General features: G+C 37.6%; 1 protein-coding gene and 1 pseudogene across 1 annotated transcript; one reads left to right on the forward strand and one right to left on the reverse strand.

Annotated features, from left to right (window-relative positions):
• Positions 1–12558: 12558 nt before the first annotated feature.
• On the reverse strand, positions 12559–85858 carry TAC3 (tachykinin precursor 3). Its single transcript, XM_053705515.1, has 6 exons — positions 85649–85858; positions 66008–66110; positions 50302–50334; positions 24020–24073; positions 13567–13633; positions 12559–12577 (listed from the first exon to the last, which is right to left on the reverse strand). The coding sequence occupies exons 1-6, from the start codon at positions 85856–85858 to the stop codon at positions 12559–12561; spliced, it is 486 nt and encodes a 161-aa protein (XP_053561490.1).
• Positions 85859–120314: 34456 nt separating this feature from the next.
• On the forward strand, positions 120315–120814 carry LOC128652584 (ankyrin repeat domain-containing protein 37-like; annotated as a pseudogene).
• Positions 120815–144179: the final 23365 nt, after the last annotated feature.

Consider the following 144179-nt stretch of genomic DNA (forward strand, 5'->3'; position numbering starts at 1 on the left):
AAAGGGACAGTAAAGTCAAAATGTAATTTTCATGATTCATATAGAGCATGCAATTTTAAACAACTTTCCAATTTATTTCTGTTATCAAATTAGCTCTGTTCTCTTTGTATCTTATATTGAAGAGGAAAACTAGGTAGGCTCATATGAGATCAGGAGTGTGCACGTGTCTTTAGTACTCTATAGCAGCAGTTTTGCAACATTGTATATCAAAGCTAAAAATAATGTTGCAAAACAATGCTGCCATAGAGTACTAAGGACACGTGCACACTCTTGAGCTCTTATGAGCCTACCTAGTTTTCCTCTTCAATTAAAGATACCAAAAGAACAAAGCAAATTTGACAACAGAAGTATATTGGAAAGTTTTTTTAAAAAATTGCATGCTCTATCTGAATCATGAAAATTACATTTTGACTTTACTGTCCCTTTAATAGCAAAGGGCTCAAATGCACTTCTTTATATATCTATATATGTGTACATATGTATTTATGTGTTTATATGTGTATATATGTATTTATGTATTTATATGTGTATATATGTATTCTAAAGCCCTTTACCTGCCTTTTTTTCTCTCTAACACTTAAGATCTCATATCTTTGAGCCTTTATAACTTTTTTTTTTGCAATATTTTTTAAATTAATTTTTATTATATGGTGTAAGTGTACTTTGTAATATTTTTGATGTATTTTCTGACACTTTTTTATGTTTTGCAAAACAGTTAGCCAGAGTCGAGGTCATCATTCTAGCATAAATCGCGATAGCACTCATGCAATCGCATTTACTTTCAACTCGTAATACAAGAGGTAAGCCCGATGAGTACAAATCATTGCAATATACCACTTATCGCTCGGGCGCAAACGTTTTTGCTCCACTTTTATTCTGTCCCTAATTAATATGCTATCACATTGCTCCTCTTATCTGTTTGTGTGCTTTGTTTATTTATATATTATATACAGCATTTTGTCATTTTATAATTTTATTTATTAATTTGCTGCATTGATTTCTGAGTTTTAAATATTATGAAATAACATAATTTATGCTTACCAAATAAATTCCTTTCCTTCCTGTCAGGGGCGAGTCCACAACTTCATTCCTTACTGTTGGGAAATACAACACCTGGCCACCAGGAGGAGTCAAAGACACCCCAGACAAAGGTTTAAATATCCCTCCCACTTCTCCTATCCCCCTGTCATTCTGCCGAGGGAACAAGGAAAAGTAGGAGAAACATCAGGTGCCAGAAGAAAAAATATAAAGGAAAGGAATTTATCTGGTAAACATAAATTAGGTTTTCCTTCCATAAGGCAGGGAGAGTCCACAACTTCATTCTTTACTGTTGGGAAAACTATACCCAAGCTCCAGAGGACACTGAATGAATAACGGGAGGGAACAGAAAAAAGAGGCGGACCCTATTCTGAGTGCACCACAGTCTGCAAAACTTTTCTCCCAAAAGCTGCTTCAGCCGAAGCAGACACATCAAACTTGTAAAATTTAGAAAAAGTGTGTAAGGAAGACCAGGTAGCCGCCTTACAAATATGATCAATTGAGGCTTAGTTCTTAAAAGCTCAAGAGGAAGCCACTACTCTAGTGGAATGAGCCGTTATTCTCTCAGGAGGCTGTTGTCCCGCTGTCTCATAAGCTAAGCGGATGACACTCCTCAACCGGAAAGATAGAGAATTTGTAGTAGCCTTCTGCCCCTTATGCTTCCCCATATAGATGACAAACAAAGAAAAAGATTGTCTAACCCTCTCTTGGCTAAGACTAACCTATTTAACAAATGTCTCCGACAGTGCGGATCATTTCCGCAAGACATCGCTGAATGCGGAGAGCAATATGCTCTCCGTATTCAGCATTGCACCAGCAACTCACAAGAGCTGCTGGTGCAACGCCGCCCCCTGCTTACTCGCGGCCGCCAGCAGGGGGTGTCAATCAACCCGATCGTACTCGATCGGGTTGAATTCCGGCGATTCATGCTCTGAGCAGGCGGACAGGGTTATGGAGCAGCGGTCTTTGTGACCGCTGCTCCATAACTTGTGTTTCTGGCGAGTCTGAAGACTCGCCAGAAACACAGGCCATCAAGCTCTGCTCGGAGCTTGATAGATAGGCCCCTAAGCATTCAATCCCCACTCAGTCAGCCTCCCTTAGGCCTATTCTTCTTATCTTGTGGGAGGAAGGCACCTTTCCCTCCTGGTAACCGTAGAGATAATGGGACTCAAGCCATGGACCAAATAAAATCTTCCCCTTGAAGGGAAGAGAAAGGAGTCTGGATTTAGAAGTCATATCAGCAGACAAAGACCAGAGAGGCTGGTGGACTAGAAACGCAAAACCAGCAGCCTTTGCATTTATGCGAATAATCTTCATATTCACGTCACAGATGGAGTTAGCAATTCTCAGTGCCTTAATTCTCTCCTGAATATCCTCAAGAGGAGTCTCCACCTCAATGAGCTCTGACAGAGTGTCACACCAGTAGGTAACTGCTCCAGCAACCGTGGCAATTTAGATTTTGATGAATGAAGGGACCCTGTATCAGCAGATCTCTGCAACAAGGTAACCTCCACTGAGGACATGAGGACATCCCCACCAGATCCGCAAACCACGTCCTTCGCGGCCACGACGGAGCAATCAGAATTACAGATGCTCACTCCTGCTTGATGCGAGCCACCACACGAGGGAGAAGCGGTAATGTAGGAAAAAGATAATATGAGTCTGAACCTCCATGGTACTGATAGGGCATCTATCAATTCTGCCTGAGGATCCCTCAACCTCGACCTGTACCTGGGTAGCTTGGTATTGAGGTAGGATGCCATGAGATCTACCTCCGGTGTCCCCCACTCGCTGCATATCTCTGCAAACACCTCGGGTGAAGAGACCACTCCCCTGGGTGAAAAGATTGCCTGCTGAGGAAGTCCGCTTCCAAGTTGTCCACACCTGGAATGTGGATAGATGACAGCATACATTTATGAGTCTCTGCCCACTCTAGTATCTTAGATACTTCTCTCATTGCCAAGGAACTTCTTGTTCCCCTTGATGGTTGATATAGGCAGTCCTCTTCTTGTGCCCCCTTGATGGTTGATATAGGAGTCCTCCCTTCCGATCAATATTTTGGAAGGGGCCAAGCCTTCAAGGCATTGAAGATTGCCCGGAGTTCCAAAATATTGATCGGAAGGGAGGACTCCTCCTGAGTCCACAGACCTTGTGCCTTCTTGGCACCCCAAACGACTCCCCAGCCGGAAAGGCTTGTCCAATTTTAAGTCTAAAGGAGGGTTCTTCCGCTGAAAGAGGCTTAGTAACTGAAGTCTCCGACTCAGAAAGTTCACCCTCTGTTCATTCTTGGATAGCTGGGATATAGTAGCTAAATCTGACAAATATTTAGATGACTCTAAGTCAGGAGAACTATGTTTAACCTTTCTCTTGCATTTGTTAGAGCGAGGTAAGGCACCACCGATTGTAACTGCGCTGTAAAGTCTGCAGGAAAATAGCCCCCTCCAGATGGAGGATTAGTTGAGCCGTGGGGAACTGCTTGTGGAGCGGGTAATGTAGAGAGGGTAGTAATTTCTCAGAACCCATATTCCTGAGAAGTAGACGCCTCAGAAGGGCTAATAGCGCTATGAGTATTAGAAGGCTTGTCTCCCTTCTTAGACTTTAGAACAGTGTTTAGGCAAATGGAACAAAATTGAGCAGGCGGGCAAACCACAGCCTCCTCACAATATAAACAGGAATTATTATTCAATACAGAAGGAGCGGAACCTTCTAATGTAGTATCAGAGTCCTCCATAGCTTTGTATATACCCACAGAAGGACAATCAAAAAGAAACGCCTTTATTTAAAAAACGGCACCTTAATACTCCCAATGGCTGGGGCACTCAAAACCTCCTAGACCCAAACAGCTAACAGTGAAAACACTCTCCTCAGGAGTGATGTCTGCAGCAGGATCTTAGGAAATGAAAGAGACCGCACCCGGTCACGTAAGACAGGACTTCCCCTGCTATGATAAAGGGCGCCAAGCTATTATTAGCTGCGCAACACTTCAAAAACTAAAGTGAAACCTGTTTGTTCCAAGCCAAAAACACTCATCCTATGAGCCTAAAAAAAAACTTTCACATTAAGCAGATATAAATCCCCAAACTGTTCAAATTATTTACCTGAAGAAGATATTAACCTTTGATCCTATCGTGGTATAAAGGAGCTACACTGTGACCCTGTATAGCATTTTAAAATGTATATAAAAAAACGATCCTACCCTCCAGGATCCATGCTGTGGAAATGGAAAAGGCACAGCCTCTTTAGTGTGACAGTCTTGCAGCAGTGCTTCTGACATGGACTTCAGTGTGTAGCAGCAAGCAGTGAAACTCGTCAACACTGATTACTCAGGAGCTGTTAGCGACAGTCTGGATGGGTTCACAGAAAAACTTTTCCTGCATCTCCAGACTCTAACTTTCATGAATACTCTCATTGAGAGGTTGACATGATTTCTTAAAACTCCAGTCCTTTCTCGAAGGGAACATACCCATACAGGACTATCCAAATCTTCTGACACTTCTCTGCCACCTCCAATAGTGACGAAAAGCAAAGAATGACTGGGGGATAGGGGAAGTGGGAGGGTTATTTGAAAGGACAGTCTACACCAGAATTGTTATTGTTTAAAAAGATAGATAATCCCTTTATTACCTATTCCCCAGTTTTGCATAACCAGCACAGTTATATTAATATATGCTTTACCTCTGTGATTACCTTGTATCTAAGCCTCTGCAGACTGCCCTCTTATATCTGCTTTTGACAGACATGCAGTTTAGCCAATCAGTGCAGAGTCCTAAATAACTCCACGGGAGTGAGCACAATGTTATCTGTATGACACACATGAACTAGTACTGTTTAACTGTGAAAAACATTCAAAATGCTCTGAGCTAAGAGGCTGTTTTCAATGGTTTAGAAATCAGTTTGAGCCTAGCTAGGCTTAGCTTTTCAAAAATACCACCAAGGGAACAAAGCAAATTTGATGATAAAAGTAAATTGGAAAGTTGTTTAAAATTGCATGCCCTGTCTGAATCATAATAGTTTAATTTTGACTAGACTGTCCCTTTAAAGCTTTGGCTGGGGTGTCTTTGCCTTCTCCTGGTGGCCAGGTGTTTCCCAACAGTAAGGAATGAAGTCGTGGACTCTCCCTGCCATATAGAAGGAAATATAATGTATAATAAAATATTTTCAAGTTGTTTGCCAGACTGGTGAGATTACATAATACAATTAGTTGGCTTAAATTGGAAACAAATAAATCTTTACATATTCACTTTAGCAGTATTTAATATTTATTTAAATAAACTGTGTCTGCTGGATGTGAGAATTTTTTTTTCAGAGATACAAAGGCCATAATTATTCAATAAACAGGCTGCTCTGCCCAGTCAATTTTCTGCAATTGAGACATTTCTATCTTGAGTGCCTGTATCATTGAATAAAAAGTACTTTTCTTGCATTTTACAGTGTGAAACACTTTTCAGTAAAGTGAGTTTGAATAAGAGCAATTACCTAGCATACAAAGGAGAATATTAATCCACAATCAGTTCTAAAATATGTTCCCCTTTATATGTGAAAGAATAAATGAACAGTTCTTCATTCATGTGCCACTGCTGCATAATACAACAGATGCAATGATATACTGAGGGTTGTCATTGTAACTAAAGTAGTTTGCTGGTTTATAGTGTGATACTTTAAGTTATAATTCATTATTAAAGATTGGTTCTAAACAGTAGCGGACCTACTCAACAGAGGGCCCTGGTGCAAAAAAACTTTTTTGGGCTCTCCAAAGATACTTCAGTAGTAAGCTCTGTATAATGATTAGGAGTATAGATAAAAGGACCTGCAGCCTGTACTAATTAAAGGCTCCCCTGCATTAGAATTGTACATATTCTGCACATACCATACAGGGAGTGCAGAATTATTAGGCAAATGAGTATTTTGACCACATCATCCTCTTTATGCATGTTGTCTTACTCCAAGCTGTATAGGCTCGAAAGCCTACTACCAATTAAGCATATTAGGTGATGTGCATCTCTGTAATGAGAAGGGGTGTGGTCTAATGACATCAACACCCTATATCAGGTGTGCATAATTATTAGGCAACTTCCTTTCCTTTGGCAAAATGGGTCAAAAGAAGGACTTGACAGGCTCAGAAAAGTAAAAAATAGTGAGATATCTTGCAGAGGGATGCAGCACTCTTAAAATTGCAAAGCTTCTGAAGCGTGATCATCGAACAATCAAGCGTTTCATTCAAAATAGTCAACAGGGTCGCAAGAAGCGTGTGGAAAAACCAAGGCGCAAAATAACTGCCCATGAACTGAGAAAAGTCAAGCGGGCAGCTGCCAAGATGCCACTTGCCACCAGTTTGGCCATATTTCAGAGCTGCAACATCACTGGAGTGCCCAAAAGCACAAGGTGTGCAATACTCAGAGACATGGCCAAGGTAAGAAAGGCTGAAAGACGACCACCACTGAACAAGACACACAAGCTGAAACGTCAAGACTGGGCCAAGAAATATCTCAAGACTGATTTTTCTAAGGTTTTATGGACTGATGAAATGAGAGTGAGTCTTGATGGGCCAGATGGATGGGCCCGTGGCTGGATTGGTAAAGGGCAGAGAGCTCCAGTCCGACTCAGACGCCAGCAAGGTGGAGGTGGAGTACTGGTTTGGGCTGGTATCATCAAATATAAGCTTGTGGGGCCTTTTTGGGTTGAGGATGGAGTCAAGCTTAACTCCCTGTCCTACTGCCAGTTTTCTTCAAGCAGTGGTACAGGAAGAAGTCTACATCCTTCAAGAAAAACATGATTTTCATGCAGGACAATGCTCCATCACACGCGTCCAAGTACTCCACAGCGTGGCTGGCAAGAAAGGGTATAAAAGAAGAAAATCTAATGACATGGCCTCCTTGTTCACCTGATCTGAACCCCATTGAGAACCTGTGGTCCATCATCAAATGTGAGATTTACAAGGAGGGAAAACAGTACACCTCTCTGAACAGTGTCTGGGAGGCTGTGGTTGCTGCTGCACGCAATGTTGAAGGTGAACAGATCAAAACACTGACAGAATCCATGGATGGCAGGCTTTTGAGTGTCCTTGCAAAGAAAGGTGGCTATATTGGTCACTGATTTGTTTTTGTTTTGTTTTTGAATATCAGAAATGTATATTTGTGAATGTTGAGATGTTATATTGGTTTCACTGGTAAAAATAAGTAATTGAAATGGGTATATATTTGTTTTTTGTTAAGTTGCCTAATAATTATGCACAGTAATAGTCACCTGCACACACAGATATCCCCCTAAAATAGCTAAAACTAAAAACAAACTAAAAACTACTTCCAAAAATATTCAGCTTTGATATTAATGAGTTTTTTGGGTTCATTGAGAACATGGTTGTTGTTCAATAATAAAATTAATCCTCAAAAATACAACTTGCCTAATAATTCTGCACTCCCTGTATGTATAGACTGCCTGCTCTGGGCCCACTCAGCACCTGGGCCCTGGTGCCACTGTACCTGATGAACCAATGGTAGTTCCGCAACAGGTTCTAAATGCATCAAACAGTAAAGTTACTTTTCTGGATGTTCGATGATTCTTCAGTGCATGCGCTTCTTACATTGGGGTCAAACCACAATTCTTTAGAAAGGTTTATTTAATGATTATTCTACCGAAAATCCCCATCTTTCGCTGCAATTTCTAAGTTATCTGTGACTAGTGGACCACTGCAAATTTAAAGCCCTGTGTATGTATATACTGTATATATATATATATATATATATATATATATATACAGTATCTCACAAAAGTGAGTACACCCCTCACATTTTTGAAAATATATTATTATATATTTTCATGTGACAACACTGAAGAAATTACACTTTGCTACAATGTAAAGTATTGAGTGTACAGCCTGTATAACAGTGTAAATTTGCTCACCCCTCAAAATAACTTAACACACAGCCATTAATGTCTAAACCGTTGGCAACAAAAGTGAGTACACCCGGAAGTGGAAATGTCCAAATTGGGCCCAAAGTGTCAATATTTTGTGTGGCCACCATTTTTTCCAGCACTGTCTTAACTCTCTTGGGAATGGAGTTCACCAGAGCTTCACAGGTTGCCACTGGAGTCCTCTTCCACTCCTCCATGATGACTTCACAAAAGCTGGTGGAAGTTATAGACCTTGCGCTCCCCCACATTCCGTTTGAGGATGCCCCACAGATGTTCAATAGGGTTTAGGTCTGGATACATGCTTGGCCAGTTTATCACCTTTACCCTCAGCTTCTTTAGCAAGGCAGTGGTCGTCTTGGAGGTGTGTTTGGGGTTGTTATCATGTTGGAATACTGCCCTGCAGCCCAGTCCTAAAAGGGAGGGGATCATGCTTTGCTTCAGTATGTCACAGTACATGTTGGCATTGGTTCCCTCACTGAACTGTAGCTCCCCAGTGCCGGCAGCACTCATGCAGGCCCAGACCATGACAATCCCATTACCATGCTTGACTGTAGGCAAGACACACTTGTCTTTGTACTCCTCACCTGGTTACCGCCACACACGCTTGACACCATCTGAATCAAATAAGTTTATCTTGGTCTCATCGGACCACACAACATGGTTCCAGTAATCCATGTCCTTAGTCTGCTTGTCTTAAGCAAACTGTTTGCGGGCTTTCACTTTTGTGGGATACTGTATATATATATATATATATATATATATATATATATATATATATATATACAAACAAAGAGGTATCAGCGCACGTCCATTTTCAAAGCACAACATATTTTTTACTGCTGAAAAAAATTGCCTGCAAATACATCAAGAGACAACTATTCTTTTTTAAATAATATTGGGAACTTAGTCACACAATATGGCCATATTCTGCTTAGCCAGTCACCACTTTCAAGGTGCCCCAATTCGACTGGTCCTACTCTAGTCTATAGTCCTTTTTGCCACAGAGGGCTGAAACATTCCTGCTTTTACTCTTCATAATATAATGAGACTCCCTGGCTTTTTATTCACAACTCTATAACACTTATGAGCACACCTGAACTTGGGAATAAAAAGCCAGGGAGTCTCATTCTATTATGAAGAGTAAAAGCAGGAATGTTTCAGCCCTCTGTGGCAAAAAGGACTGTAGAGTAGGACCAGTTGAATTGGTGCACCTTGAAAGTGGTGACTGGCTAAGCAGAATATGGCCATATTGTGTGACTAAGTTCCCAATATTATTTAAAAAAGAATAGTTGTCTCTTGATGTATTTGCAGGCAATTTTTTGCAGCAGTAAAAAATATGTTGTGCTTTGAAAATGGACGTGCGCTGATACCTCTTTGTTTGTGTAATTACTGGGTCATACTGGCAGCACTCTCAGATGTGGATTTAAACTTTTTGTAAGGTGTGCTAAAAAAACAAATTTTGTATTTGTATTTAAAATTACCAGGGAGACTGACCATCTCCCATTGGTTTAAGCACCCCACCCAAGTTCAGGTGTGCTCATAACAGTGTTATAGAGTTGTGAATTAAAAGCCAGGGAGTCTCATTCTATTATGAAGAGTAAAAGCAGGAATGTTTCAGCCCTCTGTGGCAAAAAGGACTGTAGAGTAGGACCAGTCGAATTGGGGCACCTTGAAAATGGTGACTGGCTAAGCAGAATATGGCCATATTGTGTGACTAAGTTCCCAATATTATTTAAAAAAGAATAGTTGTCTCTTGATGTATTTGCAGGCAATTTTTTGCAGCAGTAAAAAATATGTTGTGCTTTGAAAATGGACGTGCGCTGATACCTCTTTGTTTGTGTAATTACTGGGTCATATTGGCAGCACTCCCAGATGTGGATTTAAACTTTTTGTAAGGTGTGCTAAAAAAACAAATTTTGTATTTGTATTTAAAATTACCAGTGAGACTGACCATCTCCCATTATTTTAAGCACCCCACCCAAGTTCAGGTGTGATCATAACAGTGTTATAGAGTTGTGAATAAAAAGCCAGGGAGTATCATTCTATTATGAAGAGTAAAAGCAGGAATGTTTCAGCCCTCTGTGGCAAAAAGGACTGTAGAGTAGGACCAGTCGAATTGGGGCACCTTGAAAGTGGTGACTGGCTAAGCAGAATATGGCCATATTTGTGTGACTAAGTTCCCAATATTATTTAAAAAAGAATAGTTGTCTCTTGATGTATTTGCAGGCAATTTTTTGAGCAGTAAAAAATATGTTGTGCTTTGAAAATGGACAAGCGCTGATACCTCTTTGTTTGTGTAATTACTGGGTCCTATTGGCAGCACTCCCAGATGTGGATTTAAACTTTTTGTAAGGTGTGCTAAAAAAAACAAATTTTGTATTTGTATATATATATATATATATATATATATATATATATATATATATATATATATATATATATATATATATATATATAAGAAGAGAGGGAGTAGGTAGTTGCGCCAAGATTGGAGAAGAGTTGTTTTAGAGTTGGATGCTTTATGGAAAAGTCTAATGTATGCTGCTATTAGTGGTGTCTACCCTCCTTGGTGAGACTAAAAGGGAAAGTGGTGAACAGGGTTTGTTCTAAAAGCGCTTGCAGAAGACGTTCCTCATATGCATGTGATGGGAAGGGATGCTTGTAAATGCTCACCTGTTGATTCACAGGGTCCAGTTATCAGCGTTGTGTGACCGTGCTGAGCTGAGCCCCCATGTCGCCGGTTTGCAGTCAGTGGGAGCAGTGAGAGGAGATGGGGTCTTCTCTTCAGCAGTGACAAGACAGGACAGCAGAGAGGACCAGAATGCACCACAGACTGACAGATTCGCTCACGCCGCATGCTGATTGGCTGCCAATCAGCACACGGCTGAAGTACAACTATAATAAAGTATACATATAATGCATTGCCGGACAGCACAGCATATCTAAAGGCAGTGCATGTGATCCTTATAGTATCATAAAAATGGTGCGTTCACAAAGATTTCACTGACTGTGGTGCTGCAGATCCATGAAAAATTCCAAATCTCAGAATAATTCCAGATTTTGGATTTCCGGATTTGGGTATTTTTACCTGTAATTTGATCAACTTTTCTACAGGATTGTGATGGACCCAAATGTGAGCAATAACATATTTAAATGTTTAATTTTCTGTTTTAACCTGTATGTTTTATCTGTTTGTATTATACCATAATAGCACAATTTAAACAGCTTATACTTTCCATTTTAAGCTTTTTTAAATGCTGCTCTTTTGTAGGAATAGTAAAACATTTTTATGTAAGATGTTTCTTTAGATAAATAAAATAAACCTGTAGCAACAACTAGTACTTAATTGTTTGATGCTATGACTGATTATAAAATAACTAATATATACCTTCTTCTTTTCCTGCTTTTCTACTGTCAAACCAACCTTATTTCATTTTTTATATTTATATTTTTTAATATGTAAACATAACTCAAATGCATAATTAAAACATATATAGAACATAAAGATATACCAAGAATAATCTATTAAAGATGTATTGTTTTATAGATAAATAGAAATAATAATACAACCAATCATATGTAAAAATATTATTATTATTGAATGTGATCTGTATTACTATCATTTTAAGCAACATCACATGACAAAAGCATGATTGGAAAGGTGATAAAGCACAGAGGCAAAGCATTGGTGATTACAGCTGAAAGTGAGAGAATAGCAAGAATCCATTAATTTATCATCCCAAAATCCCCAAATTGGTTTGCCTTGCCCTTTGCTGATCTTGCCTCTTCCCAAGTTTCTTTATTATAACATTTACAACTTTATACTGGTCTAATTAATTTAAAGGGACACTGAACCCAATTTTTCAGATAGAGCATGCAATTTTAAGCAACTTTCTAATTTACACCTATTAACATTTTTTTTTTCATTCTCTTGCTATCTTTCTTTGAAAAAGAAGGCATCTAAGCTAAGGAGCCAGACCAATTGTTGGTTCAGTACCCTGGACAGCACTTGTTTATTGATGGGTGAATGCATCCACCAATCAACAAGAACAACCCAGGTTGTTCACCAAAAATGGGCCGTCATCTAAACTTTCTTGCTTTTCAAATAAAGATAACAAGAGAATGAAGAAAATTTGATAATAGGAGTAAATTAGAAAGTTGCTTAAAATTGCATGCTCTATCTGAATCACAAAAGAAAAAAATTGGGTTCAGTGTCCCATTAAACCAGACATTTCTCTTCTTTATTCTGTATTGTTGAAAGACACACAAACTATAATGTGTGAAGAGAAAAGTACGGTATCATGATTAAACTAGAGTTAATTGGTCATATGCAGTCTGATTTAATTTGATTGCTGATTGAATAATAATAGGAAGAAAAATGATAAAATATGGATGGAGGAAAATTAAGACACAAATTAGAAATGAATAAAGAAGAATAAAGTTAATTGAAGCTGTCATCTAATGTGTTACAAGACATTTTGATTGCTGCTTGTTGAATACTAAAAAACGTGAAGAATTTGTTTGATATTGCAACACATGTGGGGCTTTCATCTGTGGTACAAAATAAAAAATCCAGCGTGTTTGGATAAAGTCGGCTGTCTCTGTATCCTAAAGTGAACGCCTGTACCTGCATAAGAGAAAAGAAACATGTATAGCTTTAAATAAATATAACCGGACCAATCATAAAGTGATATGGAAGGCTATGTAGGCATTGCAAAATTTGCCAAAGCATTTTGTTTTTACAAAGTGTATTTGTTTGCTAAATAAAGATATTGTTTTAGGTTTGTTCTTGTCCAGCAGTACTGCTGCAACAGTTTTCCCTGTATACCATTAATCATGAATACAGCTGTTTCATTTGTGCACAAGCATGTATGTCTTATTAGATTAATACAAAAAAATAATCTAAAAAAATCTTTAATTGCTGTTTCTTCACATTAATTGTAGAAATATGTTACTTTGTGTGCTCAGATAATAAATCTTTTGTGTCTAGTATATGACTTCACAATTTCCAAACAATTAAGGGTACATTCTAGTCATTAAATTATTTTGAAGCTATGTTTTCCTAGCCTCTAAATCAGGGATGGGGAACCTTGTCTCTCCAGATGTTTCAGAACTACATTTCCCATGATGCTCAACTGAACTTCAGAGAGCCTAAGCATCATGAGTAATGTAGTTCTGTAAAATCAGGAGTGCAAAGATTCCCCATCCCTGCTCTGAATGTAAGCAACTTCCTAAATAAATGTTGTTTTCTCTTACTTTTTTACATGCTCCCCAGAGCCGTTCCTGTAACATATGTTATAACTGATCAGTGTGTGTTTGCATTGTCCATGCAAATGTAATCATTCTTGTGGATGGTGTGGTGTTGGAAAAACATTTAAGCATGGTTATATATGATGGTTATGTAACTAATACTAGAATGGTTAATGCAGCCAATAAAGATCTAGTTAAGTTATTTATTGACATTAAATCCCCCCATCTCAAGGCATACCTGGTCCACTCTCCAGTCGGGACCCCACAACCACAAATTACAGGTAGGCCTCCTGGGAGTGCCCCCAGTCACATTTCATTTATAAAGATGCCACTCCTATTATGTATAAAAGCTTTAATTTTACTCACCTCATTCTGCACTTTGTTGAGTATCTGGTGTCTGGTTTGGAATCTTTACCTTCATCTGTAGGATTTCCTAGAAAATAATTGGGATTTTTGGTCAGTGCTACAGCTGACATGGCTGAATGTATTGTAATAATTGTAGGCATGCTGATAGCGTTTGACTTGATCTAATTACCTTTGGTAGTTTAACGTTTATAACTTTTTTTATTTTGAAGTTAGTGAAGTTAAATTAGTTTTTGTTTTGTAGCAGTGCATGAAGAACAGTTATGTCGCCCTATGACATGCTCATTAGAGTGTTTCCTCTTCAGTATATTATTAATCTCGTTGCAATGCAGGAGTCTGTCAGCAGGGGGAGCCTGCATCATCAGTGCTGAGATCAAATTTAGTTTTATTGTAATTTCATGGAATTTCACTGAAATCACACAATATTTCATACTAAACTTGCTTAAACTGAGGAGGAAAATATAAAGACTGAGATGCAGATCTTCCCTTGTAAGTCTTGGGGCATGCAAGTTTTACAATGGATTGTGACTACTTAAAGGGACACTCAAGTAAAAATTAAACTTCATGATTCAGATACAGCATGCAATTTTAAACAACTTTCCAATTTACTTCCATTAACAAAATGTGCACAGTCTTTTTATATTTACACTTTTTGAGTCACCAACTCCTACTGAGCATGTGCAAGAATTCACAGCATATACGTATATGTATTTGTGATTGGCTGATGGCTGTCACATGATACAGGGGGAGTGGAAATAGACATAACTTTACAATTTATTTAACAAAAATCTACTACTCATTTGAAGTTCAGACTAAGTGCTATTGCACTGTCTTCTTATCATGCATTTGTTATTTATGCAAATCTACAGTGTTGACTGGTCCTTTAAAACAATTTGAGGTAAATTATCTTCCCTTGTTATATAGAGATGATCAGGTGATATTGTCTAGTCAGCTTTTAATAGATAAGTGATTCATCATCTGGGTATCAAGTCCCTTTAATTCTGTAAAAAAGGGCAGACCTGGAAGTCGCAGAGAGATGAGATCTGCCTCCTATAAAAAGTAATGAAGCTGCTCTAAGATAGGGGAAAGTGAGGTTTACAGGGGATTAACCCCTAATCTGACCCCCCTACACTGCCGCCACCTATATTAACCCTAATTATATTAAGGTTAATATAGTTAATATAGTTATTACATTATATATATATTATATGAAAATGGTGAAAGACAGCACCTCTCTTTTCCTTTCTGGGGCACAGGAAAGGGTTAGCCAAACCCAATATGTATTCAAAATTAAGTAGTTTTCCAGCCTCCAGTCAAGTTAAAAAGACCTTTATTAATTTCTTACAGGGTCCATCACATCAACCAACAACGTTTCAAACCTATTCCAGGTTCTTAATCATGATTAAGAACCTGGAATAGGTTTGAAACGTTGTTGGTTGATGTGATGGACCCTGTAAGAAATTAATAAAGGTCTTTTTAACTTGACTGGAGGCTGGAAAACTACTTAATTATATATATATATTAACTATATTAACCCTAATTATATTAGGGTTGATATAGTTAATATCGTTATTATATTATATATATATTAAGTATAATAACCCTATCTAACTCTAACACCCCTAACTAAATTCTTATTAAAATAAATCTAATTAATATTAATATTATTAATTAAAATATTCCTATTTAAATCTAAATACTTACCTATAAAATAAACCCTAAGATAGCTACAATGTAATTAATAATTACATTGTAGCTATTTTAGGGTTTATAGTTATTTTACAGGTAACTTGGTATTTTTTTTAACTAGGTACAATAGCTATTAAATAGTTAATAACTATTTAATAGCTACCTAGTTAAAATAATTACCAATTTACCTGTAAAATAAATCCTAACCTAAGTTACAAATACACCTACACTATCAATAAATTAAATACACTACAAATATCTAAAATACAATTAAATAAACTAAACTAAATTACAAAAAAAAAACACACTAAATTACAAAAAATAAAAAAAGATTACAAGAATTGTAAGCTAATTACACCTATTCTAAGCCCCCTAATAAAATAACAAAGCCCCCCAAAATAAAAAAAATTCCCTACCCTAATCTAAATTAAAAAAGTTAACAGCTCTATTACCTTACCAGCCCTTAAAAGGGCTTTTTGCGGGGCATGCCCCAAAGAAATCAGCTCTTTTGCCTGTAAAAAAAACACAATACCACCCCCAACATTACAACCCACCACCCACATACCCCTACTCTAAACCCACCCAAACCCCCCTTAAAAAAACCTAACACTAAGCCCCAGAAGATCTCCCTACCTTGAGTCGTCTTCACCCAGCCGGGCCGAACTCTTCATCCAATCCGGGCGATGTCTTCATCCAAGCAGCAAAGAAGAAGTCTTCCATCCAGCGATGTTTTCATCCAAGCGGCAAAGAAGAAGTCTTCCATCCGGCGATGTCTTCATCCAAGCGGCAAAGAAGAGGTCCTCCATCGGGGCAAAGTTTTCTTCCAAGCGGCATCTTCAATCTTCTTTCTTCAGCCCTCCGATGCGGAACATCCATCTGGCCCGACGACTGAACGACGAATGAAGTTTCCTTTAAATGACGTCATCCAAGATGGCATCCCTCGAATTCCGATTGGCTGATAGAATTCTATCAGCCAATCGGAATTAAGGTAAGAAAATCTGATTGGCTGATTGAATCAGCCAATCAGATTTTGCTCCCATTCTATTGGCTGTTCCGATCAGCCAATAGAATGTGAGCTCAATCTGATTGGCTGATTGGATCAGCCAATCGGATTGAACTTGAATCTGATTGGCTGATTGAATCAGCCAATCAGATTTTCTTACCTTAATTCCGATTGGCTGATAGAATCGCAAAAAGCCCTTTTAAGGGCTGGTAAGGTAATAGAGCTGTTAACTTTTTTAATTTAGATTAGGGTAGGGAAATTGTTTTATTTTGGGGGGCTTTGTTATTTTATTAGGAGGCTTAGAATAGGTGTAATTAGCTTAACATTCTTGTAATCTTTTTTTATTTTTTGTAATTTAGTGGGTTTTTTTTGTAATTTAGTTTAGTTTATTTAATTGTATTTTAGTTTAGATATTTGTAGTTTATTTCATTTATTGATAGTGTAGGTGTATTTGTAACTTAGGTTAGGATTTATTTTACAGGTAAATTGGTAATTATTTTAACTAGGTAGCTATTAAATAGTTATTAACTATTTAATAGCTATTGTACCTAGTTAAAAGAAATACCAAGTTACCTGTAAAATAAATATAAACCCTAAAATAGCTACAATGTAATTATTAATTACATTGTAGCTATCATACGGCTAGATTTAGAGTTTTGTCGGTAACGACCCGCGTAGCTAACGCATGCTTTTTTTCCCCCGCACCTTTTAAATACCGCTGGTATTTAGAGTTCACAGAATGGCTGCGTTTTCAGTGCGTTACGTTCCAAAAAAGGAGCGTAGAGCATAATTTACCGCCACTGCAACTCTCAATACCAGCGGTGCTTACGGACGCGGCCAGCTTAAAAAACGTGCTCGTGCACGATTCCCCCACTTCCTATGTCTGCACCTAACACTCTAACATGTACCCCGAGTCTAAACACCCCTAACCTTACACTTATTAACCTCTAATCTGCCGCCCACGCTATCGCTGACCCCTGCATATTATTATTAACCCCTAATCTGCCGCTCCGTACATCGCCGCAACCTACATTATCCCTATGTACCCCTAATCTGCTGCCCATAACACCGCCAACCCCTATATTATATTTATTAACCCCTAATCTGCCCCCCACAACGTCACCTCCACCTACCTACAATTATTAACCCCTAATCTGCCGACCGGACCTCACCGCTACTATAATAAATGTATTAACCCCTAATCCGCCTCACTAACCCTATAATAAATAGTATTAACCCCTAATCTGCCCTCCCTAATATCGCCGACACCTATCTTCAAGTATTAACCCCTAATCTGCCGACCGGACCTCACCGCTACTCTAATAAATTTATTAACCCCTAAAGCTAAGTCTAACCCTAACCCTAACACCCCCCTAAGTTAAATATAATTTAAATCTAACGAAATGAATTAACTCTTATTAAATAAATTATTCCTATTTAAAGCTAAATACTTACCTGTAAAATAAACCCTAATATAGCTACAATATAAATTATAATTATATTGTAGCTATTTTAGGGTTTATATTTATTTTACAGGCAACTTTGTATTTATTTTAACCAAGTACAATAGCTATTAAATAGTTAATAACTATTTAATAGCTACCTAGTTAAAATAATTACAAAATTACCTGTAAAATAAATCCTAACCTAAGTTACAATTAAACCTAACACTACACTATCAATAAATGAATTAAATAAAATACCTACAATTATCTACAATTAAACCTAACACTACACTATCAATAAATAAATTAAATAAAATACCTACAAATAAATACAATTAAATAAACTAACTAAAGTACAAAAAATAAAAAAAGCTAAGTTACAAAAAATAAAAAAATTAATTACAAACATAATAAAAATATTACAACAATTTTAAGCTAATTACACCTACTCTAAGCCCCCTAATAAAATAACAAAGCCCCCCAAAATAAAAAAATGCCCTACCCTATTCTAAAATTAAAATAGAAAAGCTCTTTTACCTTACCAGCCCTTAAAAGGGCCTTTTGCGGGGCATACCCCAAAGAATTCAGCTCTTTTGCCTGTAAAAAAAAACATACAATACCCCCCCCAACATTACAACCCACCACCCACATACCCCTAATCTAACCCAAACCCCCTTAAATAAACCTAACACTAAGCCCCTGAAGATCTTCCTACCTTGTCTTCACCATGCCAGGTATCACCGATCGCTCCAGGCTCCGAAATCTTCATCCAAGCCCAAGCGGGGGCTGGTGATCCATCATCCGGCTGAAGTCTTCTATCAAGCGATGGCTGAAGAGGTCCAGAAGAGGCTCCAAAGTCTTCATGCTATCCGGGCAGAAGAGTAGATCCAGACCGGCAACCATCTTCTTCCAAGCGGTGAAAAGCGGCTCCATGTTGAAGACCTCCGGCGCGGATCCATCCTCTTCTTGCGACGTCCTAAGTCCGAATGAAGGTTCCTTTAAATGACGTCATCCAAGATGGCGTCCCTCGAATTCCAATTGGCTGATAGGATTCTATCAGCCAATCGGAATTAAGGTAGGAAAAATCTGATTAGGGGTTAATACTATTTATTATAGGGTTATTGAGTCGGGAGTGAGGCGGATTAGGGGTTAATACATTTATTATAGTGGCGGTGAGGTCCGGTCAGCAGATTAGGGGTTAATAATTGTAGGTAGGTGGAGGCGACGTTGGGGGCGGCAGATTAGGGGTTAATAAATATAATATAGGGGTCGCCGGTGTTAGAGGCGGCAGATTAAGGGTACATAGGGATAACGTAGGTGGCGGCGGTTTGCAGTCGGCAGATTAGGGGTTAAAAAATTTTAATAGAGTGGCGGCAATGTGGGGGGACCTCGGTTTAGGGGTACATAGGTAGTTTATGGGTGTTAGTGTACTTTAGAGCACAGTAGTTAAGAGCTTTATGAACCGGCGTTAGCCCAGAAAGCTCTTAACTCCTGACTTTTTTCTGCGGCTGGAGTTTTGTCATTAGATTTCTAACGCTCACTTCAGCCACGACTCTAAATACCGGCGTTAGAAAGATCCCATTGAAAAGATAGGATACGCAATTGACATAAGGGGAGCTGCGGTATGGAAAAGTCGCGGCTGGAAAGTGAGCGTTAGACCCTTTCCTGACTGACTCCAAATACCAGCGGGCGGTAAAAACCAGCGTTTGGAGCCTCTAACGCTGGTTTTGACGGCTACCACCAAACTCTAAATCTAGACGTTAGCGTTTATTTTATAGGTAAGTATTTAGATTTAAATAGGAATATTAATATTAATTAGATTTATTTTAATAAGAATTTAGTTAGGGGTGTTAGCGTTAGATAGGGTTATTATACTTAATATATATATAATATAATAACGATATTAACTATATCAACCCTAATATAATTAGGGTTAATATAGTTAATATATATAATATAATAACTATATTAACTATATTAACCCTAATATAATTAGGGTTAATATAGTTAATATAGGTGGCGGCGGTGTAGGGGGGTCAGATTAGGGGTTAATCTATTTAATATAAGTGGCAGCGGTGTAGGGGGATTAGATTAGGGGGTAATACATTTATTATAGGTGGCGGCGGTGTAGCGGGATTTAGATTAGAGGCAAAAGAGCTGTTTTCTTTGTGACAAGGCCCCGCCAAAAGCCCTTTTAAGGGATGGTAAAAGAGCTGTTTACTTTGGGGCAGAGCCCCGCAAAAAGCCATTTTAAGGGCTGGCAATAGAGCTGTTTACTTTGGGGTAATGCCACGCAAAAAGCCCTTTTCAGGGCTATTTGTAGGGTTAGACTTAGGTTTAGTGGTAGGGATAGTTTAGTATTTTAGGGGTTAATTATTTAATATAGGTGCGGCGGTGTAGGGGGATTAGATTAGGGGTTAATTAATTTAATATAGGTGGCGGCGGTATAGGGGGATTAAATTAGGGGTTAATAATTTAATATAGCTGGCGGCTGTGTAGGGGGATTAGATTAGGGGTTAATAATTTAATATAGCTGGCGGCGGTGTAGGGGGATTAGATTGGGGTTAATAATTTTAATATTGCTGGCGGCGGTATAGGGTGATTAGATTAGGGGTTAATAATTTTAATATAGCTGGCGGCAGGGTAGGAGCTCACATTAGGGGGTATGTAATGTAGATGGTGGCGGTGTAAGGGGCTCACATTAGGGTAATGTAAGAAAAAATAAGGAAAATAATTCAAAGGAGAGTAGCCTCTGGTGCGGCGTGCTCCGCAGTGGAAATTACAACCTTCAGTGAATAAGTTTGCAGCTCGCATATACACAGTGCTCTCATAACAAGTCTAGAGCACTGGTTTCTGAGGAGTCAGGTCCCATCCGGTTTCCTTCCCAAACAAGTTCCAATCACTATAAGCCCACCGCTATATCTAGGTAAGTCCCAAGAGGTATGTGACAGAAAAACTGTACAATGTTCAAGGCTAGGCAAGCACGTACCTCCGATCCATATGACCCTCGCCAGGAGTCGTCCTGTGTATACCGGTTACTGCCGTATGGCTAGTTTCTCCATCCGTGGCTGGGTATTGTGCGGCTCCACAAGCAACCTCCGTAGTCGGTGAGGTGTATAGCTCCTCCTCTCCAGGTGTCTCTGGCAACAAGCTAGCTTTGCGGTCAGGATACTGCGCTCACCCCACACCTGTGCTCACTCAAAGATGGCCATACATAGCGTGTAAAAAAAGAGAATGCGAGGAGCACAGATGTAAGTGTGTAGCAAAAAATGTTTATTAAACATGCGCTAATGAGTGAATAAACACACACAAAGCGGTTCGTCAATATAGTCTGTAAATATAGCAGTTTTTTTCTGTTCAGTCTTAACCCCGGGGTGGTTTATATTTTTCCCCCCCTCACACTGTTTGTCTGTTTTTGGTTCAATATTGACGAACCGCTTTGTGTGTGTTTATTCACTCATTAGCGCATGTTTAATAAACATTTTTTGCTACACACTTACATCTGTGCTCCTCGCATTCTCTTTTTTTGGCTCACATTAGGGGGTATGTAATGTAGGTGGCGACGGTGTAGGGGGATCACATTAGGGGTTATAAATTTAATGTAGGTGGCGGCAGGGTCCGGGAGCGGCGGTTTAGCGGTTAAAAACTTTATTAGGGATTGCGGTGGCGGATCGCGGTTGACAGGTAGATAGACATTGCGCATGCGTTAGGTGTTAGGTTTTATTTAGCAGTTTGCGGTTGACAGGTAGATAGACATTGCGCATGTGTTAGGTGTTATTTGGCAGGTAGTTTAGGGAGTTACGGGGCTCCAATACACAGCGTAAGGCTTACTACGGCTGCATTTTGTGGCGAGGTGAAAATGGAGTAAGATTTCTCCATTTTCGCCACGTAAGTCCTTACGCTGTATATTGGATACCAAACTGCGCGGGTTTGGTATACCTATCTATGGCCCAAAAAACTACGGGCGAAGGCAGAAATATACGAGTGTAAGTTCTAGGTTACGCCGTATATAGGATACCAAACCCGCGCAAAATTCTGCGTCGCCGGCTTTTGCGGGCGACGCTGCATATCGGATTGGGCCCCAGAGCTCTAATTGCTGTCAAGGATATACAAGGTTTTAATAAAAGGATGGATATAAGCACATTCAATTTTATAATTTGCCACAACCCATAGCCCTCACACTAAGTATTATATGCAATACTCCAACAAACCTACATCCATATATATAAAATATTATATAACATAGTGTATTAGTACCCTTTCCTGTTGAATAAAAGTGTTAGTTATTTATTTAAAGTTTAGAGGAAAAAAAATACTTATATTAGTTTTTTTCTTAAATAGTCCTTTTTTCTAAAAAATATATATATATTTGTAGGGAAAAAAACTAAAAAATAATTAGCAAAAAACTTACATTAACGCCAGAGTTTATGTTTTCTATCAAACATTTAAAAACAAGGACATTCTTAACTCAAACTACCCCACTCCTCCTTGTTCGTATTGGGTGCGTTATTATTAATATGGTCAGTTATTTGTAGAGCGCCAACATATTCTGCATCGCTAAACGTATATATTTAGTGACCAACATAATAATGTTCTTTTAAATACATTTTCATCTTACCATTTATTCATTAAGCTCAAAATGAATTCCCCCATTAAGGTCTAGATTACAAGTGGAATGCAACATGTCGCTTTTGCTAAAGCGATATTTGGATTCCAGGTTGTAATATCAGTGCACTGGTTTTCCAGTTGAGGTGCAATGCAAACGCGACCTCGTGTTCGCATTGCATGGAAGCATTGCGCTCAAAAGAGTGCGCTTCCATAGGTTCCAATTGTAATGGCTGGTTATTTATTGTGCACCCGCAAGCGGGCAAATTTGTGATAATTTAGTGCTCCACTTGTAATCTTGCCCTACATTTTTAAGTAAGGAAAATAACCTAACATGGCATTGTATGTTCATAATTCTGGGAATTTTTGCTTTAAATTATCTATGAAAGTTGTGCTTGTTCTCTTCCCTGCATTAGAGGCCTTAATGCCACATAATACTTATATATGGTGGTATTTATTGGACCTTTAAACATTTTACATAGTGATTGTTTAGCTAAGATTGCAAGCTAATTTATATCTGGCCACAGCAAAGAAGATGTAACCTTAAATTGTTTTTGAATAGTAACTTTTGCATTGTGCTAACAAAAAGACAGAGTTAAATGCTTTTCACACAGTTCTTCTGCAGATCTTTTGCAATATGGAGCTTAATTGCAAATATATAAGATTAATATATACAAATTTTACTTTTACCCCTTTCATTGTAAAGTACATGGACTCCTGGTTATGGTACATCAGATCTTGAATACTTGGGGATGCAATATAACAAGGAAGTTAGTAAAATAGATGCAATCTTAAAGGGACAGTAAAGGTAAACTTTAATGATTAAAATACAGCATGCAATTTTAAACAACTTTCCACTTTACTTATCTTATCAATTTCACTTACCTTTGTTAAAGAGTAATCTTAGGTGAGTTCAGGAGTGTGCACATCTTTTTAGCCACCTGACAGCATTGTTTAAAACTATGTATAACATTGCTACAAACATTGTTGCAAATACAGATGGCAAAAGACATGTGCATGCTTCTGAGCTCACCTAGGATTACTCCTTTAAAAAGTTTATCTCAAGAACTAAGCAAAATTTATTATACAAATACATGGAAAATGTTGTTAAAAATGTCATGTTCTGTCCAGTCCATTTAAGTTTAACTTTGACTTTACTCCCTTTAAATTTAATGAAACGTAAAGAATTCTATACTAAAAGAAATATCTCTGATTCTTGTGTTATCCTATGAAGTATAATTACCAAGGCATAGGGTAAAAACCAGTCCCATAAAATTTAACAGGAGGGCTCTCTATATACTTGCCTAAGGCTGTAAGAAGCAGAAAAGGCAATTACAAATTTTACAAAATCAGAAATCATTGAATTATACTTATGCTTCTCTCTCCTGCAAGACTTGACACTGGAGCAGAGGCGGAGAGAAGACAATATAAGTATGCACCTATTCTCTCTCTAGAAGCTAGTGCTGCAGTTTCTGATTGGCTGTATTGCCAGCTTGTATAATGTATGCAAACGCACTAGACAAATTGGGAGGAGAACAAGAAAGATGACAACATTTCAAAGATTAATTGATTTTCTCCCCCCCTTAAAGTTTTTTTTCTAGATAAGTATACAACAAGCCCACTTTATGGTAACAGTTTTGAGGCCCGTTTTGCTGAATTAACATAGGAGAACTCAGTTAGTGATTTTAGACAATAAAACTAGTCCAACACTTACCTGTCTGCAAATTTCTTTTTCCCATTAAACCAACAAAGAAATCGTGCATATCTCCTACAAGAAAATAATAACATCAGTATGAGGTATGTGGTAATGATAATGTTTGTAAATAAAAACAGCACAGTATACTTAGGAGGCCAGTTTATGTGTGTGCCACTTGATGAGATGGTTCTATATAATGCGGAATATATGGAGATGAATTAACCTTATGCAGTGCAAAACTCACCACTTGTAATACAAGTAAATGGAAATCATGGCCATGCTAATCATCTCTCAGTTGTGAATGCAAAACATAACAAAATTTAAAAAGTTAGTGCTACAATAAAAGTATAACAGTGCGCATGAAAAAACATACTAACCCCTTCACTACCGGACATTTCAGAGAAAAACTTGCCCAAAATGCCGAAGAATATTTAGTATTTTTGCTATCACTCAATTTAATCATAAACAGAGCCTTGGGGGCCAATTTATCAAGGGCCGAACTGCCCTTGATGTCCCTGTTTCCGCACGAGACTTCAGGCTCGCCAGAAACAACAGTTATGAAGCAGCGGTCTTAAGACTGCTGCTCCTTAACAGGTCCGCTGCCTCTGAGGCTGCGGACATCAATCATGATTGACACCCCCTGCTAGCGGCCGATTGGCTTGTGTAATGTTAAATGCTGACAGCGTATGGTGGACATGATACGCTACAGCCTGTCAAAACTTTATATTTTTTTAAATAGACAACCCAAGGTATTGATCTAGGCCCATTTTAGTGTATGTCATGCCACCATTTTGCCGCCAAATGCGATCATGTAAAAAAAATTGCTAACTTTTTCACAAACTTTGAATTTCTCACTAAAATTATTTACATACCACTTGTGCAATCATGACACAAATGATTGTAAAAGCTTCTCTGGGATCCCCCTTTGTTCAGAAATAGCAGACATATCAACCTATTGGTTTTTAATAAATTAGAAGGCTGCTAATTGCAGCTGTGTACCACACTTTTGAAATGCCAGGCAGTGAAGGGGATAATTAGTTAGCTGGCAAGAGAACTAGTATAGTAAAGTAGGTTTAACCCTCCTACCTGACTTCTCCCCCCTCACTGATCCCTCCAAAACAGCTCTCTTCCCCCCATCCACACTCATCCTCACCATCTGATGTGATGGCAGACAATCGGCCAGTATGCAGTTTAGTGCTTTTGTTAATGATTTTTGTATTATTATTTACAGTATGTATAATAATTTGTATTAATATTTTTAAATAGTTTATATAGATTATTTCACTAACACATATTGAAGATTGCAATTCTTCATGTAAAATACATATCTTTACCTATATATCTATATTAATAAATATACAGATAAAAGTATATATACTATATGTATATATATATAAACAGTCTCAAGGAACCTCACGCTCAGCAACTGCGTATAGAGATCCCTAAAGCAGGCAAATCAAGCAGGGATTTGTATCCAAAAAGGCTTTTATTGAACAAATAAAAAGACTTGTCCAAACGTTTCGACTCCCACTGGAGCCTTTCTCAATGGAGGCCGTGCAGACATAACAAAACAATACAAATCACTACTTATATACCCTAAATAATACCAACCCTCACAGTAACTGCGAATAATCACTGTCAAACATCTGGTTTCCGTGCGTCAAACTTCCACAGTGGCGTCAGCGCAGGCATGTGACATCATCAGCCCACGACATTAGCTTGTAACAGCATCGTAACTGTTGACATAGATACGGCATAAACAAACCGCAGAATCATAACAGCAGCAGGAAAATCGGATGCCCGAGTGCAATCTAATAAACACAGTGACTGTCTCATAATCTAAACATATATTTACAGAAATTATGTACAACACTATTCAGTGTAAAGTAAGTAAATGGGAATACCGCTACCATCTATACACTCAGGTATCAAAGTGTCAGTATTACCCAACCGCATACAGCTATTTATAGACCAAATGTACTAAGACAACTTGGGCTATAATAAATCATGACAATATATACAAAACTATTTACAAACCCGTATAGAACAAGCAAAGGGACTCAGGAACACCGTTGTAGTTAACCATAAAAACAGTCTTTAATTGTAAACGTATTTAAAATTACACACACAGGAGGTAATGACTGGTCTTACGCGTTTCGGCAAACTGCCGTAATCATAGACCTAAAGAACGTTAGTCAATTAGCAATTTAAAAAGCTTACAAAACAATTTCATTGGTTGAATGGTGATTGAACACCTGCTATACCTGAACACATAATTTATCCCTTAGTGTGGATAAAGACATGAATAGATGCACACAGAAAAGCAAAAATAGACTGAGAAACATAAGTAATACGAGTTCAAATAGAACACATCGATAAACAGCATATTACAAAATTGAAGCAACACCTTATGCATTATCCCAAAAATTCCATAGAAATATATATATATATATATATATATATATGTATGTCAATATCCCTACATAAATAAATAATTAATGATACTGATAACAAAAAACACATGATGGAAAAAATAAAAATAAAAAAGTGTGGCACCAGAATACAAGATATACAGATATACACATATATATACATATGTGCACGCACAGGAGGAGTGATCATTCCCAATAATTTATTAGATCAAATTCTGAGTTAAAACCTTTTGGTACTTGTGTGGATAGCTTAAAAATCCAAAACGCTTCTTGTCTAGACAGGATTTTTGACTTGTCACCTCCTCTTTTTGGATTGTTAATGCGTTCAATAGCACACCACTTGAAGCTTCTTACACACCCTTCATGTATATCTAAAAAGTGTCTAGAGAGTTCTGAGCAACGTGACTCATTTTTAATGTAACCTAGGTGCTCTCTAATCCTTGTTCTGATGTCCTTAGTGGTCATACATACATACTGTAAATTGTGGACTGCACATTCCACTAGGTACACCACAAAGGACGCCGAACAATTAATGCAACCTTTTGTATTAAAAGTTTGACCAGTAGTATATGACTGAAAAGAGTTACCTATTTTGATGTAATCACAAGCTTTACAGCGTCGGATTCCACATCTAAAAGTACCATTGGTAGTTAACCAAGTACTAGATGGACGAGTACTAGGTAATTGGTTTGGGGACAACATGTTGCCTAGTGTTAAGTTTTTAGAATATACACATTTAAACCCTGTTTCCACTGTTTTTTTCAAAGATTTATCCCCATATAAAATAGGGAAATATTTGTGTATAATTTTACAAATAGAGGAATATTGAGTGGAATATTGGGTAATGAAAAGGGGTGCCATATCACCATCACTATTCTTGTTAGTTCGTTGTCTACTCTTTCTACTATCCACTTTTGGGTCATCCCTTTTCAAAAGATCAACATGTTTAGACATATTATTAAGGAGGGTAGCTGAATATCTATTAAAGAGGCGGCTTTTTATTTTGCTACTTTCAGTCTCAAAATCTTTCGGATCAGAGCAAATTCTTCTTGCTCTGAGAAATTGGCCTTTAGCTATCCCCCTAAAAACATGACGTGGGTGTGCACTCTTGGCGTGCAATATAGTGTTTCCAGATATTGGTTTGCGAAACAATTTGGTTTGAATCTTACTCTCTGTAGTGTCACCCATTAGGGTTGTGTGCCTTTGCTTGGGAGGTGAGATACGCTCTCGTTTGAGCTTTTTAAGTGTTGGCTTATTTCAGGTACGGAGCAGCTCTTAATACCCCGTTTATATAAACAGAAGCCTTTAATATTGCATACTTGACTCCAATATTTTGTCACACCAGAACTTTGTGTGTTTTTTGTATTATTTACAAACCCCTAAGAGATACAGGATAAGCAAACGTTAACAGTACAGCAGTGCAGGCACAATCTATGCCCACTGGTGTCCCAATGCCAGCACATTCTATGTTAATATATAGTTGAGCATAAAGAGCATAAGAGCTTATTAGGTTATTTTTATAAACACATCAGTAAACATATGATCTTATTACACGTATAACCCTAATTTTAAAGTTTAAAGGGCCACTGTAAGTAAATATTTTCTATGCCTGTTACTAACTAACTACCCCAAATACGCTTTTTATCAATAGCATTTCATTAACACATCTCTACCGTATATCAGAAATCTTGTCTGCAAATTTAATTGTTTTCCAAACCCACTCCGTGGGTATCCTTTGCTCTGTACCAATCCGTTTACAATACCTAGGTTTCAAAATGGCGCTTTAAACACAAAGTTATTGGTTTAAGTATTTTGAACACGCAGTGCTGAAAATAGTGGGCAGGATAACGTGACATCATCGGCGAATAAAAGATATAACTTTTAGAATGTTATGAAACTTCGTTTTGGAGAAAATATAGGTCAGTAGGTTTTAATTAATGTTTATTAACTTTAATATGTTAGTTGTTTAGCTTAAAAATTATAACAGAAAGTAATCCTTTAAATGCTTCATGTCTAAGGGAGAAGGTAGAAACAGCACGGCATGAAACCATCATGAGCATCATTTATGATAACAACAAGCGAAATCTATGTTCGCATTCAGTCCCTTGGGGTATACAGTGTCAAGTGTAAAAATTCATCTTGACTCTCGTCGCAATAGAGCCAATCCTCTATCCCCTCCTCTCTTGGGGTATCGGACATGATCAATTAGCATTGCTCTCAACATTGAGATTGAGTGACCTGCTTGTAAGAAGTGTCTGGCTACAGGCTGGTCCAATCGCCCCTTATCCAATGCCTGTCGTATTGCAGATTTGTGATTAGCAAGTCTTTCATGGAAAGAGGTTACCGTTTTACCTACATAGTAAAAAGAGCACGGACAGATGATGACATATATCACAAAATCAGATGTACAAGAAAGCCTGTATCTGATGTTGTACCTCTTGTTCGTATGAGGATGATTGAACGTATTCCCAGTCAGCAGGTTATTACAGGTAACACAGTTCCCACAACGGAAGCAGCCCAGTTTACTCTTGGGTAACCACGTATCTTTTTCATAGCAATGGGTGGGATCATTGATCACCAACAAGTCCCATAGATTACTTGCCCTTTTGTACACCAACCTAGGTGGTGGAGAGTGGAGACTGGTAGAAGGGGAGACTGTTGTCTTCTGAGATCACCCTCCAATTTTTCTTAATTGTAGAGGCTAGGACCTGTGTGCCAGGTGTATATGTAGTGATAAAGTTCAATCGTCTGTAATCCTTGTTAGTATGTCTCCATATGGTGAGATTATCCTGTTTCCATTCCTGTGCTTTTTTACATTGTTCAGTGATCAAGTCCAAGGGATATCCCCTTTGTAGGAAATGTGAAGCCATTTCCGTCAATTGACTTGTCTTATGATGATTATCCGTGTTATTACGCAGGACCCTCAGGAGCCACAAGGAGCTGACCCAATCACGTTGAAATTTAGGATGATAACTATTATAATGTAAGATCGAATTTTTATCAGTACTATTTTGAAATAAAGTAGTATGTAGTGCATAGCTATCATCTACCTTGGATTTGTAGATTTCCCAATCTAAAAAGTGTATAGTCTGCATATCACATTCCATTTTAAATTTTATTGTAGATGGCAAGGAGTTCAAATCATTAAACCACTTGTGGAGATTATCCACAGTTTCATGCCAAATAAAAAAAAATCGTCGATATAGCTACTATATAACGTGATGGGATTCTGCCTGGAAAAAACATTATTGCTTTCATACAGAGCCATATAGATGTTGGCATATGATGGGGCCATATTCGACCCCATCACTGTGCCCATCGTCTGTAGAAAAAAATAATTTTCAAATCTGAAAAGTTTTTTTCCAGACAGAATTCCACCAAGTGCAACAAAAACTCCACAGGAGGCCTCACATAATGTGCATTATGTGTGAGCATTAGTCTCAACATTTCTATCCCATGTGCATGTGGGATGACAGTGTACAGGCTAACGACGCCCATGGTGACAAGGATGTTGCTTTCCTGTATATCATGCATATTCTTCAGCAGACCAATGAGTTCAAATTAATCTTTTTAATCTTACAACCGGTTGTAAGAAAAAGCTAGAGGCTGAAGAAGAGAACCCCTGGCAGACACAATATATTGTTTTGTTATGTCTGCATGGCCTCCACTGAGAAAGGCTCCAGTGGGAGCCGAAACATTTGGACAAGCCTTTTTATTTGCTCAATAAAAGCTTTTTTGGATACAAATCCCTGCTTGATTTGCCTGCTTTAGGGATCTCTATACGCAGTTGCTGAGCGTGAGGTTCCTTGAGACTGTTTGTATACATTATATAGCAGAGCACCAGGATGTTTACTGGATGGTGTGTGCTGTTTCTCTCTATGTTCCTATATATATATATATATATATATATATATATATATATATATATATATATATATATATATATATACATTGGAATGTTAAATACAGTAAAACACATAAATCCTTAAATACTGTACATCTGTACACACATATTTAGACACGTGTGTGTATATATGCCCAGTGTGCTTAGAGGAATGTGGCTGCACCTCACTGACGAGGCCCATAGGAGGCCGAAACGATCGTCTGGGGTTGTCATGTTCCTTGTTCAGAGGGGAATTGCCTGGTATTTCGGGGCTGGACTGACCTTACTTGGCAGGATCAGACTGATATACTTCAGGAAAGTTTTCTTCTGTGAAAAGCACACTGGTCTAAAAGAGGCTGCTTCCGGGTGGTAAATTGCCATAGAACAAGCCACTGAGCTGTTGTTCGTTCCTGGTAGAGCGCTTCTCTCTTTGTATGCAAATTATTATGACCCTGGGGAAGTCTCCCTATGGGTGATGGGGGAAACCAGACGTGGACTCCTTGCCCAGTGTGCTTAGAGGAATGTGGCTGCACCTCACTGACGAGGCCCATAGGAGTCCGAAACGATCGTCTGGGGTTGTCATGTTCCTTGTTCAGAGGGGAATTGCCTGGTATTTCGGGGCTGGACTGACCTTACTTGGCAGGATCAGACTGATATACTTCAGGAAAGTTTTCTTCTGTGAAAAGCACACTGGTCTAAAAGAGGCTGCTTCCGGGTGGTAAATCGCCATAGAACAAGCCACTGAGCTGTTGTTCGTTCCTGGTAGAGCGCTTCTCTCTTTGTATGCAATATATATATAAATATATATATATATATATATATATGGTAAAGCCCTTTGTAGACTTTACCATATGTCTTTGAGCCCTTCCTTTTTTATTAATTTTTCTTAAACTCATTTTTATCAGAGAGTATTTATATTAGTGTAACCATAATTTTAGGTGTATTTATGTTGTCTTTAGTGCAACTTTTTTTTCTTCCCCTGCCCTTTACATGAGCTCCCAAATAGGGGTAAACCGACACGTGTAAATTGCGATTGCGCTCGAGTGAACAGGTTTGCTTTCAACTCATAATAATCACACTATTTCCGCTGTGCACAAAAAGCCCAAAAAAAACTATATCGTTCACGCACTAGAGTTTTCGTGCCCATAGTCGGTACAACCTCAATCATAGATGTACTGTTCAAACACATTGTTCATGTTCTTGCAGAATCTTAGAGTAAATCAGAATATTGTCCAAATAAACCACAAGAATGTGTCTAGTGGATCCTGGAAGACATCGTTAAGAATGTGCTAAAAAATTGCAGGAGCATTGCAGAGCCTATATGGCATGACTAGGTATTCAAAGTGTCCGTAACGGGAGCAAAATGCATTCTTCCACTTGTGGCCCTCCATAATTCGAACAAGGTTGTAGGCCCCTCACAGATCGATTTTAGTGAATATTCAGGCATCTCTAACTTTATCCCGGAGTTTCGTTATGAGCTGAATTAGGTATCTTTTTTTAACTGTAATGGCACTGAGTGCCCTATAGTCCACACAAGGATGTAGACCGCCATCTTTTTTGCCCACTAAGAAGATACCTGCCCCTGCAAGGGATGTAGATGGTCTAATGAAATCTTTTGCTAGATTCTCCTCAATGTATTCCTTAAGATATTGTAGCTTAGGACCTGAAAGGGGATATATAAGTCCAAATGGTATCTTAGGGCAATAGGACAATCACACTTCCTTCTGGGGGTAATTGGTCTGCTCCCTTCTTGGCAAAAACATCAGGAAACTGTTTATATTTTGCAGGACACAGAGATTCAGGCTTAGTATCAGCAAAGATAATAGATTTCTAGGATGTAAAAGGAACACACGTGGAGCAGAAATCAGATTACGAGTGGTGCGCTAACAGTTACGCACACTCAACAGCGGGTTTATAGCGGCTGTTTGCGCATATCGGAAAGAACACTTGCAAGCCAAGTTGAAAATAAATGCGTGAGCGCAAATGCAATTTACGCTAGAATGATTATCGCAACCCCAGAGCTCTCGTTACGTGGTACATGAATCAAAAATGTGTCACAAAACACACAAATCAAAAAATATATATTCAAAAGTACACTTACACTCATAATAACACTATCTTATATAAAATATTAAAAACAAATATTGCATATTAAAAAAGTTATAAGGGCTCAGGTGTTAGAAAACAAAAAGGCAGGCAAAGGGCTTTAACATAGAGATACATACATGTTTAAATACGTATATGCATGTATGTATGTGTATGTGTGTACATATGCATTTATGCATTCATATGTGCATATATGTATATACATACAGGGAGTGCAGAATTATTAGGCAAATGAGTATTTTGACCACATCATCCTCTTTATGCATGTTGTCTTACTCCAAGCTGTATAGGCTCGAAAGCCTACTACCAATTAAGCATATTAGGTGATGTGCATCTCTGTAATGAGAAGGGGTGTGGTCTAATGACATCAGCACCCTATATCAGGTGTGCATAATTATTAGGCAACTTCCTTTCCTTTGGCAAAATAGGGTCAAAAGAAGGACTTGACAGGATCAGAAAAGTCAAAAATAGTGAGATATCTTGCAGAGGGATGCAGCACTCTTAAAATTGCAAAGCTTCTGAAGCGTGATCATCGAACAATCAAGCGTTTCATTCAAAATAGTCAACAGGGTCGCAAGAAGCGTGTGGAAAAACCAAGGCGCAAAATAACTGCCCATGAACTGAGAAAAGTCAAGCGTGCAGCTGCCAAGATGCCACTTGCCACCAGTTTGGCAATATTTCAGAGCTGCAACATCACTGGAGTGCCCAAAAGCACAAGGTGTGCAATACTCAGAGACATGGCCAAGGTAAGAAAGGCTGAAAGACGACCACCACTGAACAAGACACACAAGCTGAAACGTCAAGACTGGGCCAAGAAATATCTCAAGACTGATTTTTCTAAGGTTTTATGGACTGATGAAATGAGAGTGAGTCTTGATGGGCCAGATGGATGGGCCCATGGCTGGATTGGTAAAGGGCAGAGAGCTCCAGTCCGACTCAGATGCCAGCAAGGTGGAGGTGGAGTACTGGTTTGGGCTGGTATCATCAAAGATGAGCTTGTGGGGCCTTTTCGGGTTGAGGATGGAGTCAAGCTCAACTCCCAGTCCTACTGCCAGTTTCTGGAAGACACCTTCTTCAAGCAGTGGTACAGGAAGAAGTCTGCATCCTTCAAGAAAAACATGATTTTCATGCAGGACAATGCTCCATCACACGCGTCCAAGTACTCCACAGCGTGGCTGGCAAGAAAGGGTATAAAAGAAGAAAATCTAATGACATGGCCTCCTTGTTCACCTGATCTGAACCCCATTGAGAACCTGTGGTCCATCATCAAATGTGAGATTTACAAGGAGGGAAAACAGTACACCTCTCTGAACAGTGTCTGGGAGGCTGTGGTTGCTGCTGCACGCAATGTTGATGGTGAACAGATCAAAACACTGACAGAATCCATGGATGGCAGGCTTTTGAGTGTCCTTGCAAAGAAAGGTGGCTATATTGGTCACTGATTTGTTTTTATTTTGTTTTTGAATGTCAGAAATGTATATTTGTGAATGTTGAGATGTTATATTGGTTTCACTGGTAAAAATAAATAATTGAAATGGGTATATATTTGTTTTTTGTTAAGTTGCCTAATAATTATGCACAGTAATAGTCACCTGCACACACAGATATCCCCCTAAAATAGTTATAACTAAAAACAAACTAAAAACTACTTCCAAAACTATTCAGCTTTGATATTAATGAGTTTTTTGGGTTCATTGAGAACATGGTTGTTGTTCAATAATAAAATTAATCCTCAAAAATACAACTTGCCTAATAATTCTGCACTCCCTGTATATAGACATATATAGACTATATAGATATATATTTCATATGTGAGTGCATTGGAGCCCTTTGCAGTCAAGTAGATGAAAACATGTTAAAGCATATTTATGAAATATATTCATATTTAATAAAGTGTTTTAGTATGTATTTACCTTAAATATTTCACATTGCAATGTTCTTCACATTGCAGAATATGTTCTATGTATTTTTAAATAGATATTCCTATATATTTGTATATATCCATATATATATATATATATATATATATATATATATATATATATATATATATATATATATATATATATATATATATATATATATATATATATATATATATATATATATATATATATATATATATAGGTATAAAAAGCAATACAGACCACAGTCACTGGATTTCATGAGGTAAATTCAATAAAGAATTGATGAACACTTCATGAAATCCAGCAAGTGTGGTCTGTACTGTATTGCTTTTTAGAACTATTATTATATCCAGCACCATGGTTGTTGTTTAATTTATGTCAGTGAGTGCAAATCCCTACTTACTTTTTATATATATGTATAGAGAAATATTTGACCAAAAAACATTTTATATATACAATATATATATATATATTTATTTATGAATAAATAGAACATATTCTGTTATGTGAAGAAGATTGGAATGTGAAATATTAATATTTTCATGTTGAGAAGAGAATGGGAGAATACGTTAACTTGGTTGCGATATTTAAAGTTCGGCTTTTAGCGCATGTTGGATTAGCATGCAAGCAAAAGCTTATTACTTACAATTTACTTCTAGCAGAGTAAGCGTGCAAGTGGGAGTGGTAATTACCACTCCACTCGTCACTCGTAATTTAGCCCTAATTTGTGGGTTATGGACTCTCAGCCATGGCAGCACTAAAATAAGGGGAAACAAAGGAGAGGATATAAGAGCAAAGTGTGATGCCTTCCAGAAGTCATATGCACGGGCAAAATTTTCAGTTTGTCCAAATCTTTCATTTCAAATATTTAATATTTCAAATATTTGGCATCAGTGCTGTTCGTTAAAACAAAATGAATACCAGTCATTCATGGAACATTTACATTCGTTTTCGATAAATCAAGTTTACACGTTCGACTGCTACATGTGAAAAAGTTCACGTGTGGTAACTAAAATACTTACCTAAGAGAGAGCCCCGCTAAGCCACTTCTCTTCTTCAAAGAGCCCCGGCTGTGCTAACAGGAGGCTTAGTGCTCTGGCTCCGAGAGCCTGCATAAAGGGACCTTTTCCTTTAGTGCAGACAAACCACGTATAGCCTTAGGGGCCTATCTATCAAGCTCCGTAAACCAGCGGTCACAAAGACTGCTGCTCCATAACCCTGTCCGCCTGCTCTGAGCTGGCGGACAGACATCGCCGCAATTCAACCCAATCGAGTACGATCGAGTTGATTGACAACCCCTGCTGGTGGCCCATTGGCTGAGAGTCTTGTGAGCTGCTGGTGCAATGCTGAATACGGAGAGCGTATTGCTCGCGTATTCAGCGAGGTCTGGCGGACCTGATCCACACTGTCATATCAGGTCCACCAGACTTTCTTAAATAGGGGCCTTAGTGTGGCCAGGGCTTTGTGAAGAAGAGGAGCAGGTTATCTCGGCTCTCCAGAGCATTTAGGTATTTTTAACTATTTAAAAGAAAACTAATGAATAATGTAAAATTCATTCTGCATTCAATTAATTTGGATATTAGTCTTGTTAAAACGAGACAAATACCCGTGTTTTGTTAACGAATCTGTATTCGTAACAAAACAATTGCACATGTCTACATTCCAGTGTTTATTTTCAATACCGATAGTGAACAATGTAGTTTCATGGTTCACAGGTTTATAATTCATTATAGCACCATCCACCATGTGAACAAAAATTGAATAAGTCTTTAATTGTGGATGTATTTTCGGAGTCTTGGCTACTTGTAGATCCATGAAGTACCCACTTGCTCCTGAGATGACAATAGCTTGGATTTCACGTTTATGACCTTCCCACTATATAGAAATAGCAATAGTTGAAGTTTAGTCTAAACTTCCTTTATTAAGGATCTTTCAGTTTCCTTTATTCAGAATGTCAATTCTAATACATTATTCTTGATACGTCAGATCAGTAGCCTTGAGTTTTAAACTTTCGGGATCCCTTTGATGGTGCTAATTACCAGCCTTCACTGACATCCAAGACATTAAAGTATACAGAACTGTATGTTGGATTGCTACTTTCAATAATTTTACTGTTTTCAATCTTGTTTTAAAGTTTATGTATTTTCTATATTTAATTTTTTAACAAGGCTATTCAATAAAGTAAATAACTAATTAAAATATATAGCATATTGATATAAGTGATATAAATGAAAATAGAAGGCAACATTTCATTAGAATATTTTAATTTTAAAATAAAAAAATCACTTTGCCAGCTACGGCTCTCATTCATATTTGAATTTTTATATGAAAATATCTTATGGCACGTTGGGTGATTTTTACTAATTTAAAAGAAAACACCAGAGTAGCATACACAGTACACAGTATGGCATCAAAAAATTATTACTTTGATAATATAAACATTTAAATACCTCTAAATAAAGAAAATTGTTGTGTATTTTATGTTGACTTTCATGTATTTGTTGGCTCTTTGCAGACCTCGACAGAAGGAAGCTTTAAAGTGATGGTAAATTCTAGCATTTCAAAAATGCTAGGATTTACCATCACTAAAAATAAAGGCCACCTTCATTCATCAGTTTACCAAAAAACTGCTGAAAAGGTGCATTTATTTTGCTGTGACAACACTGCAAATTTTTTCCACTGAGGTGACGTTTCTACCTCTTAGCCATTAGCCATGCGTGCCTACAGCATAATGCCAATCAGCGCACACGGCTATTTGCTAAGAGGTTGAAAATGCCACCTCATTGAAAAAATGAGCAGTGCCGTGAGCAATCAGAGCCGCTTAGCTAGGTAGTGAAGCTGCAGCGAAATAAAGGCAACGTTTCATCAGTTTTTGAAGTGCATTGCAAGTCCTTTGTAGTCAAGTATCTGAAAACATGTAAAATCATATTCTATATATATATTCCTAGACATATCTGTATACATCTATAACTATATATAATCAAATATATATATATATAACGAAAAAAACATCATACTATATATATAGAAATATGTAGCTAAGAATAAATAGAATATATTCTGCTATTTGAAGAACATTGGAATTTGAAATATTCATAGGTGATGCCGGGTTAGCGCACTTTAGAAAACAAGACCAGGTTTCACTCGAGTAAGGGAGCTAGTTCTAGTGAAGTCTCTGGAGGAATACATTAACGCAGTCATGATATCCAAACTTTGGCTATGTACGCACGTTGGGTTAGTGCTTGTGCGAAAACATTTTAACGTGCTTCACCCTGGTGCGTGCATAAAGCTTCTGTCTAGCAAATTTAATGCGCGAGCAGGAGTGCAAAGTACCACTCTACTCGTAATCTAGCCCATAATAAGTTTGGTCAGATGCTGATCACAACAGAACACTTCAGCAAATTTTAATTTGCAGATCTGTATCATTATATTGAAATATTCAATATTTTTTGCAACAAGCTCTCTCACGGGGTCTGCTGAACATCTCTATTTATTTGTTTTGCTATTGATATATAGGGGTCAATTTATTAAACGACGGGCGGACATGATTTGCTGTAGCAAATCATGTCTGCCCGGCTTTGCTAAATGCCGACAACATACACTGTCGTCATTTAACATTGCACAAGCATTTCTTGTGAAATGCTTGTGCAATGCTGCCCCCTGCACATTCGCGGCCAATCTTACGACTGTTGATTCTTAACTTTTGTTTCCAGCAAGCCAGAAACTATGGGCGGATTAAGCAGCATCCGCTGCGTATTAAATTCGTCCCATAGCCTTAGCTGAGCAAGGTGGGAGGCCTAAGTTTATTCTGAAATATAGTTGTTGACAAATGATTGTATTGCTCTTTATACATTTTTACATAGTATATGTGGCCTGCCTATGTGTACTCACTTCTAGCCTGTTCTTTATAGCTTAAGTGTCCCATTAGCACTCTATATATTATTTTGCAGATTATTTACAGTTTATTGTGTATAGTTTTATCACCAGAATTATATGATCATGCTAGTTCTAGGACCAAATAAGACCAAATAGTTTTTATTCTGTTAAATATTGAAAATATTGAACTATAGAGGTTTATTAACACAATTTTAAATAAGATTGTAGTATCAGAATTGTATTATCCCACTAGTATAAGGACCCAAACGGTTTCCCTTGCTAAGCTTTTTTTGTTATTTTTCATCCTTTTGATAATATTGGGTAGTTGAACCAAAATCACCCTGTAGAGAAGATAACTATATATATATATATATATATATATATATATATATATATATATAGAAAGCAAGAGAATGCACTCTCAGGACTTTTTGCAAAAGAAACCAATTTAATGGAACGTTTTCGGGGTTCACAACCCCTTCATCAGCATGCAAAACAAAACAAATTCAACTCATTTATAGTGTTACATATCAATTACATCACATCAACCTGAGTGTCTCCAAAGGAAAAGTGCGCCAATTTTTTTGAAATTGGAACGCATCTTGCGTTCCACAGTGTTATCCGAAACCGGAAGTTGTATTGCCTCACTTCCGGTTTACGGATTAGATCAACGAATATAAAGTTAGTATGAAATTATACACTATACAATTTTAAACATGTTAGGGTGACATACTAATGTAGAGACTTGTTAAAACAAAATGTGCCACATTATCGTAAGTGCCTATACAATTTTGTGATTAATATGTGGTGTCAAATGTTACTGCGTCCAGTCGGCATGGAGACAGTTACCATGGTGATCATATACAATCCGGTTTATCCGAAAGTGTCACAACTTATGTGAAGTTTATAATTACGTGCCAGCTGTATGGGACCACTATTTTCTTAGTGTCAGAAATAACGTACTATTAAACTGTATACGATCATATCGCATATTGAAAACTTGAAAAATTAAAAAATTAAAAAATTAAAATGTTGAAATGTTGGACCGTATAACAGTATAGGTGATTAGAGTGGCGAATTGTAAATGAGAAGCAAATACAATATTGCAGATATGGGTGCTGTTGTCTTACAGTGTATCACCTGTATATTGAAGCAGGATGACAATTAGCATGTGCGCTGCTACAATGTATGTGCAAGCAAATAGATACATCAAATGGGAACAGTATACAGGTATACCTCACTTTACAGCGCTTCACTTTACAGCGCTTCGCTAATACATCGCTTTGTGGAGCTGAAGTTCAACCTCCAAGGATTTTGAAACAGTGCTGTAATCATCGTGAGATTGCGAGAAAAGTGACTGGCGCCATTTTGTTATGCGCAGTTCACTCTGTTTACAGCATTACAATGCAATCTGTGTCTCAGTGCTATAGTCTGGCAAACTTGACTACAGTAATTGTCACTATTTTACAGGTGCAGTATTTATTAAATACTAATTGAATACTGTGCTGTGCTAGTGTTAAACTAAACGTAGCTCTATTGCACACCTAATATATGTTAGTTCAAACATGTTTTCAAGTTATTAAACACACTGGCAAGAGAAAAGAAAGCTAAAACTGCCTTGTTTCACTTTAAGGCGGTTTTCACTTTACAGCGGGGCTCCGGTCCCTAACCCGCTGTATGAGCGGGGTATACCTGTATAGAGAAAGCAATATATACAATATATGTAGTATCGTAGGGCTGTGCTGTTATAACGCTGGGGCACCATTTTTATATGCCTTCGATTTGGCCATTTAAAGGATTGTGGCTTATATCGGCCATATGTAGATGTAAATGGCTATGCACAAGATCGTGTAAGAAAAAAAAAAGAACCTTATTTTCAAACTCTATCCTCAAACACAATTATAAAACAAACGAGAATCAGCAAAAAGAGGAAATTATGGTAATGGTCAAAAGGACATAAAGCTCATGTGGATACTGTCCACCTTTGGGATTTATTCAAGTGGGTGAAATCATTTTTTATGTCCATTTTTAAGACTGGTGGTGCATATTAAAGCAGTGGGTAATGGCTCCCGGCGGACAAGACTTCCACGGAGAAGGTGGAGACAGATGTCCCCCCCTAAACCATGCCGTTAGGCACACAACACCTTCCCCTACATCTAGGGGAGAGTGGAATGTGGGCCAAAACGGAGCCACAATGTCCACCTGGCCTACCCCAAGTATGTAGCACCCCAGTTGTTGATCATATAATGCTCTTAAAGTCCGGCATAGTGTTCAGGCCACCTGGCTGTATTGTGCCTAATCTGAACATCCACTGGGCCTCTCGTTTCAAGAGTTGCTTGTTCCGGTCTCCCCCCCGATCCAATGGGGGTATGTGGTCTATTAGGATATAGCGGATGGAGGACACAGAGTGTGCCTTCTTAGCGCAATGTCGCGCCACTGGCTGTTCAGAGTCACCATTTTTAAGGGCTGTCCTTATAGCGTGGCGGTGATTGGCCATACGCTCACGAAGTGTGCCAGAGGTCTTCCCTATGTAGAAGCAGGAACATGGACAAAACAATAAGTATATAACGTGAGTGGTGGTACACGTTATGGAGTGTCGGATAGAAAATGTTCGATTGGTGTGTGGGTGATGGAACACTTTAGTACCCACTAGGCCATTGCACGTTGTGCAGCCCAAACAACGATAGGAGCCTTTTATATTCCTCTTCTTAATGGTCGAATAGCTTTGTTTGCGATCCGTTTTCACCAGAAGATCTTTAAGATTGGTTCCCCTCTTAAACCCAACCATAGGTCGTAGATTCTGAGTAAATGTGAGTTTTGGATCCAAAGACATAATTGGCCAGTGCTGTCGGAGGATCTGGCCAATATTTTTTGTCTCTGGAGTAAAAGTGGTAGACATAATGAGCTTGTCACTAGCATCCCTTTTGGGTTTGGGAATGATCAATTCCGTCTGTGTTAGTCTTGAAACGGATTCCATGGCGTCCTGTATTATCGGGATCTTGTAGCCCCTGTTCTGGAACCTCTCGCCCACTCCTTTCAATTGGGAGACCCCAGCTTCAGGATTAGAATTGTTGCGCATTGTTCTTATGCATTGTGATTTTACTATGCCTTTTAATAGGGCTGGAGGATGGCAACTATCTGCCCTTAGTATGGAGTTGCGGTCGGTGGGTTTATGATATAATGTGGTTCCTAATTTGTTGGAATCCTTGAAAACTGTCAAGTCCAAGAAATGAATGGATATGGTATCCACTGTCATCTTGAACTTCACGTTGTTGGTAGTGTTATTAAACACATCAAACCATTTATGGAGTTCCTCCAGGCCCCCTCGCCACACCAAGAAAATGTCATCTATGTATCTGTAGTAACAGATGATGGATACATTCGGCGTGTTCCACAGATACATGTTTTCAAATTGTGACATATAAATGTTGGCGTATGAGGGGGCCATGGAGGAACCCATGGCTGTGCCAGCAGTTTGCAAATAGAAACTATTTTCAAATCGAAAATAGTTTTTAAACAGGCAAAATTCAATGAGGGACAATAGAAATTCTACTGGCGGACCCTCATACAGGGGGTTACCCGTGAGATGCTCTTGTATGGCTTTAAGTCCATCAAGATGAGGTATGATGGTATACAGACTGTTGACATCCAGAGTGACGAGTAAATCGTCTGGCTGGATGTCAACAGTCCGTATTTTACGAATGAAATCATTCGTGTCCATCACATAAGACCGTGTTTCCTTCACCACAGGCTGTAAAAGTACGTCCACATATTGTGCTACAGGCTGGGTGAGTGACTCCCTAGCTGACACAATAGGACGGCCCGGTGGGTGGTCTAATGTTTTATGAATTTTGGGGATTGAATATAAGATGGGTATCTTAGGGTATGTGGTAATACAAAAGTCACGAATGTGCTCAGTTATGTACCCCTGTTCAAATCCCAATTCAATCAATTTATCAAGTTGTGTTTTAAATGATGTAGTGGGGTCTGAAGTCAACAATTTATATGTCTGAGTGTCTGACAATTGTTTCAGGATGTCCTCTCTATAGTCACTGTAGTCTAAAAGAACAATGGCCCCGCCCTTGTCGGCGGGCCTTATGACTATAGAGGAGTCATGCTGAAGGGTTTGAATGGCCTTTAATTCATCTCTTGAGAGATTATGTTTCCATAATGTATCTTTTCTGGCTGTTTCCAAGTCCTGGGTGATCAACCTTAAGAATGTTTTGGTACTTGGACTGCTGTTACTGGGTTCAAAAGAACTGGATACTTTGCATTTAAGTTCAATGTGTGATTTTTGTGAAGGCGAATCTTTGTTTTGAAAAAATTCTTTAATCTTAAGGGATCTATTCAGTTTGTAAAGGTCTAATTTGAGATCAAATTCAGAAACTGAAGTGCTCGGTACAAAAGATAAACCTTTATTGAGTACTTTGCGTTCAGTATCAGTCAAGGTATGTGTACTCAAATTGACAATTATGTCCTCTGTCGTGGTCGTCTGGGGGGTCTGTGTCTGATACCCCGCCCGCCTGATATGGGGTCTGTAATGCCTCCCCCTCCCCGAGACCGTGTAGTTACCCCTAAAAAATGACTGGGGGTTGAGTGTGATCTTGATATTTTACACTCACCTAGTTTACCTGTTAATTTTGATTTATGTAATTTTTTTTATTAGTTCAAAGAAACATGGATCTGTGAGCCCTAACTTCAGCTAAACAACAAAATGGGGCTAAAAGTTGCTGCCAAATGATCATTATTACCATCATAATCAAATAACAGTTATATAGGTACTCTTGTAAATGAAGAGTCTTAGGATCTATTTATATTTTGAATAACAAATGAAGGCTTCTTAAATATTAACAGGACCCTCAAAATAGAACCAATTTTGTAAGACATTGTCAATGTTATGACAACCAACTGGCAGCTAAAAAGACCCTGGAGCACTTATTTGAAAGAGGATGTTTGCTGATTTAAAAAAAAAAAAAAGTATTATGCTTCTTTTATGTATTTAGGGGGGAAACATATGGGATACCTTACACCCGATAATGATCCATATACCTATGGTTGTTTTGAGTGACCACTGTTGCCATTGTGGTTAGCTGAAAACAACCTAGAAAGTTGACCCCTAGTGTGTGTTGTATGCTTTCTTTAAGGGGAAAGGGACTCCTTAATTAAGGGATAGGGATCCAATATTAAACAGGAGCCTTTTTCCAGAGTGGGGTCTTAGATGTCTTTGTGCTTTTTTGGGGAGATTGGTATTTAAATGGGTCCTGATTCAAATATTGCACACTTAAGGGCATAATTAAGACACGTGACCACCATGACCTGGGTGATCACCTGAATATTAGATGAGGGCTAGACTCCTCATTTCAAAGAGGGGAATTCCTTCCATGTGTCTCTGTAAGTGTTCTGGAGGCTGAGATGATTCAAATCTCTCCACCAGCAGCTTTAGTAATAAGGAAGTCCCTGCTGCTACTTGTTTCCAGTGATATCATTACACAACTATGTAGGAGGCAAGTGAAGGGATTGGCAGAGAGGTGCAGCAGATGAAGAGCATTGTGTAAGAAAGATGAGTCTGACAGAGGTATTCATTATGGATTGTAAAGGAGCTAGGGGACATGCTTGGGAGACCAGAGAGGATGGAGTTGCAGTAGTTGAGGCGGGAAAGAATTATGCACAATCATAAATATATAGGTATAGATATATATTTTATCAAAACCAATCACACATATATACACTCACTGGCCACTTTATTAGGTACACCTGTTCAATTGCTTGGTAACACAAATTGCTAATCAGTTATTCCCATGGCAGCAACTCAATGACTTTAGGCATCTAGACGTGGTGAAGACAACTTGCTGACGTTCAAATCAAGCATCAGAATGGGGAAGAAAGGGAATTTAAGTGACTTGGTTGTTGGTGCCAGACGGGCTGGTCTGATTATTTAAAAAACTGCTGATCTACTGAGATTTTCACGCACAACCATCTCTAGGGTTTACAGAGAATGGTCCGAAAAAAGAGAATATCCAGTGAGCGGCAGTTGTGTGGAGGAAAATGCTTTGTTGATGTCAGAGGTCAGAGTCGAATGGGCAGACTGGTTTGAGATGATAGTAAGGCAACAGTAATTCAAATAACCACTCATTACAACCAAGGTATGCAGAATACCAATTCTAAATGCACAACACATCGAACCTTGAAGCAGATGGGCTACAGCAGCAGAAGACCACACTGGGTGCCACTCCTGTCAGCTAAGAACAGGAAACTGAGGCTACAATTCACACAGGCTCACCAAAATTGGACAATAGAAGATTGGAAAAAACGTTGCCTGGTCTGATGAGTCTCGATTTCAGCTGTAACATTCAGATGGTAGGGTCAGAATTTGGTGTAAACAACATGAAAGCATGGATCCAACCTGCCTTGTATCAACTTTTCCTGCTGGTGGTGGTGGTTATAATGGTGTGGGGGATATTGTTTGGCACACTTTGGGCCCCTTACTACCAATTGAGCTTCGTTTAAATGCCATGTCCTACCTGAGTATTGTTGCTGACCATGTCCATCTCTTTATGACTACAGTGTACCCATCTTCTGATGGCTACTACCAGCAGGATAATGCACCATGTCACAAAGCTCAAATCATCTCAAACTGGTTTCTTGAACATGACAATGAGTTCACTGTACTCCAATGGCCTCCACAGCCACCAGATCTCCATCCAATAGAGCACTTTTGGGATGTGGTGGAATGGGAGATTCGTCTCATGGATGTGCAGCCAACAAATCTGCAGCAACTGCGTAATTCTATCATGTCAAAAGGGGAGTTATCAAGGCAAAAAGGGGTTAAACCTGGTACTAGCAAGGTGTACCTAATAAAGTGGCCGGTGAGTGTATATATATATATATATATATATATATATATATATATATATATATATACACACATATATATAAAAATATATTTATGAATAAATAGAACATATTCTGCAATGTGAAGAACGTTGGAATGTGAAATATTACTATTACATCTCGGGTTTTTTTCCCCACTTTTCGCACTCCATTGAAGTCTATGTGAATATGTTATAGCGTTTGCAATATTCTAAGTTTGACATTCTGCGCTCTCTGGGTTAATGCTCATGCAAAAGCGTTTTACTTTCAACTTGTTATACAGGTGCTACCCAATATGTGCAAAAAGCTTACTTCTAGCGGAGTTAACCACTCCACTCGTAATCTAGCCCTTTACAAACTTATTGACTGACAAAAAAAGGCTTATATTTCTTATATGCGCAGATGAAAATTAAAGGGAGTTTCTAGTCAAAATTAAACTTTCATGATTCAGATAGGGCATGCAATTTTAAACAACCATCAAATTTGCTTTGTTCTCTTGGTTTCCTTGTTGAAAGCTAAACCTAGGTAGGCTCATATGCTAATTTCTAAGCCTTTGAAGACCACCTCTTATCTCAGTGCATTTTGACAGTTTTTTATGCTAGTTCTTGTGTGCCATATAGAACATTGTGCTCACTCCCGTGGAGTTACCTATAGTCAGCACTAACTGACTAAAATGCAAGTCTGTCAAAAGAAATGAAATAAGGGGGCTGTCTGCAGAGACTTAAATACAAGGTAATTAATATAAACGTATTGGTTATGCAAAACTGGGGAATAAATAATAAAGGGAAAATCTTTTAAACAATAAAAATTCAAGAGTAGACTGTCCCTTTAATAAACATTTAACAAAGGCATATAAAATGAAGGCAGTGCAATGTAATCTAAAACAATATTGTTATAGAAGACTTAAGGTATTTATTGGTTTGCTAGACTTAGGCCTAGATTTGGAGTTTGGCGGTAAAAGGGCTGTTAACGCTCCGCGGGCTTTTTTCTGGCCGCACCATAAAATTAACTCTGGTATCGAGAGTTCAAACAAATGCTGCGTTAGGCTCCAAAAAAGGAGCGTAGAGCATTTTTACCGCAAATGCAACTCTCGATACCAGAGTTGCTTACGGACGCGGCCAGCCTCAAAAACGTGCTCGTGCACGATTCCCCCATAGGAAACAATGGGACTGTTCGAGCTGAAAAAAAACCTAACACCTGCAAAAAAGCAGCGTTCAGCTCCTAACGCAGCCCCATTGTTTCCTATGGGGAAACACTTCCTACGTCTGCACCTAACACTCTAACATGTACCCCGAGTCTAAACGCCCCTAACCTTACACTTATTAACCCCTAATCTGCTGCCCCCGCTATCGCTGACCCCTGCATATTATTATTAACCCCTAATCTGCCGCTCCGTAAACCGCCGCAACCTACGTTATCCCTATGTACCCCTAATCTGCTGCCCTAACATCGCCGACCCCTATATTATATTTATTAACCCCTAATCTGCCCCCCTCAACGTCGCCGACACCTGCCTACACTTATTAACCCCTAATCTGCCGAGCGGACCTGAGCGCTACTATAATAAAGTTATTAACCCCTAATCCGCCTCACTAACCCTATCATAAATAGTATTAACCCCTAATCTGCCCTCCCTAACATCGCCGACACCTAACTTCAATTATTAACCCCTAATCTGACGACCGGAGCTCACCGCTATTCTAATAAATTGATTAACCCCTAAAGCTAAGTCTAACCCTAACACTAACACCCCCCTAACTTAAATATAATTTACATCTAACGAAATAAATTAACTCTTATTAAATAAATTATTCCTATTTAAAGATAAATACTTACCTGTAAAATAAATCCTAATATAGCTACAATATAAATTATAATTATATTATAGCTATTTTAGGATTAATATTTATTTTACAGGCAACTTGGTATTTATTTTAACTAGGTACAATAGCTATTAAATAGTTACCTAGTTAAAATAATAACAAATTTACCTGTAAAATAAATCCTAACCTAAGATATAATTAAACCTAACACTACCCAATCAATAAAATAATTAAATAAACTACCTACAATTACCTACAATTAACCTAACACTACACTATCAATAAATTAATTAAACACAATTCCTACAAATAAATACAATTACATAAACTAGCTAAAGTACAAAAAATAAAAAAGAACTAAGTTACAAAAAATAAAAAAATATTTACAAACATAAGAAAAATATTACAACAATTTTAAACTAATTACACCTACTCTAAGCCCCCTAATAAAATAACAAAGCCCCCCAAAATAAAAAATTCCCTACCCTATTCTAAATTAAAAAAGTTACAAGCTCTTTTACCTTACCAGCCCTGAACAGGGCCCTTTGCGGGGCATGCCCCAAGAATTTCAGCTCTTTTGCCTGTAAAAGAATAAATACAATACCCCCCCCCCCCAACATTACAACCCACCACCCACATACCCCTAATCTAACCCAAACCCCCCTTAAATAAACCTAACACTAAGCCCCTGAAGATCTTCCTACCTTGTCTTCACCATACCAGGTTCACCGATCCGTCCTGGCTCCAACATCTTCATCCAACCCAAGTGGGGGTTGGCGATTCATCATCCGGTGCTGAAGAGGTCCAGAAGAGGCTCCAAAGTCTTCCTCCTATCCGGCAAGAGACATCCGGACCGGCAAACATCTTCTCCAAGCGGCATCTTCGATCTTCTTCCATCCGGTGCGGAGCGGGTCCATCTTGAAGCAGGCGACGCGGATCCATCCTCTTCTTCCGTTGTCTCCCGACTAATGACGGTTCCTTTAAGGGACGTCATACAAGATGGCGTCCCTCGAATTCCGATTGGCTGATAGGATTCTATCAGCCAATCGGAATTAAGGTAGGAATTTTCTGATTGGCTGATGGAATCAGCCAATCAGAATCAAGTTCAATCCGATTGGCTGATCCAATCAGCCAATCAGATTGAGCTCGCATTCTATTGGCTGTTCCGATCAGCCAATAGAATGCGAGCTCAATCTGATTGGCTGATTGGATCAGCCAATCGGATTGAACTTGATTCTGATTGGCTGATTCCATCAGCCAATCAGAAAATTCCTACCTTAATTCCGATTGGCTGATAGAATCCTATCAGCCAATCGGAATTCGAGGGACGCCATCTTGGATGACGTCCCTTAAAGGAACCGTCATTAGTCGGGAGACAACGGAAGAAGAGGATGGATCCGCGTCGCCTGCTTCAAGATGGACCCGCTCCGCACCGGATGGAAGAAGATCGAAGATGCCGCTTGGAGAAGATGTTTGCCGGTCCGGATGTCCTCTTCTTGCCGGATAGGAGGAAGACTTTGGAGCCTCTTCTGGACCTCTTCAGCACCGGATGATGGATCGCCAACCCCCGCTTGGGTTGGATGAAGATGTTGGAGCCAGGACGGATCGGTGAACCTGGTATGGTGAAGACAAGGTAGGAAGATCTTCAGGGGCTTAGTGTTAGGTTTATTTAAGCGGGGTTTGGGTTAGATTAGGGGTATGTGGGTGGTAACTATTAAATAGTTCTTAACTATTTAATAGCTATTGTACCTAGTTAAAATAAATACCAAGTTGCCTGTAAAATAAATAGTAATCCTAAAATAGCTATAATATAATTATAATTTATATTGTAGCTATATTAGGATTTATTTTACAGATAAGTATTTATCTTTAAATAGGAATAATTTATTTAATAAGAGTTAATTTATTTCGTTAGATGTAAATTATATTTAAGTTAGGGGGGTGTTAGTGTTAGGGTTAGACTTAGCTTTAGGGGTTAATCAATTTATTAGAATAGCGGTGAGCTCCGGTCGTCAGATTAGGGGTTAATAATTGAAGTTAGGTGTCGGCGATGTTAGGGAGGGCAGATTAGGGGGTTAATACTATTTATTATAGGGTTAGTGAGGCGGGTTAGGGGTTAATAACTTTATTATAGTAGCGCTCAGGTCCGCTCGGCAGATTAGGGGTTAATAAGTGTAGGCAGGTGTCGGCGACGTTGAGGGGGGCAGATTAGGGGTTAATAAATATAATATAGGGGTCGGCGGTGTTAGGGGCAGCAGATTAGGGGTACATAGGGATAACGTAGGTGGCGGTCGGCAGATTAGGGGTTAATAAGTGTAGGCAGGTGTCGGCGACGTTGAGGGGGGCAGGTTAGGGGTTAATAAATGTAATACAGGGGTCGGCGGGGTTAGGGGCAGCAGATTAGGGGTACATAAGTATAACGTAGGTGGCGGTCGGCAGATTAGGGGTTAAAAATTTTAATCGAGTGGCGGCGATGTGGGGGGAGCTCGGTTTAGGGGTACATAGGTAGTTTATGGGTGTTAGTGTACTTTAGGGTACAGTAGTTAAGAGCTTTATGAACCGGCGTTAGCCAGAAAGCTCTTAACTCCTGCTATTTTCAGGCGGCTGGAATTTTGTCGTTAGAGCTCTAACGCTCACTTCAGAAACGACTCTAAATACCGGCGTTAGAAAGATCCCATTGAAAAGATAGGATACGCAAATGGCGTAGGGGGATCTGCGGTATGGAAAAGTCGCGGCTGAAAAGTGAGCGTTAGACCCTTTAATCACTGACTCCAAATACCAGCGGGCGGCCAAAACCAGCGTTAGGAGCCTCTAACGCTGGTTTTGACGGCTACCGCCGAACTCCAAATCTAGGCCTTAGAGTTTAAATAAATTGTTAAACTATTATTAGAAATTTTCAGAAATCTATAGCACCGTTTTACTGCAACATATTTAGTTGTATTAAAATGGAATTGAATGGACTTTAAAGGGATAGGAAAATCTATCTAAATAGATCATGCAATTTTAAAAATGTACATTGCTCTTGGTATCCTTTCTTGAAAAAATACGTAGACTACTAGGACCAAGCTGGTGATCGATGGCTACACACATTTGTCTCTTCTCATTGGCTGACTAGATATGTTTAATTAGCTCTCAGTAGCGTATTGCTGCTTCTTCAGCAAAGGATACCAAGAGAATTAAGCAAATTTGATAATAGAAGTAAATTGTAAACTTGTTTTAAATAGTGTGCTCAATCTGAATCATGAAAGAAAAAAATATGGGTTTCATATCCCTTTAACCAATGAAGAATGAATGAAATAATACAGAATGTAAATCATGGAAAGGTCTCCTAAATCAGATGGGTGTTCAGGCATTTTATGGAAAATGTATTTGAATAGGTAAAACTTTGACCTAAATCTCTTACTTTTCAATGGCAGAGAAGAGAACTCCTTGGGATCTGCATAAAGACAAAATAATCTGTTACAATTAAAGTAAAAACAAAAAGAAAACACTTTAGACATGATAAAGTTATAAATGAAAATTCTCAAAAACAAGCTAAATCTATAGAGAGACTCATGACTGTCTCAATGGGTGCTTTTTCCCCCCTGCTTTTGCCATTTCACTCATCTCCTAGCTCATTGCTAACTGATATCTATTATGTATAAATGTTACATGTACTGCGGTGCACTGTATTCTATGCCACATTACACCTCAACTTACTTATAAATAAAATATTATGAAATTATATTAATAGCAAATGGGATGCTTTTATCCTGGAGAAGGAATGCTATATTTTAAAGGGATAGAAAGGTCAAAATGTAAATGTACATCCGCACAGTTCAGTTTCAAATCGAAGCATTTTTTACAATATACTTCCAATTGCAACAATGCTTCTAGGAAACATTTTTTACTGTTTTTTGGCGACATATGCATATATGCTGTGAGTGCTCGTACACCAATATTCAAACACCAAACCTTCTCAAAGAGTCAGCAGTGACTTTTACAACACAAATTAAATCTTCACAGATATAATACACACCACAGCCGCCCCTCTGAACAAGCAAAGTGATAACAGTGGGGAAGCTGTAGGAGCGCCTAATCAAAGGCAAGGTCCAAGGATTTTTTTATATATTTTTCATATATATTTTTTCATATATTTTTTCAAATGTTTTCACTTTTTGGATCATTTTGTATTTTCATAAATATCACACAAAAAAAAAGTTTCACTTGGATTCTTGGACACAGCAACAACATTGTGGATTTGACTCTTTTTCACACTCAGGAGGAGAACTGAGACACTGAGACACTATTATCAATCACTGTACTATTTTTTATATTTATTATTTATTTTTTTTGTATTTTGCTTTTAACTTTATTTTGATTTTCTTGGTATCTGTACATTATTATATACTTTATTTTCTAGCTGAGAGCAGTGACTATATGTTTTATTGCCACTCTAATCATACTTGTCTTAGTTGACTGTCATATTTTAGAAATTTATATTTTAGGAACATTTGCTTTTAACCATTTTTATGAACAATTGTTAAGCCATGGATCCATGCACCACTTTGTAATATACCTTGTGTTTTGTTTGTTATAAAAAAATTTAAAGATATTTTCAAAGATAGTTTTAATTATATTGGTATTGAATATACATTCCCTATCTTAATTTTTAATCTTAGTAATATTTTCCTTGGACCTTGCCTTTGATTAGGCGCTCCTACAGCTTCCCCTTTGTTGTATCTACGCATCTGTGGGTAGCTAGGGACCCACTCTGTTTAGGAGCTAGAGGTCATTTTCTTATTAGCGCTGTAAGATACTCACCAACACCCCAAAGTGATAACAGTGATAACTTTTACTAGAAGAATTTCTGATAAAGGAAGTATATTGCAAAAATGCTTCTATTTGATACTGAAATCACATTTCAGTGTTGATATTTCTATCCCTTCAAATTTAGGGTACAAGCATTTGTTAGCCATAACTAGAATATGTTTGCTCCATTATGGTTTTAAATTACATTTAAATAAAACAAACTATTGTTTCATAATATATCACCACTACACCTGAAGAAGAGACCTGTGGAATAAAAAAAACTTGATTTTGTTGGTCCATTAAAAGGCATCATAATCTACTAAAGATACACAATATATCACCACTGAAATGTTCACACAAGTAAAACACACGTGTGGTACACATATAATCATAACTAACCCAAACTCACATATAATACACATTATACTGTATTGTAGATACACACCAATCAAACAGATGGGTTGTATTTCTATTAATTTATTGAACATAAAAATACATCTTTAGCTCACAACAGATGTTTAGTCCTTTTGTACTGTGCAGCATTTTTAAAGTTCAGATGCAGTCCAGATAGTAGTGTTCTCTTTTAAAGGAAGACATAGCCATGTTTAAAGCTAAGCTTAATATATTTGTTTAATCCAAAATGTTTCCACTAGCCAAGTAAAACTTAATTGTCCTTGCTGCTCCTGCTGAATACACCTTCTGAAGATGTAAAATCATAGATCATGTATTAAAAGGTGGGCATAGGGGGAGTGGAACTGCTTGCCCACTGACCCGTATGTATCATTACACACTCTGATGAGTGTGTAATGCCCACCCCTTCATTTGCACAACTAATTGTGTAAGTGAAGGGACTGTCAATCACAGAGAGCGAGCTTTCTGTAATTTCTCTTCGCCACTTCTGCTGCTTCTTACATTGCGGGAAGCAGACTCGCATTTGCAGACCTGCCCGCAAAGGCTCCGGAGCAGCTCTTACTGATTTGTACATGTAGTCCATAGTTATTAATTGGCTCCAGAATCTCAACAAAAAGAAAAATCCACATTCCCTGCAAGTGCTAGGACAAGCAACTGTTTTCATAACAAAGGGATGTGGTTATCTGGAACATTTTGAGTTAAGATATCTTTATTTTTTTACATAGAGATATTCATTTGATCTTTTTTTTTCAGCTTTTTACATTTATACTGCATCACTTTGAGTAACGTGCTGGGCACATCTTGCTGATCTAGATGTTAATGGCAGGGAGCGAACTAAATGATGCTCAATTCATTTTAAACATTATGTTACAATGAGGCCACTCAGAAACCTTATTTGTGTCTATTAATCTGGGCCAATGTGTACTAATGCCTATATATAGGGAAGTAAATAACTTGAATTTATTTTAACGGTGAGTAGAGACAATTTGGTGTTGGGAGCTAAAATGGTCACATGGTATAATGATTCTCACGAATGGGACATAATTCATAACTGTTACATTCTTTAACAAAATTAACAGAATACAACCAAAAAAGGTCTAAGGTTTCTTTTTATGAGAAAGAACATATAATACAGTGAGATTAAATTACGTTAAGCAACAATAATGAAAAAGGTATTTGGATAAATGTAAAAATCTAGAGGAAAGATCGAAATGACTAGTAAAATTAAAAGAAATCATTGTTAGACAAATAAATGCAATCTAAAATGTAGTACCACAAATTTAATTTTATGCATTTATAATGAAAAAAAAAAAAAGAATATTAAATAATCCATAGTACTTTACTGGCATTCACAAAGGAAGAATGGGACATGCCAGCTATGGCCAGTATCATACCTGTATGTGTACTAAGAGGTATTAGCAGTAGAAAAAGCTATGTGTTCTTATATAGCTTTACAGGCCACTACTTGGGTCTTAGCTTGATTGTTGTGTACAGCTCCAGTGACTGTATCTTGAGAAATAAATGTACTGATAAAATGTTTATATGCTTCTATGAGTGACTCTGGCACTTAAAATCAGAATTAAATAAAGATGAAAAGTGTTTGATGAAGAGCAGAGTCATAATTTGTAAGCAGTGATCATACACAGGTATGTGGGAATGTTGTTTGCGTTACACTTGGTCATATAGAAATCAAACACTACATTAACTTTGTATTTATAAAAAGTGCTATTCTGGCCATAGGGTATTTTTCTTTTAAAATAATGCACAGTCTAAAACGTTTTATTCCTAACAGACATATAGCCTAATAATATGTCAAAGACATGTTAAAACAAAAAGTACTGTTTCATGAACTTCAAAAGTGCAACAAAGTAAAAAAAAAGGTAGATAATAATTGAACTACATATTGCACACACTAAACACACATTTACCCCAAATATATCTAATAGAGACATCATGTGCTTCTATAATATTACAGATGTATATTGTATTAATAATCTAGTAACAATATTCAAAGTAACATTGTAAAAATACTGTCATGTTTTGCTTAATATTTAACCAAAATAAAAAGGATTTCATTTTAAATATGATTTTACATTTTTATTCAACTGTGTTTTAAGGCCAGTGACTTATATTCAATAAATAGTGAATACCTTTATAATCTGCAATATCTAAGAATTTATATTAAGATATTGAACCCCATTCCAATCCATTAGAAAAGTCAAAACATTGCATGCATGATTGGGTTATTTATATATATAGTCAATGCATCAAGTGTGACAGCACCACAATACAGACGTTTTGTTTAAAGGTGAAAAATTCTTTCTTTATTTGGATATCACAACCTTAAAAGTAGCGATGTTTCAGACCTACATGGTCCTTAATCATGCATAGTTAAAAACAACTGAACATACACTTTGAATAGGGTATCTGGGCCAATCAGATTCCAGCTTATGTTACTAATTGGATTAACTCATACCTATCCAGGTTTCTAAAGAATCTCATTAGACAGTGACCTCTAGTGGCACCAGACTATATATACCCAACAAATAAACTATAAAAACAAATATAGATCATAATCTCTATTCAGGGGGTGTAATGTGTTCAAACGTTTGATCCACCAGACTTCTTTTTGTCTCAATTTTAATTCCCTATTACCCCCTCTCCTATGTATGGGAATATGATAAAATACTTGAAATCGGAGCTGACTAACCGTATGCCCCATCTGTGCGAAGTGTGCAGAAACTGGTAAAGACATATCCTTTGACTTAATAGATGCTTTATGTTGACTGAATCTATCCCTGGCAGCCTGGGTGGTCTCACCAAAATAACATAACCCACATGGGGACTTAAGAAGGTAAATTACATAATCAGTTTGGCGTGTATATAGGCATTTAATGGTAAGTTGTTTTCTTTTATCATTTTGTGCTAGGAATTTTTATTTAATGATAGAATTGCATTGGGCACAATGTAGGCATGGATATCAACCCTTATTAGGTGTAGTTAGATAATTGATATTTAATGGTTTAGTAGTACCCACATCTGCTTTGACCAAATTATCCATAAGGTTTTTTACCCGTCGATACGATGGCATAGGGGGCAATTTGAAGGATTACACTTCTGGATTATATTTTGATAGTAGGAGCCAATGTTTTCTCACTATCCGGAAAATATCCTTGCTTCTATCACTGAACTCTGTGGCAAATACGAATCTACTGTTATTATTCTTACTCTGAACCTTCTTCCTATCAAGATCCTTAATGCTATTTGCAATTATCTCTTTAGGGTAGCCTATTTGTTCAAATGTATTAACCATAGATCTTAATCTATCTGGTAATCTTTCTTGATCCCTGACAATCCTCTTAGTGCGTAACAACTGGCTCCTAGGTATAGATTTAAAAACTGTATCTGGATGGAAACACTCAAATCTAAGCAAGGTGTTCTTATCAGTAGGCTTAGTATAAAGATCAGTGTTCGATTTAGTACCTTGCTTATATATCATAGTGTCCAAGAAACTAACCTCCTGTTCAGAATATGTGAGTGTGAATCTAATGCCTATCATAGATGTATTGATATCTTCTACAAATTGTAATAAGGACTCCAATGTGCCCCCCCCCATATGCCACAAATATCATCTATATACCTTAGCCAGAGCTTACAACAGCTAATGAATGACTGATTGTTATACACAAACTTATTTTTGAAGCCACTCATAAACAAATTGGCATATGAAGGGGCCACATTGGAGCCCATAGCTGTACCTCGTTTTTGCATATAGTACGTATCTTGAAAAAGAAAATAATTACAATAGAGCACAGGTCTTAGCATATCATCAATAAAGTCCATCTGTAATGGATTGTATATTTCACTCTTGTTTAGAAAACCTTTCACAGTGGCTAAACCAGCTTCATGGGGAATGGAAGTGTAAAGATTTACTACATCCAAAGAAAAGATAAACCATGTTTCATCTATTTCAACCTCTGCTAGTTTTACTAAAAAATCATTAGTATCCTTAATAAAGGACCTTTGTTGTTTAACAATAGGGAAAAATTTTTTATCCAAGAATGTGGATACATTGGAAAATACAGATACTGTGTAGGCTACAATAGGCCGCCCTGGTGGAAAATAATTTTTTTTATGGACCTTGGGCAATGTATAAAAAATTGGTGTTATTGGGAATTTATTCCATAGAAAATCATATACTTGTTTAGAAATAACATTATGCTCAACTGCCCTATCTAAGATCAATTTCAACTCTTTCTGTATCTCTGTTAGGGGATTGTGATCTAAAATTTTGTATACTCCTCTATCTGAGAGTTGCTGTAGGATCTCCTGTATATAATATTGGGTGTCTAATACCACTATGGCTCCTCCCTTGTCGGCACTTTTTATAGTGATATCTTTATTATTCCTTAATCACAAAATAGCCTCATGTTCCTCCCTAGTTAAATTATGTTGTTTCCTATAAGGATTAAGATTAATTTTTTTCATTAAATCAGTAACATCCTTTTGCACAGATTTCACAAAGGTTTCTATACCTGAATTACTAGTGGGAGGTATATATGAGGATTTTTTTTACAGATTCAAAGTTTTCCAATCAAATAGCCAAGTTTGTAGTGCCCTTTCATTTATTGTATTATGTCAACTACTTTGTTAACATTACTACCACCATACATAGCTTTTAATCTTAACATCCTAAAAAATCTATACAGATCCTTATCGATTTAAAATTCATCACAGTCTTTTGCGGGACAAAAAGAAAGTCCTTTCATCAAGAGTCTGTGCTCCGTATTAGATAGAATATGTTTAGAAATGTTAATAACCAGATTTTCTTCTTCGGGTGTAGGGGTATTAGAATTAGGCAGTCCGGTTACCTTTACTTCCTCATGCCTTGCCGGTATCTCCCTCCTCGTTGTTGTCTCAGCATTTGCCGATATTGGTTACAGGAGCTCTGCGTATTTATCCTCTGCTCTTTTTTGGGGGCGGTGCTTCCGCCCTCCCCTCCGGTGTCTCCTTCCAAGCCGGAATCTAAAAAACTCTCCCCGGATGATGAGCCTTCACCTGCTCTATCCTGATCGATGGATGCTCCTTGCAGTCTCCTCCAGCGTGGGCCATCTCGTAACTCACAAGATTGTGACGTGTAGTCACGTGACCATTTGTACACCCGATGATTAGTGTAGTCGAGCTCTTCTCTCCCAAATTTTGACTTCTTTCTCTCTTCGAGATCTTGACAATACTGCAGTAACAATGTATCCACTTCATCTTTAGTGGATTTTAGCATCTCCATAGTGTATTTTGTTTCCATCCCCTGCTCCACTTCCAATACTAGACCTTTCTGCTTATCAATTTCTATTTGTAGGCACTCAACCATTAGTACGATTAAGTCGAAGGAACATTTAGAGTATGCTCTCAAAGCGAGTTTTGTACAATTCGTTGTTAGCCAGTATAGTGGGTCTTAGTTTTACCCTTAAGCCTCTAGGAATTCTTTTGATCCTGTAATATTCTGCGAGTGTAACGGAATGTAGCTCCAGAGAAATCAACTTTCTTTTTGTTCTCTCATATTCCTTATTTAGATCCACTTCAACAACAAAATACACTATGGAGATGCTAAATGCCACTAAAGATGAAGTGGATACATTGTTACTGCAGTATCGTCAAGATTGACTACACCAATCATCGGGTGTACAATTGGTCACATGACTACAAGTCACGATCTCGTGAGTCACGAGACGGCCCACGCTGGAGGAGACCACAAGGAGCGTCCATCGATCAGGATAGAGCAGGTGAAGGCTTATCATCCAGGGAGAGAATTTTAGATTCCGGCTCTGAAGGAGACACCGAGGGGGAGGGTGGAAGCACTGCTCCCCAAAAAGAGCAGAGGATGAATACGTGGAGCTCCTGGAACCAATATCTGCAAATGCTGAGACAACAATGAGGAGGGATATACCGGCGAGGCATGAGGAAGTAAAGGTAACCGGACTGCCTAATTCTAATACCCCTAGTATTACTAGGGTAGGGTATTACTACCCCTGGTAGTAATGTTAACAAAGTAGTTGAGCATAATACAATAAATGAAAGGGCACTGCAAACTGGGCTATTTGATTTGAAAACTTTGAATCTGTATAAAAAATCCTCATATATACCTCCCACTAGTAATTCAGGTGTAGAAACCTTTGTGAAATTTGTGCAAAAGGATGTCACTGATTTAATGAAAAAAATTAATCTTAATCCTTATAGGAAACAACATAATTTAACTAGGGAGGAACATGAGGCTATTTTGTCATTAAGGAATAATAAAGATATCACTATAAAAAGTGCCGATAAGGGCCGAGCCATAGTGGTATTAGACACCCAATATTATATACAGGAGATCCTAAAGCAACTCTCAGATGGAGGAGTATATGACATTCTAGATCACAATCTCCTAACAGAGATACAGAAAGAGTTGAAATTGATCTTAGATAGGGCAGTTGAGCATAATGTTATTTCTAAACAAGTATATGATTTTCTATGGAATAAATTCCCAATAACACCAATTTTTTATATATTGCGCAAGGTCCATAAAAATGTGTCCTTTCCACCAGGGCTGCCTATTGTAGCCTGCACAGAATCTGTATTTTCCAATGTATGCACTTTCTTAGATAAAATTATTTTCCCTATTGTTAAACAACAAAGGTCCTTTATTAAGGATACTAATGATTTTTTAGTAAAACTAGCAGAGGTTGAAATAGAAGAAAGATGGTTTATCTTTTATTTGGCTGTAGTAAATCTTTACACTTCCATTCCCTATGAAGCTGGTTTGGCCACTGTGAAAGGTTTTCTAAATGAGAGTGAAATATACAATCCATTACAGATGGACTTTATTGATGATCTGCTAAGACCTGTGCTCTATTGTAATTATTTTCTTTTTCAAGATACGTACTATATGCAAAAATGAGGTACAGCTATGGGCTCCAATGTGGCCCCCTCATATGCCAATTTGTTAATGAGTAGCTTTAAAAATACATTTGTGTATAACAATCAGTCATTCATTAGCTGTTGTAAGCTCTGGCTAAGGTATATAGATGAAATTTGTGGCATATGGGGGGGCACATTGGAGACCTTATTACAATTTGTAGAAGATATCAATACATCTATGATAGGCATTAGATTCACACTCACATAGTCTGAACAGGAGGTTAGTTTCTTGGACACTATGATATATAAGCAAGGTACTAAATTGAACACTGATCTTTATACTAAGCCTACTGATAAGAACACCTTGCTTAGATTTGAGTGTTTCCATCCAGATACAGTTTTTAAATCTATGCCTAGGAGCCAGTTGTTACGCACTAAGAGGATTGTCAGGGATCAAGAAAGATTACCAGATAGATTAAGATCTATGGGTAATACATTTGAGCAAAGAAGCTACCCTAAAGAGATCATTGCAAATAGCATTAAGGATCTTGATAGGAAGAAGGTTCAGAGTAAGAATAATAACCGTAGATTGGTATTTGCCACATAGTATAGCGATCGAAGCAAGTATATTTTCCGGATAGTGAGAAAACATTGGCCCCTCCTATAAAAATATAATCCAGAAGTGTAATCCTCAAATTGCGCCCTATGCCATCGTATCGACGGGTAAAAAACCTTAGGGATAATTTGGTAAAAGCAGATGTGGGTACTACTAAACCATTAAATATAAATTATCTAACTACACCTAATAAGGGTTGTTATCCATGCCTACATTGTGCCCAATGCAATTCTATCATTAAAGAAAAATTCCTAGCACAAAATGATAAAAGAAAACAACTTACCAATAATGCCCTATATACATGCCAAACTGATTATGTAATTTACCTTCTTAAGTGCCCATGTGGGTTATGTTATATTCGTGAGACCACCCAGGCTGCCAGGGATAGATTCAGTCAACATAAAGCATCTATTAAGTCAAAGGATATGTCTTTACCAGTTTCTGCACACTTCGCACAGATGGGGCATATGGTTAGTCAGCTCCGATTTCAAGTATTTTATCATATTCCCATACATAGGAGAGGGGGTAATAGGGAATTAAAATTGAGACAAAAGGAAGTCTGGTGGATCAAGCGTTTGAACACATTACACCCCCATGGTCTGAATAGAGATTATGATCTATATTTGTTTTTATAGTTTTTTTTGTTGGGTATATAGTCTGGTGCCACTAGAGGTCACTGTCTAATGAGATTCTTTAGAAACCTGGATAGGTATGAGTTAATCCAATTAGTAACATAAGCTGGAATCTGATTGGCCCAGATACCCTTTTTAAAGTGTATGTTCAGTTGTTTTTAACTATGCATGATTAAGGACCATGTAGGTCCGAAACGTCGCTACTTTTAAGGTTGTGATATCCAAATAAAGAAAGAATGTTTCACCTTTAAACAAAACGTTTGTATTGTGGTGCTGTCACACTTGATGCATTGACTGTACAATTTGGAGCTTTTGCTGATACTCCACAGTGACGAGCACACAGTGTATAAAAATACCTATGGGTATAGTGCTGGACTCTATCTTTTTATTCTTTATATATATATATATATATATATATATATATATATATATATATATATACAGGGAGTGCAGAATTATTAGGCAAATGAGTATTTTGACCACATCATCCTCTTTATGCATGTTGTCTTACTCCAAGCTGTATAGGCTCGAAAGCCTACTACCAATTAAGCATATTAGGTGATGTGCATCTCTGTAATGAGAAGGGGTGTTGTCTAATGACATCAACACCCTATATCAGGTGTGCATAATTATTAGGCAACTTCCTTTCCTTTGGCAAAATGGGTCAAAAGAAGGACTTGACAGGCTCAGAAAAGTCAAAAATAGTGAGATATCTTGCAGAGGGATGCAGCACTCTTAAAATTGCAAAGCTTCTGAAGCGTGATCATCGAACAATCAAGCGTTTCATTCAAAATAATCAACAGGGTCGCAAGAAGCGTGTGGAAAAACCAAGGCGCAAAATAACTGCCCATGAACTGAGAAAAGTCAAGTGTGCAGCTGCCAAGATGCCACTTGCCACCAGTTTGGCCATATTTCAGAGCTGCAACATCACTGGAGTGCCCAAAAGCACAAGGTGTGCAATACTCAGAGACATGGCCAAGGTAAGAAAGGCTGAAAGACGACCACCACTGAACAAGACACACAAGCTGAAACGTCAAGACTGGGCCAAGAAATATCTCAAGACTGATTTTTCTAAGGTTTTATGGACTGATAAAAAGAGAGTGAGTCTTGATGGGCCAGATGGATGGGCCCGTGGCTGGATTGGTAAAGGGCAGAGAGCTCCAGTCCGACTCAGACGCCAGCAAGGTGGAGGTGGAGTACTGCTTTGGGCTGGTATCATCAAAGATGAGCTTGTGGGGCCTTTTCGGGTTGAGGATGGAGTCAAGCTCAACTCCCAGTCCTACTGCCAGTTTCTGGAAGACACCTTCTTCAAGCAGTGGTACAGGAAGAAGTCTGCATCCTTCAAGAAAAACATGATTTTCATGCAGGACAATGCTCCATCACACGCGTCCAAGTACTCCATAGCGTGGCTGGCAAGAAAGGGTATAAAAGAAGAAAATCTAATGACATGGCCTCCTTGTTCACCTGATCTGAACCCCATTGAGAACCTGTGGTCCATCATCAAATGTGAGATTTACAAGGAGGGAAAACAGTACACCTCTCTGAACAGTGTCTGGGAGGCTGTGGTTGCTGCTGCACGCAATGTTGATGGTGAACAGATCAAAACACTGACAGAATCTATGGATGGCAGGCTTTTGAGTGTCCTTGCAAAGAAAGGTGGCTATATTGGTCACTGATTTGTTTTTGTTTTGTTTTTGAATGTCAGAAATGTATATTTGTGAATGTTTAGATGTTATATTGGTTTCACTGGTAAAAATAAATAATTGAAATGGGTATATATTTGTTTTTTGTTAAGTTGCCTAATAATTATGCACAGTAATAGTCACCTGCACACACAGATATCCCCCTAAAATAGCTATAACTAAAAACAAACTAAAAACTACTTCCAAAACTATTCAGCTTTGATATTAATTAGTTTTTTGGGTTCATTGAGAACATGGTTGTTGTTCAATAATAAAATTAATCCTCAAAAATACAACTTGCCTAATAATTCTGTACTCCCTGTATATATATATAAAGAGTGCATGGTACACATTTCTCTCCCTGATTTGCAGTTTGTTATATTTTCTGCTGAAATCAAACAATAGAGATTGTGTGACATGCCCAATGAGATGACTGCATTCTTGTGGTGTTATCACTCATATCAATCCTCTATGCACATCTAAGTGACCATCACATGCAACATGCAAAAGAAAAAAGAAACTGCTATATTACGAGTCTTGCGCTAGCCTTAAAAAGCAGCGTTGAGAGGTCCCAACGCTCCTTTTTAACGCCCACTGGTATTACAAGCCTTGCAGGTACAGGTGTACCGCTCACTTTTTTTCCGCGACTCAAGCATACCGCAAATCCACTTACATAAATTTCGTATCCTATCTTTTCAATGAGACTTGCATAACGCCGGTATTACGAGTCTTGGAAAAAGTGAGCGGTACAGCCTCTCCTGTCAAGCCTAGTACTGCATTTAAAAGTAAGTAGTTAAGAGTTTTATGGGCTAACGCCGTAACATAAAACTCTTAACTAAAGTGCTAAAAAGTACACTAACACCCATAAACTACCTATTAACCCCTAAACCGAGGTCCCCCCACATCGCAAACACTTAAATCATTTTTTAACCCCTCATCTGCCGACCGGACATCGCCGCCACTTCAATAAATATATTAACTCCTAAACCGCCACATTCCCGCCTCGCAAACACTAGTTAAATTTTATCAACCCCTAATCTGCCGTCCCTAACATCGCCGACACCTACCTACATTTATTAACCCCTAATCTGCCGCCCCCAATGTCGCCGCAACTATATTAAAGTTATTAACCCCTAAACCTAAGTCTAACCTTAACCCTAACACCCCCCCTAACTTAAATATAATTTAAAATAATCTAAATAAAATTACTACAATTAACTAAATTATTCCTATTTAAAACTAAATACCTGTAAAATAAACCCTAAGATAGCTACAATGTAACTAATAGTTACATTGTAGCTATCTTAGGGTTTATTTTTATTTTACAGGCAACTTTGTATTTATTTTAACTAGGTACAATAGTTATTAAATAGTTATTAACTATTTAATAACTACCTAGTTAAAATAAAGACAAATATACCTGTAAAATAAAACCTAACCTAAGTTACAATTACACCTAACACTACACTATCATGAAATAAATTCCCTAAACTAAATACAATTAAATAAAATTATCTAAATTACAAAAAAAAAAAAATACTAAATTACAGAAAATAATAAAATAATTACAAGTTTTTTAAACTAATTACACCTAATCTAATCCCCCTAATAAAATAAAAAAGCCCCCCAAAATAAAAAAAATCCCTACCCTATACTAAATTACAAATAGCCCTTAAAAGGGCCTTTTGCGGGGCATTTCCCAAAAGTAATCAGCTCTTTTATCTGTAAAAAAAAATACAATACCCCCACCAACAATAAAACCCACCACCCACACACCCAACCCTACTCTAAAACCCACCCAATCCCCCCTTAATAAAACCTAATACTAACCCCTTTAAGATCACCCTACCTTGAGACGTCTTCACCCAACCGGGCAGAAGTGGTCCTCCAGACGGGCAGAAGTCTTCATCCTATCCTTGCAGAAGAGATCCTCCAGACGGCCAGAAGTCTTCATCCAGACGGCATCTTCTATCTTCATCCATCCGGGGCAGAGCGGGTCTATCTTCAAGACATCCGACGCGGAGCATCCTCTTCTTTCCGACGACTAACACTAAATGACGGTACCTTTAAGTGATGTCATCCAAGATGGCATCCCTTCAATTCCGATTGGCTGATAGAATTCTATCAGCCAATCGGAATTAAGGTAGAAAAAATCGTATTGGCTGATCCAATCAGCCAATAGGATTGAGCTTGCATTCTATTGGCTGATTGGAACAGCCAATAGAATGCAAGCTCAATTCTATTGGCTGATTGAGCGGTGAGCATAAACTGTGCGTTAGCACCGCACCCCTGTTACCGCAAAACTCGTAATCTAGGTGAAAGCGTTTTACAAGCTTTTCAAGAATTTCATAACTTAATGGAAGTAAAAGATATTCAGGCAAAATGTAAAACATGAAGGCTAATAGATTTAGAATTGATGATTAATGTGCTAATGTGTTTCCAGGTATCATACATTTTTAGGGACATTAAACCCAAAATGTTTCTTTATATATATATATTTTTTTCGAGATAGAGCATACAATTTAAAACAACAATCCAACAACAATCCAATTTAATTCTATGATCTAATTTGCCTAATTGTCTTGGTATCCTTTGTTGAAGGAGCAGTAATGCACTACTGGATGCTAGCTGAAAGACAATGACAAGAGGCATATATGTGCAGCTACCAATTAGTAGCTTTTAATTCTACCTAGGTATACTTTTTCAACAAAGGATACTAAGAGAAAAAAACAAATAAGATAAGAGAAATACATTAAGAAAGTTATTTAAAATTGTATACTGTATCTGAATCATGAAAGAAAGAAAAAGGGTTTCAGGTCCCTTTAAACATTAATCATTTGTGCAGTTGGAATTCTTTAACTATATTACATAGTTTTTTTTTTAAATTCAAAACCATTAAAAAGCTAAGTAGTATTTATCACAAGCTTTTCCAATGCACTTGGGGCCGGACACTGTCCCTATTCCTTGCTTTTTTCCCCAATGTCAAATGTTTTCTGCATGCTTAGTCCACATGTTAATTACAGTTGTTTAGTAACACATTCAATATTGCTCCTTTCTCACATTTGCAGTATAAGATTTGTGCATATGTTTTTAATACAATTACTCCAAATAATATGAAATTAATTATTGTGCTTGTCATGAATTGATATTACTGGTTCAGTGAGGAAAGAAAACTGCTTTTAAACACATTAGATTATCATCATCAATTTAAATTAAATAGCAATCATATTTTTTTACTTTGAACTAGTATAGTTTGCCTCCCAGGAAGACTGTAAAATCATTGTGAAAACTCTCTTTGAATGCCTGTAGAATGTTTGATCTTTGTAGTTTTTGCTGCTTTTGCATTCAAACAATGGCTGCTCTATTGGGCTAAAATGACTTCTACACAATCTTTTTGCATTTGAATTTGGATGGAATTGAAAGGGGACAAGTGTTTGCTGCAAGACCTAAAAATGTTTCTATATTTATTAGAGTGTTGTTTGAGTATTTATATTGTCCCATTTTGATAATCTTTCTGCTACTGCCTGGTTCCCTTAATGGCAGTGCTGAGACCTGCTGGACTCTCAAATGTACAACACTGTCTTACGTTTCCATAATGAATTGATGATGCAACTTGCAATGACTTTAAGTTTATCATTTATTCATTTCAAACAGAGATTTTAACATTGCCTCAAAAGTAAACTTGAATCAGATGGCAAGACGAGAGATTCAGACAAGACCATTACTTTCAACATAAGCGTCTTACACTGATGTGCCAATTAAAGCCTAATCTCAGAGACAGGGGTGATAAAGAAAGTCTCTGAATTGATATGGTCTTGCACCTGAGCACCTCTCTAGGAGTCATATTTATTACATGAATTCAATTTCAAATATATTGAGACTGTTGATATCAATGCTGGCTACCTAATATAAAAGTGATCCTGAATAAAAACATTAGATTATATATTTTATCCTGGTTTTAAATTATATCTAAACAACAAACCACAAAAAACAAGAATAATGTAAGTCAGAGTGTTCCACTGATTACTAGCTAAAAAAACCTACTTATTCTTTCTTTGTAAACAGCTAAATGTGTAATATCACCTGTATTTCTCCGGCCCATGAGACCAACAAAACCGTCATATGAATCTTCATTATAAAATCTCTTCAGGATTGAAGCTGGAAGTTTGTAGATATCTGAACTCTTCTGGAAAAGAACAAATGCAGATTCATTTAAGTGAAACAGAAATATAAATTGAAATAATAATTAGCTAAGGCAGTATCTCATATGAATATAGATAGATAGATAGATTATAAAATCATGGAAATCATTGTTAGTGTTATAAAACTTTATGTATTTATGTAAGAGACTAGTTGTATTCTTTGACAGTGCCTAAGATAATAGAAAATGGAGTTGTTAAATTTGGGGGTTAATATTAAATAAATAGAAGATCTGCAGTGTTTTTTTTATTATGGCTTAAAAGGGATTTTTAAATAAAGGACTGAGGGAAAAGTAGAAGGGGAACAGATCTAGGGAAAGATTAAATAGTGGGCAAAATAAAGTATGATAGGAGAAGGGAGAAAACCAGGGTTCAAGAATGAGAAAAGGAACAAAAGTATGAGAGAAAAAAGCTTGTGATAAAATGAAGGAAAGATTAGAGAGGGTGAGACGTGGGGATAACAGAAATTGTACAATGTGAAAGGAGGGAAAATGGTGAGAAAGGGAAGACAAAGAAAAACTGATGACATCTTTAAAGGAGAAGCAGAAGTAATGTAGACAGCAACTTAAATGGCAGACTATAGAGAACAGCAAGTGTAGTGTTTGTAAATCCAGGTGATTTAGAAATATATCTGACACAGAGTCCATTTATACAGCAACTAACTCCACACACTTTATTTCCTGGTTCCTCACTCTAACAACACTGTCCCCACCCCTGCTTCTTTGCAACAATTATATACATTTCTAAGTCAGAGCACAAACTAGGAAGAAAGCATTATATATTATATCACAACAAACACCATGGGGCCTATCTATCAGGCTCTGAAAGGAGCTTGACGGCCCGTGTTTCTGGCGAGTCTTCAGACTCGCCAGAAACAGCAGTTATGAAGCAGCGGTCACAAAGACCGCTGCTCCATAACCCTGTCCGCCTGCTCTGAGCAGGCGGACAGGAATTGCCACAATTCAACCCGATCAAGTACGATCGGGTTGATTGACACCTCCCTGCTGGCGGCCGATTGGCCGCAAGTCTGCAGGGGGCGGCGTTGCACCAGCAGCTCTTGTGAGCTGCTGGTGCAATGCTGAATATGAAGAGCATATTGCTCTCCGCATTCAGCGAGGTCTTGCGGACCTGATCCGCACTGTCAGATCAGGTCTGCAAGACCTTTGTTAAATAGGGGCCCATATCTCTCCCTTACTTTAGAAACATAACAGTTAAACTAAACATAAATATAACTATATCTATACTATGCCTAATATTTAGAAATAAGACAAACTATATTTCACATAAAAGAGTTGCATGATGACATTATAAAACATTATATGGAAACACTAATATTATTTTTCATAGTCTTTAAGGTATTCAGGAGGTCTTCTGTTTTCTCTGAGAGGGTATTTTCGATTAGTATCAGAGGACTGATCATGTGCTATGTTTTCTCCCCCCTCACTGCTCTCTGTGTTATCCATATTATTGTTATTATGTTCTTGAAATAATTTGGGTATATCAGAATCATCATCTTCTGCATCAGATAAGTCAGCGTCCTGTTCTTTGTGTAGTTTCTTGAAGAAAGAAGAGTAATTGTATGTCCATTTCTTACTGCAGTGATCATTGATCCTTGAATTCTTGTAACTGTATATGGGACAACATCATATAAAGTATCCAACTTGTGTCGTCTATCTTGCCAACACAGGACTCCAACAGCAAAAAGAGCAGATTTGGTGTGATAATATTTATCCGCATAAGCTTTCATCTTGGCTTTCGCATGACTGTCTTTTTGCATCAAGTCCTTGTTGAGTGTCTGTTAGTGAATCATTTATATCCGGAATTTTGATCCGAAGTTTGCGATTGAATAACAGCTCTGCAGGCAATCTGCCAGTAGTACAATGGGGAGTTGATCGATAGTCTCTCAGAAAAGAGTATACATGTTGTTTCCATGGTCTACCTTGCGCTGTAGTTGCCCTTAAAAATTTCCCCATAGAACGCATGAATCTTTCAGCTTCTGCATTAGCTTGTGGCCACAAAGGAGTAATGCGCCTATGTTTAAATCCAAGATATGAAGCAAATTTATTAAACTGAGTACTGTTAAACGGGGGACCATTATCTGTTTTAACAATTTTAGGAATTTCCGATAAAGAGAAAACATTGTCTAAAACAGGAATAGCAGTGACTGAAGATGATGAGCTGATAACTTTTACTACCGGGTATCTTAAATATTCGTTCATAACCACCATCAAGTGATCTCCAGTAGGTAATTGGCCATAAAAATCTATACTCACATTGCACCATAATGCTTCAGGCAATGCAAACATTTTTAAAGGTTTTTTTGAGCTCCTGGAGTTGTGGCTGGACACACAATACAATTTCTCACCAACTCTTCTGCTTGTTGATCTATTGATGGAAACCACACTTTATCTTGTAATAAACTTTCCATTGTAACTATTCCATGGTGACCTTCATGTGCTAAGGATAGTACTTGTTGTTGTAAACATGTCGGAACAACTATTCGATTACCTCGTAAGATAATACTGTTGTCATTAGTCACTGACAGCTAGATTACGAGTTTTGAGCGCTATAGAGAAATTAACGAATGCAAAAAAAGATGCGTTATTTAATTTTCTATAGCGCTGCCATTATAAGTTTTCAAACATACGCCTTTTGCGTGCGATATGGTTGCATTGAGCTCCATACCGCACACAATCAGAGCACTGCTGAGACGTGCTCATGCACGATTTCCCCATAGACATCAATGGGGAGAGCTGACAAAAAAACCCCTAACACCTGCGATCGCAGAAACAAAAGTTCCGTAACGCAGCCCCATTGATGTCTATGGGGAAATAAAAATACAGTTTAAACCTAACACCCTAACATAAACCCTACATCTAAACACCCCTAATCTGCTGTCCCCAACATCGCTGACGCCTGCCAACAGTTATTAACCCTAATCTGCTGCTCCCGATATCGCTGCTACCTAAATAAAATTATTAACCACTAATATGCCACTCCCAATATCGCCGCCATTATACTACATTTATTAACCCCTAAACCGCCACCCCCCACATCGCAACAAGCTAAATTAAACTATATTAATTCCTAAACCTAACCCTAACGTAACCCTAATGTAACCCTAACCCTAACGTAACCCTAAACCTAACCCTAACACCCCCTAACTTTAATATAATAAAAATATAGCTAATTTAAATTTACAATTATTAACTAAACAAACCTATTAACCCCTAAACCGCCAGCCCCCCCACATCACAACAAGCTAAATTAAAACTAACCCTAACCCTGAACCTAACCATAACCCTAACCCTTAACCTAACCCCCCCTAACTTTAATATTATTAAAATAAATCTAAATTAAATTTACAATTATTAACTAAATAATTCCTATTTAACTAGGTAGACTAGTTAGTAAATAGTTATTAACTATTTACTACCTAGTTAAAATAAATACAAACTTACCTGTAAAATAAAACCTAACCTGCCTTACACTAAAACATAACATTACAAAAAATAAAAAACTTACCATTACAAAAAAAATGAAATTATAAAAAAAAAATAAAGATTAATCCTATTCTAATACCCTTAAAAAAACACCCCAAAATAAAAAACCCTACTCTTGAATAAACTACCAAGGGCCCTTAAAAGGGCCTTTTGGGGGACCCTTAAAAAGGCCCTTTGTAGGGCATTGCCCTGAGATTCTTTTACTCCAAAAAAATAGAAACACCCCCTAACACTATACAAACCCCCACCCCCCAAACTACCAGGGGCCCTTAAAAGTGCCTTTTGGGGGGCACTTAAAAGGGCCTTTTGAAGGGCATTACCCTGAGATAAACAGCTCTTTTGCTAAAAAAAAATCCACCCCCTAGAAATATACATTACACAAGTTAATAAACAAATGTTCAAAAATAAAAATTTATAATTCTAATTCTAATACCCATAAAAAACACCCCAAAATAAAAAACCTAATCTAGAATAAACTACCAATGACCCTTAAAAGGGCCTTTTGTAGGGCATTACCCTAAAGATATCAGCTCTTTTATTGAAAATAATTTACAAAGACCCACTAACATTACAACCCCCCCCAAACCCACAAAATAAAAAAAACTATCTAAAAAAACCTAATCTACCCATTGCCCTGTAAAAAGGGCATTGCCCTTAAAAAGACATTTAGCTCTTTTACTGCTCAAACCCTAAACTAAAAAATAAAAACCACCCAATAAACCCTTAAAAAAGCCTAACACTAACCCCCTGACAATCCGCTTACAGTTTTTGAAGTCCCGCTTGAACAATCTTCATCCCGGAGTTAAAGTCCTAATCCAGGCAGCGAGAAGTCTTCATCCAGGCGGCCTCTTCAATCTTCATCCCGGTGGTGACGTCCTGATCCAAGCGGCGAGAAGTCTTCATCCAGGCGGCATCTTCTATCTTGATCCCGGAGGCACGGAGCGGGTCCACCCTGAAGACATCCGGCGCGGAGCATCCTCTTCATGCGGTCGCCGCCTCCGTACACTGAATTTTCAATGCAAGGGACGCGATTCAAGATGGCGTCCCTTGCATTCCTATTGGCTGAAAAATTTGAATCTGCCAATAGGAATTAGGGCTGCTAAAATCCTATTGGCTGTTCAAATCAACCAATAGGAATTAAGCAGCTCTCATTCTATTCGCTAATTTGAATAAATCGAATTAACCAATAGAATGAGAGCTGCTTAAATCCTATTGGCTGATTTGAATAGCCAATAGGATTTTAGCAACCATAATTCCTATTGGCTGATTCAGGGCAATGGTTAACTTAGGTTATTTTAGATCGTTTATTTATTTGGGGGGGTTGGTTGGGTGGTGGTTTTTACTGTTAGGGGGGTGTTTGTATTTTTTTACAGGTAAAAGAGCTGATATCTTTGGGACAATGCCCCACAAAAGGCCCTTTTAATGGCCATTGGTAGTTTATTGTAGGCTAGGTTTTTTTTTATTTTTTTAATTATTTTTTTTGATAGGGCTATTAGTTTAGGTGTAATTCTATTTTATTTTTGATAATTTGTTTATTTTTCGTAATTTAGTGTTTGTTTTTTGTAATTAAATACTTTTTGTAATTTTTAGAGTGTTAGGATTTTTTATTGGTAGTTTAGTTTTATTTAACTGGTAGTTAGTTTAATTTTAGTTTAAAATGATTTTTTTTAGGGTAAATTTTAATTTAATTTAAGATAGGAAAATTGTAATTTTAAAGTAAGGGGGTTGTTAGGTTTAGGAGTTACTAGTTTAAATTAGTTTATTTTATTGTGGGGGGCTTTCGGTTTAGGGGTTAATAGTTTATTTTAGTATATTTCATTGTGGGGGCGGACGGCAGATTAGGGGTTAATAATATTTAAATAGTGTTTGCGATGCGGGAGGGCAGCGGTTTAGGGGGTAATAAGTTTATTATAGTGGCGACAATGTCGGGGAGCGGCGGAATATGGGTTAATACATTTTTTTAGTGGCAGCGATGTCAGGAGCGGCAGATTAGGGGTTAATAAATGTATTATAGTGTTTGCTATGCTGGAGGGCCTCGGTTTAGGGGTTAATAGGTAGTTTATGGGTGTTAGTGTACTTTTTAACACTTTAGTTATGAGTTTTATGCTACAGCTTTGTAGCGTAACACTCATAACTACTGACTTTAGCTGGCGTTACGGATCTTGTCGTTTTAGGCTGTAACGCTCACTTTTTGGCCATACCATAAAACTCGTAATACCGGCGCTATGGAAATCCCATGAAAAAATGTAATTTTTATGTGTGCGGGACTGACGTTGCAGGACAGGCTAAAAGGTACAGCTATACCGACAACACTTGTAATAGCTGCGGTGCTGTTTTAACGCTGAAAATGCCATATTTTCAGCGTTTAAAGCCGCAACACAAAACTTGTAATCTAGCTGTGAGAGTTCTTTGCCAAATCTTGCAAATGAATTCAACTCTTTTCCATGTATTTTGTCAGAGTCAGCTGTGTACCATGTTCCATTACAAACTAATACAGCAAGTTTTTACAGTATAGGATCAGCTAATGTTGCTTGTTGTATTTCTTCTACACTCAATGCTTTAGGTATGGCATGATTAGTAACAAAATTGATATATTCTTCTGCATCCATGGAACTTGGAGAACTTGTGAATGAATCTGTTGATATAGGATGTCGAGACATATAGTCTTCTGGGTTCTCTTTTCCAGATTTATAGACCACAGTAAAATTGTATGGTTGTAGCCTTAAACCCCATCTTTCTATTCTAGCGTGCAATTTGGATTTTTGATTATTCCAGATCAACTGTAAAGCCTTTTGATCTGTGATCAGTGTGAATGGATAACCATATAAATATAAATGAAAGTATTCACAACTCCAAACTATTGCCAGAGCTTCACGTTCGGTTTGGGAAGACTGTTTTTCCACACCATTTAAAGAACGGCTACCATAAGCAATGATATAATGCTTGCCTTTGTCTCTCTGCGCCAGAACAGCACCTAAACCAACAGGGCTAGCATCTACTAAAAGAATAGTTTGTCGTTAAAGGTTAAAATAGGACATTGTCTTGTCACTGGTCAAACTCTGTTTCAATTGTTGAAAAGCGTGTTGTTCAGTTTCAGTCCAACACCATGGCACACTTTTCTTTGTTAAAGGGACAGTAAACACCAGAATTTTTGTTGTTTAAAAAGGTAGATAATCCATTTATTAATTATTAACCATTCCCCAATTTTGCATAACCAACACAGTTATAATAATATACTTTCTACCTCTGTGATAACCTTGTATCTATGGCTCTGCAAACTGCCCCCTTATTTCAGTTCTTTTGACAGACTTGCATTTTTAGCCAATCAGTGCTTGCTCTTAGGAGCTTCACGTGCCTGAGCTCAATGTTATCTATATGAAACACATGAACTAATGCCCTCTAGTGGTGAAACACTGTCAACATGCATTCAGATTAGAGGTGGCCTTAAAGGTCTAAGAAATTAGCATATATACCTCCTAGATTTAGCTTTCAACTAAGAATACCAAGAGAACAAAGCAAAATTGGTAATAAAAGTAAATTGGAAAGTTGTTTAAAATTACATGCCCTATTTAAATCATGAAAGTTTTTTTTTTACTTGACTGTCCCTTTAACTCTTTTAAAGGTGTGGCAATAGTAGAAAAAAGGGATAAATCGATAACAGTAACCATCCCTAGCAAACTTCTGACTTCACTGGAGTTTAAAGGAGGATTTGCATTCTGAATTGCTTCCACTTTCTTTGGATCTGCTAATATACCTTCACCTGAAAAAACAAATCCATAAAATTATAGTTTAGTTTTGTTAAATTCAAACTTACTACAATTTAAGGTAAGTCCTTTCTCGTGAAGTTGCTCAAAACTGCAGTGAGACTTTTATTATGGTCCTCTTGAGTAGCTCCAAACACAATAATATCATCGCTGAAGTTCTTAACTCCTGGAATTCCAGATAATGTTTGCTGTATTGCATTTCAAAATACTTCAGCAGCAGAATAAACACCAAAACTTAGGTGCTTGTATCTCCACAATCTTGTGGGTGTTGAGAATGTCATTATATATCTGCTTGTTGGATCCAATTCCAGTTGATGATAAATGAAAAATAGGGCTGCAACAGCACTACACGAGTGGTAGGGGGATGCCTTATCTGGTTACTTGTATTAATAAACCTTTGCGGCTGGAGTGCTAATGCATTTACAAACTTTAGAAAAGTTAAAGTCAAAAAAGAAAAATTGACCAAAAAAGATGCATCTAAGTAGCACTTCTCTCTCCACTGGTAAATTTTAGAACATCATATTTTTGGGGGGTGATGGTTAGGTAATGTTTTTTTTTTAAATTTAACTTTTATTAAGAAATATTGAAAGTAAAAAAATGTGACGCTAAAAACACAAATAGAATGCAGACATATGTAAATAGTACAATTTGGCATTGAGGGGGTCAAAGTCTAAGTTGCTCCAAGACTATATAGTGGTGATTAAATTTAGTTGTATTAACCAGTGTACACTGGATGGGTGTATTTTGTATTGAACTCAACTGATATGTAATGTCTATAAATAACTTTTATTACCTTATAGTGTAAAGACCAATTCTATTCAGTTCCTCTGTGATTCACAATCTTACTTTTTTAAAAGGATACAATAAGTTAATCAAAAAAATATCAAGTCGCAATATGTTGGGTAGTGCAATAGCACACACTTAGAAAATTGAGGTTAGAAATTTGTAAGAATCAAATTTAGTCACAGTGCTTACTATCCCATTAATTAAGTGAAGATATCTTGTTTTTGAACAGTAGGGGGATATATATATATATATATATATATATATATACACATACAGGTTAAACTCAAAAAATTAGAATATCGTGCAAAAGTTAATTTATTTCACTAATGCAACTTAAAAGGTGAAACTAATATATGAGATAGACTCATTACATGCAAATCAAGATAGTTCAAGCTGTGATTTGTCATAATTGTGATGATTATGGCTTACAGCTCATAAAAACCCCAAATCCACAATCTCAGAAAATTAGAATATTACATGCAATCAATAAAACAAGGATTGTACATAGAACAATATTGGACCTCTGAAAAGTATAAGCATGCATACTGTATATACTCAGTACTTGGTTTGGGCCCCTTTTGCAGCAATTACTGCCTCAATGCAGCGTGGCATGGAAGCTATCAGCCTGTGGCACTGCTGAGGTGTTATGGAAGACCAGGATGCTTCAATAGCGGCCTTCAGCTCTTCTGCATTCGGTCTGATGTCTCTCATCTTTCTCTTGGCAATGCCCCATAGATTCTCTATGGGGTTCAGGTCAGGCGAGTTTGCTGGCCAATCAAGCACAGTAATCCCACAGTCACTGAACCAGGTTTTGGTACTTTTGGCAGTGTGGGCAGATGCCAAGTCCTGCTGAAAAATGAATTCAGCATCCCCATAGAGCTCGTCTGCAGAAGGAAGCATGAAGTGTTCCAAAATCTCCTGGTAGACGGCTGTGTTGACCCTGGACTTAATGAAGCACAGTGGACCAACACCAGCAGATGACATGGCTCCCCAAATCAACACAGACCTCTCCATTCTTCCTCCATACTCTGGGTCCTTGGTTTCCAAATGAGATGCAAAATTTGCTCTCATCATAAAAGAGGACTTTGGACCATTGAGCAACAGACCAGGTCTGTTTTTCTTTAGCCCAGGTAAGACGCTTCTGACGTTTGTTGTTCAGGAGTGGCTTGACAAGAGGAATACGACATTTAAAGCCCATGTCTAGGATCCGTCTGTGTGTGGTGGCTCTTAATGCACTGACTCCAGCCTCAGTCCACTCCTTGTGAAAGTCCCCAAAACTTTTGAATGGCCTTTTCCTGACAATCCTCTCTAGGCCGCGGTCATCCCTGCTGCTTGTGCACCTTTTTATTCCACACTTTTCTCTTTTACATAACTTTCTATTAATGTGCTTTGATACAGCACTTTGGGAACATCCAACTTTTTTTGCAATTACCTTTTGAGGCTTTCCCTCCTTATGGAGGGTGTCAATGATGGTTTTCTGCACAACTGTCAGGTCAGCAGTCTTTCCCATGATTGTGATTCCTACTGGACCAGACTGAGAGACCATTTAAAGGCTCATGAACCCTTTGCAGGTGTTATGGCTTAATTAGCTGATTAGAGTGGGACACTTTGAGCCTAGAATATTGCACCTTTTCACAATATTCTAATTTTCTTAGATTGTGGATTTGGGGTTTTCATGAGCTGTAAGTGATAATCATCACAATTATGACAAATCATGGCTTGAACTATCTTGATCTGCATGTAATGAGTCTATCTCATATATTAGTTTCACCTTTTAAGTTGCATTAGTGAAATAAATGAACTTTTGCACGATATTCAAATTTTTCGAGTTTCACCTGTATATCAACTAGTCCCACCATATTGAATTTATTAAGGCCTAGATTTGGAGTTTGGCGGTAGAAGGGCTGTTAACGCTCCGCGGGCTTTTTTCTGGCCGCACCATAAAATTAACTCTGGTATCGAGAGTTCAAACAAATGCTGCGTTAGGCTCCAAAAAAGGAGCGTAGAGCATTTTTACCGCAAATGCAACTCTCGATACCAGAGTTGCTTACGGACGCGGCCAGCCTCAAAAACGTGCTCGTGCACGATTCTCCCATAGGAAACAATGGGGCTGTTTCAGCTGAAAAAAAACCTAACACCTGCAAAAAAGCAGCGTTCAGCTCCTAACGCAGCCCCATTGTTTCCTATGGGGAAACACTTCCTATGTCTGCACCTAACACCCTAACATGTACCCCGAGTCTAAACACCCCTACCCTTACACGTATTAACCCCTAATCTGCCGCCCCCGCTATCGCTGACCCCTGCATTATATTATTAACCCCTAATCTTCTGCTCCGTACACCGCCGCAACTTACATTATCCCTATGTACCCCTAATCTGCTGCCCTAACATCGCCGACCCCTATATTATATTTATTAACCCCTAACCTGCCCCCAACAACGTCGCCGACACCTGCCTACACTTATTAACCCCTAATCTGCCGACCGCACACCGCCGCCACCTACGTTATACGTATGTACCCCTAATCTGCTGCCCCTAACACCGCCGACCCCTGTATTATATTTATTTACCCCTAACCTGCCCCCCACAACGTCGCCGCCAGCTACTTACAATAATTAACCCCTAATCTGCCGACCGCAAAGCGCCGCCACCTACGTTATCCTTATGTACCCCTAATCTGCTGCCCCTAACACCGCCGACCCCTATATTATATTTATTAACCCCTAATCTGCCCCCCTCAACGTCGCCGCCACCTGCCTGCACTTATTAACCCCTAATCTGCCGAGCGGACCTGAGCGCTACTATAATAAAGTTATTAACCCCTAATCCGCCTCACTAACCCTATCATAAATAGTATTAACCCCTAATCTGCCCTCCCTAACATCGCCGACACCTAACTTCAATTATTAACCCCTAATCTGCCGACTGGACCTCACCGCTACTATAATAAATGGATTAACCCCTAAAGCTAAGTCTAACCCTAACACTAACACCCCCCTAAGTTAAATATAATTTAAATCTAACAAAATTAATTAACTCTTATTAAATAACTTATTCCTATTTAAAGCTAAATACTTACCTGTAAAATAAATCCTAATATAGCTACAATATAAATTATAATTATATTATAGCTATTTTATGATTAATATTTATTTTACAGGCAACTTTGTAATTATTTTAACCAGGTACAATAGCTATTAAATAGTTAAGAACTATTTAATAGTTACCTAGTTAAAATAATAACAAAATTACCTGTAAAATAAGTCCTAACCTAAGTTATAATTAAACCTAACACTACCCTATCAATAAATTATTAAATAAACTACCTACAATTACCTACAATTAACCTAACACTACACTATCAATAAATAAATTAAATACAATTGCTACAAATAACTACAATTACATAAACTAACTAAAGTACAAAAAATAAAAAAGAACTAAGCTACAAAAAATAAAAAAATATTTACAAACATAAGAAAAATATTACAACAATTTTAAACTAATTACACCTACTCTAAGCCCCCTAATAAAATAACAAAGACCCCCAAAATAAAAAATTCCCTACCCTATTCTAAATTAATAAATGTAAAAGCTCTTTTACCTTACCAGCCCTGAACAGGGCCCTTTGCGGGTCATGCCCCAAGAAAATCAGCTCTTTTGCCTGTAAAAAAAAAACATACAATACCCCCCCCCCCCAACATTACAACCCACCACCCACATACCCCTAATCTAACCCAAACCCCCCTTAAATAAACCTAACACTAAGCCCCTGAAGATCTTCCTACCTTGTCTTCACCATCCAGGTATCACCGATCCGTCCTGGCTCCAAAATCTTCATCCAACCCAAGCGGGGGTTGGCGATCCATCATCCGGTGGCTGAAGAGGTCCAGAAGAGGCTCCAAAGTCTTCCTCCTATCCGGCAAGAAGAGGACATCCGGACCGGCAAACATCTTCTCCAAGCGGCATCTTCGATCTTCTTGCATCCGGTGCGGAGCGGGTCCATCTTGAAGCAGGCGATGCGGATCCATCCTCTTTTTCCGTTGTCTCCCGACGAATGACGGTTCCTTTAAGGGACGTCATCCAAGATGGCGTCCCTTGAATTCCGATTGGCTGATAGGATTCTATCAGCCAATCGGAATTAAGGTAGGAATATTCTGATTGGCTGATGGAATCAGCCAATCAGAATCAAGTTCAATCCGATTGGCTGATCCAATCAGCCAATCAGATTGAGCTCGCATTCTATTGGCTGTTCCGATCAGCCAATAGAATGCGAGCTCAATCTGATTGGCTGATTGGATCAGCCAATAGGCAGGTGGAGGCGACGTTGAGGGGGGCAGATTAGGGGTTAATAAATATAATATAGGGGTCGGCGGTGTTAGGGGCAGCAGATTAGGGGTACATAAGGATAACGTAGGTGGCGGCGCTTTGCGGTCGGCAGATTAGGGGTTAATTATTGTAAGTAGCTGGCAGCGACGTTGTGGGGGGCAGGTTAGGGGTTAATAAATATAATACAGGGGTCAGCTGTGTTAGGGGCAGCAGATTAGGGGTACATAAGTATAACATAGGTGGCGGTCGGCAGATTAGGGGTTACAAAATTTTAATCGAGTGGCGGCGATGTGGGGGGACCTCGGTTTAGGGGTACATAGGTAGTTTATGGGTGTTAGTGTACTTTAGAGCACAGTAGTTAAGAGCTTTATGAACCGGCGTTAGCCCAGAAAGCTCTTAACTCCTGCTTTTTTCAGGCGGCTGGAGTTTTGTCGTTAGAGCTCTAACGCTCACTTCAGAAACGACTCTAAATACCAGCGTTAGAAAGATCCCATTGAAAAGATAGGATACGCAATTGACGTAAGGGGATCTGCGGTATGGAAAAGTCGCGGCTGAAAAGTGAGCGTTAGACCCTTTAATCACTGACTCCAAATACCGGCGGTAGCCTAAAACCAGCGTTAGGAGCCTCTAACGCTGGTTTTCACGGCTAACGCCAAACTCTAAATCTAGCCGTAAGTTTTTTGTATCAGGATGGTATAATTGGAAATTCGACAATTCCCCTTTAAATTATTGGTTTTCTCTTATTCTTTAGAACACTGTGGATGTGTATATATATATATATATATATATATATATATATATATATATATATAAGTTTGCACTAAATAGATAGATTGAATATCTCTTTGTTGATTTGGAAGTAATTCTATGAGTGGTTACAAATATATCACAATATCAGTCTGAGCATAAATTACTCTCATGTTTTTTAGGATACCCATACTTGTTGGCCTATATTAGCACTTAGACCGAGTGTGTTACTATAAGGGTTGTTTGTTGCAGTAATGTATCTTTCTTGTAAATAATCTAACAACACCTTATAGAGCAATACTAGTGTTTATAATTATCGTGATTTGAGAAATTCTTAAAATGATCTAATACACTTTAAATAAGTTTTAATCATGGATGTTTCCAACATAACCCACGCAAATAATCGAATGTTATGTGGTCACTGATATTTTTTATCTGTTTGTTATAAGCATTCAGTGCTAATCTCATTTGAGAATACTTAAGATTTTCTATTAGCTTGTAAATTTATTTATTATCCAAGTGGTTTAAAACACGCACACTACGATTTATCAACTAGTAAATTATTACAGATATTTCTATCAGTTATTCATCAGCGTTTCACGTTTGAATATTGCCGCCTTGTAACCGCTGTGCTGTAACTTGTATCCTCTCTTAGTTATACTACTTTCAGCTTCTAAATAGTTGCTTATGGCGTTCTTAATAGTTAGTCTTGGCAATAGTGTTAAATTTACTCTACCAAATGTACAATTATTGCAGTTATATTAATTCATTGTAAGTGTCAAATCTATTTGCAACTTTAAAATAAGTAAGGAGTTATAAAGATCAACAGCCCTCCCTTAACATGTTTCGCCGTTTTAGATTCCGGCTTTTTCAAAAGGTGACGCGTCCGGAGTCTGCGTGTGTATATCACCTAAACCCCGCCCCTTGTTCAATCCAAGTCCAACCCATGCCATCTTCAATTTGATTGGCACTTGGTTGCGGTTTTAACAAAAGGAATGATTTGGAGACCTATCAGACCTAGTTATTTGTACAAGATAATTGAGTTATAATGATTTTCCAGTATTGTACATTATGTTGCAAGTATTGATCACGTTTGTCATAGCTAAGTATACACAATTTAGTTGAAGATTAACAAAAGGTAAGTTTTACACAATACTGCACACATTTATTAAAATATGAAATCATATCTTGTATCATACTTAGTTCTCTATATTATGCCGATTAGTATGGTTTATTTACTAACATCCGCTGGGATTTTTCTAGGGATATTACTACCCCACATGAACTTTTGCATTTTATGAATTCTGCATTGATCATCTTGGATTTTAAATAATTTTATTAAATGTATTATTTTAGAATTTTAGTCTTACTGGATTCTATTCTTAACCACACTAGACCCTTCTATTCAGCTTGAAGAGTGATTACAGGTGGCCCTCGGTTTACGCCGGTTCAATTTGCGCCGTTTCAGAATAACAACCTTTTTTTTCAGTCACGTGCACTAATTAAAATAGCCAGTACAATGCAAGAGAATGAAGAACATTTGATAATAGGAGTAAATTAGAAAGTTGCCTAAATGTCATGCTCTATCTGAATCACAAAAGAAAAAATTTGGGTTCAGTGTCCCTTTAAGGAACTCAGAAAAGCTAATATGGAGATACAATGCAAAAAAAGTAGAATGACAGAAAGATTGAGGCAAATGGATTAGTCAGCTAGTGGGGAGGGTGTATAGAGTCAGTGATACATGAAACAGAGGATGTTATATGGGAAGGGAGGTGACAAAGAGAAGAAAATAAGGAGGGTTAGAAAATGGGTAAACACCAGAGATGATGTTTAAAAGGAGGAAAAGAAGGAAGTTAAGAGGAAGTTATAGAAAGAGCAGAGATTATTAGACACAGATGCTTTAAAGAGTTTTAGATAGAGGGAGAGAGAAGTGGAAGGATGGAGAGGCTTGCTGTATGGTTTTTAAGAAAATATCAGGACGGCAGTTTTCTGGGGCAAGGAAATGGGAATAAATACATTAAAGGGACATTGTACACTAGATTTTTCTTTGCATAACTGCTTTGTAGATGATCCATTTCTATAGCCCATCTGGGAGAGATTTTGTAACAATGTATATTTTTGCTTATTTTTTAATAACATTGTGCTGATTGATATACTCCTAACCAAGCCCCAACGTTTTAGATGTATACTTATGTCTACAGATTCCTGCTCCTCCTGTTTGTGTTATGGGTCTTTTAACATGCAGGAAATGGGGAGGGGGAGTGTCTGCAGTTCCTTCTTTTCCCAATCCCTTTCACTGGGTGTCCCAGCCTAACCTCATCAACAGTGATGAGCTGGTAGCTTCTAAGAAAGTTTTTGCAAAGCTTTTATACTGGATATTTAGATCAGCATCTGTACATATTCTTCTCTATAGTAGTGTCTATTACATGCAGTTATATGAAAATGTGTGTATACTGTCCCTTTAAGATTGGCTATAAGGGTATGACAAACAAATGAACAACATACATTCCAAGACCTGCAAAACATTTGTTTGCATGCAGTTTTATGAAAATTGGTGTATACTCTGCCTTTAAGATTGGCTATAAGGGTATGGCAAACAAATGAACAAGGTACATTCCAAGACCTGCAAAACATTTGTGCAGAAAATATTCGGATAACTAAGGTGGTAACAGATGATAAAGTACACAAATGGGGGAGGGGTGGGGAGTAAATAATTATAACAGTGCAATAAAATAGATCATAGGCTGAGTAGATATTATTATTGCAGAGAGGATACCTGGTTTACATTTGCATTGGATTTTATTATTTATCTTTCTAAAAGGTGCCTAATAAACATGTATTTATTGATTTGCACTGCTTAAGAGCTGTTTGCATGTGTGGTACTTTCTATCATATTCTGCTAACAAAATGTTTTAAAAAATTTGCTGAGCTTTGATATTACAGAGAAGTCCAGAGAGAAAGCCATGGAAAGGCTGGTGGAATTTGTGTTCCTGGTAACCTCTGCTGTGGCCAATTATAGATAGTGCTATGAGCATACATATTAGACCCTGGGTATCATTGTACTATACACATGACTGCAAAATGAACTCTAGGTGCCCAATCCCTACACCAGAATTGGGAAAATAGGTATAGGAGACAATGCAAAATAAATAATGACTGTACATTTCAACGCTTTTTTCTATGAAAAAAATAAACTTTTGATGGCGGATTGAAAGAGATATCAATAGTGTAGAACGTGCTTTTGCCTTTTTAAGCATTTTTGGGCACTGTATGTACTCTCCAGGTGCATGCACATGGGCACTGATTGGTAAGTATGTTACATTTACAGTCTAATCATTAGCTTCATTAGCATCATGACCAATCATTGTAGTAAGTGGCACCTTGCATATGTAAGTGGTACACATCTTGGTATTAAACAGTGGAGGCTCCTCCATAGGGGCAGCGCTCTACAATTTTTTGGGGGCAAAAAAATAAATAAAAAATAATAAATAAAATGCCAATGTGAGGTGGAGCTGTAAGGTTACTAGTAGTTTGTTGTTTTATTTTTGTTTTGTTTTTCAGGAGAGGGTGTGGCAGGGGGTTAGTTTCAAATAATAATAAAAAAGCTTATAGTAAAAAAACAAAAAAACAGTGTTAGAAATTACTGTCAATATCAGTTCATTTTTGGAACTCTGCACTGCCTGAGAGCACTTTACACATTTTACACATACTCAGTCTGCTTCAGTAAGATCTTTCTAACTTCTCCACTAGGACTTCTAAGCAAAAAAAAAATATATATATATATACTGTTCCAAAAGAAAAGGCACTCTCCGTTATTTAAAGATAGATCATTTTACTTAACGTTTTCGGGGTTAATCCCGTCCTCAGTCTGAGGACTGAGGCAACCCAGAAAACGTTAACTTAAGTAAAATTATCTATCTTTAAATAACGGAGAGTGCCTTTTCTTTTGGAACAGTGTATTTGAGTGTTTAAAGTGCACTCCGGTGGTTGTGGCAGATAGGTGAGTGCTGGATTCATATTGGACTTTATTATATATATATATATATATATATATATATATATATATATATATATATATATATATATATATATATATATATATACAGGTAGCCCTCAGTTTACGCCGGGGTTAGGTTCCAGAAGGAATGGTTGTAAATCGAAACCGTTGTAAATTGAAACCCAGTTTATAATGTAAGTCAATGGGAAGTGAGGGAGATAGGTTCCAGGCCCCTCTCAAAATTGTCATAAGTAACACCTAATACATTATTTTTAAAGCTTTGAAATGAAGACTTTAAATGCTAAACAGCATTATAAACTTAATAAAATAATCACACAACACAGAATATATAATTAAGCTAAGTTAAATGAATAAAAACATTTGCTAAACAGCATTATAAACCTAATAAAATAATCACAACACAGACTTCACATGCATTTTTCTGCAAACAGTTCTTTCTATGCATTCCAATCTGGACTGATTTATAGACAGAAAGATCTTGTTCCTTTGAAATCTGCTCGATAGCTCAGGTCTGGTTAAACTGATTAATTTCAGCTTGCTTGGCTTTGCTGCAACACAAGCGGACAGCTCCAACTACTGGCTATTTTAATAAATGCACTGCTTCTCAATGCTTTTCAATAGCAGTCACATGACTGGAAAAAAAGGTTGTTATTCTGAAATGGTGTAAATTGAACCGTTGTAAAACGAGGGCCACCTGTATATATATATATATATATATATATATATATATATATATATATATATATATATATAAAATTGTTTTATTATTTTTTCCTAATGGAAGTCCACCAGTACGGAAATGCTCGCTGACACAATTTGGGAATAGGTATATTGTTATTATGCATTTTATTATTATCCTATTGCTGGCATATAACTATGTCTATTCCTTGTGTTATATGCTAGCAATAGTGCAATAATAAAATTATCTATCGGCTAGATTACAAGTGAGGCGCAAATGGACTTGCACTAGCACAATCGTGCTTTTGCAAGCCATTTTTATTTCGCTTATATTACAAGTGGAGCAAAATCATTATTGTGCTAGCGCAATCACCATTTAGGCCATCTCAGAGCTGTGGTTAACTGGTTTGTGAAACCTTAAAGTTGCACAAAACACTTCAAAAATACATCACAAAGTACAGTTACACTCATATCACTTACACTGTCTAATAAAAATTATTTTTAAAAAAATATTGCACAAAAAAAGTTATAAGGGCTCAAAGATTGGAGATCTCGGGTGTTAGAAACAAAAAAGGCAGGCATATGGCTTTATCATTGAGACACATACATATACATTGCTAAATATGTATGTATATATATATATATATATATTTACGTTCAACCCCAAGGAAGAAAACACTTCACTCTCCGGTCTTTTCGTCAATATTTATTTATTATTCACAAAAGTTGTATTACAGCATTCCCAGACGTTTCGACACCTATTGGTGTCTTTTTCAATGGGTATTTGCCAAAATTGTTTTGTCCCAAAAGGCTCCTAACAAACTATTCCTAACCGCTTACCTATAAACCCCCGTATGTGCTCACGTCACTTCCGGTGCCATGGAGGCCGCTCCCCCTTGCGCGTGTCACTGCTCCTTCTCTGCCGCGTGGCTAATTAACATAGCTCCACCTGCGTGTTGACATATATCAACACGTAGTACACCCAAATATGCGCATGTCAGGGGCCAGCAACTCCGATAGCATCGGACTGACGAATAAACGTGTATTATAAAAACTTATCTATCCCATCTATTTATTAAAAAAATGCTATGAAAGCACAAGATAAGACCCTTAATATTTCCTATTTACACAGTGAACCTCATACCCAATTTATTTTGTCAACTATATATCCATTAACTTCATCTCAAGCTTGTTTGTACTAACATAACGACTGTTCTATAGTTGATTATAAAAAATGGTATTGGAAGTGGAGTTACTTGGTTGGTGGGAAACTTATCATAATAACATTCATCCCTAATGGAATAAGGTAGAAAAAACTTTTTGGTCCGCAACAGTACACTATATCATGGAGCTTCTTTGGTTTACAAATGTCCTTATTCCATCCACTCTATACAAATGGGTAATACAGTCCCTCATAATAGAAATGACCTGGATCAAACAATCCTAGACTTCCCATTAAAGGAAAACATTAAAATCCAGTTGTATATTTAGTCCTTTTGGTACTACTGTATCCAGTCGGTAGATCCAGGAGGTTTCCACCTGGAGGAGTTTGGTATTTCTATCTCCCCCAACCATGTCCCCTTTTCGTAACACTTAACCGGGTCGTTGTGGACCAAAATATCCTTTAAATTGGGTGCTCTTTTGTATACCATCCGTGGTGCTTTTGTACGTGTAAAGGGTAAGGTCTTGTCAGAACTCACGATTTCCCAATTCTTCTTTACCGACTCTGATAGAATCTTAGATATGGGGTTGAACGTTGTTATAAAATTGATGTTGTCACTCACATCTTCCACATTCTTCTTCACACCCTGAGGCAGAAGTAATGACTTTTGATCTTGTTGCACCAATTCAGTGTGTACCTTTTTGATCAATTTTCGTCCATAGCCTCGTTGTTCCAATTTATTGACCATTTCTTCCTCTTGGATTCTCCTTGTCTCCGGTATTGTATTATTGCGGACCACTCGCGTAAGCTGAGAGGAGACAACACCTCTTTTTTGATGTCCCGGATGGTAACTTGTGGACAGCAACAAGGAGTTTTTGTCAGTGGGCTTTGAGTATAATGAGGTTGAAAATTTACAACCCTCATCATCATTGTAAATTGTAATATTTAAATCCAAAAATGGTATACTTCTACAATCACAGGAGTACTTAAAACGAATGGTAGAGTCAATGTTATTCAGAGTATCAACCCATTTCTTCAGTGATTCCTCGGACCAAAAAGTTTTTTCTACCTTATTCCATTAGGGATGAATGTTATTATGATAAGTTTCCCACCAACCAAGTAACTCCACTTCCAATACCATTTTTTATAATCAACTATAGAACAGTCGTTATGTTAGTACAAACAAGCTTGAGATGAAGTTAATGGATATATAGTTGACAAAATAAATTGGGTATGAGGTTCACTGTGTAAATAGGAAATATTAAGGGTCTTATCTTGTGCTTTCATAGCACTTTTTTAATAAATAGACGGATAGATAAGTTTTTATAATACACGTTTATTCGTCAGTCCGATGCTATCGGAGTTGCTGGCCCCTGACATGCGCATATTTGGGTGTACTACGTGTTGATATATGTCAACACGCAGGTGGAGCTATGTTAATTAGCCACGCAGCAGAGAAGGAGCAGTGACACGCGCAAGGGGGAGCGGCCTCCATGGCACCGGAAGTGACGTGAGCACATACGGGGTTTATAGGTAAGCGGTTAGGAATAGTTTGTTAGGAGCCTTTTGGGACAAAACAATTTTGGCAAATACCCATTGAAAAAGACACCAATAGGTGTCGAAACGTCTGGGAATGCTGTAATACAACTTTTGTGAATAATAAATAAATATTGACGAAAAGACCGGAGAGTGAAGCGTTTTCTTCCTTGGGGTTGAACGTAAATCTACATTTTTCCACGCAGCACCCTGGCAGATGATCCTTGGAACAGTGAGTGCACTATAACTGTTATTGCTCTCTCTCTCTCTCTCTCTCTCTCTCTCTCTCTCTCTATATATATATATATATATATATATATATATATATATATATATATATATATATATATATTTATGTGTACATATATATAAATGTATTTATATGTATATATATACATATTTACAGACATATATATACACATATAAACACATTAATATATATGTACACATATATAGACATATATGTAAGTGCATTATATCCCTTTGCCATTAAGTAGATGAAAAATACTTATAGGAAATATATTGAGAATTCTGATATATTAACGTGGTAAAAATACCAAGAAGCCAAAAAAGTAAGAGAGAGCTATTTTTACCAAAAAGAATCTCAAACTGAAATTCAAACTAAAGCTTCTTTTTCTAAACTTAATGGAAAGACTGCCAAATGGCTTGCACAAATAGTGAAAGCACGTAAAAAGAAAAATCATATAGCAGCGATTAAAAAGAAGGAAGAGAGACTGGTGTCCAATGAGGACATAATCCAAATAGTTCACACTTTTTTTCAGAAAGTTTATACATGCACGGGAGTGAATGGGGAGGAAAAAGCAGTCTTTTGGGAAAAAATTAAAAAGTGCCAAAGTTATCTAAGGAGAATCTAGATTTTTTAAATACCCCAGTTTCACAGAAATAAATAATTGAAGGGATTCAAGATATGGCTTCAAATAAGGCCCCTGGCCCTGACCAACTGCCAGCAGAATTCTACAAAATCCTGCAAGAGCATATATCTTCAGTTTTGCAAGACTTGTTTAATGAATATTATATAAAAAATAGAAAGTCCTCTCCATACTTTTTCACATCCAGAATAACACTTATACTTAAGAAAGATAAAGACCCAGAATCTCTAGATGCATATAGACCGATTTCTTTATTGAATAATGACTACAAACTATTAACAGCAATAGTGGCTAACAGGCTTAAATACATCTTGGATCCACTTATACATACAGATCAAGCTGGATTTATGGCTGGGAGAAATCCAACAAAAAACATGCGCAGAGTACTCACAATTATTGAAGAGATATGGGCTAATAAATACAAAGTAAGAGATAATAAAGAAGCTGCGATAATAACAATTGATGCAGAAAAAGCTTTTGATTCCTTCACATGGGATCATTTATTCACTTCTATTGAAAAATTTGGCTTAACAGGGCATTTCAAAGAATTTGTTTGAATGATATATACTGATCCAACTTCAAGACTATTAATAAACAGGCAATATTCTCCTAAAATAAATATTTCTAAAGGTACAAGACAGGGATGCCCCTTATCCCTTCTACTTTTTAATCTCGCAATAGAACCACTGGCGATAATACTAAGAAAGGATCTGAAAGGTATTTTTTGGGAGGAAGGAAAGTAGTATTATCACTTTATGCAGATGATTTATTAGTATTTATAGAAAACTCTCAAAAAAGTATTCCTATCTTAATAGATATTATTCAACAATACAGCAAATTCTCCAGCTATAAGATCAACCTTACTAAATCTGAAATTCTCTGGCTACATAAAAAGCAAATAGTATACCCTATACATTATTTAAGGAGGTAGAAGAGAAAATAAAAAATCTAGGTATTATCATAAATAGGAATCCTTCTAAATGGTACGAGATGAATTACAAAAAAGTTTGGATATCGTCCACAAGAGACTTACAGAAATGGGGGGTTCTACCTCTTGGTGTTTCTGCTAAAATACATCTGATTAAGATTCTTCTCCCTAAAATATTATTTCTCTGTCAAAATTTACCAACATTTATAAAAGAGCTAGATCTTAAACAATTCTATTCAAATTGTGTTACATTTTTATGGAAAGGAGGGAAAGCACGTATGGCCTTGAAAAGATTAATGCAGAAAAAAGGAAATGGAGGGCTCAGTTTTCCTAATCTTAAATTGTATAACAGGGTATTCATGGTTAAGATTGCTTGTGACTGGCTAACAGAAAAAGATTTAGTCCCCTATACACAACTAGATCAAAATCTGATATATCCATTCTCGCGGAAAGGTTTACTCCACTTACATCTTAAGAATATACCCAAAGAGGTGGTTAAACTAAAAATAATATGCAATGTGGTGGTGGCCTGGATTAAATATAATAAAGATTTAGATGTTAATAATCGGATATCTCACTATCTTACTATCCAAGGGAATCCAGATTTTATACCTGGAATGGAGCAAAATGTTTTCAAGAAATGGGAACAGAAGGGCTTAACTTATGTCACTCAACTTAAAGACATAGAACTACAGACAATTAAATCTTTTAATGTATTAACACAGTAATTTGCTCTATCCACCAAAGATTTTTATGCGTATTTACAGATTCAGCATTTATTTTTTAACTTACAAGAAAAATATGGGAATGATTGGTCTCTGGGTGTAATAGATTCTAGCATAAATATGTATCAAGCTGGCCTGAACTCAATATCAATATGGTATAATTTAATGATGCAGAAAACAGGACAGGATAATTTAGAGAAAATAAGTATTGCTTCGAGCAAAGAATTTAGAGAGATGTCAGTAGTAGAAGTTACACAAAGTATTAAAAGAGTAGATAAAGCCATTAACTCTATTAGTTGGAGAGAATCTGATTTAAGTATTCTTTACAAGGCATATATGACACCAACAGTTATAGCGAGATGGTCTAAGCAGGATAAGCCGGGCTGTTCCAGATGTAACTTTGTTAAAGCTGATTTGTGTCATTGTTTCTGGACATGCCCTAAGATCCAAACATTTTGGAATAGAGTTAATTATTGGGTGAATAGGTTTCTGAAAAAAAAAAATGTAAATTAGAGGCACAACATATATTTTTTCTATATCCAAATCCAAGGAACGCTAAATATAGGGTAAATGTAGAATTAATTAACACATCCATATTAATTGGGCGAAACGTTATACTGAGATCTTGGAAATCTAAATTTAGCCCAACAATGAAAGAATTTAATAATAAAATATTGGTACAGATGAACATGGAACAATATAATACAAATATAACACAGCAAAAGAGGGTAGCTCTCTTTTTTCAGAAGTGGCTAAAGATATTATTGACACTTCCAGAGAGGGTTCAAAAACAAATAATATATCCCTTTAAAAAATCGGATTATTTCAGTATAGCCTTTCCCCCCCCCCCCCCTCGTTTGTCTGTTTTGTTTTGTGTTGTTTTTGCTTATATGTTGCTTCCCGAGCTTGGTAGTATGAGATTGAGTCTCCCTATGTTGCCAAGATAGATCGTCTTCTCTATTTTTTTAGACTAGGGGGAACTAAACAAAGGTTGTAAATGTATAAAGCTGAACTAAATACAGGATCCTGCGAAATTGAAAAAAGGAAAGAGAAAGAAAGGGGAGGAAAAAGAAAAAGGGGGAGGATAATATAAGGTTTGTTTATGAGTAGAGAATATGCCTCCTTTAGGTTAATTAGGTAAGATTAAGATATGACCTGTATGAGTAAGAATACGAGGCAAGAAAAAAAAAAGGAAAGGAAGGAAACAGGAAAAAAAAAGAGTTGGCTGTATTTAAAACAGTTGTAGGAGTACACTTTCAGATGAGCTAAGTTATTTCTCTATCCCATCCCTCCCTTGGAGGTTGGTTTTTGCTTCTTCCTTTTGTTTTCATAACTTTTTGATAGTTTTTTAGTATGTAAATTTTTAGTATATGTGACAGTTGCAGTAGAAAAAACTGTGTGTTACCGTCTGCTGATACCGTGTGTTATTCACACCAACGGAGATGGTGTGTTTTTCTTTGTTTTTTTTGTGTTAAATTTGGTATTTTAATTTAAAGAAAAAAACAGAAAGGGGAAGAAAAAAACCAACAGGGTGTACACATTGTATTGTTTGAAAGTAAAAATGGAAGCTATCTAAAAGTATAAAAAGCACTGTATCATAGCATAGCATAGACTATATATTTATGTAATTTACATGATTGTGTTTACTGTATAATTATTTATCCGCTGTACACTATGACATTGTCCACTGCATGGGGCATTGTTTTGTGATTTATATAATTGTACCCACTGTTGGTTAATAAAAAATAAAAAAAAAGATGAAAACATGATAAAACATATATATGCAATATTCATATTTAATAAAGATTTTGAACTATATATTTACTGTAAATATTTCACGTACACGCGGAAAAAATGTAATTTTTAACACTCAGGGTTTTAATTTTGTCTTGTGTAATGTATATGGACCTAATAAATCCAATAAAGGATTTTGGGAAAGATTAAAAAGTACCTTACTAAATTTTAGTGGTTAAAAGCTAGTGGTGGCAGGAAATTTTAATATAGCCCCTAGTTCTTGTCTGGATAGGGTTTCTTCTTCTCGGAATAAAGAAATAGAAATAGAGTTGATAAAATTTTTAGAACCTTTTGCTTGGACCTGAATTTGCAAGATATCTGGCGTCTCCAAAACCCTAACCACTCGTGTGAATAAAAAAAACCATCAAAACATTTCCTGAATTGATTTATTTATGGTGATGGATAATTTAAAGGGACTAGACATGAATGCAGATATCAAGGATATTTCCATTGCAGGGATTTCTCTGCTAATACAGTTCAATCCACAATCCCATTTGAGGTAGATAATGTACATTTTATTAGCTGGTTGAAAGAAAAATGGAAAGAATATCATCATAATAATAAGACATCTGAAACTAAACCTGAGATCTTCTGGGAAGCATTCATAAGAGGTGAAATAATTGCTTATCTATATAGATGGAAAAAGAGATATAACGCAAGGGAGACTCAACTTGCGAATCAGGTTAGGAACAGCTATAAAAAAAAAAAATCTATGCGCTTAAGAAGAGCAAACAGAAAAAAAACCTGTGACAAGAAGAAGCAAAAACATCAAATGGTAGTATTTAGTAAAAGTATGCAAAGAAGACTAATTTGCTGCCTTGCAAATTTGATCAAATGAAGCCTCATTCTTGAAAGACCAAGAAGTAGTCACTGACCTAGTAGAATGAGCAGTAATTTGCTGCAGCTGAGGCTGACTTTCCTCCAAATAAGCTTTGTGAATCAAAAGTTTTAACCAAGAGGCTAAAGAAACAGAAGAAGTCTTTTGATCCTTCCTAGGATCAGAAAAATGAACAAACTGGAAGTTTGTCTAAAATCCTTAGTAGCATTAATATAATATTTTAATGCCCTAACAGCATCCAAGTAATTCAAAGATCTCTCAGAAGAATTCTTAGGATTAGTACAATCTCTTTGCTAAAGTTCTCTGAAGAAACAACATTAGGCAAAAAAATAAAAGACATTCATAAAACAGCCTTATAAATCCTGATAAAAAAAGTCAGATAAGGGGGCGGAGCCAACCGCAGTGCTGAGTGGAGGCATACATCTAGAGCTCCTGGCCCTTTTCTAAAATTAAAGTTTATTACCCTTTTAATTTGAGTCATATTTGGGTCCAAACAAGGATATTAACTAATCCTGACAACATACACTGCCTTTGGAAGCATTCTTTTACACCTCTGGGGAAATGCCGGTGCAGCACTACTGACTGCTGCATGCTTCCATAGACCCACACTCTACAGGCTCCGGAGGGTCAGGGATCCACTCCGGAGCACCAGCACCTGAATAAAAGCAGTCACTCTTTGCAAGCTTCCTCCTCTACAATCCTGCCATCCGCTGACACAGCTGAATGAGGCCAGAGGAGTGCCTCTTCAAATCTCTTTTTCCCTGATCCTTACAGATCTGGAGCACCCCTAGTTTTGAACTTGGGTCATTGACTCTGGCCTCTCAGACCTGGAGGACCCTATGGATGTCCTTCAATATCTATGTTAATGGATTGCCTCACAGTACCAGAGTTAACAGCAATGGACTTCCAAATTATGACTCTAGATGCGACTGCAGAGGACTTAGTGTTTGTATTTGTTTTTGCTGTTCTTGTTTTTCTCTATCCTCAACTACATGATCCTGTTTCATTATAGGAACCTTGGGACATCCTGGAAGATAACTCGACCCTGGCATTTCCCCTGCAAGAGTAAGAGGAGGGGAATGCTGGTTTCAGTGCCCCCTCCAAAAATATTATGTTACGAATGTTTAAGTGATGTTACTGTTACTGTTTGAGTTGACTTAAATGGTTAAAATGGGCACATAGCTAAGAGACCACAACATTAGACCTCAAGGCCTTTAGCATACTTTTAGAGTATGTCTACTTGGTTCCCCTCTGATTTTATCTTGTAGACTTCTCCCAGAGGTCTGGCCCCAAAGATTAAACACTCCACTTAGCGTAATGACTGCCCGTCCTTCAAGTCGGGGGGGGGGGGGGGCTGGTGAGGAAGATATAGGGGTCTCATCACCTCAGTATTTTGGCTTAATTCATCACCCTTAGTCTTACTCAACTTAACTCCCCTCCTAGCTTAGTGGTCACCTCTTCTTTCAAAAGATCAAGGGGAGAAGGATAGGGGAAAATAAACAAAGGCTCCAGCACTCTAATGCCCAGATTTAAAAACTTATTCTTAAGATGCCCTAGATCTAATAACCCTTTTTATTGTTATCATGCTGTTATATGTCTTTAATGTTATGTTACAACAGGAATTCAATTGTATTAAAGATAGCAGGTGCTCAGTGTTTGCTGCACTAATGGTCCATTAAGAACGCCCATCCCCACACCTTGGTTCGCCTTATTGGGCCCATATGTCCCGATGACTGCAAAGTCAGCCCTACCTAATCTACCTCTGATGCCTTTGGCACTTCCCCCCCACATTTGGATTTGCTTTATCTTTGCTTCTTAGGGAAGCACAACACAGATATTGGCTGTGTTTTTCTACCACAGACCTTTCTTATCACCACATATTAGAAGCATTTCACTATTGAATTGAGTCTACGTCGCACCATCTGCAGTAACCAGTACTGCAGAATATAAAGAACATTACCTAGCTTTTTTACCTCCCCTCCCTCCACCTAGTTCCCCAAATCCCCCCCCTCCATTTATTTTCTCTCTCTCTGCTGTTGTCTGGCATGGCTATCAAATTTGCTACTTTGAATACCCAAGGCTTGAACTTACCTACAAAGAGGAGCCTTCTCCTCCGATTCCTTTTAAAAAGTAGAGTGGGAGTTGTCTTTCTCGAGGAAACCCATTGGCCCCGGGGCTCCTTTTTCATGAAGAAATCCAAACTTTTTCCAACTTGCCTGTCGGCCTCTCACCCAAAAAAAAGAAGAGGAGTCACTATTGTGGTCCACAAGTCAATTACATGTGAAGTACAGCACGTAGAAAGAGACCCAGAGGGCAGGTACCTGCTGGTGGTTTGTACCTTGGACGGTGTTCAGTACACCCTAGCTTCGTTGTATGCCCCAAATGTTGGCCAGCTTGCCTTCCTGAAATCGGTTCTTCCCCTGATAGACCAATTAAACAGAGATACTCTCCTGATAGGCGGGGATCTGAACATAGTGTGGGACCCAGTCTTGGATAGGAGACCTTACAAACATAAACCCATAGACCCCGTAGCTAAAAGGGCCTCAAGTCAGTTTAGATCCTTAATGTACCATTATGGTTTGTATGACACATGGAGATGTATGTCCCCCTTGGAGAGAGACTTCACTTTCTATTCAAACCCTCACCTCTGCTACTCAAGAATTGACTACCTGTTGAGTCATTCCCCCCTTCTGGACATGCTTTCCTACCCTTCTATTCAGTTGTGCCCATGATCGGACCATGATATGGTCTCCATCTCCTTGGTGGATGCCAATCCTCGGGGATCCCCTCCCTCGTGCTGGAGGTTACACCCCTCGTTAATTTCTGGGCCGGCCGGAGTTGAAACCTCTAAGGTTATCTACAATTTTCTGTCCACCAATGATAACACTTTAACAGACGACCTTGTGCTTTGGGCAACCCTGAAGGCGTTCATGAGGGGCCACTTTACAAGCCTCAAAAAATCGTAGACTTATGGGAAAGCCCCTCACTCAACTATACTCAGAGCTATGTTCACTAGAAAAACATAATAGAGGAGGCCCGTCGAAACTGATGGCTGAACAGATAGCAGCCATAAGATCCAAAATTAATGTAATTGAGGAAAAAAGGGTACAATCAAATCTCCTGGCCCTTAAACAATTATACTACTATAAAGGTAACAGAGCCGATAGACTTCTAGCCCATAAGCTCCGTACTCGTACACAACAATGTAGAATCCCATCTATTAAATCTCAAAATGGGCCTGTATATGCCCCAAAAGACATAGCAAGTGCATTTGCACAGTACTATACTGCATTGTATCATTTAGATTCCTCCCCGGGAACCCTAGGGCCCCAAAACCGCAGATTGAACAGTTTCTGTCTTCACTTCCCCTCCCAGTCCTATCCGTGGATGATTCCCAGTATCTCTCTGGCCCACTGACCACCGAAGAACTGCAACAAGAGATCTCCTCACTTCAGTTAAGCAATGCCCCGGGACCGGACGGTTTCACCACTCTGTTTTATAAGACTTATTCCCAACAACTGATACTTCTTCTCACCAGATTTTTCAACTCCACTTTTAACACAGGAAAACTTCGTCCAGAGTTACTTGAGACCTCCATCATAACTCTACCTAAAGAGGGGAAGGATCATTCCCTATGCGAGAGTTATAGGCCGATTTCTTTAATAAATGTGGATGTAAAGCTCTATGCGAAAATATTGGCCACAAGATTAAATAGGTTTCTCCCAGAATTAGTAGGCCCGGACCAGGTCGATTTTATCCCAGGCAGGCAGGGCCCTGACAATACGAGACGCCTCCTGAATATATTCACTGAGGCTTCAGACATGGAAATTCCCCTTCTTGCCCTGTCAATGGATGCTGAGAAAGCATTCGACAGGGTGAGATGGGACTATATGTTCTCAACATTGCTTGCGTTTGGCCTCCCAGAACCCTTCATTACCACAGTGAGATCTTTATATTCTTGTCCCACGGCAAAGGTAAGAGGTTTAGACTTTTGTTCAGGCGCAGTACAGATCACTAACGGCACAAGACAGGATTGTCCCCTGTCTCCGCTGCTGTTTGCCCTAGCTATTGAGCCATTGGCTGTTGCAATACGGATCTCAACTCAAATAAAGGGACTAGTTCTTCACGACACCCCCCAGAAACTAGCCCTCTACGCAGATGATCTGATTCTTTTTATTACAGACCCGGAGGAATCTCTCCCTGCTCTCTTTGACCTCCTAGACAGGTTCAGCAGCTTTTCTTACTATAAATTGAATTTAAGTAAAACCGAAGTATACCCCTAAATCTACACGACTCTGTATTAAAATCCCTTAAGAAAAAATATAAATTTCACTGGTCTTCATCGGGTCTCAGACACCTTGGGGTGCTCCTCTCTCATGACACTGGCTTAGTTCTGTCTAAAAACTTTCACACCTACCTCTCACAGCTCCAAATAGATCTATGCTCCAGAAGATACGATGAAATCTCCTGGTTCGGGAGAATAGCCACAGTAAAAAAGATGTGGCTTCCCAAACTAACATACTTTTTCCGTTGTTTACCGATAAAGGTCCCACTTTCATTGCTAAACAAGTTTCAAGTGGTGATCAACCGGTATATATGGAACAGGAAGAGGCCCCGAATCACAACCTCTTTGTTACAACGCCCAGTCCTGGACGGTGGTCTAGGTCTTCCGAATATAAGGCTTTATTATGAGGCCGCCCTTCTATCCCATATTTCTGAATGTACCACAAAACAGGTCGCCCCCCGCTGGCTGAAACTGGAGCAGTCCTCCTTACCGGCCCACCTTACACTTATGGATCTTTTATGGATCCCACCCCACTGCGGCTCGGACTTCCCAATTCAAAACAAAATCATCTTGCATTGCAAGAACTCCTGGCTATGCCTTCGCCAACACAATCTGGTCTCCCCACACCCCTCTCCCAGTCATTCTATATCGGGCCTCCTACTAGGTCTTCCACTTGCAGGTCCAGCAGTTCATCGTGCCCTCTCTATTCTCAAAATTACAGACCTCTTTTCAGGATGAAATCCAAATTCACTTGAGGACCTGGTCCATAACCATGCTATCCATCCCAAGTTCAGATTTGATCTCCTGAGACTTTTTTCCATACTGAAATCGTGGGGATTCACGAGCACCCCGCCTAGGCCACAGACACAATGGGAGATTCGGATATCTACGGACTGCCATCACATCTCCCCCTTGTCCTCCCACTACCAAATTCTTTTTGATGCTTCCAAACTTACTAAAACCCGACAGATGGAGGACTGGGAGAGGGACTGGAGGGTGGAGCTGTCTGAGGAGGAATGGTCTGATGCAATCCAGCATACCAAATCGTCAATTTATTGCTTGACACTGTACAAACTGTTCTATAAGTTACTAACCAGATGGCATTACGTTCCCTCAAAGCTACACAAAATGTTCCCGGGCAGCTTCCCCCTCTGTTGGAGAGGCTGTCAATAGATAGGCGATTAGGCATGTTTGGTGTGTCTGCCCTATCATTGTCCCCATGTGGAGCTAACTAGAGGTGTTGTGTTGCCGACTGGGACTGGTGACGTCCCTGCCCCTGGAAAGAGCTCTGGTTCATGCTGGTCTCTGACCCCTCTCTGCCCCCAATCGTGCTCTTTTGATAATGATCACAATGGCGGCAAAACTCTTAATTGCCAGAAACTGGAAAAAACCTGACACCCCTAACTGGCAGGTCCCGATTCAACTTATTTCCTACTTTCGGTCTATGGAGAGTTACGTATACACTTCTCGCCAACAAATAGACCTGTACGCTATGATCTGGGAGCCCTGGAACTCACTGGGGAAGGGCAAGGTTCTCTCGATGTAATTGTAAGACAGCTGGCATCAACAATAGACTGTTCCAGCGGGGAGGGGACTGTAACATTTCCCCCTCCCAGTATCTGGTAGTCTGGCAGGTTATAAATGTGTGTTGGTTTGTTTGGTTTTTTTGTTGTTGTTTTTTTTTTTTTCTCATCCCCCCCCCTCACCTACTACCCCCCCTACCCTATCCCCTTCACGAGAATTGCCCATCCAATTAATGTCAAATGGACTTTAACTCCCCCTAGGTATGTGTGAACACCCCATAGTGCATAATAGTACATCAATCTTCCTGTTTATTTGCTTCCTCAATTTAGGTTATACATTTTTGCTCTGATTAAAAGGGAAAAAAAGAGAAAAAAAGTAGAGAAATGAAAAGGAAACAAAAAGAGAAAAATTGAATAACTCATCATCTGGTTGTTACGTTTTACTGGGTCGACCTCCTTGGGTTTGGATTTTTGTTTGAGGTATGCCTGAGGCTAAACTCAGAAGGAGGTCTCCCACGTTGATGTAGTTTTTTTATATATATATATATATATATATGCATTGCAATACTTGTATATTTCTCTGTGACTGAATTTAATAAAAATTATTCTTTAAAAAAAAAAAAGTCAGATAAGGAGGTTTACAAGAAAGAGCAGATAACTCAGAAAATAGCCAAAAGAAATAACACTTTCCAAGGCAGTAGTTTAATGTCCAATTTATGCATAGGTTCAAAAGGAGAAGCCTGCAAAACCCTTAACACCAGGTTAAAATTTAATGGAGGAGAAATAGACTTGATAGGTTTAATACGAACCAGATCCTGAACAAAACTATGAACATCAGGAAGATTAGCAATCTTTCTGTAAAACAAAACGAAAAGAGAACTGGCAGATAGGCCTTTATCTACACCATCCTGCAAAAACTGCAGAATCCTAGGAGTTCTGACAGAATTCCAGGAAAAAACATGATTTATACACCATGAAATAAAGGCCTTCCAGACCATGTGATAGATTTTTCTAGTTAAATGCTTACAAACCTATGCCTAAGGACTAAGCGTTCAATTTCCATGCCATCAAGTTCAGAGACTTGAGATCTGGAGGGAAAAATGGACCTTGAGATACAAGGTCTGACTGTAGAAGAAGAGGCCTAGGAGTGCAACTGGACATCTGAACCAGATCTGCATACCAAGTCCTGCGAGGCCAAACTGGGGCAATCAGGATTACTGACGACTTCTCTAGCTTTATCTTGGAAACCAATCTGGGAAGAAGAACCAGAGGCAGAAACAGATAAGCAAGCTGAAAAGACCAAGGAACTACTAGAGCATCCACTAATTCAGCCTGAGGATCCTTGGACCTGACAAAGTACATGGGAAGTTTGTTTTTCAAATGAGATGCCATCAGATCTATCTCTGGGAGACCCCAAAGATCCACAATCTGACTTAACACATCCTGGTAAAGAGACTATTCCCCTGGATGTAGTGACTGATGTTTGAGAAAGTCTGCTTTCCAGTTGTTCAATCCTGGAATATGAATGGCAGAGACCAGACAAGAATTGGCTTCTGTCCAGGAGAGAATCTGAGACACCTCCATTATTGCCAGGGAACTGTGAGTTCCCCTCTGATGGTTGATTTAAGCTACTGCTGTGGCATTGTCTGTCTGGAAAAGATAGACGAGACTCCCTTTTTAACAGATGCCAAACTTGAAGGGCCATGTAAATTGTACTGATTTCTAGAACATTGATTCGTAACCTCGCCTCCCAAGGATTCCAAACTCCCTGTGCTGTCAGAGACCACAAACAGCTCCCCAAATTGAAAGACTTGCATCTGAAGTGATCACAGTCCAGGTAGGATTAGCAAAAGAAGCCTTCTGAATAATAAACTGATGACCCTGACACCAAGACTGACTTACTGGGATGCAAAAATACCCTTTTAACAACTGTGTAAAATTCCTGCACCATTGACACAGCATATACAAAGCTGAAGAGGCCTCATGTGAAATCCAGCAAATGGAATGGCATCTAAGGCTGCAATCATGAGACCTAGGACTTCCATACACAAAGCCACTGAAGGAAACAAGAGAGACTGAAGGTTCAGACAAGCTGACACCAATTTTAACCTTCTCTACTTTTAGAGAAAGACTCATAGATACTGAATCTATTTGGAAACCCAAGAAAATTACCTTTGTCTGAGGAACCAAAGAACTATTTTAGAAAATTGATCCTCCAACCATGCTGTTGAAGAAACAAGAATAGTCGGTTAGTATGAGATTCTGCTAAAGGAAAAGATGGAACTTGAACCAATATGTCATCCAGGTATGGAAACACTGAAATACCCTGAGACCAGATCACACACAAAAGGACATTCAGAACCTTTGCGAATATTGTTGGAGCTGTAGCCAGACCAAATGGAAGAGCAACAAACTGAAAATGCCTGCCCAGAAAGGCAAACCTCAGAAACTTAAAATGATGTCTGTGAATAGGAACATGAAGGTAAGCATCCTTTAAAATTATTGTGGACATAAACTGACCTTGCTGAACAAAAGGCAGAATATACCGGTTAGTTTCCATTCTGAAAGATGGAATCCTTACAAACCTGTTCAGACACACAGATCTAGAACTGGTCTGAAAGTACCTTCCTTCTTTGGAACAATGAAGAGGTTTGAATAAAATCCTACCCCATGTTCCTGTAAAGGAACTGGCACAATGACTCCCATATCTTCCAGGCTGAATAAAAACTTGAGCTTTTACAGGATTCCTTGGAACATTGGAAAGAAAAAAACTTCCTCTGGGAGGCCTTGTTCTGAATTCGATATCCCTGAAAAACAATATTCTGAACCCAGGGATCTGGAACAGACTGAAACCAATCCTCCTGATAGAAGCTTAATCTGCCCCCTACAAGAACTTCTGGATTGGGGGCGGCACCTTATGCAGTTTTGGTAGGAGGAATAGATTTCTTACCCTGTTTTGACTTGTTCCAGTTAGCATTAAGTCTCCAGACTGAACTAGAGGAACCTTGATTTTGAGCAGAGGAGTTATTTGGATTTCCCTCTAGACTTTCTGTCTTGAGGTAGAAAAGCCCCTTTACCTCCAGTAACAGTAGAAATAATAGAATCTAAAACAGAACCAAATAATTTCTTCCCCTGAAAGGTATGAGACAATAATTTAGATTTAGACACAGAGGTCTAGATTACGAGTTCAGTGCAAAATTGTGCTTTTGCGCTCCACTCAGTAATACCAGCACTGTAGCACACGCAAATCAGTGCTAGTGTTGCCTGGAAGCATTGCGCTCACAAGAGCGCGCTTCCATAGGCTCCAATAGGATCCTCGTTCTGATGCCGGGAGACACAACAAAGAATCTAATGCAGCGCAGGGTTGCAAGTTGTGCAGTGTTGGGCAACAAATTTAAAACATATATGTATATGAATATATACATTTTTTATTTATGTGTTTATATGTATGTATACACATATTAACACATATATATGTATATAAGCATATACATGTATATTTGCTGTTGAAAACACAGTCCTCATAGACCACTATGTAAAGGCACTTTTCAGTGCCGTTTTGTTACACCAAACATACCTTCACTTTAACCACTTTTAACTGCATTCGTGCAGTTTTTTTTTTTTTTTTTTTACAAAAAATAAAGATGCTCATATTTTTTTTATACAAGGAACTGTACACTTTATTATGGGGATAATTTGGGGACATTTTTTTAATCAACCAGAGGTCTGACCTCTGGTTAATTGCTCTTTGCGCAAAGTGCTACAGCAAGCTCACGGTAGCATTAACCAGCCACTTGTAATGGCTGGTTATTTAACTTGCACCCATAAACAAGCAAATTTGCCCCTTTATGGGTGCACGTTAAATATCACTCCACTTGTAATCTAGCCCGATATCAGCAGATAAGTATTTAAGCCACAAGTCTCTCCTGGCAAGAACTGCAATAAGACATGCTTTTGACATTAATTTTCATAATATCAAAAACAGCATTACAAATAAAATAATTGGCACCCTGAAGCAAACCCAATAGATTTAAACTAACAGACCTCTTGTATGAAAAGATTCTAACTTTCTTTCTAAAGGGTCCTTAAAATAAGTATTGCCTTCCAAAGGAATAGTAGTATGTTTAGCCAAAGATGAAATGGCCCCATCCACCTTGGGAATTGTTTCTCATTAATCTAAATAAGCAGCAGGTAAAGAATATAACTTTTTAAATCTTGCAGAAGGAGAAAAAGATAGCTAAGACCATCATGTCAGAGACAGCATCAGGCACAGAGAAAACCTCACGAGGAATAACAGTCTTAAAAATTTAATTTAAACTATTACAAGGCTTGTTACAATAAACTTTATGATCTTTAACCCCTAAAGTAGACCTCTTTAAAAGAGAATGAATATGTTCAACTTTAAACAAAAAAGAGAAAATGGCAGGTTCAACATCAGATGAGGAATCCTCATCCCCAGAGGAAACTTCACCATCTGAAGACATAACAATATCTCTGGTTTCAGAGCACATAGAAATTGTAGAAGGTAAAATCTGAACTGACTTTTTATGCTACGGAGAGCAGCCAACGCTTCAGAAACTTCAGCCTTGATAACATTTTTTCATCGCAGGAGGCACCACATCAGCATTATCCTGCAATGAACAAACAGTAGGTGAATGTGTACCAAGAGAAATAGCATTAGCTTGGTCTGATTGCATTAACAAATCTAAACATGAGCCACATAAATGAGATGGAGAAGGCACTTCAGCTCTCTGACAATAAGCACACCTAAAAATGGTAGAAAGGTGTTCAGGAGACTCCGAAGCGCGGGTAAACTATAGTAAAACTAACAGGGGGTGCGCTTACCCGACAGGCGTGTGGGAAAACTATACAAGACTAAAAGGACGAACGCTAATCTGATAAGTGTTAACATACCATGCGCAACCCCAACGTGCATAAACCAGAGGCCAACAAGCGAAAAACAAAGCGCACCAAAAAAAAAAAAAAAAAAGCAAGCGAATAGTGAAAAAGGATCTGCCCCAGGACCATATATATTAGCAAACATATTTATATAAACTTTAAAAAAAAAGTGCTCAGAAAGTAGCTAAAGGAGTGTCTATATGTTAAAGGGACAGTCTAGTCCAAAATAAACTTTCATGATTCAGATAGGGCATGTAATGCAATTTACTTTTATCACCAAATTTGCTTTCTTCTCTTGGTATTCTTAGTTGAAAGCTTAACCCAGGAGGTTAATTGTAACTTAGGTTAGGATTTATTTTACAGGCAAATTTGTATTTATTTTAACTAGGTAGCTATTAAATAACTATTTAATAACTATTCTACCTAGTTAAAATAAATACAAACTTGCCTGTAAAATAAAAATAATTCTTAAAATAGCTACAATGTAATTATTAATTATATTGTAGCTATCTTAGGGTTTATTTTATAGGTAAGTATTTAGTTTTAAATAGGAATAAATTAGTTAATAATAGTAAATTTATTTAGATTTATTTAAATAATATTTAAGTTAAGGGGGTGTTAGGGTTATGGTTAGACTTAGGTTTAGGGGTTAATAACTTTATTATAGTGGCGGCGACGTTGGCGGCGGCAGATTAGGGGTTAATACATTTAATAGGCTATGTGGGCTATGGCAGTTTAGGGGTTAATACTAGAATAGGTTTATTGCGTTGTGGGCTATGGCGGTATAGGGGTTAATAGACTTTATTAGTTATTGTGGTGGGGGATTGCGGTTGACAGATAGATAGACATTGCGCATGTGTTAGGTGTTTCTTTTTTGCAGGCATTTTCGGGAGTTACGGTGCTCCTATACTCAGCGCAAGGCTTGCTACAGCTGCCTTTTATGGGGAGGTCAAAATGGAGTAAGATTTCTCAATTTTCGCCACGTAAGTACTTGCGCTGGATATTGGATACCGATTTACAACGCGGTCCCATGTTAGCCTATGGGAGTAATAATTGCAAGAGACGGGTTAAATATACGTGCGTAACTTGTATGCTATGCCGTATATGTAATACCAAAATCACGTAAAATCTAGCGCTGGAGGATTTTGCGGGCAACGCTGCATATGTAATGGGGCCCTTGGGGTTTGGGACTCTTTGCCTCCTCCTAGTGGTATAGAAGAGTAATGCCCAAGAGTTAAAGATTGTGGACTCTCACAACCTGTATGAAAGAAACAAAAAAGCTAATTTTTTCTTGTAGCAACCCCATTTTTACCAATGTCTTGTAATCTAGCCCACAATAAACAAATACGTGATTATTACAATGAATGTTGATGCCGTATAATGTATTAATAAAACAGTAAATAGTCCTGACTGCTTATTTGGTATGACATTAATTGTAGAGATAATAGCTATAATTAATATGAAACAAAATGGTGGTTATTGTATTAGTAATCAATACCAAATAAACATGGTAAGGACATTAATATCAGGGGCTAGTAAATCTGTGTACATCAAGCATTATTGCATTGTGCTAAGTAATCATTATAAATGCAGTACAATGACTTTAAGCACTTTTGAATGCCTGAAAGTTTAAATGCATGCACAATTACAAATGAAAATAAAAAGCATTGCAGCTGATGCAGTTATGTAAAATTAAGCTAAGTATAAAAAATAAATGTTACATGTAATCTCCATAACTGAGCCATAACTGGCTTCATGTGTCAAAATTAAAGGGATTTTGTTTAATGTGCATACGACTGTAATGTGAAATCTTTCTATTATCTCCATAGTCGGCTTTTTATTTCTCTGACACCCGAGATCTCCTATCTTTTAGCCCTTAAAACATTTGTGTGCAATGCTTTTTTAAATAATTTTAATAGACAGTGTTAATATTAGTGTAAATGCACTTTGTAATGTGTTTCGTTATGTTGCGGAAAACTGTTAACTACAGCTCTTTGAGCACAGAAAGGATTGTTGCGTAAAAGGCGATTTTTCAAAACTTGTAATAGCTGCGCAATGGAAATTGATTGCGAAAAGACCATATTGTGCATGGAAAACTTGTAATCTTGCCAATGACATCAGTCAAAAAACACATTAATAGACACCATTACATTAAAGGGACATAAAACCCCAAATGTTTCATGATTCAGACAGAACATCCAATTTTAAACAACTTTCTAATTTATTTCTGTTATCTAATTTGTTTCATTTTCTTGGTATGCTTTGCTGAAAAGCATACATAGGTAGGCTCAGGAGCAGATATGCTTTACTGGAAGTGAGCTGCTGATTGGTGACTGTACTTATGTGCCACTTCTCAGTGGCTTATCCAATGTATTCAGCTAGCTCCCAGTAGGACATTGGTGCTCCTACAACAAACGATACTGCATATTACAAGTTGAAACTAACCAGACAGTGAAATATTACGTATAAAATATTTTACAAAAATTAATAAAATTATTAAAGGGACATTGTACATTAGATTTTTGTTGAATAAATGCTTTGCAGCTGATCCATTTATATAGCCCATCTAATAGTGTTCTTGTAACAATGTACAGTCTTGCTTATTTTTTAAGAACATTGTGCTGATTTCCAGACTCCTAACCAAGCCCCACAGTGTCAGATGTATACGTGCGTTTACAGATTCATGCTGGCTTCTGTTTATGTGTTCTGTCTTTTCATATGCAGGGGAGGGAGAAGTGTCTGCTTTTCTTGTTTTCCCAGCCCCTTTCAGTGGGTGTCCCAAACTAACCTCATTAACAGTGATAAACTGGGAGCTTCTAAGAAGGTTTTTAAAAAGGTTTTATACTGGATTTTTATATCAGTATCTGTGCATATTCTTCTTTATAGTAGTGTCTATTACATGCAGTTTTTTAGAATATATTAATTTTTTACAGTTTTAAGAATTGTTATGCTTTTTTAAAAAATATTTTATATGTAACATCTCAATAAAGTACATTACGATTACTAAGTTTTCATGTGCGCTAACTCGACCGCATTAAAATCTAAATCATGAAACCTGATGCACAAAAAGCATATTTTCTGTGGTTTGTTCTCAGGGGAAGAGGTTATACACCCTAATTTTAATTTTAAGTTAGAATATAAGATGTGTGCTTTTGGGTAACATTGCTACTCTTTTTATATAGTTTTCTACATTAAAAGTTACATTTTATATTGATGTAGCCATTCTCTGTTCTATTTACTGTAATCAAGTGAGTGCTTATGTAAGGTGTTTCTTTTCTCTTTCTATAATATATTACAGTAACTAGCATGTCAGATAGAGGCTCTTTACTGTAAACCAATAAGGGACTGTATTGCATATATGTGGGTGTAAAACATGTAGAGACAATACTGACCACAAATGAGTTAAAGTACCCCATTTTTAAAGAATATGGAGGGTTGTTTAACATACTGTAAGGAATAGGAGGCATAAATCACTCTTATTAAAATAGAAATAAAACCTGTGCCAGAACTAGCAGTCCTTACAATGCTGGACAAAGGGCAATGGGTGTGGTTAATATGTAAGTTGTACGAGCAGTTTGTGGAACTGTGCCAGAATTCTTTAAATAAAAATAAAAGATGTAAGGTTCATTAAAGCCCATTTTGAGGGACATAATGTAGCTGCAAAACATGTGTATTTGGCCTCATTTGAGCACCAAAATAGAAGAGTGATATATATATATATATATATATATATATATATATATATATATATATATATATATATATATATATATATATATATATATATATAAAGAAATATTAACATTAATGGGACCACCTAAGTACACAGCTGTTCTGTACCCCACACCTAGTGTGTATTGACCTCATATTTACATCATTGGTGAAGTTTCACAAGGACAAGATACATGTTAGTAAATATTACCTAAAAGGTCCATAGGTATTCAGGACTGCATTCTACTTAATACATGGAGGCAGGTCAGACAAGAGCTAGACGCACATGGGATGTCCTTGACGGGACAAGGCAAGCTTAAGATGTTAATATGCAATCAAATATACTATTAATGGTAGCCAGGGGCAGTGCCCTTAGTGGCCACCCTGATACAACTCAGGTGTGGTCACGAGGTGCCCAGGAGGGGACTTTAAGCCGGTCTCCCAACTCAGAAGTCACCCTAGTCAAATAAATCTACAGAAAGCAGTGCCAGTCAATTGACATGTTAAGCCCATGAGGATGGAGAGTTCCCAGTCTGTGAATCCATTTAGCTTCCAATTGTTATAGTTTCTTATTGTGTTCACCTCCCCTCCTTTATCATTTATTTACATTATCGTGCACTGGTATTACAAAGTTGAGCGCTAATATTGCTTGTACACAAGCGATAGTTAGTGATCCACTTGTAATCTATCCCAAAATGGATAAACATTACCATACTACTGATACAATTGAACTGGGTCATTATGGGTATACTGAGCCAATATGTAGGATGTGATATTTATATGCTAAATACTATATAACTGTTTGTTTCTTTTACATTTCAGAAATTGTAAAAAATGTGTTTTTTAATTTTGTCCTAGAATGAAGATTAACAATTTGGGATATTAATATCTTGCAGAAGAAAATGGCCTTCTTCCATTTACAAAAGTGGGTTTAAACATCTCTTCTCACATTTCTCACATTTTTGCTAAAGTTCCGCATTGAAACTATTGAGACACTTTAATGACACCAAACTGCAATTTCTTACTGTAGAGAATGGGATAGAGAAATGTCTAAAGCGACATGAAACCCAAAACTTTTATTTCATGATTCAGATAGAGAATATCATTTAAACAACTCTCCTGTTTACCTCTATTATCAAAATTAGCTTCATTCTCATGGTATCCTTTGTTAAAGAAGCAGCACTGTACTAATGGGAGCTTGCTGAACACATTAGGTAAACCAATGACTATGCATATATGTGCATCCACCAATCAGTAGCTAGTTCCTGAACCTACCTAGATATGCTTTTCAACAAAGAATACCAAGATAACAAAGCAAATAAGATGAACTATACTCGAAAAAAGTTTAAAATTGTCCTGAAACATGATAATTTTATTTTGCCTTTACTGTCCCTTTAAAGTCATCAGTGTTGTGTATGACACAAATAATGTCTTCCCAAACACAATACACACCACTGCTTTACTTATACTTTATTTTGTCACAGCTCTGTTTTATATATTAAGTTCTGTTACAAGCTCTCAGTGACAATCATTTCATTTTTTAATAAATACTTTAAGATAACGTTTCCTGTTGAGATTTGCAATTTGTTACAAAGCATTTTCACTTCCCCACATGGGTAAGTACCTTTGTAAGTAGAGATGTATTTGCATAATATGCACAGGTTTCCCTTTTGTGCTCGGCGTTCTTTTCTATGAGGTTGTGTTAATAAAGAGTCTGAAGAACAGTATCCAGGTTGTGCCTGGGGATTCATTATGAAATGCTTTAGAGATGGGTTACAACTCATACATTAGTAAGTAGTATTCCCTGTACAGTGTAGCTGGATAATTAAAGACATACTTCACTGTTGAATATACTTTTGACTTTTTGAGGTGATATATTTTGGGACATCAAAAAGAAATGACTAAAGAATTTGAAGTTATTTTTGGAAACTTGTCATTTGGAAGATATGTTTGTTTAATTAGTTTAAGCACTTTGTTTTTATCACTGGTCTGTGTGTGTTTCACTTTAAGAAAAAATTGTATAATTTTTAGTTCGCTATAGATCATTTGTATTTTTTGTGCAATTGCTATTAGTGACTCTATGGGCAGTGAGCTGCTAAACTGAAATTGACCTACTTGTTCAACAAATGTGGTCTTTGCCAGGCTCTGCAACAAAGAGAGGTCACATCAAACTGAATTTGAATTGCTTAGCAAATTAAAGCATCACTAAATACAGAAGAATTAAACAATTGACAAATGCACAATAAAAATAGACAATGCAATAGCACTTACTTTATCATGTGACAGACGTCATCCAATCACAAAACGTATATACTGTGCACTTTTGCACATGCTCCGTAGAAGCTGGAGCCTCAGAAAGTATGCAAATAAAAATGATGTGCACGTTTTGATAATGGGAGTATATTGGAAAGTTTATTTTTTTTTTATTTCATGCTTTGTCTGAATCGTTAAATTTTAATTTTGACTTTAGTGAAAACCAAATTTTTTCTTTCATGATTTAGAAAGAACATGCAATTTTAAACAACTTTCTAATTTACTTCTATGATCTAATTTTTCATTCAATTTATATCCTTTGCTGAAAAGCATATCTAGATATGCTCAGTAGCTACTGATTGGTGGCTGCACATAGATGTCTCGTGTGATTGGCTCACCCATATGCATTGCTATTTCTTCAACAAAGGATATCTAAAGAATGAAGCACATTACATAATAGAAGTAAATTGGAATGTTGTTTAAAATTGTATTCTTTACCTGAATTATGAAAGAAAAAAATTGGGTTTAGTGTCCCTTTAAAGCTAATAATCACTCAAGCTGAATGAAATGTTGCCCATTTTTACAAGTAGAACAGATTACAGATAATTAAAACATTGAATATATTTGTCTGACACCATCTTAGACTTGTAATGAAAGTGGTGATTTCAGTGTAAATCTGCAAGGATTACATCCAATATTTATATATGACATTGTTTCAAATAGCAATGCACTAGCAAGAGTATTTTACTATAGTATTTTATTTTTATACAGGCCAAATGTTAAGCAGAATTTTTCTTCATAATGCAGTTCTAAAATTAAAATTAAGCATTGTGTAGAATATTGATGAAGATTTTTTACAATGCTAAAACATTCAAAATGCTAAAGCAGTATGTAGAAGGACATTCTATATTTAAATGCATATTAATGCATTTTTAATTTCAGTACATACATTTTTAAAATAATCATATATAAAAAAAATGCTTCTGTTAAAAAAAAAAAATAATAATAATAATGATTTTATGTATTTATTTCTTTTGCTGCCCACATGACATATAGAGCATATGTTCATAAGAAATGCAGGTAGTTAGAAGATGTAAGGCAGAAATCCCCTCAGCGAGCAGTCTGGCTAACCAGGTACTCACACGCTGTCACACATCACAGTTTATACATTACACTGTTTGCTTTGCTATACAACAAAGTCTCTAGCATTTACTTTTGCTGCCTCAAACTGTACCAAAGACAAACAAGATTGCTTTAAAGACCATCCTGGAGTCATTTAAAGATCATCAAACTACTTTAGAAGTCATTTGCACATCATCAGTCATCATCAGGCTTGTAAAGTCATCAGCTAAGGAAAAAAATTCTGAGGGATGACTTCAGAAGGATTAGCAGATTACCTTACTGATTACTTCACAAGCATGAACAGCCAATAAATGACTCTAGAGTCATCTCATTTAAATATTTTGGCCTGTGGGCATACTTCAGCATGGCTTCTGATGACTTTTCTGGAGTCATCGATTACTTCAGAATGAATCCAAGAAGATCATCTTTTTGACTAGGGGTGCCTGAAATTTATTGACTGCACAGAACTATAAATCATTCCCTCAGCACGGAGCAATGCTGATCTTAAATAACCTCCTGCTCTCAGAGAAACAGCCGGGCTGTGCTGTGATCAGTTATAATAGTGAATGCAGTTTACCCTATGGCTACCAAAAAAGCTGCAACATATTTCAACTGCAGTCATCTCTGTTAGCCTTGGGGTTAAATGCATTCACTATATAGCAGAACTCAGTGAGCAGGAAGTTGGCACATAACTAATCATGCTGTGCTGAGAGATTTACAGCTATTTTCATGCATTGGATTCCTGAACAGGAGCAGGATTCACGACTAAGGGCTCATTTCAATTGGGTATTTGCAAGGTTGTAAACAAAAAGGAAAGAAATGACATGTCCTATAGAAAATAATAGAAGCCGAAAAGAACAAAATTACACCCGGTTTCCACTGAACGCACAAACAAGTAAAACACTGTTGTAAGCTGTTGATAAGGTTTCAAACATTACGTGATACTGAGCTAGGTGTAAAAGAAAAAAATAATCTTTAATTTAAAACAAAATTAAATTAATCTAAGATTACAAAAATAAAAAAGTCTAACATTACATAAAATAATAAACTAAAACAAAATTATCCAAAATAAAAAAATTAAACATAATCCCTATGAAAAAAAAAATGCCCCAAAATAAAAACACTCCCCAATCTAATGCTAAGCTACCAATAGTCCTTAAAAGGGCTTTTTATAGGACATTGCCCTAAGTTAAACAGCTCTTTTACCTTAAAAAATACCCCCTCTAACAGTAAAACCCACCACCCACCAAACCCCCCAAAATAAATAAACCTAACACTAAAAAAAACCTAAACTACCGATTGCCTCTATTTCAATAGCTCTCATCCTATTGGCTGATTTGAATTTGAAGGATCAAATCAGCCAATAGAAAAGCAAGGGATGCCATATTTAAATGCGTACCTTGAATTCACTATTCAGTGTACGGCGGCAATCGTATGAAGAGGATTCTCCATGATCCATGGCTCCATGGTCGTTGGTCCTGCTCCGCACTCATCTCTGCTCCGCGCCGGCTTGGTCCTGGATGAAAAGGAAGTTGTCCCCGCTTGGAAGATGTTAGGTGCCTGGAACAGGACCTTCTCTGCTGGACTTCAAGAACGGTGAGTACCTATTTGGGGGTTAGAGTTAGGATTTTTATTTTTATATTAGGGTTTTAATGGGCACTCTTAAAAGAGCTGAATGCCCAATTAAATGGGTAGTTTAGGTTTTTTTGTGTTAGGTTTATTTATTTTAGGGGGTTTGGTAGATGGTGGGTTCTACTGTTAGAGGGGGGACTTAGTATTTTTTTAAGGTAAAAGAGCTGTTTAATTTAAAGCAATGACCTACAAAAAGACCTTTTAAGGGTTATTGGTAGTTTAGCATTAGATTATAGAGTGTTTTTATTTTGGGTGGGCTTTTTTATTTTCATTACTCATGGATCAGGTTTAATTTTTTTAATTTTAGATAATTGTGTTTATTATTTTATGTAATGTTAGACCTTTTTATTTTTTATAATCTTAGATTATTTTTTTTTTTTTAAGTAATGTTAGCTTTTTTATTTTAATTGTAATTTAGTGTTTTTTTAATTTAGGTAATTGGGGTTAATTTAGGGGGTGTTAGGTTATGGGGCTTAGTAATTTAATTAGTTATTTGTGTTGTGGGGGTTTGGCGGTTTAGGGGTTAATAGTTTTATTAGGATTATTGTGTTGTGTGGGTTTGGCGGATTGGTGGTTATTAGATTTATAAGGTTTGTTGCAATGTGGGTTAATGGCGGATTAGGGGTTAATAGTTTAATTAGGCATATTGCTTTGTGGGGGGTTGTCGGTTTAGGGATTAATACTTTTATTATTAGTTCCGATGTGGATTTGATGGCGGATATAGGGTTTTTATGTGTCAGGTTTATTTTTGGGAGGCGGGTTAGACTTTTACGAGAGATTTAATATACTTTTTTATTTTCTTAAGCGCCGGCAGTTTCTAAAGTGCCGTAAATCACTGGGACTCCAGAAATTTGTATTTACGCTCATTTGTGGACATCGCTAGTTTATCCGACTTACGGCTCTTTATGAACTACCGGCACCATATATGTGATACCCCGATGTGCGAAGTGAAGTTACAGCCCGTGCCGGTTTCAGCAGTTGCGCTGACGCTTGCGCCGCATATATAATCTTGCCCCTCATAATTATATGTTAGCATTGTTTACTTCCCTTTGTTTAATGTTATATCTAACTACATTTAGCCGCTCTCACAGTTTTATCAGACTAGAGGACATTAACAGTGAAATAGTGTAATTTCTCTAACATTGTACACATTGGAATATTTAAATTTGAACAATATAGATATAACATAAATCCCCTTCATATTTGTACACACTACAGGGGGTTACTTCTCTTTAATACACATTTTTATTGTATTTAGGGTAAAATAGAGTTAGACTTGGGTTATACATATACTTGTCTCATGCACAGCTCAAATGCGTCAAGAGTTAAGGCCACAAGTGACGTATGTTCATCGCAATTAGTAGCTTCAATTCTGCAAGAGTTATTCCCGATGAGATTACTTTAGGAGAGGTACTAATTTGGGCACTACTGAGTAAATATGACTTACTTTGTATGTATCTCACTATATAGTGTTCTGGTTAAAGTTAGGGAACTATGTCTTGGATTATCATTGCAGTATATTGCACTGGTAAAGGCAATAGGGGATAATTATTTACATTGAGATAATCTGGAATTTCTGTGATATAGATTTCTAATTTTTCTCTGCATAGTCGGCATTACTTTAAAATATGTTTCACTCCACTATTCTTGTTATGCTTTGTTAGATCTTCAATGTCAGCGAAAGTGGCATTGGAGTATCACTATCTTGTTTATTATTTGCTGATATTAGAAAAATAGATGTATTGTTTCATATATAATTTCATATATAATTTGTGTTATTAGTGATGTTTGAATATTATTATCTCGAATATAGACCATGGGAAGTTGTACATATAACACTTGGGGTGGTTAACTATGGCACTATTAGTAAGAGATACTAACGCCAACATACAGATATCAAATCCAGAATCAGTTGCACCAATAAAGTACATGGAATAAACTCTTTAAGCTTATAGAAGTAACTAGGTTTACATATAGTTATCATTAAAGGGACACCGAACCCAAATTTTTTCTTTTGTGATTCAGATAGAGCATGACATTTTAAGCAACTTTCTAATTTACTCCTATTATCAAATTTTCTTCATTCGCTTGGTATCTTTATTTGAAATGCAAGAATGTAAGTTTAGATGAGGGCCCATTTTTGGTGAACAACTTGGGTTGTCCTTGTTGATTTGTGGATAAATTCATCCACCATTAAAAAAGTGCTATCCAGAGTTCTGAACCCCCAAAAAAGCTTAGATGCCTTCTTTTTCAAATAAAGATAGCAAGAGAACGAAGAAAAATTGATAATAGGAGTAAATTAGAAAGTTGCTTAAAATTGCATGCTCTATCTGAATCACAAAAGAAAAAAAATTGGATTCAGTGTCCCTTTAATGATAACTATATGTACACCTAGGTACTTCTATAAGCTTAAAGAGTTTATTCCATGTACTTTATTGGTGCAACTGATTCTGGATTTGATATCTGTATATTGGCGTTAGTATCTCTTACTAATAGTGCCATAGTTAACCACCCCAAGTGTTATATGTACAACTTCCCATGGTCTATATTCGAGATAATAATATTCAAACATCACTAAATGATGACAGCAAACGCTGTGAAATGCTTGTGCAATGCCGGCCGCTAGCAGGGGGTGTCAATCATCCCTATCGTATCTGATCGGGATGATTGCTATCCGCCACCTAAAATGTGGAGGACAAGTTAAGGAGCAGCAGTCTTATGACCGCTGCTTCTTAAAGGGACAGTCAAGTCCAAAAAAAACTTTCATGTTTCAAATAGGACAAGTAATTTTAAACAACTTTCCAATTTACTTTTATCACCTATTTTGCTTTGTTCTCTTGGTATTCTTAATTGAAAGCTAAACCTAGGAAGGCTCATATGATAATTTCTAAGCCCTTGAAGGCCGCCTCTTATCACATGCTTTTTTATTTGCTTTTCACAACAGGGGAGAGCTAGTTCATATGAGCCATATAGATAACATTGTGATCACACCCGTGGCTTGTGGCAGACACTGCACTAATTGACTAAAATGAAAGTCAATAGATAATAAATAAAATGTCATGTGATCAGGGGGCTGTCAGAAGATGATTAGATAAAAGTTAATCACAGAGGTAAAAAGTGTATTAATATAACAGTGTTGGTTATGCAAAACTGGGGAATGGGTAATAAAGAAATTATCTATCTTTTTAAACAACAAAAATTCTGGTGTTGACTGTCCCTTTAACTTATGCTTCCGGCAACCTGGAAACATCGGGCGGAGATAGCAGCATCCGCTGCTTATTAAATCTCCCCCATTGGTTCTAATTTTTTAAATTTATACTTTTGCTCTACTTATTCTCTTCTAGATCCGTGTTTTCAACCAGTGGTACGTATACCCCTGGAGGTGTCTGGAGCTTTGACAAGGGATACTCAGGGACTTGCCCTTATTTTTGCGTTACTGCAGCTAAATTAAAGATTCAATATATCCCAGGAATCAGTGTTTCTGAGATTTACTCTCAATCACCTCTCACAGGCCAGACTCTATTGCCCTTCGTGAGTTGTTCTGATGCTCTCTCACAGTGACTGACTCAAATTTAGTTTTTGGAGATTCTTCTCTATTAGTTGCTTTCTTTATTATTTCCATAGATTTGCTGTATTTGCATTTCGTAAAAATCGATTTTAACATTAATTCCTAAAAGCGGAAAAATATATCTGTATCAATTTGTCACTTTCTGTGATATGCAGAATTGTCTCTATTTTTTTAAAGCATATTATTATTTACTTGTTATAGTTGGGGGTACTTAGAGCAGCAAATTATGCCTGTGGGGTATGTGCTACAAAAAAGGGTGAAAACCAGTGTTCTAGATAACATATGTGTGTTCCTAAAAGTATTTAGTTGCTCCACTTGGTAAAAAGCTTCCTCTATTTATAAAGCACATATATGGGGCCTATTTATCAAATGTCTTGCAGACCTGATCCGACAGTGCGGATCAGGTCCACAAGACATTGCTGAATGTGGAGAGCAATACGCTCTCCGTATTCAGCATTGCACCTAAGGATAAGAGCTACAGTGTCTACCACAACACTCATTCTACACGTACTAAATTTAATCTGTTAGCTATTGACTATAAGGTTTAACACTAAAAGCAACAAGAAGAAATCTCTTTCCCCAGGCTTTGTATACAGCACTGCAAAATAAGCCTGTAAGGGATAACATTCAGACTTTATTTATGTTTTACATACATACATACACATGTATATATATATATATATATATATATATATACAGTATGTGTGTGTATCTGTACATATGTATTTATATGTGTATTTACAGACATATATACACAAATAAACATATAAATACATATGTTTACATATATAGACATACAGTATATAAGTGCATTGAAGCCATTTGCAGTCAAGTAGCTAATGAACATGAAAAATAATATTTATGCAATATTCATATTTATTAAAGTGTTATACTGTGTATTTACTGTAAATATTGTACATTCCAATGTTTTTCACATAGAGGAATATGTTCTATGTATTTATGGATATTCCTATATATATATTTTACCTAAATTGCATCCGCTATATATAGGAATATATATTTAACAAAATATAGAACATATTCTGCTATGTTCAGAAGATTAGAATGTGCATTTTGCCACATAAGCTTCTGTAAATAACAGTGACCGGGTTTGTGTGACTTGTTGGCTCTTAAGTTTTTTTGTTTTTTTAAATCACGGCTCCATTAAAGTCTATGGGGGAATGTGATTTTGCGTTTGCAAACTTGGGTAGTCGAGTGCAAAGCAAATTAAAAATTGCGCTCCACTCGTAACCTAGCCCTAGGTGTTGCTGGGGGGCGGGCTTCATGGATTCTTGCACCTGGGCCGTGAGGTTTCTAGTTATGCCTCTGATACTGCTAATCAAAAACTCAATGCATTTCCTTATTGACTAGAACATAGCTTTAATTCTAGTCAACTTACACTAAGGGGTGAATTTATGAAGCTGCATCTTTTGAGGCTATGAGGCTCACATGAGCAGACACATATTTAAGAACCACAAACTGCTTGTCCTGCCTCTCCACCTCATCTGGCATGGGCTGTTTATTTCAATGTGCATCACTTACCAAAAACAGTGATAGGAGTGCAAGGAGAACTGAATTTAAAGGCTGCCAGGTGATTTTTATATTGGATTAAGCCAGCATGGTCAAGTGAAGTCCCTGCAGGTGAATTACATGGGTGGTATTTTACTAATTTTATTTTGAAAAAGGTGGTTACACTAGTGGCAGAATTATATCAGACAGTCTGGTACTTCATAGTGATTATATGGCTGGTACACAAGGCTGGAGTGCATTATATGGTTCATGAGTAATGCATTTGCTATCTTATGTCCCGCTTTGGTAGTGAGTTAGCTAGTTTTAAGATCTACTGGATGGAGCGGAAATGGTCCATAAGTACAGATCAGGGACAAGTCTAGATTCCTTGGGAACAGAGAGAGGCTTAATAGTAAGGGGTGAAATATCGGTTAATAAACAGCATATTATGTAGTATGTGGTGATAGTTCTGAAAAAAAACATTGGCTTCAAAATAAAGAAATATAAGGAATTTAACATCAAAGAGGTCTGCGTGTAATGAATGTAACTTGCATAAAAAGGTTAAATATGACTACCTTTGCAAAAAGAATGTATTAAAAGGGCAGTCACTGCTCTCTATATGAAGAACATGAAAATACACAATCTATAAAATGGCCACTCTGACATATGCACAGAAATTTTTTTTTTTTTTTTTAAATGAAACATTGTTGTCAGGTTTTAAATAGCGAGATACAACTGGTGGACAACATACAGTACTTCACAAGGTTAATATAGTCTTTGCAAGTTCCCCGTGCTTGGCTGAGGTTTAGGCAAAACCCCAATCATACTCTGGATCACCCACTGTCACCCTCTCATTTTGTCTGTGAGGTTTCTCTCAGGGACCTGTCTTCCATGGTCCCTGCTCTTCTGCAACAAATTGTGCCAGAGCTGGGCTTGTCAATCACCCAGCATGATCTGACCAGGAGGATTTAACACCACCACCCTTGAGGGGTTGGAGATGTTATGTAGCAGCTGCCTTAAGACTAATGCTTTTTAAGAAACATTGCAGGCACCACCGAAACTTGTGCAAACCCAACATTGCGCTAGATCAACGGTGTTAATGACAAAGTTGTGTTAGGAATACTTTAAATTCCTATGTCCTTCACATAGCAGAAAATGTTCTTTTAATTTTTAAATACAACTCTGGGAAAAAGAGACCACTGAAGATTATCAGTTTCTTTGGTTTTATGATTTATAGGTAAGTGTTTGAGTAAAATGAACAATTTTGTTTTACTCTATAAACTACTGACAACATTTCTCCCATATTCCAACTGAAAATATTGTAATTTAGAGCTTTTATTTCCAGAAAATGACAACTGGTCAAAACAACAAAGATGCAGCATTTTAAGACCTCAAATAATGCAAAGAAAACAAGTTCATATTCATTTTTAACAACACATATTAATGTTTTAACTTAGCAAGGGTTCAGAAATCAATAACTCCCTGATTTTCAATCACAACTTTCTTGCGTCTTGGCATGCTCTTTACCAGTCTTTTACATTGCTGTTTGGTTACTTTATGCCAATCATGGCACAAATATTCAAGAAACTGGACTTTGTTTGATTGTTTGTGACCATCCATCTATCTCTTTTTCACATTTCAGAGGTTTCCAATTGGATTCAGGTCTGGTGATCTTCCATCCACACCTTGATTGACCTGGCGGTGTGGCATGGAGTATTATCTTGCTGAAAAAAAAAAAAAAATCCTCAGAGTTGGGGAACATTGTTAGAGCAGAAGGAAGCAGGTTTTCTTCAAGGATAACCTTGTACATGGCTTGCTTTATGCATTCATCACAAAGATAAATATGCCCGATTCCAGCCTTGCTGAAGCATCCCCTAGATCATCACTGATCATCCACCAAATTTCACAGTGGGTGTTAGACACTGTGGTTGTAGGCCTCTCCTGGTCTCCATTTAACCATTAGATGACCAGGTGTTGGGCAAAGCTGAAAGATGGACTAATCAGAGAAGACAATCTCATTCCAGTCCTCTGCAGTCCAATCTTTATGGTCTTTTGCAAACCTCATACTGGCTCTTCTTTGCTTCTCATTGATGAAGGGCATTTTTCTAGCTCTGCACAAATTCAGCCTGCCTCTAGGAGCCTGTTTTGAACCATTCTCACCCTGCACTTCACCACCAGCTGCCATTTGTCATTCTTTTTGTAGGACACTTGATGTCCTCCTATGGTTGTTGAGTGACATTCAAATGAGTTGGTCATCCTGCCCATCTGTAGCTTTGTTGTCCCCAATGTCTGCTGTTTGACCTTGTTCCTATGAACCGCTGTCTTTGAAATGTTAAGGATTGAAGCAACCTGACGCTCACTGTATCCTTTTGCCAGTAAGGCCAGAATTTATTCCAATTACTTTTGAGATACTACTAGCATTGTTTTTTTGCCATTTAGCTGGTCCTATTGCGAGAGGGGAGTGATGACCACTGCTGTGGTTAATATACTTTTCCTTATCAAATAAGATTTGGCTCAGGTGATCACCTAATTAGTACCTCATTAAGTAGAATGAGGTGTGCCTGTGTTGGAATCCAACAGACACAGACACTGGAATGGAATGACTGCCATACATGTAGAGATGCTGATTTAAGAAAAAAATTGAGTGGTCTCTTAATTTTTTTTTACAGAGCTGTATATATTTCTACATACATCTGATTGTTTTTTTGTTAAAAAAAAAAAAATATATATATATATATACCTATATATATATTTAAAAATCAAAAGAACATTTTGTTTTCTAATGTATTAAAAGGCATGCGGGCAGTTTCTTAACTTCAGAAGTTGTCCGCACGCCTTTGCTGCATATGGCCCGTATGCATCATTAAACACTCTGATGAGTGTGTAATGTTCACCCATTCACTCGGGTGACTATCAATCACTGAGAGCGAGAGAGCTCTTGGTGATTACTCTTTGCCACCTTAGAGGTGGCGAAGAGTGTGAAAAGCAGCAATCTAATGACCGCTGCTTCTTACATTGCGGGAAACAGGCTTGCATGTGCGAACCTGCCCTGCAAGGGCTCCAGAGCAACTTATACTGCTTCGTACATTGAGCCCTAAGGGAAGAACATACAAATTAAAAGAAGTTCTATTAAAAACACTTTAAAACATGAAAAAAAAAAAAAAAAAAGTATATTGCATGTTTCGAGTTATTTGACTAGAAAGGGCTAAAAAGTGTATATATATATATATATATATATATATATGTCTATATATGTGTATACATGTGTTTATATGTATGGATGTGTGCACATACATATTTACACATATAAACACATAAATACTAGGGGTGCATAAAATAATCGCCATTGTGATGCATCGCGATGCAGCCGTTAACGATGCAGTGCAGACCCCGAATCGATTCAGAGTTAGTGACGTCATTGTGCAATGTCATGTGACCACGCCTCTCCCACTGAATGATGTGTGAGGGCTAAAGTGATGGCAGACAGAGTAATAACTTTTTGTTTCTTTTTGCAGCATTACCAGTCTTGCTGCCTAGTGCCTATGTGCAGAGATTTGATTGACATATGGTGCATCCAATAGCGATGCACCATATGCCCTATGTATTTTTACTTCAACAAGCATTTGAGGGTTGCTATTAGATATAGTCAAAAGTTTTGCAAAAGTCACACAATTGCCCCTCAAATGTTAAAATAAATTATAAATTGTGTGGCTTTTGCAAAACTTTTGACTATATCGAATAGCAACCCTCAAATGCTCGTTTGGGCTAGGGGGTCTGACAGAGAGCAAACATGCAGCAGAGACCGCAACAGTAAACAGTGAAACGATAATGCAAGAAAACAATCACTGTATACATCAGACTGCTGTCGGCTTGTCTGACAATTGCTAATTCAGACTCAGAGCCCTCAAAGCAGCAGCGGCGCGGGTGCTTGTTGAAGTAAAAATACATACTGATCATGATCATACCCTAATGGGATACATCTTTTTCCAAGATGTTGTTTAGCGAGGAGTGTAACAGCCTAAGCCAGCTGATGGAATCTGGGTGTGCAGTTAATGTTCCCAATAACCCTCTCAGCCAGTCACCTGCCCATCTGGCAATCTGCGGAGGAGGACAAGCTTTTTTTTTCTCCTTTGGCAGTTACATACAGGTAAAGGACTTTATATTAACCAGCAGGACACTTGTGGAGAGGCTTTGATCCATAAAGCAGCCCAATCAGAAAGCTTAGACTGTCTTAGTGTGCTTGTTGCTAGAGAAGTCAAATTAAATGTATGCAATAAAAACGGGCAAACAGCTGAAGACCTGTCATTATCAAGTGGGTTTATGGAATGTGCACACTATATTGCTGCAGTTAGGAATACTCAGGATACATTTTTAAAATCACAGTCATCTATGCATGAATTGAGGGAGGCGACAGCTGGGCACAAAAGATGGCATCACTGCGGATCAGTGTTACATGGCTAGAGAAGGAGAGCATCAGAGGGTCTCATTTAGTCTGGATATGGAAGTGAGGAAGAAACTGTCGGCTAGATTACGAGTTTTACGGTATGAGTGAAAAAGCAGCGTTAAGGCTCTTTTTCACTACCGCTGGTATTACGAGTCTTGCAGGTATTTCTGTACCGCACACATTTTTGGCTGTAACGCAGCGTAACTACCGCAGATTTCAAAAAGTCCTTTGTCAATGGGACTTCCTTACGCTGGTATTATGAGTCTGCCTGGGAGGCCAAAAAGTGAGCGGTACAGCCAATACCGTCAAGATCCATACCGTAAACTGAAAGTAAGTAGTTATGAGTTTTACGCTACAGAGCTGTAGCATAAAACTCATAACTAAAGTGCTACAAAGTACACTAACACCCATAAACTACCTATTAACCCCTAAACCAAGGCACTCCTGCACCGCAAACACTAAAATAAAATTAATAAACCCCTAATCTGCCGCTCCGGACATCGCTGCCACTATAATAAACATATTAACCCTTAAACAGCCACCTCCCGCATCATAAACACTAGTTAAATATTATTAACCCCTAATCTGCTATCCCTAACATTGCCACAACCTACATTACTGTTATTAACCCCTAATCTGCCACCCCCAAAGTCTCCGCCACCTACCTACACTTATTAACCCCTAATCTGCCGCCCCCAATGTCACCGCCACCTACATTACAGTTATTAACCCCTAATCTACTGCCCCCGACATTGCCGCCACCTACCTACACTTATTAACCCCTAATCTGCAGCCCCAATGTAGCTGCAACCTACATTACAGTTATTAACCCTTAATCTGCTGCCCCCAACCTCGCCGCCAATATACTAACGTTATTATCCCATAAACCTAACCCTAAGTCTAACCTTAACACCCACTAACTTTAATATAATTAAAATAAATCAAATTAAAAATTCATATCATTAACTAAATAATTTCTATTTAAAACTAAATACTTACCTGTAAAATAAACCCTTAGCTAGCTACAATATAACTAATAGTTACATTGTATCTATCTTAGGTTTTATTTTTATTATTTCACAGGCAAGTTTGTATTTATTTTAACTAAGTAGATTAGTTAGTAAATAGTTATTAACTATTTACTAACTACCTAGCTAAAATTCATACAAATTTACTTGTAAAATAAAACCTAACCTGTCTTACACTAACACCTAACCTTACACTACAATTACATAAATTACATTAATTAAAGACAATTAACTAAATTACAAAAACACACAAACACTAAATTACGCAAAATAAAAAATAAATTATCAGATATTTAAACTAATTACAGCTAATCTAATAGCCCTATCAAAATAAAAAAAAACCCTAGCCTAAACTACCAATAGCTCTTAAAAGGGCCTTTTGCGGGGTATTGCCCCAAAGAAATCAGCTCTTTTACCTGTAAAAAAATTACAAACAACCCCCAACAGTAAAACCCACCACCCACACAACCAACCCCCCAAATAAAAACCTAACTAAAAAAACCTAAGCTCCCCATTGCCCTGAAAAGGGCATTTGTATGGGCATTGCCCTTAAAAGGACATTTAGCTCTTTTTCCGCCCAAACCCTAAGCTAAAAATAAAACCCACCTAATAAACCCTTAATAAAACATAACACTAACCCCCAAAGATCCACTTACAGTTTTTGAAGACCCGGCATCCATCCTCAACGAAGCAGGGAGAAGTCTTCATTCAAGCAGCAAGAAGTCCTCAACGAAGCCGGCAGAAGTCTTCATCCAAGCGGCTGAAGTCTTCATCCAAGCCGGCAGAAGTCTTCATCCAGACGGCATCTTCTATCTTCATCCATCCGGCGCGGAGCGGCTCCATCTTCAAGACATCCGGCGCGGAGCATCCTCTTCAATCGACGTCTTCTTGCAGAATGAAGGTTCCTTTAAATAACGTCATCCAAGATGGCGTCAGTTGAATTCCGATTGGCTGATAGAATTCTAAAAGGTGTAAACATAAATTTAATTTCCCCATAGGAATGGGGCTGCGTTATTGAGCTTTACGCTGCTTTATTGCAGGTGTTAGGCTTTTTTTTAGCCGGCTCTCCCCATTGATGTCTATGTGGAAATCGTGCACGAGCACGTAAAACCAGCTCACCGCAGTGCTGGTATTGGAGTGCGTTATGGAGCTTAATTTTGCTCTACGCTCACTTCTTGCCTGCTAACTAGGGCCTAGATTTAGAGTTGGGCAGTAGCCGTGAAAACCAGCGTTAGAGGCTCCTAACGCTGGTTTTAGGCTACCTCCGGTATTTGGAGTCATTAAAAAAAGGGTCTAACGCTCACTTTTCAGCCGCGACTTTTCCATACCGCAGATCCCCTTACGTAAATTGCGTATCCTATCTTTTCAATGGGATTTTTCTAACTCCGGTATTTAGAGTCGTGTCTGAAGTGAGTGTTAGACATCTAACGACAAAACTCCAGCCGCAGGAAAAAAGTCAGTAGTTAAGAGCTTTCTGGGCTAACGCCGGTTCATAAAGCTCTTAACTACTGTACTCTAAAGTACACTAACACCCATAAACTACCTATGTACCCCTAAACCGAGGTCCCCCCACATCGCCGCCACTCGATTGCATTTTTTTAACCCCTAATCTGCCGACCGCCACCTACGTTATACTTATGTACCCCTAATCTGCTGCCCCTAATACCGCCGACCCCTATATTATATTTATTAACCCCTAACCTGCCCCCACAATGTCGCAGCCAGCTACCTAAAAAAATTAACCCCTAATCTGCCGACCGCAAAGCGCCGCCACCTACGTTATACTTATGTACCCCTAATCTGCTGCCCCTAACACCGCCGACCCCTATATTATATTTATTAACCCCTAATCTGCCCCCCTCAACGTCGCCTCCACCTGCCTACACTTATTAACCCCTAATCTGCCGAGCGGACCGCACCGCTACTATAATAAAGTTATTAACCCCTAATCCGCCACACTAACCCTATAATAAATAGTATTAACCCCTAATCTGCCCTCCCTAACATCGCCGACACCTAACTTCAATTATTAACCCCTAATCTGCCGACCGGAGCTCACCGCTATTCTAATAAATGTATTAACCCCTAAAGCTAAGTCTAACCCTAACACTAACACCCCCCTAAATTAAATATAATTTTAATCTAACGAAATTAATTAACTCTTATTAAATAAATTATTCCTATTTAAAGCTAAATACTTACCTGTAAAATAAATCCTAATATAGCTACAATATAAATTATAATTATATTATAGCTATTTTAGGATTAATATTTATTTTACAGGTAACTTTGTATTTATTTTAACCATGGCTAAAATAGTTAAAATAATTACAAAATTACCTGTAAAATAAATCCTAACCTAAGTTACAATTAAACCTAACACTACACTATCAATAAATTAATTAAATAAAATACCTATAATTATCTACAATTAAACCTAACACTACACTATCAATAAATAAATTAAATACAATACCTACAAATAACTACAATGAAATAAACTATCTAAAGTACAAAAAATAAAAAAGAACTAAGTTACAAAAAATAAAAAAATATTTACAAACATAAGAAAAATATTACAACAATTTTAAACTAATTACACCTACTCTAAGCCCCCTAATAAAATAACAAAGCCCCCCAAAATAAAAAAATGCCCTACCCTATTCTAAATTACTAAAGTTCAAAGCTCTTTTACCTTACCAGCCCTGAACAGGGCCCTTTGCGGGGCATGCCCCAAGAAGTTCAGCTCTTTTGCCTGTAAAAAAAAACATACAATACCCCCCCCCAACATTACAACCCACCACCCACATACCCCTAATCTAACCCAAACCCCCCTTAAATAAACCTAACACTAAGCCCCTGAAGATCTTCCTACCTTATCTTCACCATACCAGGTTCACCGATCGATCCAGAAGAGCTCCTCCGATGACCTGATCCAAGCCCAAGCGGGGGGCTGAAGAGGTCCATGATCCGGCTGAAGTCTTCATCCAAGCGGGGCAGAAGAGGTCTTCCATCCGATTGAAGTCTTCATCCAAGCGGGATCTTCTATGGTCATCCATCCGGAGCGGAGCGGCAGGATCCGGAACATCCATCCTGGCCGACGACTGTACGACGAATGACGGTTCCTTTAAATGACGTCATCCAAGATGGCGTCCCTCGAATTCCGATTGGCTGATAGGATTCTATCAGCCAATCGGAATTAAGGTAGGAATATTCTGATTGGCTGATGGAATCAGCCAATCAGAATCAAGTTCAATCCGATTGGCTGATTGGATCAGCCAATCGAATTGAACTTGATTCTGATTGGCTGATGGAAAAAGAGCTTTGAACTTTAGTAATTTAGAATAGGGTAGGGCATTTTTTTATTTTGGGGGGCTTTGTTATTTTATTAGGGGGCTTAGAGTAGGTGTAATTAGTTTAAAATTGTTGTAATATTTTTCTTATGTTTGTAAATATTTTTTTATTTTTTGTAACTTAGTTCTTTTTTATTTTTTGTACTTTAGATAGTTTATTTCATTGTAGTTATTTGTAGGTATTGTATTTAATTTATTTATTGATAGTGTAGTGTTAGGTTTAATTGTAGATAATTATAGGTATTTTATTTAATTAATTTATTGATAGTGTAGTGTTAGGTTTAATTATAACTTAGGTTAGGATTTATTTTACAGGTAATTTTGTAATTATTTTAACTATTTTAGCCATTAAATAGTTCTTAACTATTTAATAGCTATTGTACCTGGTTAAAATAAATACAAAGTTACCTGTAAAATAAATATTAATCCTAAAATAGCTATAATATAATTATAATTTATATTGTAGCTATATTAGGATTTATTTTACAGGTAAGTATTTAGCTTTAAATAGGAATAATTTATTTAATAAGAGTTAATTAATTTCGTTAGATTAAAATTATATTTAATTTAGGGGGGTGTTAGTGTTAGGGTTAGACTTAGCTTTAGGGGTTAATACATTTATTAGAATAGCGGTGAGCTCCAGTTGGCAGATTAGGGGTTAATAATTGAAGTTAGGTGTCGGCGATGTTAGGGAGGGCAGATTAGAGGTTAATGCTATTTATTATAGGGTTAGTGAGGCGGATTAGGGGTTAATAACTTTATTATAATAGCGGTGCGGTCCGGTCGGCAGATTAGGGTTTAATAAGTGTAGGCAGGTGGAGGCGACATTGTGGGGGGCAGATTAGGGGTTAATAAATATAATATAGGGGTCGGCGATGTTAGGGCAGCAGATTAGGGGTACATAGGGATAATGTAAGTAGCGGCGGTTTACGGAGCGACAGATTAGGGGTTAATAATAATATGCAGGGGTCAGCGATAGCGGGGGCAGCAGATTAGGGGTTAATAAGTGTAAGGTTAGGGGTGTTTAGACTCGGGGTACATGTTAGAGTGTTAGGTGCAGACGTAGGAAGTGTTTCCGCATAGCAAACAATGGGGCTGCGTTAGGAGCTGAACGCTGCTTTTTTGCAGGTGTTAGGTTTTTTTTCAGCTCAAACAGCACCATTGTTTCCTATGGGGGAATGGTGCACGAGCACGTTTTTGAGGCTGGCCGCGTCCGTAAGCAACTCTGGTATCGAGAGTTGAAGCTGCGTTAAATATGCTCTACGCTCCTTTTTTGGAGCCTAACGCAGCCTTTATGTGGACTCTCAATACCAGAGTTATTTTTATGGTGCAGCCAGAAAAAAGCCGGCGTTAGCTTTTCGGGTCGTTACCGACAAAACTCTAAATCTAGCCGACCGTGTTTATGAAAATTTGTAATAGCAGCACTGTAGGAAGGTGAGCAGTGTCAATAACCTGCAAGTTAGCACCGCACCGCTCATAACGCAAAACTCGTAATCTAGCCGTGTGTTTCTTCACTGAGGAAGTGCTTTGTCAAGGAGCGAACTTTACCTATAGATTACATTAAGCTCAATTTTAACCTTACTTCAGGAAAGAACTGTTCTACATGACTCAAAAGTTTTATTTCAAACTTTTAAATGTCCATTCTGTGCTATAAATTATATATAACATTTGAAACTGTTCTACTAAATAAAGTTAGTTTTTTTAACAAATAAAATAAAAATCCTTACCTGTTGCTATGGGTTGAATCTCCTATTAGGTGGACACTGTTCATGTTCATTATATAGTATTTCCCCTTTATGCCCTATTTATCTGACATGTGTCTTCTCTTAGAGGCAATTGCTCTACCTTTATAGAGAGTATAGTTAATATGTATATATATATATATATATATATATATATAAACATACGGCGAGGTTACGAATTTGGCGTTAGCCTTAAAAAGCAGCGTTGAGATGTCCCAACGCTGCTTTTTATCTAACGCTGGTATTACGAGTCAGGCAGGAAAGGGTCTACCGCTCACTTTTCTTCTGCGACTCGAGGCTACCGCAAATCCCCTTACGTCAATTGCGTATCCTATGTTTTCTATGGGATTTGCCTAACGCTGGTATTACGAGTCTAGGAAGAGGTGAGCGGTAGACCCTCTCCTGTCAAGACTTCGACCGCATTTAAAAGTCAGTAGATAAGAGTTTTATGGGCTAACGCCGGAACATATAACTCTTAACTAAAGTGATAAAAAGTACACTAACACCCATAAACTACCTATTAACCCCTAAACCGAGGCCCCCCACATCGCAAACACTTTAATAAAATTTTTTAACCCCTAATCTGCTGACCGGACATCGCCACCACCTACATTATCCCTATGAACCCCTAATCTGCTGCCCCTTACATTGCTGCCACCTACATTATAGTTATTACCCCCTAATCTGCTGACCCCAATGTCGCCGCAACCTAACTAAACTTATTAACCCCTAAACCGCCGCACTCTCGCCTTGCAAACACTAGTTAATTTTTATTAACCCCTAATCTGCCTGCCCTAACATCGCCGACACCTACTTACATTTATTAACCCCTAATCTGCCACCCCCAACATCGCTGCAACTATATTAAAGGTATTAACCCCTACACCTAAGTCTAAACCTAACCCTAACCCCCCTAACTTAAATATAATTTAATTTAAAATAAATAAATTTAACAAAATTAACTAAATTATTCATATTTATAATTAAATACTTACCTGTAAAATAAACCATAAGATAGCTACAATATAAATAATAGTTACAGTAAACATTTGAACACTTTGTAAGTAAAAGCGCACACAGAGACTATTAAATAAAATAGAAAATGTCTCAAAAGTACCTGTAACTTGCTTGCTGTCTAATAACACGATGGGGAGCAAATGAGTCTGAATGTGTTGAGATCTGCAGCTGTGGCGTCCGAGCCGGTCTGTAGTCAGCGTCCCAAAAAAATGTAATATGTTCCACTAGAATGATCACCACATAAAGCGCAAAAGATCTCCTGGATACAATAAAACTTCCTTTATTATTAATTACAAAAGTAAAAACATGACAGCCTACACACAGCTGTAATAAAGCACTGAAAGTAAAAACACAATGTCAGCGATCGAGACCACACGCAGACATGTTTCGTGCGGTTGCGCACTTGATCACTGGGCACTTGATCAAGTGCACAACCGCACGAAACATGTCTGCGTGTGGTCTCGATCGCTGACATTGTGTTTTTACTTTCAGTGCTTTATTACAGCTGTGTGTAGGCTGTCATGTTTTTACTTTTGTAATTAATAATAAAGGAAGTTTTATTGTATCCAGGAGATATTTTGCGCTTTATGTGGTGATCATTCTAGTGGAACATAAATAATAGTTACATTGTAGCTAGCTTATGATTTATTTTTATTTTACTGGCAACTTTGTATTTATTTTAACTAGGTACAATAGTTATTAAATAGTTATTAACTATTTAATAACTACCTAGCTAAAATAAGTACAAAATTACCTGTAAAATAAATCCTAACCTAAGTTACAATTACACCTAACACTACACTATCATTAAATTAATTACATAAACTACCTACAATTAATTACAATTAAATTCAATAAACTAAATTACGGAAAAAAAAAACACTAAATTACGAAATGTTGTACGTATTCTTATTTAACTGTTCTACCTAGTTGCCAGTAAAATAAAAATAAATAATAAGCTAGCTACAATGTAACTATTAGTTATATTGTAGCTATCTTATGGTTTATTTTACAGGTATTTAGTTTTAAATAGGAATAATTTATTTAATAGTAGCTATTTTATTTAGATGTATTTAAATTATATTTAAATTAGGGGGTGTTAGGGTTAGGGTTAGACTTGGGTTTAGGGGTTAATAACTTTATTATAGTGGCGGCGACGTTGGCGGCAGAAGATTAGGGGTTAATTAATTTAATATAGTTGTGGCGACGTTGGGAGGGGGCAGATTAGGGGTTAATAACTAAAATGTAGGTGGCGGCGGTGTTGGGGGCAGCAGATTAGGGTTTTTTAACTTTAATGTAGGTGGTGGCGGTGTCCGGAGCGGCAGATTAGGGGTTAATAGTATAATGCAGGTGGCGACGATGTCGGGGGCGGCAGATTAGGGGTTAATAAGTGTAAGATTAAGGGTGTTTAGACTCGGGGTTCATGTTAGGGTGTTAGGTGAGGACATATTTTTTATTTTCCCATAAGAAACAATAGGGCTGCGTTAATAGCTGGACACTGCTTTTTCGCAGGTGTTAGGTTTTTTCCAGCCAGCTCAGCCCTATTGTTTCCTATGGGGAAATTGTGCACGAGCAGGTTTAGCCAGCTTACCGCTACCATAAGCAAAGCTGGTATTGAGGTGAGATGTGGAGCAAAATTTTGCTCTACGATCACCTTTTTGCGGCTAACGCCAGGTTTAAAAAGACCTGTAATACCAGCGTTGGCTTAAGGTAACATTAGAAATAAAAGCCTCGTTAGCCCCACACCCCTGTTACCGCAAAACTCATAATCTCGGCGATAGGATTTGACGGTAGATAAGAACCAAAAAGGCCCATCAAGTCTACCCATATTACATGTTACTTTTTCCTTAGGATAGCCTAATGCATGTCCCAGGCATTTTTAAATTTCTTTACAGTCTTTGTGTTTACCACCTCAAATTCAGGTTTGCTGGAAACAGCAGTTATGAAGCAGCAGTCTTAAGACCACTGCTCCTTAACTCATCCGCCACCTCTGAGGCTGCGGACATTAATTTTGATTGACATCCCCTGCTAACGGCTGATTGGCCGTGAATCTGCAGGGGGCGGCATTGCACAAGCAATTCACCAGAACTGCTTGTACAATGTAAAATGCTGACAGTGTATGCTGTTGGCATTCAGCAATGTCTCTCGGACATGATCTGCAGACAGACACTTGATAAATCGGCCCCTATGTATTTTGCAACTGACTGATCGCTTGGCTAGCCAACTGTAACTGAACAATGAATAAATGAAAGGAAACAATATGAGCAGAATAGTATAAAATGTTTCAAATTATTACCAATAACATCTCAACGCTGCCATATAGATAATAATTTCAAAATAAATAACTTCTGTTCCATAAACACGATCGGGTTGATTGACACCCCCTGCTAGCGTCTGATTGGCGGCGAATCTTCAGGGGGACGGTATTTCACCAGCAGTTCACAAGAACTGCTGGTGCAATGATAAATGCAGAGAGCGTATGCTGTCGGCATTTATCTAGCAGGGAGAGTCCACGACCCCGCCCGTAATTTATTTTTTGTTGGGTGGCTCCCTTTTTATATTATTTCTTCTGGCACCGTTATACCCTGATCTTTTTCCTACTTTTCCTTGTTTCCTCGGCAGAATGACTGGGGACCTTTGGCTGGGGTGTCTTTGCCTCCTCCTGGTGGCCAGGTTTTGTATTTCCCAAAAGCTGGTGGTACCTAGAGATAATGGTTTTTCTACTGTTGAAATGTTGAAAAAGTGAAAAGAATTGGTTAAGAATTGAACATATGTGTTCAGGTACATACTGCTTGTAAAGATCAATCTGATGAGGTACATTCAGAAATTTAGGAACTCCCCACAACAACTACTGAGCACAACAATAAATTCCATTCAGATCTCACACAAATGACAATCCAAAATGGAGGCCAAACAGCCTAAACAATATTGCAATATCACTGTTAACCCCTCCCAAAAATGGAAGACAGTTGTATTATCTTTACCCAGTAGGTGACCTGATAACCCATGAGCAGACACACTGGACTGAGGCCTCTCTCTGTTCACTTAAAGGCAGGTTTCCAGTGGTACATGCATCCCCAATTTCCACTGGAGACTGACGCCCACATGTACCCTTAACTGTTTGGTGGGGGAAGTGACAGGACCAACAAGATTACTGGATTTAGTAGACACAGGGGCATCAGTTACAGTGTTGTAGGGTAATCCTTCAAAGTTTACGAGGCCTATCATGAGAATAGAAGGTTTGGGCAGTTACATTACTAAAGCAGAACAGGTCACAGTTGCCTTATCCATCAGGTTTTAGATCCATCTATAAAGGTTTTGGTTTTCTTAACTGCCATGTAACATACTGGGGATAGATGTGTTGCTAGGGCAAAACATTGAGACATAGTGTGGAGTTTTCACGTTTGGGTTTCCCCACATGCCATATTATCTCCGCCCAGTCAAAGATGTAGTGAGGGGACCTGCAAACTGGACACCCATTGTGATTCCTCTTTTAAGTATTCCGGTCTGCCTGAAGCACTACCGACTGTCTGGAGGACAGAAAGAGATAGAAGAGACTATGGGGCCTATTTACGAAGGTGCGAGCGGATATGATCCGATATAGCGGATCATGTCCACTGCACATCGATAAATGTCGACAGCATACACTCTCGGCATTTATAATTGCACCAGCAGCTCTTGTGAACTGCTGGTGCAATACCGTCCTTTGCAGATTCGCGGCCAATCAACCGCTAGCAGGAAATGTCAATTAACCCGATGGAATACGATTTCTGTCGATTTCTGTCCGCCGCCTCAGAGCAGGCGGACAGGTTATGGAACAGCGGTCTTTAGACCGCTGCTTCATAACTTCTGTTTCCGGTGAGCCTGAAGGCTCGCCGGAAACACGGGGCATCAAGCTCCATACGGAGCTAGATAAATATGCCCCTATTACTAAACTTTTACAGTCAGAAGTAGTTTGACCAGCAATAAGCCCGTTTCAATGCACCTGTGTTTCCTGTGAAGAAACTTCAAAAAACTCCAGCCACCATATCAATTTAAAAGACCTTTATTTTCTTATCCTGGGTCCAAACATACAACGTTTCAAGCCAATGTGGCTCTTAGTCATGTACATCTTAATTATACAGATTCATGCTTTTTATACCCTCACCTGTTAATTATTCATCAACTGTTCATTAACCCATTGTGTGAAAAAACATGTATTGCAACATGCAATAGTGACACCTGTTGGTTGTAAAATATAGTACACTCTTTTTTACTTTTGATGTCTCTTTGTTTTTCAATAGAATGGGTGAACAGTGTACATATCATTTAAAATATAAACATAAAACCTATATACAATATTAAAAGAGGAGCATAAAATCCAAACATCCACAATGTCTGCACAGTCTACAGAGTATATTTACATCAATCAAGATTTATTCCTTTGCAGAGTGTATTTTTTCATTGAGAAAATTTCTTTCACTTTAATTGATTCATTTATCCTTTATTTTACCATTATAACACCCTGTTATTCACAAGCCATTTTTAAGCGCCTTTGATCAACCAGAAAATATACAAACAATCCTAACCTTCTCCCTGTGTGATTTTCTCTAGTAAAATAGACTCCAATCAAAGTCTTTATTAAGGCCCTTGGGGATAAGGCAATCCAGTTTGTGAATCCAGAACATCTCCCTAACTTTTAGGAGATGCTCTCTATCACCCCCCTCCTTGGTTTCATCACCTGGTCTATGACTAAGAATCTAAGCTGACTTATGTTATGACCTGCAGAGAGGAAGTGAGAGGATACTGGTGCTTCTTTGTTATTACACCTTATGTTAGATTTGTGTTCCGTTATCCTCTCCCTTACCTCTCTGCAGGTCTCGCCAATATAAATAAATCCACACGGACATTTAATCATGTAAATAGCATATGTTGCTCTACATGTAAAATGTTTGTTTATTGTAAACTTCCTACCACTCGTAGGATGGTAGAAGTATTTGCCTTTTATCATTGAGCTGCAATGGCTACAATTTAAACATGGATAGCAGCCATTATTGCTACTACCAATTGTTGATTGTATACTTCTCTTTCCAGGGCCTATGTCTGTGTGTATGATCCAATCCCTAATTCTTTTATTTCTCTTGTACGCAATCATTGGTTCTTTTTTAAATTCTTCCACCTGTGGATTGCATTCCCTAATAATGTGCCAATGTTTTTTTAAGATACCTGCAATCTTTCCACTCAATCTATTATGCTGCGTTACAAATATCATGTTGTTCTCATTTCTTTTGTCTGTCTGTTTTTGGCTCTGTCCTAAACCCACCTCCACATTCACAAGCTGTTCTGTTATTAATTTTTCTGGGTAGTTCCTAGTAATGAACTTATTAGCCATTTCTCCCAGTCTCTGTTTACACTTGCTACTATCTGAGACAATCCTCTTCACTCTAGTGAACTGACTCTTGGGTATTGCTCTGAACACACTTTCTGGGTGGCAACTGCCATACTGTAGCAAATTGTTCTTATCAGTTTTTTTTGTGTACAGGTCAGTCTCCAAGAATCCTTTATCCTTATATACATAAGTATCCAAATACTCTACTCCTACCTCGCTCATATTTAAACTGAACTTCAATCCATTCACTGAACAATTAAGATCTTCTATAAATGATAAAAGGCTCACAACGTCGCCCCCCCCACACGCCAAACACATCATCGATAAATCTCCACCAGGAGATACCATATGTTTGAAAATTAATGTTGGAGTATACAAAATGTTCCTCAAAACTACTCATAAATATGTTGGCGTATGTGGGGGCGACGTTGGAGCCCATTGCTGTACCCTGTTTTTGGAGGTAGTAAGTGTCCATAAATAAAAAATAGTTCTGATAGAGAATAATAGTCAACAAATTTATCAAAAACTCAATCTCTTGGGCAGTATAAGTGCTACTCGATTTCAATATATTTTCTACTGCTGCACAAATGATTTTTTATCCAAACTCAAAAATCTTGGGCAGGTTGGGGATAAATGCATATTATTTACACTAGATGTCTCCAGTTTGTATACCTCTATTAGGCATACTAGTGGAATTGCAGCAGTAGAAAATATATTGAAATCGAGTAGCACTTATACTGCCCAAGAGATTGAGTTTTTGATAAATTTGTTGACTATTATTCTCTATCAGAACTATTTTTTATTTATGGACACTTACTACCTCCAAAAACAGGGTACAGCAATGGGCTCCAACGTCGCCCCCACATACGCCAACATATTTATGAGTAGTTTTGAGGGACATTTTGTATACTCCAACATTAATTTTCAAACATATGGTATCTCCTGGTGGAGATTTATCGATGATGTGTTTGGCGTGTGGGGGGGCGACGTTGTGAGCCTTTTATCATTTATAGAAGATCTTAATTGTTCAGTGAATGGATTGAAGTTCAGTTTAAATATGAGCGAGGTAGGAGTAGAGTATTTGGATACTTATGTATATAAGGATAAAGGTTTCTTGGAGACTGACCTGTACACAAAAAAAACTGATAAGAACAATTTGCTACAGTATGGCAGTTGCCACCCAGAAAGTGTGTTCAGAGCAATACCCAAGAGTCAGTTCACTAGAGTGAAGAGGATTGTCTCAGATAGTAGCAAGTGTAAACAGAGACTGGGAGAAATGGCTAATAAGTTCATTACTAGGAACTACCCAGAAAAATTAATAACAGAACAGCTTGTGAATGTGGAGGTGGGTTTAGGACAGAGCCAAAAACAGACAGACAAAAGAAATGAGAACAACATGATATTTGTAATGCAGCATAATAGATTGAGTGGAAAGATTGCAGGTATCTTAAAAAAACATTGGCACATTATTAGGGAATGCAATCCACAGGTGGAAGAATTTAAAAAAGAACCAATGATTGCGTACAAGAGAAATAAAAGAATTAGGGATTGGATCATACACACAGACATAGGCCCTGGAAAGAGAAGTATACAATCAACAATTGGTAGTAGCAATAATGGCTGCTATCCATGTTTAAATTGTAGCCATTGCAGCTCAATGATAAAAGGCAAATACTTCTACCATCCTACGAGTGGTAGGAAGTTTACAATAAACAAACATTTTACATGTAGAGCAACATATGCTATTTACATGATTAAATGTCCGTGTGGATTTATTTATATTGGCGAGACCTGCAGAGAGGTAAGGGAGAGGATAACGGAACACAAATCTAACATAAGGTGTAATAACAAAGAAGCACCAGTATCCTCTCACTTCCTCTCTGCAGGTCATAACATAAGTCAGCTTAGATTCTTAGTCATAGACCAGGTGATGAAACCAAGGAGGGGGGGTGATAGAGAGCATCTCCTAAAAGTTAGGGAGATGTTCTGGATTCACAAACTGGATTGCCTTATCCCCAAGGGCCTTAATAAAGACTTTGATTGGAGTCTATTTTACTAGAGAAAATCACACAGGGAGAAGGTTAGGATTGTTTGTATATTTTCTGGTTGATCAAAGGCGCTTAAAAATGGCTTGTGAATAACAGGGTGTTATAATGGTAAAATAAAGGATAAATGAATCAATTAAAGTGAAAGAAATTTTCTCAATGAAAAAATACACTCTGCAAAGGAATAAATCTTGATTGATGTAAATATACTCTGTAGACTGTGCAGACATTGTGGATGTTTGGATTTTATGCTCCTCTTTTAATATTGTATATAGGTTTTATGTTTATATTTTAAATGATATGTACACTGTTCACCCATTCTATTGAAAAACAAAGAGACATCAAAAGTAAAAAAGATTGAGCTCGCATTCTATTGGCTGATCGGAACAGCCAATAGAATGCGAGCTCAATCTGATTGGCTGATTGGATCAGCCAATCGGATTGAACTTGATTCTGATTGGCTGATTCCATCAGCCAATCAGAATATTCCTACCTTAATTCCGATTGGCTGATAGAATCCTATCAGCCAATCGGAATTCAAGGGACGCCATCTTGGATGACGTCCCTTAAAGGAACCGTCATTCGTCGGGAGACAACGGAAGAAGAGGATGGATCCGCGTCGCCTGCTTCAAGATGGACCCGCTCCGCACCGGATGCAAGAAGATCGAAGATGCCGCTTGGAGAAGATGTTTGCCGGTCCGGATGTCCTCTTCTTGCCGGATAGGAGGAAGACTTTGGAGCCTCTTCTGGACCTCTTCAGCCACCGGATGATGGATCGCCAACCCCCGCTTGGGTTGGATGAAGATTTTGGAGCCAGGACGGGGGAGGTAGGAAGATCTTCAGGGGCTTAGTGTTAGGTTTATTTAAGGGGGGTTTGGGTTAGATTAGGGGTATGTGGGTGGTGGGTTGTAATGTTGGGGGGGGGGGTATTGTATGTTTTTTTTTACAGGCAAAAGAGCTGATTTTCTTGGGGCATGCCCCGCAAAGGGCCCTGTTCAGGGCTGGTAAGGTAAAAGAGCTTTTACATTTATTAATTTAGAATAGGGTAGGGAATTTTTTATTTTGGGGGTCTTTGTTATTTTATTAGGGGGCTTAGAGTAGGTGTAATTAGTTTAAAATTGTTGTAATATTTTTCTTATGTTTGTAAATATTTTTTTATTTTTTGTAACTTAGTTCTTTTTTATTTTTTGTACTTTAGTTAGTTTATGTAATTGTAGTTATTTGTAGCAATTGTATTTAATTTATTTATTGATAGTGTAGTGTTAGGTTAATTGTAGGTAATTGTAGGTAGTTTATTTAATTAATTTATTGATAGGGTAGTGTTAGGTTTAATTATAACTTAGGTTAGGATTTATTTTACAGGTAATTTTGTAATTATTTTAACTAGGTAACTATTAAATAGTTCTTAACTATTTAATAGCTATTGTACCTGGTTAAAATAATTACAAAGTTGCCTGTAAAATAAATATTAATCCTAAAATAGCTATAATATAATTATAATTTATATTGTAGCTATATTAGGATTTATTTTACAGGTAAGTATTTAGCTTTAAATAGGAATAAGTTATTTAATAAGAGTTAATTAATTTCGTTAGATTTAAATTATATTTAACTTAGGGGGGTGTTAGTGTTAGGGTTAGACTTAGCTTTAGGGGTTAATACATTTATTAGAATAGCGGTGAGCTCCAGTCGGCAGATTAGGGGTTAATAATTGAAGTTAGGTGTCGGCGATGTTAGGGAGGGCAGATTAGGGGTTAATACTATTTATGATAGGGTTAGTGAGGCGGATTAGGGGTTAATTACTTTATTATAGTAGCGCTCAGGTCCGCTCGGCAGATTAGGGGTTAATAAGTGTAGGCAGGTGTCGGCGACGTTGAGGGGGGCAGATTAGGGGTTAATAAATATAATATAGGGGTCGGCGATGTTAGGGGCAGCAGATTAGGGGTACATAAGGATAACGTAGGTGGCGGCGCTTTGCGGTCGGCAGATTAGGGGTTAATTATTGTAAGTAGCTGGCGGCGACGTTGTGGGGGGCAGGTTAGGGGTTAATAAATATAATATAGGGGTCGGCGGTGTTAGGGGCAGCAGATTAGGGGTACATAGGGATAATGTAAGTTGCGGCGGTGTACGGAGCGGAAGATTAGGGGTTAATAATATAATGCAGGGGTCAGCGATAGCGGGGGCGGCAGATTAGGGGTTAATACATGTAAGGGTAGGGGTGTTTAGACTCGGGGTACATGTTAGGGTGTTAGGTTCAGACATAGGAAGTGTTTCCCCATAGGAAACAATGGGGCTGCGTTAGGAGCTGAACGCTGCTTTTTTGCAGGTGTTAGTTTTTTTTTCAGCTCAAACAGCCCCATTGTTTCCTATGGGAGAATCGTGCACGAGCACGTTTTTGAGGCTGGCCGCGTCCGTAAGAAACTCTGGTATCGAGAGTTGCATTTGCGGTAAAAATGCTCTACGCTCCTTTTTTGGAGCCTAACGCAGCATTTGTTTGAACTCTCGATACCAGAGTTAATTTTATGGTGCGGCCAGAAAAAAGCCTGCGGAGCGTTAACAGCCCTTCTACCGCCAAACTCCAAATCTAGGCCTATGAAAGGGAGCCAAGAACCTACCAAGCTGAAAGAAGTTTTCATAGGACAAAAGCTAATGGATTGGAATAGACCCCTAGCTAAAAAGGTTAATGTGGTATGATTTTTTTTTTTTTTGTAAAGTACATAGCTGAAAGCAAAGTAACATATGGAACTTATGGGTCAGGCAATGACAGTGACACAACAGTAATATCTTCCTTGCATCCTTAATCTCACAAAAACATAGTTTCACAAACTAGTCAGTGGCACAACCATCACAGGCCACTGTCTCCCGTACTGTGTTTTGATTCTTTTAGAATTCTTTTTGTATGACTAATACACACAAGCAGGAAAAGGAGCAACCACAAAGATAAAACATTTGTGATTACTCATAGTTTTGGTAGCAGCAGCGGCAGAGAATCAGTGAGTATCAGGTAGATACTTCGAGCCTAACATGCAGCAATGCACACTGGGGGCATATTTATTAAGCTCTGTATGGAGTTTGAAGCCCCGTGTTTGGCTCGCCAGAAACACAAGTTATGAAGCAGCGGTCTAAAGACCGCTGCTCCATAACCTGTCCGCCTGCTCTGAGGAGGCGGACAAAGATCGCCGGAAATCAACCTAATCGAATACGATCAGGTTGATTGACACCCCTGCTAGCGGCCAATTGGCCGTGAATCTGCAGGGGCGACATTGCACCAGTAGTTCACAAGAACTGCTGGTGCAATGCTAAATGCGGAGAGCGTATTGCTGTCCGCATTCAGCGATGTCTTTCGGACATGATCCGCTGATCAGATCATGTCGGACAGACATTTGATAAATAGGCCCCTAATGAGAAAACAGTCATTGTTTTCTCATGTACGCTAAAGGTCAATTGAGTTACATATATTCTAGATAAAAAGCTTGTAGCGGAAGGAATCCTTAAAGGGACAGTTTAGTCAAAATTACATTTTTTTGTTTCAGATAGGGCATGGAATATTAAACAACTTTCCAATTTACTTTTATCATCAAATTTACTTTGTTCTATTTATATTCTTTGTTTAAAGCTAAACCTTGATAGGCTGCCTCTGATTTCAGTGCATTTTGACAGTTTTTCACATCTAGACAGCACTAGTTCATGTGTTCCATATAGATAACATTGTACTCACTCCCATGGTGTTATTTAACACTGATTGGCTAAAATGCAAGTCTGTCAAAAAAACTGAAATAAGGGGGCTGTCTGCATAGGCTTAGATACAAGGTAATCACAGAGGTAAAAAGTATATTAATATAAACCATGCTGGTTATACAAAACTGGGGAATATGGGATTATCTATCTTTTTAAACAGTAAAAATTCTGGAGTAGACTGTCCCTTTAAAATTCTCATTACACTCGCCTATCCTTCTCATTCTCCCACTTATCCTGCACACTTCTGTTCTTGTATACTTACATTTTATCCCATTCTGCAGTTACAAAATGTGGCAGAACTGTTTCTATATCTTCTTTTCAGTGAACACTGCTTATTATTTCTGATTAGCTTCAATATGATCACAATACGTCAGCATCCCAACCAGCTGATGCTGACGAGCTATAGATTGCTGAAAATCTAATATCACTGACAACTTCCGAGCTTGGCTGCCATTTTCTATTTTTATGAGTTATCACATTTCTGAAGGATTATCTACTACATAGCTAAAATTTCAAAATCTATGCATTGGAGTATTCAGTAAGCATTTAACTGTGTGAGTACAAAATCTTTAACAATGACATTAATATGGTAAAGGATTTCTTAAGGGTTAGATCATACTTGAGAACATAAACTATGCATATGGATGTGTACTCTCAGAACATCCAAAAGAATATAATAAATAGGTTATTTAACCCATAGGGCTCTATTTAACAAGCTCTGTATGGAAATTGATGGCCCCTGTTTCTGGCGAGTCTGAAGACAGCAGTTATGAAGCAGCAGTCACAAAGACTGCTGCTCCATAACCTGTCCGCCTGCTCTGAGCAGGCGGACAGACATCGCCAAAATACAACCCGATCGAGTACGATCGGGTTGATTGACACCCCCCTGCTGGCGGACCATTGGCCGCGAGTCTGCAGGGGGCGGCGTTGCACCAGCAGCTATTGTAAGATGCTGGTGCAATGCTGAATACGGCGAGCGTATTGCTCGCCATATTCAGCGAGGTCTGGCGGACCTGATCCGCAGTGTCGGATCAGGTCCGCCAGACCTTGATACATATGGGCCATATAATTTTGTTTAATATGTCAGACTTGTTTAAATGTATTGGAAGTAATTAGGGCCAGATTTAAAGTAAAGGGGACCATTAGCATAGTTGTCCCTTACTGTTTGCAAGTTTTTTAATATTAAACTGAAATGTTAATGATCCGCAAATTATAATACAGAGTAACAAATATTGAAAAACAGTATATTATACATCCCAACATTTGGAACTTGGCATTATAAACTCAGGAAGATGAGGGAGGCATCACAATTTTGGGGGCGGGCTGTGTCAAAAGAAGACAGGGTCACTAGTGGATTGTGGGCAGGATTATGGGAGTAAACACTTCAACCCAAATTTAACCTTTCCCTGCAAATATATATGTTTATGCTTATATACATATATATTTATGTTAAACATGTGCACAGCGGAAAAATTTGTTTCGGTTCGGTTCAGACCAATTCCGATTTTTTCGAAGTTCGTTTCGGATCAATTTGAATTCGGATACATTTGAATGTATTCGTTTCGGATTCATTCGGATTTGAATAAATTCGGATGTATTCGTTTTGGATTCGATTTGTAAATTTGGAAGTTCGGTATGTGTTATGTTGATTCAGATGGTTCCAAGTTACGCAAACGGAATTTCACTGTTCTATCTCACTAAATCTCACTAAATTTAATTTTTATACTGAATTGTGATTTGTCCATGGCCATTCGAATGTAACAAATAAATCCAAACTAATTTGGATTTATTCATTACAAATGCATTCGGATTAGTTTAGTTTCATTGCTAGGGTTATTTGGAAATTCAAATAGATTTAAATCTCCGAATTTGGTGAATTCGTCCAAATTTTGATTCAGAACGAAACACAAATATATATATATATATATATATATATAAGCATAAACATATAGATTTGCATTTGCTGCCCATAGCTGCATGAGTTACCCCCTTCGCTGATCTAGTTCTCATGCCGTGTCTCCCATTGGAGCCTATGGAAGCACACTCTTGTAAGTGCAATGCTTCTGTGCAATGTTCGTGCGCTGGTATTACAAATTGGAGTGGAAATATTGCTTTAGTGAAAGCGATATATTGCGCTCCACTTATAATCTAGCCCAAAATGTTAAATGCCAAGTCTTCTATGCATTATTTATATTAAAGCTAATGCTCACCTTATGCACATAACTGTGCACAAAATAACAATTTGACAGTTGGACCTATATTGCCATTAAAATGAGCGACCCGAAAAAAGTTAAAAAGAAGTATATGAATGTTACACGGCAACTGCACATGAAAAGACAATACATTCCCTGCTCTTAAATCAATAGTGACAGAAATGGGATTCACTGTAAATCATTGCCTTTTAAACATCCTTTTCCAAGGCTAACTAATCTGGGACTTTACTCAGAGCCGTGTCCTTAATCCAGAAATAAATTTGTGGAACCTGATTAGCTCACCAAAATGTCCTGCGACAAACTCCCTGTAATTCGGATTTATAGTTCTTTTTGTTATCACAACAAACCAATGATTAAGTTGTGTGTGTATTATTCTGAGATGCCCTTAGGCAGCTCCTATTTTACATTAAAAAAAAAAACAAGCACAAAAAACAAGACCAAGGGGTATAATAATTAAAGTGCAGACGGACATGATACGAAGTAGCGTATCATGTTCACTGCACATTGATAAATGCCGACAGCATACGCTGTCGGCATTTATCATTGTACCAGCAGTTCTTGTGAACCGCTGGTGCAATGCCGCCCCCTGCAGATTCACGGCCAATCAGGCGCTAGCAATCAACCTGAAGCAGCAGAAAGTTATGGAAACAAGAGGCCTCAAGCTCCATACAGAGCTTGATAAATATGCCCCCAATTCTTAGTGGTCCAATATGGAGTCAGGTCAGTCCCCTTGGTGGTCAATGGAATCAGGTCAATGGAATCATCATTGTCCAAAGCATGGGCAGAGTAGGTTATTTTTGGTGTAGCTGTCCCCAGAATTCACTTTATAAAAAGTGTACAGAAGTAGGTGAATGATAAACAGAAAGACAAAGAATCCAAACCCAGATCATTTGTGAAATGCAGGATGGTTGGGAGCTTTGCTATGTGCACCAATTAAGTGAAGTTACTCCATGATTATGTTTAAAAGTATTCCAATTAAACATAACACCACAAAAGTGATTGCCAAGTTTTGCATCCTGAGCTACGTAGTCAGTTAATGGATTACAACACAACGTGTTATTTATCAAATTAATCAAAATTGTATATTTATTGCACATGTTATTATTAATTAATTCTATTTGATTAAAGGGACATAAACAATAAATTCACTTTATAAGCTTAGTATTGAGGTTATCCTCTGCTGCCATGTTGAAATCTAGCTTTTTACTGCTGATGTGTTTGCAAAATTCTTCTTCAGATATCTTCAGTGAAACCTCAAAATGACAGCACCCATAATTAGAGGGAGGTGCATTAAATGTTTTTAGTGCTTAATGTTCTTTTAAATAAAGAAAACTGAATTCAAAATTAGTATAAGCAATAATCATCACATTTAAATTCTCTGACTTTAGTTTTGGCCATGCATATTTTTCTCTCATGAAGAGCTCTAAAAATCCACAAAAAAAGAAAAAAATACATAATACCCATATTTCTTAAAGGTTTTTATTTGTTTAGCCTGTGATGACTTACATAGTAGTAAAAAATAACAGAAACACAGAAATATTGTAACACTAAAAGATCAATATAGCTTTGAAACTGGAAAAAAGCCAGTATTTACCACGTATTAGTATCCAAGCAATAGTTATTTTTCAGGTGTTACCAGCATCATTAATGATCATTAATTAAAATGTTACCATTTTGTGGTTAATATATTACCAAAAAAAAAAAAAAAAATAATATATATATATATATATATATATATATAAAATCTATTTAATGCATCAGTACCTTCACACTTGGCAATATAGTATATATAGTATACCGTACTTTCATTCCCGCCCTCACAGTTTAATCCAAGAACCGGAAATTACATGGTTAAATGACAAAATAGGTCAACAGACTATAAATAACAAACTGTAGATTGTGATCACTTCTAAACTAAACATACAAATGATGACGGCTAGAGACCAGAACTCCAATCTCCATAACAACTATCAACAAAAACATGTGGCTGATCAATACACCACCCGGATCGGCCCGTTTATTTCCCATCAATAAACATCATATTAAATCAATTGAAGGCTAATATGATAAACATTTCATAAAAATATTACATATCAATATCATATCTCTACTCTAGCATCTATCTGAGCAAGGGACCAGGTAAATTATTATTATTATCGGTTATTTGTAGAGCGCCAACAGATTCCTCAGCGCTAGCAAGCAAACTAAAGCAACCTAAATACAGCGACCAAAAGAAAAATACTAAAATAATAAATTATTTTGGAGAGATGAATCCTGGAAAAAATTAGATGCTTCAAGATAGGATTATAATTTATATTTTATAATATATATATATATTTCCAAGAAAAGAGAACACACTAACTGGTCTTAGTTCAGTAAAAAGTAACCTTTATTCAACGTATAAAATCCATAACACTTCAGGCACTGGTCGGGTCCCTTTGTCAAATGGCAGTCAGAAAAACACACAGTATACCCTAACACACAAACTACATCCCTTATATACCCCACTGTTTATTAAAACTAATGATATTTAGCCATGTATCCCGCTGCCACTCGCGTCCTCACTATCGTCTAGTGGGGCATTGGATACCTCAATAAGGCAAGGCTGGGAATTGATTAAAGTGGAAAAATCCTTACCATTCCAGCATTCAGACCCCCCCAATGATGGCATACAGATGTGCACGTAACCTTCATGACAAACTGGTTAAATCTGATCTGGTGAAGTGTTATCAGAAGACAACATGGTTAAAAACGGGCAAGAAAAGTTGTTTTCAATGTGGTGATTGTGTCACGTGCAATAGTATGCTCAGAGGATCTTCTTTCCAACATCCTCATTCCAAAAGGAGATTTAAAATTAACCATCGGTTATCTTGTTCTAGTGATCATGTGATTTATATTCTAATATGTC

Source organism: Bombina bombina, chromosome 3 (assembly GCF_027579735.1).
Source record: "Bombina bombina isolate aBomBom1 chromosome 3, aBomBom1.pri, whole genome shotgun sequence".
NCBI classification, from domain to species: domain Eukaryota; kingdom Metazoa; phylum Chordata; class Amphibia; order Anura; family Bombinatoridae; genus Bombina; species Bombina bombina.

Excerpts from the sequence above, each read along its gene's own strand:
- TAC3 (XM_053705515.1), bottom strand. The coding sequence starts at position 85,858 with ATGGTCAATAAATTGGAACAACGAGGCTATGGACGAAAATTGATCAAA. Across the intron at positions 66,111-85,648 it reads TAAAGAAGAATTGGGAAATC|AAGAGTTCAGATATCTACAA; the intron begins GTGAGTTCTGAC and ends GTTCTTTTCCAG. Across the intron at positions 24,074-50,301 it reads CTCTTCTCTGCCATTGAAAA|GAGATATGCACGATTTCTTT; the intron begins GTAAGAGATTTA and ends ATTTTCTTGTAG.